We start from the raw sequence: 105544 nt of genomic DNA on the forward strand, positions 1-105544 counted from the left end.
CTTGAGGGTCTGAATAGCCAATTCCTGTTCCTATGTTCCTCTGTTCTCATAAGCTTTTATATTTTTTATATGCTGGGCAGCACAGTGGCACAGTGGTTAGCGCTGCTGCCTCACAGCACCAGGGATCCGGGTCCAATTTCACCTTGGATGACTGACTGTGTGGAGTTTGCACATCCTCCCCGTGTCAGCGTGGGTTTCCTTTGGGTGCTCCAGTTTCCTCCTACACTCCAAAGATGTGCAGGTTAGGTGCATTGGCCATGTTAAATTGCACCTTAGTGTCCCAAGATGTGTAGATTAGGTGAATTATCCCTGGGGAATGTGTGGTTTTACGGGGATAGAGCCGGGGAGAGGGCCTGGGTAAAACACTCTGTCAGAGAGTTAGTGCTGATCGATGGGCCAAAAGCCCTCCTCCTGCACTCTAGTGAGTCTATGATTTTATAAAGAATACATACTTGTACAAATTTTGGAAATGTGCTATGAACTTTTAAATACTTTCATCAACTTTTTTGGGAAACAAAATCTTTTGAATACTTTAACCAAATTTGAAGACCCAGTGACTATCCAGATAACATCTTAGACAAACATGTATGTTATTGAAAAAGATCTGAGAATCAATAATGGACCTTAGAACTTGAAATAGTTATAATTAGCAGAAAAAACACCAAATGGCATGTCCATCAATCAAATTCGGGCCACATCTCACACACTGGTAAACTGCATTATTTTGACTTAAATGTGGGTAACATGACTGGGAAACTTGCAGATGACACAGAAATTGGCCATATGTCCCTGGTAATTATAGACCGGTTAGTCTTACTTCGGTGGTTGGTAAATTGATGGAAAAGATCCTTAGAGATGGGATTTACGACCATTTAGAAAGATGCGGATTAATCCGGGATAGTCAGCACGGATTCGTGAAGGGCAAGTCGTGCCTCACAAATTTGATAGAATTTTTTGAGGAGGTAACTAAGTGTGTTGAGGAAGGTAGGGCAGTTGATGTCATATACATGGATTTTAGTAAGGCATTTGATAAGGTCCCTCATGGTTGGCTTATGATGAAAGTGTGGGATAGAGGGAAAGTTGGCCGATTGGATAGGTAACTGGCTGTCTGATCGAAGACAGAGGGTGGTGGTCGATGGAAAATTTTCGGATTGGAGGCAGGTTGCTAGCAGAGTGCCACAGGGATCAGTGCTTGGTCCTCTGCTCTTTGTGATTTTTATTAATGACTTAGAGGAGGGGGCTGAAGGGTGGATCAGTAAATTTGCTGATGACACCAAGATTGGTGGAGTAGTGGATGAGGTGGAGGGCTGTTGTAGGCTGCAAAGAGACATAGATAGGATGCAAAGCTGGGTTGAAAAATGGCAAATGGAGTTTAACCCTGATAAATGTGAGGTGATTCATTTTGGTAGGACTAATTTAAATGTGGATTACAGGGTCAAAGGTAGGGTTCTGAAGACTGTGGAGGAACAGAGAGATCTTGGGGTTCATATCCACAGATCTCTAAAGGTTGCCACTCAAGTGGATAGAGCTGTGAAGAAGGCCTATAGTGTGTTAGCTTTTATTAACAGGGGGTTGGAGTTTAAGAGCCGTGGGGTTATGCTGCAACTGTACAGGACCTTGGTGAGACCACATTTGGAATATTGTGTGCAGTTCTGGTCACCTCACTATAAGAAGGATGTGGAAGCGCTGGAAAGAGTGCAGAGGAGATTTACCAGGATGCTGCCTGGTTTGGAGGGTAGGTCTTATAAGGAAAGGTTGCGGGAGCTAGGGCTGTTCTCTCTGGAGCGGAGGAGGCTGAGGGGAGACTTAATAGAGGTTTATAAAATGATGAAGGGGCTAGATAGAGTGAACGTTCAAAGATTATTTCCTCGGGTGGATGGAGCTATTACAAGGGGGCATAACTATAGGGTTCGTGGTGGGAGATACAGGAAGGATATCAGAGGTAGGTTCTTTACGCAGAGAGTGGTTGGGGTGTGGAATGGACTGCCTACAGTGATAGTGGAGTCAGACACTTTAGGAACATTTAAGCGGTTATTGGATAGGCACATGGAGCACACCAGGATGAGAGGGAGTGGGATAGCTTGATCTTGGTTTCAGATAAAGCTCGGCACAACATTGTGGGCCGAAGGGCCTGTTCTGTGCTGTACTGTTCTATGTTCTATGTCGAGAGTGAAGAGGATAGCTGTTGACTCCAGGATGATATCAATGGTTTAGTTCAGCGGACAGAGAAGTGTCAAATGGAATACCATCTGGAAAAGTGTGAGGTAATGCATTTGTGGAGGGCAAATAAAGCAAGGAATACTCAATAAACTGGAAGATATTGAGAGGGGCTGGGGAAGTGAGAGACCTTGAAATGTATGTCAACATGTCCCTGAAGTTGACAGGACAGGTGGACAAGGTGATCAAGAAAGCACATGGAATGCTTTCCTTTATTGGGCGAGGTCTTGAATACAAAAGCAGGGATGTAATGATGGAAATGTATAAAATGTTGGTTCGGCCACAGCTGGAGTTTTATGCACAATTCTGGTCACCACATTACAGGAAGAACATAATTACTCTGGAGTAAGTGCAGAGGAGATTTACAATGTTGCCAGGGCTTGAAATTGCAGCTATGTGGGGAGATTGGAGGGGCTGGGGTTATTTTCCTTCGAAGAGAAGAGATTGAGGTATACAAAATAATGAGGGGCAGAGACAGGGGAGATAGGAAAGTCTTGTTTCCCCGACTGAGGAGTCAATTACCAAGGGACAGAGGTTTAACTTTGAAGGATTAGAGGAGACATGAGGAAATTATTTTTCGCCCCCAGGGTGGTGGATGTCTGGAATTCACTGCCTAAATGGATAGTTGAGGCTGAAATGCTCAACTCACTTAAAAGGTGCCTGGATCTACAAAGCTCCGAACCAGGTGCCAGAAAATGGGATTTAAATTCGTGGCTGGTTTCATTTTTCATTTTTTTGGCCAGTGCAGACACGATGGCATCATTCTGCACCATAATATTTCTATGGAAGAAGGTCCTCAGTTACTGGGAGGAGGTGATTGTGGAGGACACCTTCCATTGGTCTCTACGTGGCAGACAGCAGGGAGACTCCTCTGCACTTACCACAATCCAAATTGTGTCCTTTCTCAAATATTGTGACCAGCACAGTGTGATTCAGATCCCTCAGGAACATGTCCATTTTCCCAGTTGAGGGACAGGAGGTTGTGAAATTCGGAGTGTATATCCACCGTGTTTCAGGGTTGTGGCAGCAATTCTATTTGCTCCAGAATATTTGTTATTTTCCAGCTGTCTTCACTCGAGAGCATAGGGGGAACGGGGATAGTGCTGAAACCGAGCTGGACAGGACATTCGGGAATTGAGTAGAGGGCCTTCAAGTCAAAGAGAGAGGGTGGTATTTTCTGGCCCTCTTCCATCTGGTGGTATCTTCCTGTCCCAGTGAAGGCGACTGCCCCTCCACGGGCATTCCCCAGAACGGGATGGATGAGCCACGCAAAACACTATAGACATCAGTGGGACTGGATCATCCCGCCTCCAGCCAATGGTGGGCTGCCTCTGCCATCGCAAAACATGCCACACAATTGGCAGGTGGGGGTGGGAAAACCCGCTCAGAGTCTGATCTGAAGAACTCTTCAGAATGTTCTCTCCAGTATGCTGGCATTGGCACAGTGGTTAGTACTGTTGTCTCACAGTACCAGGGACCCAGGGTCAATTCCGGCCTCGGGTCACTGTCTGGGTGGAGTTTGCATGTTCCCCCCATGTCTGCGTGGGTTTCCTCCGGGTGCTCCGGTTTCCTCCCACAGTCCAAAGAAATGCAGGTTAGGTTGATTGGCCATGGTAAATTGCCCCTTAGTGTCAGGGGGATTAAGAGGGTAAATATGTGGGGTTACGGGGATTGTTGTTGGTGCAGACTCAATGGACCAAATGGCCTCCTTTGAGACTGTAGATTCTATCAGTAAACACTGGGGTGGGATCTGGAGGGCTTGCATCCTTATTGACTACTTCCCATGCATTCACATAAATGCCGTCAAAACTAATACAGATATTATTACATTCCTTCTTCACTCTAATCCCACCTTACTGTTTCTTTGTGCTCTCTGACTCTCCAAATTCTTTGTCAACATCATTTTTCCTTTCTCATGCAACAGAGGGGGGATTTTCCAGGGGAAAATCTCTCCACTGGCTGGAGTCATAGCTGCCACACAGGAAGATGCTTGTGGTTGTGGGGGGGGTCTGTCATCTCAGCTCCAGCACTTCACTGCAGGAGTCCCTCAGGGTACTGTCCTGGGCCCAACCATCTTCAGTTGCTTCATCAAAACCTTCCATCCGTCACCAGCTCAGAGGTGGAGATGTTCACTGATGACTGCACGATGTTCAGCACCATTCACAACTCCTCAGATACTGAAGCAATCCATATCCAAATGCAGCAAGATCTGGAGAAGATTCAGGCTTGAGCGAACAAGTGGGAAGTAACATTCATGCCACAGCCGTACCAGGCAATGACCATCTCAAATAAGACAGGACTTAACTATTGCGCCTCGTTATTCAACGGTATTACCGTTACTGAATCCCCGTTATCAACATCCGGAGGGTTACCATTGACCAGAAACTGAACTGGACTAGCCATATAAATACCATGGCTATGAGGGCAAGTTAAAGACCAGGAATCCTGCAACGAGTAACTCATCTCCTGATTCCCCAAAGCCTATCCACCATCTACAAGGCACAAGTCAGGAGTGTGATGGAATAATCTCCACTTGCCTCAATATGTGCAGCTCCAACAACACTAAAGAAGCTCAACGCGATCCAGGACAAAGCAGCCCACTTGATTGTTACCCCTTCCACAAACATTCCCTCCCTTCACCACTGACAAACAGTGGCAGCTGTGTGTACCATCTACAAGATGCACTGCAGGAACTCACCAAGAATACTTAGCCAGTAGCTTCCAAACCCATGACCACTATCATCTAGAAGGACAAGAGCAGCAGATACAGTGGCACACTACTACCTGGAGGTTCCCAAAGTCACTCACCATCCTGACTTGGAAATCACCGTTCCTTCATTGTCACTGGCTCAAAAATCATGGAACTCCCTTCCTAACAGTAGGAACAACTCCCTCTTTCTCCCGAAGGTGTTGGTAGAGATGTGAGGAAAACATTTTTACCAGAGGGTGGTGACAGTCTGGAATGCACTGCCTGGGAGGGTGGTAGAGGCGAGTTGCCTCTCATCCTTTAAAAAGTACCTGGTTGAGCGCTTGAAATGTTATAACATTCAAGGCTATGGGCAAAGTGTGGGTAAATGAAATTAGGTGGGAGGTCAGGTGTTTCTTGCATGTTGGTGCAGACTCAATGGGCTGAAGGGCCTCTTCTCCACTTTGTGAGTCGATGATTCTATAACTGCAATGGTTCAAGAAGGTCACCACCACCCTCTCAAAGGGCAATTGGAGATGGTCAACGAATGCTGACCCAGCCAGTGATAGCCACATCTCGCAAATTAATTTTTAAAAAGCTTTGTTATCACACCCCATTCAAGTTAGTTTAACCCTCCCCCATAGTACCAGCAAAGTGCGAGGAAATTGGTCCCATCTCTTTAGGATTAACCCGCCCAGCCTCTACTCCTTTTATCTCCCCCAGAACAGATCTCAATGTCCCAGGAATCTAAATCTCTCCATCCTGCTCCATCTCTCCAGCAACCTGCTCTATCCACCTCCCCCGATGTTCACCAGTGCACAGTGCAATGAGTAATCTGGACAGTAGAACCTTTCACCTCCAAGTTGCTAGATTCTTTCCTAAATCCCAAAGTCCTGCCTGCAGGAACACATCCCTCTTTCTCCCGAAGATGTTGGTAAAGCTGTGGACTACGACTCTTTCTTGTTCATTCCCCCCCTCTGGGGTGCTTTTGAGTGACATCTTGGGCCCTGTCATCAGAAGGACAACATACCCATTCCAGATTCAAGTCTGTGGCCTCAGTCACGCCTGTCTGTTCCCCCAACTAATGAATTGTGGTCTTGGCTCTGGCTGCATCCCCCAGACTGAAACAGCAGAGTCCAAAAAGATAGAAGCACAGGTTCAATGGGCCAAATGGCCTCCTTCTGTGCTGTACTGCCCCAGATTTTAAAATTCAGAGTATGGCAACTTCAGTCTGGAGCTCACCAGCACTATTTGTCAGACTCCATGCATTTAATGCACATCCAAAACACATCTTTAACCTCCTTTCTCCACAGGGGGCGGCAGAGGCTGTTCCTCTGCTCGGCTGACTGGAAGCAACCTGAATTCTCAGACTCTGCCCGGCAACAGATGATTCACACCAGCTCTTTATTCTCATTGGTCTGGCTCTCCCTCAGGGCTGGACTGAGCTGCACGAACAGACTCAGTGTCAGGGTGGGTGTGAGCTGTTAACACTGAGTGGGGGGATCGAGGGGAGGGGGGGACCGTACTGACAGGAAGGAGGTGTTCTCTTTCAGAGAGTGAGAAAGAGACAGTCAAATGAAGATAGAGTGCAAAAAAGAAACACTGAAACGGGGAGAAGTGGAGAGAGAAATTGAGAGAGTGCGAGAGACAAAAAGAACAAGGCTCAGACTGAACAAGTACGAAAGAGGGAGAGAGAGAGACTGAGACAGAGAGATTGTGAGAGAAAGTGGGGGAGAGAACAACTGAGAGATTGTGTGAGAGAGAGAATGACTGAGACCAAAAGAAAGAGAGTCAGAGAGAGGGATCGAGAATAAGACATTGAGGGATAGAGTCATAGTGAGAGGAATGCTGAAACAGGAATAGATGGAGCGAGTGTGAGAGACAGAGAGGTAGACAACGAGAACAGAAAGATGCAGACAGCAAGAATTAACATTTTAAAATTTGCGCCTTTAACATCGTCAAACTTCTAAAGATCCTTCACAGGAACATGAACCAATGGAATTTGACAGTGAGCCACCCAGAGAGATATTAGGAACTTTTATGAAAGAGGTAAATGGAAAGGCAGAGAGGGGGAGAATTCCTGAGCCTGGAGTCCAGGCAGCTAAAGACCTGAGCGGTTACAATCGGGTGTAAATGTGGGAAGGATTAGAGGAACTGAAGGCAGACAGAATAAGAGAGAGTCTAACTGGGAGAGAAAGAGAGATATATATACAGAGACTCCGACACCGGTACATATTGGAAAAACTATAGAAAACTTCAGCATTGTGTTGATATATATTTCACACCCCTCTGTGTATAAGGACGGCACGGTAGCACAGTGGTTAGCACTGCTGCTTCACAGCTCCAGGGACCTGGGTTCGAATCCCGGCTTGGGTTGCTGTCTGTGTGGAGTTTGCACATTCTCCCTGTGTCTGCGTGGGTTTCCTCCAGATGCTCCGGTTTCCTCCCACAGTCCAAAGATGTGCGGGTTAGGTTGATTGGCCATTCTAAATTGCCCCTTAGTGTCCCGGGATGCATAGGTTAGAGGGGTTAGTGGGTAAATATGTAGGGATATGTGGATAGGGCCTGGGTGGGATTGTGGTTGGTGCAGACTCGATGGGCCAAATGGCCTCTTTCTGCACTGTAGGATTCTATGATAATGTACACACTGTAGATAAGATCCACACAGTCACTAAGTGAGGTTCCAGCCGTGACTCTGACCCTCCAAAACAGAACATTCTGGATTCTAGTCCCACCCTAGGACCAGAGTATAGAACCCGAGCCTCACACTCCAGGGCAACAATGAGGGTATTGCTGCACTGTCAGAGGTACCCATTTTTAGCAGGGGTGTTAAAACTGAGGCCCTGTCTGATCTGTCAGGTGCATGTTAACAAATCCCAAGGTGAGGAGGTAGGCCCCAAGCCCTACCTCAGCCCATGTGAGGATTGGTGTTTATCTGCACCATACTCTAACCAGCTGGTTAACAGAATTATTCAACTCCAATCACTGGATCAGATTCACCAAAACAGATTCGCTGGTCTTCTATCTGTGGGATCGTGCTGTGTATAAATTGTCTGCTTACTTTCTCACATTACAACAATAACTTCACAAGTATTTGATTGGCTGTATAACGTTTTGGGACATCTTGGGGCTATGACAGAGTTTGTCAAACACTCGTTCTGAACGATGTATTTTCTGTATATTGTGCTGGAGACAATCTACATATTACATAGAACATAGAACATTACAGCGCAGTACAGGCCCTTCGGCCCTCGATGTTGCGCCGACCAGTGGAGCCAATCTAAAGCCCCTCAAATCTACACTATTCCAATATCATCCATATTTTTATCCAATAACCATTTGAATGCTCTTAATGTTGACGAGTCCACTACTGCTGCAGGCAGGGCATTCCACGCCCTTACTACTCTGAGTAAAGAACCTACCTCTAACATCTGTCCTATATCTCTCACCCCTCAATTTAAAGCTATGTCCCCTCGTGCTAGCCAACACCACCCGAGGAAAAACGCTTTCACTATCCACCCTATCTAATCCTCTGATCATCTTGTATGCCTCTATTAAGTCACCTCTTAACCTTCTTCTCTCTAACAAAAAAAAACCTCAAGCCCCTCAGCCTTTCCTCATACGATTTTCCCACCATACCAGGCAACATCCTGGTAAATCTCCTCTGCACCCTTTCCAACACTTCCACATCTTTCCTATAATACGGCGATCTGTAATATTACAGATTAACCTGGGTAATGTACACACTGTGTGAGTGTGCAGAATACTCCCTCTGGGAATCTTCTCTCTCCTCTCAGACACTTCATTGTGGATCCTCCTCCCTCTGCCAAATGAATTTAACCCCCCGCCCCCCAGCACAAGTTGCCCCCTATCCATGGGGATATTGTCCCCAGTCCTGCCTTGTCTCTCCATTCTCCTGCCACTGCAGATCCTCCTTTCTTCACAAGGGGGCGGCAGAGGCTGTTGCTCTGTTCGGCTGACTGGCAGCAACCTGAATTCTCAGACTCTGCCCGGCAACAGATGATTCACACCGGCTCTTGATTCTGATTGGTCTCTCTCTCTCTCAGGGCTGGATTGTGGAGGTGCCCGTGTTGGACTGGGGTAAACACAGTAACAAGTCTCACAACACCAGGTTAAAGTCCAATTTTTGTAAATTATTTTGTAAATTGAGTTTGTGTCTTTATATGCCCTGTTTGTGAACAGAACTCCCACTTACCTGACGAAGGAGCAGCGCTCCGAAAGCTAGTGGCTTTTGCTACCAAATAAACCTGTTGGACTTTAACCTGGTGTTTGTGAGACTTCTTACTGAGTTGCAATAACATGAGTTTCAGGGTGGGTGTGAGCTGTTCACACGGGGTGGGGAGGGGGGAATCAGGGAGACGGGATTGTACTGATTGACAGGAAGGTTTTCTCTGTCACAGAGAGGTTTTTGGGGTTGGACAGAGAGAGGACATGTCCCCTTTTCTTCTTGCTCTGCCACTTTTCTTTCGGCTCACGTCCAACCCTTGTTACTCCATGATGCCTTGCCTTTATCCTGAGGCTTTTTGTGCCTCCTGGACCTTTTTCTATTATATATTATTATCCGTGTGAGTTTTTTCTTGTGTGGGGGGCACCGTACTGTGGCAGAGGAGAAGGGATGGGGGGGGAGGGACAAAGGGAAACAGGGTGATGGTCTGCTTCTGTTGTATTTTAGGTGGTTGGGGGGAGGTGAGTGTTGAGGTGGTGTGTGTGAGGAGTGGGCTGCTAGGTTGGGTGTTTACGTGTTTCCGGGGCTGCTGGATGGATGTCCAAGCGGTGTGTGTGTTGGAGAGTTGTTTTTTTTTGGACTGTTTCTTGGCTGGGGAGGTTTTGTGTCTGTTGCTGAGTCAGATACTGTTTTTTTGAGGGGGGGGGAAGGTTTTGTTTGTGGGTGGGCTACTGAGGGGGTAGTAGGTGGGCTACTGGGGGTGGGGGGGCAATAGGTCAGGCAGTGGGATAAAAGATCCTGGGGATATCCTGATAGGGATGTTGGTGGGTAGGTTGCTGGTGAAGGGTGGTTTGTTGTCCTCCCTTGCCTTGGTGCTTTCATCTCCTGTGTGTGTTTGTTAGGGTAGGTGGGGTGAGGGGGCTCCCAGAGCTGGTGGGATGGGCTGACTTTTTATTCCTTGTGAGTGTTTTATGTTGTGGTGGATTCGGATAGTATGTATCGGATTGTTGTGGGGGCACTAGTTTTACTCGGTTTATTTATCAGTGGGTCTTTAAATCCAATGTTGAATGTTTTGGAATTTATTTTGAGGGAAGGAAAAAGAAAGGATGGTTAGACATTTATATTTTGTTACCCCGGATTCTGTTTGCTAGTTATGATGAAGCTCTCTTATAGTCTTTTTAAAAATAGCCGTTCTTGGGGTTGTTTCTTTCCTGTATAACCTTGTGTCCAGGGTTCTTTCCATTACTCAAGGTGATTCAGGGAGTCTTGAAATTAGCATTTTCCAGGCAACCCCTTTTGTTCGTTGTAATGAGTCAATCTATAAACCAGGTTTCTCCCATTGTTCCTGATGGTCGAATACTTACAAATTTGCATTTCCCCAGACCAGCCTATGGATTCTACCCAGTCACCATGTGGTCGGAATATCATCCATGCAGTTACACATTTATATTTTTGTTTTTAGGGGTTTATACTTCTCCATGTGGATTAGTTCGCCCATTCTAATAGATTCCCATATGTGTCCAATTACCCCTTTTAATTAAAGTGAAACTGGAACAATCCCCAGGCCATGTCTGCGACAATGTATGACGATCTTTTATGTGTGTTTATTTTTTATTACTTTTAAAAAAAAATTTCACTCACTCTGGGGTTGCTGAAGGTCGAGTCCAGGTCCAGCTGGGGTTCATTTAGCTCCCATTCGTTCCACATCCAGGAATGGCTACAGATTGTGTTTGGCCATTCCTGCCATCTCTCTCCACTAGAACCGTAACTGAGGCTCAGTCTTGCCCTCTTATGAAAGAAGCAGAGAGACTTAGACTGAGACAGAGAGTTTTGAGAGAAAGTGGGGAAGGGAGCAACTGAGAGATTGTGTGAGAGAGAATGACTGAGACCAAAAGAATAAGAGTCAGAGAGAGGGATCGAGAATAAAATATCGAGGGATAGAGACATAGTGAGAGGAATGCTGAAACAGGAATAGATGGAGCGAGTGTGAGACAGAGAGGTAGACAACGAGAACAGAAAGATGCAGACAGCAAGAATGAACATTAAAATTTGCACCTTTAACATCGTCAAACTTCTCAAGATCCTTCACAGGAACATTAACCAATGGAATTTGACAGTGAGCCACCCAGAGAGATATTAGGGTCGGTGAACCTTTATCAAAGAGGGAAATGGAAAGGCAGAGAAAGGGAGAATTCCTGAACCTGGGGTCCAGGCAGCTAAAGACCTGAGCGGTTACAATCAGGGGTGTGAAAGTGGGCAGAATTAGAGGAACGCAGAGATCTCAGAGGGTAGTGGGAGGGAAGTTACGGATAGGGAGGGATGAGGCCATGGAGGGATTTGAAAACAAGGATGAGAATTTTAAAATCGAGTTGTTGTTTAACTGGGAGCCAAGGTGGATCAGCGAGTCAGGTGTGTGGGGAGGATGGGACCTGCTGGGAGTTAAGACATGGTCAACAGACCCCAATGAATCAAAGGCAGACAGAATAAGAGAGAGAGTCTAACTGGGAGAGAAAGAGACTCCGACAGAGACTCCGACACCTGTACATATTGGAAAAACTATAGAAAACTTCAGCATTGTATTGATATATATTTCACACCCCTCTGTGTATAATGTACCCACTGCAGATAAGATTCACACAGTCACTAAGTGAGGTTCCAGCCATGACTCTGACCCTCCAAAACAGAACATTCTGGATTCTAGTCCCACCCCAGGACCGGAGTATAGAACCCGAGCCTCACACTCCAGAGCAACAATGAGGGTATTGCTGCACTGTCAGAGGTATACCCATTTTTAGCAGGGGTGTTAAAACTGTCTGCTCTGTCAGGTGCATGTTAACATATCCCAAGGTGAGGAGGTAGGCCCCAAGCCCTACCTCAGCTCATGTGGGGACTGAACACACGCTCTTGGTGTTTATCTGCACCATACTCTAACCAGCTGACCAATCAGATTCACCAAAACAGATTCGCTGGTCTTCTATCTGTGGGATCGTGCTGTGTATAAATTGGCTGCTTACTTTCTCACATTACAGCAATAACTTCACAAGTATTTGATTGGCTGTATAACATTTTGGGACATCTAGGGGTTATGACAGAGTTTGTCAAACACTCGTTCTGAACGATGTATTTTCTGTATATTGTGCTGGAGACAATCGACATATTACAGATTAACCTGGGTAATGTACACACTGTGTGAGTGTGCAGAATACTCCCTCTGGGAATCTTCTCTCTCCTCTCAGACACTTCATTGTGGATCCTCCTCCCTCTGCCAAATGAATTTAACCCCCCGCCCCCCAGCACAAGTTGCCCCCTATCCATGGGGATATTGTCCCCAGTCCTGCCTTGTCTCTCCATTCTCCTGCCACTGCAGATCCTCCTTCCTCCACAAGGGGCGGCAGAGCTCTGCTCGGCTGACTGGCAGCAACCTGAATTCTCAGACTCTGCCCGGCAACAGATGATTCACAGCACCTCTTTATTCTGATTCGTTCTGCCCAGGAAGGGAACGGTTCCCAACTGCTCCCGCCCTGAGCGGGAGCTTCCCGGAATTGTTGTCATTTTCCAGAAATCCCTGAGTCTGGGGGAGGGGAAGAACGTGAGATTACTGAGGTTTAACTCTGTGGGGGGACAAGGGGGGAAGATCAGTGTCTCTAGAAATAAACCCCTTTGACCACAGTTCTGCCAGGTAGTGGTCTGTATGTAATGTCAGGCCCTACGGGAAAAGGAAGTGGTGGATTCTGTTGGATGGTTCCCTGAGCAGACTGTCAGAGTCACCTGGCACAATGCTTCATCACCAGAACTTTCCAACAAGTGTCAGGACGTAGCTTGGCTGGTGGTGAGAAAGGCCCTCCTCGTCAGAACCTTCCTACATGCCCGGAGTCTCACCCCATCTGCACGTTGCCCTCGAGGTGACTGTGGTGGGGAAGAGACCGTTGTCCACCTCCTTGTGGAATGTCCCTTTGCAAAGAAGGTCTGGAGGGAGATGAGGTGGTTTTTCCCAAGGTTCATCCCAAGCAACTCTGACGCAGGGACTCTACTGTATGGGCTGCTCCCAAGGAGACACTCCGAGACAAACATCAGATGTTGCTGGGGGGATCATCAACTCGGTGAAAGACACTCTTGGGTCAACCCAAAACTTGGACTTCCAGTGCAAAGTATTGTCTCTGACCGAGTGTTGCACATTCCAAAGCCCAGGACTACGTGCTGAGGGAGCCATTAAAGCTTGGGGCAGCTGCCGCAGATGCGCAATGGAGAAGGTCACTGTCTAAAACCTTTCAACCACAATGAACTCAGGGTGGAATGGGAAGAGATCTCTGCCTTTCAGCTGAGGGGCTGGAAATTAGATAAAACCCATCAGGCTATATGTGTGATTGGTCATGAATATTGTAGTCAGGGTATATACAGCACTCAAAAGGCCCTTTGGCCCACCACATCAAAGACAAACCACCTAACAATTCTAATCCCATTTCCCAGCACTTGGCCCATAGCCCTTTATGCGTTGTCATTGCAAGTGCACATCTAAATACTTCTTCACTGTTATGAGGATCTCTGCCTCCACCACCCTTTCAGGCAGTGAGTTCCAGACTCCCACCACCCTCTGGGTGAAAAAGGTTTTCCTCACATTCCCTCTAAACCTCCTGCCCCTTACCTTAAATCTATGCTCCCTGGCCATTGATCTGTCCACCTGTCCAAGGGGAAAAGTTTCTTCCTGTCTATCTATGCCCCTCATAATTTTATACATCTCAATCATGTCCCCTCAGTCTTCTCTGCTCCAAGGGAAACAACCTCAGTCTATGCAATCTCTCTTCGTAACTAAAACTCTCCAACCCAGGCAACATCCTGATAATCCTTGCACCATTCCAATGCTGTCACATCCTTCTTAGAATGTGGATTTCAGAAGTGCACACAATACTCTAGCTGTGGCCTAACCAATATAAAAATGTTAACTGTGTTGTGAGTGTAATGACAGCATTGGAAGAAATGGGTTTTACCTTACATGGGAACATATGAATTAGCAGCAAGAGTAGGCCATTCATCCCCTCTAGTCTGCCCTGCCCAATCAATAAAATCATAGCTGATGCAAACTCCACACAGACAGGAACCCAAGGCCAGAATTGAACCACTGTGCCAGTGTGCTGCCAAACATGAATCTACCTACTTCTCCTTTAAAAATTTTCAGCAACCTTGTGTAACTTTGAAGATCATAAAATGTACTTCCACAAATTTAATGAATAATATTTATTTTTGGAAAAACAGGGGGAAATAATATCTGTACTGATTGACGGGGGTAGATTATCAGGAGAAGGGGCACACATATGTGTGTGTATGTGCATGTGTGTTTGTGTGTGTGTGTGTGTGAGAGAGAGAGGGAGATCAAGAGAGTGTAAGAGATAAAGAAAGAGGCAGAGAGTGTGACAGAGAGACAGAGACTGAGAACGAGAGTATGAAAAAGAAATACAGGCAGAGAGTGCGGGAGAGAGTGAGAGACATAGAGAGAAAAGGGCGAAGACGATGTGAAAGTGGCAGTGAGAGAGAGCGGCTCTGAGCGAGAAAGAGAAAGACTGCGAATGAGCGAGAGTGAAAAAGAAAGACAGACACAGAGAGTGAGAGAGAAGAGTGGGAGAGAGAGACACAGAAATAGAGGCTAAGGCAGGTAAAAGTGGCAGAGAGAGAAACTGAAAACAAGTGAGTGTGAAAAAGAAAGACAGGCAAAGTGGGAGAGCAAGCGAGAGAGAGAGAGACAGAAGAGACCCTGAGACAGGCAGAAATGGAGAGAATGTGAGACCAAGAGGTAACGAAAGAGAACTGAGATTACAACACGAACTAGCACCTAGACAGCACCATTAAACTTAGAGAAATTTCCAAGATGCTTCACGTGAGCGTTAAGAGAGGAAAATCCACATCAGGCCATATTAGGAGATATTAGGGCAAGTGGTGAAAGGAAATAGATCGAAAGGCAGAGAGTGATTCAAATTTTGAGGCAGCTGAAGGCCAGAGAGATTCCAGTCAGAGCTGTGCATGAGGTCAGAATGTGGAGCGCAGTGTTCCTGAGGGGTTGTGGGGCTAGAGAGGGGGTTTCAGGGACAGGGAGAATGCGAGGCCACAGAGAGGTTCAAAGACCTGGATGAGAGTTGTAAAATTGAGCCGATTAACTGGGAGCTAATGTAGGCCAGTGAGCACAGGGCTGATGGGTGAATGGGACTTGACATGAGTTAAGACAAAGTCACTGGCAGAGTGTTGCATAAGCTGAAGAGAGGGAGAAAAATCAGGAGAGAAAGGGCGAGATAGACAGAGACACACAGAGCTGCGTATGTTCCAAACACTATCGAGAAGATAAGGAAGACATATTATGTACCCCTTATAATCCTTATTCACAGCTGTACAGACTACCCCACAGTCTCCTCTGTATGCACTACATAATGAGGTATAAAAGCAAAATATTGATGCTGGAATCTGAAGCAAAAACAGAAAATGCTGGAAAATCTTAGCAGGTTTGACAGCATCTGTGGAGAGAGAATAGAGCCAATGTTTCGAATGGGGGTGGGGGGCGGGGGTGGATTTTGACACCTTATCATTTATGTTGACATAACGAGATGTGTGCATCATTACCGCCTTTTTTCCCATTTCCCGCATGAGTCCCATTAAAATTTAACATTCTGGGGCGTGCAGGGGGGACAGGTGCAATCACGCAGCGGGGAAGGATTTCAGTGTTGTGACCCATTGCAACCCACATTGTGAAGGACATTGAGACCATCTCAGTGGAGGTAATTGAAATGTATAATGTGAACATGAAGCCCTTACAAGGGCTGAGCCAGCCAACACTTTGAAATGGAAAGTCATCTGGACTGCACTGAGATTCTCCTTTAGGTCCATTATTTTATTAAGTTGATTGACCATCACACCTTGTTCCACCCATAATCTACAGACTGTGTGCACATTATACTGACAAATCCCCATCATGTACAGACTGTATGTATTGTATATTGCCACACTCCATCATAAACACTAGTGTGTTCCCATGTTTCGTGTACACTGCGTATATATTAAACATTACACGAATTGAACACACTGTATATTAGACATTATACGGATTGAACACACTGCATATATTAAACATGATGTGGCTTGAACGCAGTGTATGCTAAACTTAAAATGGATTGAACACACTGTATATACTAAACATTTCATATTTTGAACACACTGTATATTAAACAGTGTGTTGATTACTTTGATGAAGTGTTTTTGTGCAGGAAGCCGGGTTGAAAAAGGTTTCACTTTCGCTTTGACTCTTGACAGAGGCGGAACGGCGGCTGAGGCCGGGGATTCCCGGTACAGAGAGACAGAGAGAGAGAGAGATCACTGATAACCGTCTACAAGCAGCCCGGAGTCCAGTGCCTGCATTCCCGGAGCCGCCTCCCGGAGCCTCTCACTCTCGCTCACACACACACCAAGCAGTGAGCCTCTGCTCAACCAGAAACCAGGTGAGTGAACAGGAAAGATCTCCTCCTTCCGGGAAATGGACAGTGCCCACAGGTCCAGCACTGCGGGCACAGTGCAGTAAATGTACCGTGTGTGTGTGTGTGTGTGTGGAACAGTGTTTGTCTTCTCTAAAAACAATCTCCTCTACTTCTCACTTTAAAATATCTGTAAACGGACATTCACAGTTTTTGCCTGAGTTGCTGCATCCACTTTAATATTGTACCATTTAAGTTTATATTAACCTCTCCTGGTCCTCATTCTCCGACCAAAATCCTGTCACCCCACGCACTTCACTGTTTGAATCTTATCTGCCTGCCCATTCCAATGGTCTTTCACCCTCTGAGGTCTGGCACTATCCTCCTTACTGTAGTTGGAGCTGCCTGCTATTGCCCACTTTCAAATTATACCCCCTATACTCAAGTCCAGGTCATTCATTTATAATAAACCGGGCACTGATCCTCAGTACCTAATTCCCTTCAAGATACCACTACATCCTGACTGACTAGGCCCTTTGAGCCCACTCCACCATTCAGTAAGATCATGGCTGATCTGACTGTGGCCTCCACTCTCCTGTCTGCCCCACACCCCTCGCCCCATAACCCTTGATCCCCTTGTCTACCAACAATCCACCTAACTCTGCTTTAAATAAATAACGGCCTCTCACTTGTCTCCAGTCTGATAAACTATTTGCCATTGCTCTCTGCTTTGTGTCCCGTCGACATCCTCATTCCCAGGGTGACACAGTCCTTCTAACCACATGGGTTTCAGTATTGCTTTGTGCACAATTCTGCGGATAGTATAGATAACCCAGGACCATGTACACATCCAGAGATAATATCAAAGCTTTAACCATGTACACATCTGGAAATAACATACATATATACAGCTATGTACATATCAAGATATAATATACATATTGATGAACGCCAAATACTGCAAATGCTGGAATCTAAAACAAAACAAAAAAATGCTGGAAAATCTCAGCAGGTCTGACAGTGTCTGTGGAGAGAGAATAGACATGATGTGGAGATGCCGGCGTTGGACTGGGGTAAACACAGTAAGAAGTTTAACAACACCAGGTTAAAGTCCAACAGGTTTATTTGGTAGCAAAAGCCACACAAGCTTTCGAGGCTCTGAGCCCCTTCTTCAGGTGAGTGGGAATTCTGTTCACAAACACAATTCTTGCAACTCGGCCAACGTTGTCTACCTGATACGCTGCAAGAAAGGATGTCCCGAGGCATGGTACATTGGGGAAACTATGCAGACGCTGCGACAACGGATGAATGAACACCGCTCGACAATCACCAGGCAAGACTGTTCTCTTCCTGTTGGGGAGCACTTCAGCGGTCACGGGCATTCGGCCTCTGATATTCGGGTAAGCGTTCTCCAAGGCGGCCTTCGCGACACACGACAGCGCAGAGTCGCTGAGCAGAAACTGATAGCCAGGTTCCGCACACACAAGGACGGCCTCAACCGGGATATTGGGTTTATGTCACACTATTTCACATAAATATTTCTGCTTTTTTCCTCCTGAGTCTTTATCATGCGATCCTAGAATCAGAATTTATGTCACACTGTTTGTAACTCCCACAGTTGCGTGGACCTGCAGAGTTTCACTGGCTGTCTTGTCTGGAGACAATACACATCTTTTTAGCCTGTCTTGATGCTCTCTCCACTCCCATTGTTTTGTTTCTTAAAGACTGGATTAGTTGTAAGTATTCGCATTCCAACCATTATTCATGTAAATTGAGCCTGTGTCTTATAAGTTCTGTTTGTGAACAGAATTCCCACTCACCTGAAGAAGGGGCTCAGAGCCTCGAAAGCTTGTGTGGCTTTTGCTACCAAATAAACCTGTTGGACTTTAACCTGGTGTTGTTAAACTTCTTACTGAGAGAGAATAGAGCCAATGTTTCGAGTCTAAATGACCCTTGGTCAGAGCTCTGACAAAGGATCATCTAGACTCGGAACATTGGCTCTGCTCCCAACAGATGCTGTCAGACCTGCTGAGATTTGTTACTTTTGACTTGTGTATTTGACTAGAATTCCTTGTGTGGACTCTTCTCGTGAATCTTCCTTTGAATCTGCTGGTAAGATCACTATCTTCCCCGAGCGTTATCTTCTACTGGGGGGTTGGGGAAGTTGGGGGAGGGCACAAAGTGAACACTGACCAATTGCTCCCCAAGGTAAAGCAGCATACTACAACATACCTCGCAGTGACACCAGATAGGACATTGACTTTCCAGGAGCACCTAAAAACAACTGCTTTGACAATAACTTGATTGCCAAATTAGCCAACTCAACATTAGGTGCTGCTACCACCACCCTCCAAGAGCACTTGTACTCTCATACTCAGTGGCAGAATACTGTGCCCATTTGGTCTTTATCAGTTCACAACCAGATGAATAGTACCATGCATATCATTACTGGAACATTACCCTCAACACCCTGAGCTCCCTGTTCTGGCAAACATCAATCCTCCACATATCTGCCGACTTGCAATAACCCACAAAATGATAGAAAGGTTTGCAATGCCTCCTGCCACTTCATGCTGATCCACTCAGCCCCAGTACCAGACCCTATGTGCCTGTGGGAAAGAGCAAACCATGCACCACAATGCTTGTCCAATCCACAGACTCAGTATTGCTTTGTGTACTATTCTGCGGATAATATACATAATCCAGGACCATGTACACATCCGAGGAAAATGTACATAACCCAGGACCATGGACACATCCAGGGATAATGTACATAACCCAGGACCATGTACACATCCGGGGATAATGTACATAACCCAGGGCCATGTACACATCCAGGGATAATGTACATAACCCAGGACCATGTACACATCCAGAGATAATATCAAAGCTTTAACCATGTACACATCGGGAATAACATACATATATACTACTATGTACGTATCAAGGTATAATATACATATTGATAAACGCACAATACTGCGGATGTTGGAGGCCTATCTTGCACTCAACACAGCAAGACCAGAAGAAACTGCTTGGTTTAGGGACTTTGCATTCGCTAAATATATACATCTGGGTACAATATACACATCGTAGAACAATGTATGCGCCAGGGATGATATACATGATGTGGAGATGCCGGCGTTGGACTGGGGCAATATATATTCAGGGATGATATACACAGGGATTACTGAAGAAGAGATGTTTATTTTCCACCCTGGTTTTTTGGTTCTGGATTCAGCCTGTGCAAGGTGGAATCAGTATTTCATCAGGCAGAACTCCAAGGTCAACAAATGGTTCAGTTCACGAGGAGTTGGCTGCAGCTTTCTTCCTGGTTGTGAATTGCTGGGTGCGGTTTTACCTTTGTATCTCCCAGTGATTCTTGATTTTAGACCAGGATAAGTTGTCCTGTGTCCCTGTGGTGTTATAGTCGACCTAGGTTAAACCACAAGCTGCTATACACGGCCCAGGACAAATACTGTGGTCCTATATTGAACCCAGATTAAACCCTAAGGTGCCATATTTAACCTTAAGTGTAATGCCACCATCAAACACACCTTCTGCTCCCCTTCCTGTCCAGCTTTGCAAAGGAACAGTTCCCTCCATTCCCTCCTGCTCCACTCCTCAGTAACCCCTTTCCTTCCCTGCACCACCTTTCTGTGCAAGCACAGGAGATATAATATCTTTCCCATTACCTCCTCCATTCACACTATCCAACACCCAAACACTCCTCCCAAGCCGAAACAGTGACTTAATTATACTTCTATTAACTTAATATCCTGTACTTGCTGCTCGCAGTGTGGCAGCCTCTACACTGGGCACAGACTGGGTGACTACTTTGTAGAACACCTGCATTCAGTTCTCAAATCCCACCCCGAGCTCCCAGTTGCTTGTCAGTTTAATTCTCCATCTTGCTCCCACTCTGTCCTCTATAGCCTTTCAGATTAATTCTCCGCCTTGCTCCCATTCTCATCTCTCTATCCTCGCTCAGTTTAATTCTCCATCTTGCTCTTACTCTCACCTCTCTATCCTCTCAGTTTAATTCTCAATCTTTCTCCCACTCTGATCTCTCTATTCGCTCAGTTTAATTTTACACCTTGTTCCCCCTGTTGTACCTGTTAATTCTCAGATACTTTCGACCAGTTTACTTACTCCAAGATTTTACCCCGGTGCCGTTATTTGCAAGATGGACAAAGGACAAACACAAGTAAAGGTTCAATAAGTGTATTAATAATAACATTATTAACCCTTAAATTACCCACATAAAACAAGAGGATACCCCAGATTCAAGTATACTACCCGTAAAGATGGTTTGGTTAAACTGCAGGCCCGATTCTCTGAGTCCCTCTGGTCTGTCATCACGAAGGTGAGTCTCGATGGCCGCTTCTTCCTTCCTTCCTTCTCTGGTCAGTCTTCCGGATGGTCAAGGTCGTCTCCTTTATCGAGTCTTTGCTGCTGGTGTGTCTGAAAATGTGTTCCTTTATCCTCCTGCCTGCTTGCCTTTCCAGAAACTTCTCTGGCTTCCGGCCAATGAGGTTCCAGGAGGGGGTTCCAATACCCAGTGGGTTTCTTGATGTCTGCCTGACAGGACACCGGGGTCCGCCCCCAGGTGTCCATCTCCATGCTGTTGCTTACATGTAACTGCGGGAACTTTCAGTGACAGAAAGTCTGGCCCAATCTGGGCTTCTAACAGTAGGCCGGTGCATTTCAATGAGGTGCAATGGTCTCCTGCTAAGTATCAATAACGACCTTTGATGGGTGGTTGATGAGTCAGGCCCAGACATGTTTGTGTATTTGTACAATTGGCCTGCCTGAGGTTTGACTGTGTTTGATTTTAATATGCCCAATTCTTTAATTTAGGATATCTAATTTTATCAGCCTTAAAACTAGGCCCTGTTTATATCACCACATTCGCTCCTCTTGATCCAACGAGCGTCAGCGAACCGGATCACACAATTCTTACCAAACCATCTCAACAAGCAAGTACCCCGAATCTGGGGTTGACAGTATCATCCCTAACCCACAATAGTACCAACAAATTTAAATGAAGTAAAATAATTTAAAAAAACAATGAGAAACAATACATCAATCGGGTAAATACAAAACAAAGCAACAAACAGTACAAAATGACAAGTGACTATACATATTAAATATAGAGAAATATGTAGTTCATTCTGGGGGAGATCAAGGGAGCACCTGTTAATTCTTATTAATACCTCATTCTCTTTTCCTTTTCTTTACTCGAATGTCGTACGACTCCCCTCATTTTAAAAAAAAAACAAAGAAATAAGTAAATGAATAATAAAGGCCCAATAGTGTCACACGAAGGGTTGGTCAGCGATCAGTGTTAATGGGGTTGAGTGGGGTAAGGAGTTTACAGAGCGTGAAAATAAAATGTTGGGTATGTAGCGTGTGTCCTTGTTGTTGGAGGACTATGGCACAGTATAACAATAGATTCTTCATCCCACAACCAAACTGTGGTGTGTCGGAAGATTATGACGCAGTATAATGTGGGCGGATAAGAAACCCTTTTCAATTGGGTGATGCGTGGAGTGGACGGATAAAGCTATTTACAATCTGGACTGTGATGTCCTGATTCTTTCTTAGTGGAGGGAACCTATGTGGGCGGGCTTTGGCTACCAGGTACCCACTGCATTACCACCTCTGGTAGTGAGCGCCGGGTCAAACGGTTCTGGGAGTCCCGGTACCAGGGGCGCCATAGGAGGTAAGGTTTGCGGGTTCCCCATCCTTTTCGTCGGGGTCCTCTGGGCTGGGGTTTTATTCCTGAAGCCCTGTAAATTGGGGCAGGAACCGAGGGTGCGTGCGCTGGTCCTGGGGATACTGGGTGAGGGTTGATAACCTGGGGGTCGATTGTGGAGCGTGGTTTAGGTCCGGTGCTGTGGGGTGAGGGTTGGGGCTTCCTTGTGACTCAAAGACTCCTTCCAGGGTGACATGGTATTGGTGAAAATTTTGCTGGGAGCCGAATGCCTTCATTTGGTTCACATGATACCACCCGGCTTTCTTGTGGTTTACCATGACCTTGTATACCAAGGGGCTGGCCTTATCTACCACTGGATAGGGTCCGGCATATTTGGGGGACAAGAACGTTCCAGGCTGGAAGACTCTGAGCATTATCTGTTGCCCAACCTCATATTCGATGGGTTTTACCTTCCCATCAAAATAGGCCTTACTTTGCTGCTTCCGTTTGCCTATCTTAACAGCTGCGGCCTGCTGTGCGGCCTGTATGTTTTCCAGGATGGCTGTCACGGCATTTTCGTGGGTGAGGGCCGTGACTTCGGGCCCGGACAGATCCAGCCCGAGTAAAGGTTCAATTCCTCACATAGGTCGCCCGGTCATGAGGACATGGGGGGCGAATCCAGTGGAACGAGATATGGAATTGCGCACTATCATTAATATGAAGTGGAGGACTTTGTTCCAGGAGTGATTGTTCTGCTGAATGGTCTTACGGATCATAGCTTTGAGGGTACGGTTCATCCTCTCTGCTACACCGCTAGATTGGGGGTGGTAAGCAATGTGGAATTGTTGCTTTATCCCAAACAGTTCCATTACGCGTTGCGTTACCTGGGCAGTGAAGTGAGTGCCCTGGTCCGAGTCGATGCTGCGGGGAAGGCCCCACCTAGTGAATATGTGCTGCACTAGGATGTCAGCCGTGACCTTGGCTGTGTTAGTGCGCGTTGGAAAAGCTTCCACCCATTTACTAAAAGTGTCTACGATGACCAGGATGTATTTGTAACCTCCCACTCCGGGCGGTAGGGAACCAATATAGTCAATCTGGAGATTTGTCCAGGGACCTTCCACAGGGTGAGTCTGCCTCAGTTCCCCTTTGTGGGCAAATTTATCAGGATTGTTCTGTGCACAGATGATACAATTATTGATGTAATGCCGCACATCCTGATCTAGGTTTGGCAACCAACACAATCCTTTGATTCGCTCACTTGTGGTTCCTGCCCCTTGATGGCCCTGGACATCCACTGCGGCACGGTAGCACAGTGGTTAGCACTGCTGCTTCACAGCTCCAGGGACCTAGGTTCGATTCCCGGCTTGGGTCACTGTCTGTGTGGAGTTTGCACATTCTCCTCGTGTCTGCTGTGGGTTTCCTCCGGGTGCTCCGGTTTCCTCCCACAGTCCAAAGATGTGCGGGTTAGGCTGATTGGCCATGCTAAAATTGCCCCTTAGTGTCCTGGGATGCATAGATTGGCGGGTAAAATATGTAGGGATATGGGGGTAGGGCCTGGGTGGGATTGTGGTCGGGGCAGACTCGATGGGCCGAATGGCCTCCTTCTGCACTGTAGGGTTTCTATGATTCTATGATCGTGGGTTTGGAAAATGATTTGGTTACGGTCCCTGGTTGGGACCATATATAGGCCGTCCTTAAGGACAAGCCCACCCTGTACCGATGTTGCGTCTCGCCATTTTTCAAAGGAGGCGGGGTTTGCCCCTTCCTGAATTTGTTTCAGGTCCTGGTCACTGCTCTGGGCTTGTTTTAGGTCTTCAACCTTGGTCTGGCAACAGTCACAGCTTCAATTCGCTCTGTAACTATTGGTTGCCAAAATTCCCCCTCTCTAGCACCCTGTTTGGCTAATTCATCCGCCCTTATGTTCCCAAGTGGGGAGGTGCGGTGGTGGGCCTTTACTTTAATTATGCCATACTCCCGGTCTTGGGCAGCCTGGAAAATAAATCTTAACAGTGGGGCTGATGGTAGAGGTTTCCCATCAGAAGATATGAATCCCCTTGCTTCCCATAGGGGCATGAAGTCTGTTAAACTGTTGCAGACATACATACTATCGGAGTGTATGTCCGCGGGTGTGGGGAACAGGTCAGGATGGCTGACTACGTATGCTATTGCTGCCAGTTCTGCAGCTTGTGCACTCATGTGTGCTGGAGGTTTTAAGGCTATCTCCCTCAGGGGCTTCCCTTCTTGGTCTTCCACGTATATCCCACATCCTGTCCTCCTGTTTCCCTCTTCCACCATGGATGACCCATCTACAAAAATTTTTCAACTGTCCTGAGCCTGGGTTTGGCTGATTCCCCTGGCTCCCTTTTGATTTGGCAAAAATGGCCCCTTGGGGTCTTTTATTGCCGGAACCTGGCATTCATGGGGCTCCCTGCCGTAGGTTAGGCTGTCTGCCAGGAATGTGGGGACCCGGGTGTGTTTGACCGCAGTATCTCGACCCTGTAACATGAGTGTCCACCGTGCAATACGGTTTTGACTAACTGTCCCATCTTTAATTTGGCCGTTCAGCAGTAGTTGTATGGAAGTGTGTTCTGTAAGTATAGTGAGGGGGGTTCAAGCCGACTATGTAGTTAAAGCGGTGCACTGCCCAGAAAACTGATAATAAGTGGGTTTCGCACACCGAGAAACTTCGTTCAACCGGAGTTAGTATGCGGGAAGCGTAAGCAATTGGGCCGAGTCGTCCGTGCCGTTCTTGGAGGAACACGGCAGCGAGTGTGCTGTCAGTGGCCGCTACTTCAAGGGCAAAGGGGAGTTCAGGGTTGGGTACCTGGAAGGCAGGGGCTTGTGCAAGGGATTGTTTGAGGTCTGAGACTGCTTGTGTGTGTCGCGCAGTCCAGACCCACGGGGTGTTTTTTCGTAAAAGTTCGGACAGGGGAGCGGTTTTAGTGGCGAAGCCGTCTATGTGGTTGCGGCAGTACCCCACTAAGCCCAGAAAGGAGCGCAGGGAGCTCACGTCCTTTGGTAAGGGAAGGCGTGTTACAGATTCGATTCGCTTCCTTTCTATCTCATGCTTTCCCTCAGTCACTACTGTACCCAAGTAAGAGACCTGTCATCTCATGATCTGGGCTTTCTTGGGATTTACCTTTAACCCTAATGTTGTGAGGAGGTTCAGCAGTTCATCCAATAACTTTAGATGTTCCCCTCTTGTTTCAGTCTGTAAGAGGAGATCATCTACGTATTGTACCAAACAATCTGGTTTGGAGAATCCCTCCAAGCCTTTTGCTAAGCGTTGGTGAAATATGGAGGGGGAGTTATGAAAACCTTGTGGTAAACATGTCCAGGTGTACTGTTGTCCCTGGAACGTGAAGGCAAATTTGTATTGACAGTGGTGATCTAAGGGAATTGACCAGAAGCCATTACTGATATCCAACACTGTGAAAAGTTTTGCGTGTGGGGCTTGTGTCATCATGGCTTCTGGGCTCGTTGCCACTGTGGGGGCTGTGATGGGGGTGGTCTGATTTAGGGCTCGATAATCAATTGTGAGCCTCCAGGAACCGTCCGGTTTCCTTACCGGCCATATGGGGGAGTTGTTAGTGGAAGCAGGACTCCTTGTTTTCATAGAAATCATAGAAACCCTACAGTGCAGAAGGAGGCCATTCGGCCCATCAAGTCTGCACCGACCACATTCCCACCCAGGCCCTAACCCCACATATTTTACCCGCTAATCCCTCTAACCTACGCATCCCAGGACTCTAAGGGGCAATTTTTTTAACCTGGCCAATCAACCTAACCCGCACATCTTTGGACTGTGGGAGGAAACCGGAGCACCCGGAGGAAACCCACGCAGACACAAGGAGAATGTGCAAACTCCACACAGACAGTGACCCGAGCCGGGAATCGAACCCGGGACCCTGGAGCTGTGAAGCAGCAGTGCTAACCACTGTGCGACCGTGCCGCCCATAATCTTACACGTTTCTATAAGTTTAATAAACTGCTAATCACCTTGGCCCCTTCGGCTTGCTTAGGGAAGCCGTACTGTCTTTGGGGTTTAGAGTCAGGACCTTCTATGATTACCTCCCCTGTTATTCGGCCGCAGTCATGCTTGTGACTGGCGAATGCCTGTGTGTGTTTGGCTAATATACCTTGTGCTTCAGGGTCTTCCGTCATTTCTATGGGCCTGATCCACAATTCTCCAAAAGTAGAGATTCGGTCTACGTATCTGCCGGTGGCCACCTCGACTGGGGATTGACAGGTGGTTGGCATTTGCCAAATGCAACAATTAGAGGGGTCAAATGATAGGTTGCACTTGCTCATCAGATCGGACCCTCGAATGTGCTCTGCCTCTGGGTGGAGTTTAACCAAGATAGCTGGGTGATGACATGTTATATTACCCAGTCGAAATTCTAATGGGTCTGTTTCTAAGCCTTCCTATAAATGTCCCGGAAAGCCACTTAACATTATTGTTTTCTTGGTAGGCCAAGTACAGCTGAGGTCACGGGATGTGTTAAGAGCGGTACGGGATCCCCCTGTGTCCCATAGGAACTCGATGGGGCGGCCTCCTACTTGGCCTTTTACAAGGGGTCTCCCTACACTATCCCATTCAGTGTTGCAAACCCAAGTTGGAGAGGTCTGACACAGTCATGCTTCCAGTCCGGAGTCTAATTGGGGGTAGAGGCTGAAAGAACATAGAACATATAACATTACAGCGCAGTACAGGCCCTTCGGCCCTCGATGTTGCGCCGACCTGTGAAACCAATCTAAAGCCCATCTAACCTACACTATTCCAATATCATCCATATGTTTATCCAATGACCCTTTAAATGCCCTTAATGTTGACAAGTCCACTACCGTTGCAGGCGGGGCATTCCACGCCCTTACTACTCTCTGAGTAAAGAACCTACCTCTGACATCTGTCCTATACCTATCACCCCTCAGTTTAAAGCTATGTCCCCTCGTGCTAGCCAACACCATCCGAGGAAAAAGGCTCACACTGTCATAGAAAAACATAGAACAGTACAGCACAGTACAGGCCTTCGGCCCTCGATGTTGTGCCGAGCTTTGTCCAAAACCAAGATCAAGTTATCCCACTCCCTGTCATCCTGGTGTGCTCCATGTGCCTATCCAATAATCGCTAAAATGTTCCTAAAGTGTCTGACTCCACTATCACAGCAGGCAGTCCATTCCACACCCCAACCACTCTCTGAGTAAAGAACCTACCTCGTACATCCCTCCTATATCTCCCACCATGAACCTCATAGTTATGCCCCCTCGTAACAGCTACATTCACCCGAGGAAATAGTCTCTGAACGTCCACTCTATCTATCCCCCTCATCATCTTATAAACCTCTAGTAAGTCGCCTCTCATCCTCCTCCGCTCTAAAGAGAAAAGCCCTAGCTCCCTCAACCTTTCCTCATAAGACCCACCCTCCAAACCAGGCAGCATCCTGGTAAATCTCCTCTGCACTCTCTCCAATGCTTCCACATCCTTCTTATAGTGAGGTGACTAGAACTGCACACAATATTCCAAATGTGGTCTCACCAAAGTCCTGTACAGTTGCAGCATAACCCCACGGCTCTTAAACTCAAACCCCTTGTTAATAAACACTAACACACTATAGGCCTTCTTCATGGCTCTATCCACTTGAGTGGCAACCTTCAGAGATCTGTGGATATGAACCCCAAGATCTCTCTGTTCCTCCACATTCCTCAGAACCCTGCCGTTGACCCTGTAATCCGCATTCAAATTTGTCCTACCAAAATGAATCACCTCGCACTTATCAGTGTTAAACAGAGGGTGGTAGTGGAAGGATCTTTTTCCGGCTGGATGCCTGTGACTAGTGGTGTTCGTGTTCCGCAGGGCTCTGTATTGGGACCTCTGCTGTTTGTGATTTATATCAACGATCTGGAAGAAGGTGTAACTGGGGTGATCAGTAAGTTTGCGGACGACACGAAAATGGCTGGACTTGCAGATAGTGAGGAACATTGTCAGAGTCTACAGAAGGATATAGATAGGCTGGAAATTTGGGCAAAGAAATGGCAGATGGAGTTCAATCCAGATAAATGCGAAGTGATGCAGTTTGGTAGAACTAACATGGGGAAGCTGTACGATAAATGGCAGAACCATAAAGGGTGTAGATACGCAGAGGGATCTGGGTGTGCAAGCCCACAGATCCTTGAAGGTGATGTCACAGGTGGAGAAGGTAGTGAATAAGGCATATGGCATGCTTGCGTTTATAAGATGGTCATGATGTGGAAATGCTGGCGTTGGACTGGGGTAAACACAGTAAGGAGTCTAACAACACCAGGTTAAAGGTTGGACTTTAACCTGGTGTTGTTAGACTCCTTACTTTATAAGATGGGGCATAGAGTATAAAAGTTGGGGTCTGATGTTGCAGTTGTATAGAACGTTGGTTCGGCCGCATTTGGAATACTGCGTCCAGTTCTGGTCGCCACACTACCAGAAGGACGTGGAGGCTTTAGAGAGAGTGCAGAGGAGGTTTACCAGGTTGTTGCCTGGTATGGAGGGGCTTAGTTATGAGGAGAGATTGGGTAAACTGGGTTGTTCTCACTGGAAAGACGGAGGATGAGGGGTGACCTAATAGAGGTGTATAAAATTATGAAAGGCATAGATAGGGTGAGCGGTGGGAAGCTTTTTCCCAGGTCGGTGGTGACGTTCACGAGGGGTCATAGGTTCAAGGTGAGGGGGGGAGGTTTAACACAGATATCAGAAGGATGTATTTTACACAGAGGGTGGTGGGGGCCTGGAATGCGCTGCCGGGCAAGGTGGTGGAGGCGAACACACTGGGAACGTTTAAGACTTATCTAGATAGCCACATGAACGAAGTGGGAATGGAGGGATACAAAAGAATGGTCTAGTTTGGACCAGGGAGCGGCACGGGCTTGGAGGGCCGAAGGGCCTGTTCCTGTGCTGTATTGTTCTTTGTTCTAAACTTCACCTGCCATTTTTCGGCCCAGCTCTGCATCCTATCAATGTCTCTTTGCAGTCTACAACAGCCCTCCACCTCATCCACTACTCCACCAATCTTGGTGTCATCAGCAAATTTACTGACCCACCCTTCAGCCCCCTCCTCCAAGTCATTGATAAAGTCACAAATAGCAGAGGACCCAGCACTGATTCCTGTGGAACACTGCTGGTAACTGATCTCCAGTCTGAAAATTTTCCATCCACCACCACCCTCTGTCTTCTATGAGATATGATGTGGAGATGCCGGCATTGGACTGGGGTAAACACAGTAAGAATTTAACAACACCAGGTTAAAGTCCAACAGGTTTATTTGGTAGCAAATGCCATTAGCTTTCGGAGTTAGGCTCCAAAAGCTAATGGCATTTGCTATCAAATGAACCTGTTGGACTTTAACCTGGTGTTGTTAAATTCTTTCTATGAGATAGCCAGTTACTTATCCAATCGGCCAAATCTCCCTCTATTCCACACCTCCTTACTTTCTTCATGAGCCTACCATGGGGAACCTTATCAAACGCCTTACTAAAATCCATGTATACGACATCAACTGCTCTACCTTCATCTACACACTTAGTTACCTCCTCAAAGAATTCAATCAAACTTGTGAGGCAAGAGTTACCCTTCACAAATCCGTGCTGACTATCACGGATTAAGCTGCATCTTTCCAAATAGTCATAAATCCTATCCCTCAGGACCTTTTCCATTAACTTTCCGATCACCGAAGTAAGACTAACCAGCCTATAATTACCAGGGTCATTCCTATTTCCTTTCTTGAACAGAGGAACAACATTCGCCACTCTCCAGTCCTCTCGCACTATCCCCGTGGACAGTGAGGACCCAAAGATCAAAGCCAAAGGCTCTGCAATCTCATCCCTTGCCTCCCAAAGAATCCTAGGATATATCCCATCTGGCCCAGGGGATGTATCGACCCTCAGGTTTTTCAAAATTGCTAATACACCTTCCCTCAGAGCATCTACTTCCTCCAGCCCATCAGCCTGTATCCCATTCTCATCCTCAAAAACATGGTCCCTCTCTTTGGTGAACACTGAAGAAAAGTATTCATTCATCGCCTCTCCTATCTTTTTTGACTCCATGCACAAGTTCCCACTACTGTCCTTGACCGGTCCTAACCTCACCCTGGTCATTCTTTTATTTCTCACATAAGAGTAAAAAGCCTAGGGGTTTTCCTTGATCCAACCCGCCAAAGACTTCTCATGCCCCCTCCTAGCTCTCGTAAGCCCTTTTTTTAGCTCATTCCTTGCTACCTTGTAACCCTCAAGCGACCCAACTGAACCTTGTTTTCTCATCCTTACATACACTTCCTTTTTCCTCTTGACAAGACATTCAACCTCTTTTGTGAACCATGGTTCCCTCACTCGGCCATTTCCTCCCTGCCTGACAGGGACATACCTATCAAGGACACTCAGTATTTGTTCCTTGAACAAGTTCCACTTTTCATTTGTGCCTTTCCCTGACAGTTTCTGTTCCCATCTTATGCTCCCTAATTCTTGCCTAATTGCATCATAATTACCCCTCCCCCAATTATAAACCTTGCCCTGCCGTAAGGCCCTATTCCTCTCCATTGCAATAATGAAAGACACCGAATTATGGTCACTATCTCCAAAGTGCTCTCCCAAATCTAACACTTGGCCCAGTTCATTACCCAGTACCAAGTCCAATGTGGCCCCACCTCTTGTCGGCCTATCCACATATTGTGTCAGGAAACCCTCCTGCACACACAGTACAAAAACTGCCCCATCTGAACTATTCGACCTATAAAGGTTCCAATCAATGTTTGGAATGTTAAAGTCACCCATGACAACTACCCTGTGACCTCCACACCTATCCATAATCTGCTTTGCAATTTCTTCCTCCACATCTTTATTCCTATTTGGGGGCCTATAGAAAACTCGCAACTCCTTTCCTATTTGTAACTTCAGCCCATACTACCTCAGTAGGCAGATCCCCCTCGAACTGCCTTTCAGCAGCCATTAAACTGTCCTTGATTAACAGTGCTACTCCTCCACCTCTTTTACCACCTTCCCTACTCTTACTGAAACATCTACACCCCGGGACTTCCAACAACCATTCCTGTCCCTGTTCTAACCATGTCTCCGTAATGGCCACAACATCGTAGTCCCAAGTACCAATCCACGCTCCAAGTTCACCTACCTTATTCCGGATGCTCCTTGCATTGAAGTAGACACACTTCAACCCACCTTCCTGTCTGCCAGTACACTCCTGCGACCTTGATACCCTCCTCAGTACCTCACTACACTCAACACTGGCCTCTGGACTGCAGCTCGTTTTCCTATCCCCCTGACAAATTAGATTAAACCCCCCCGAATAGCCGTAGCAAATTTCCCTCCCAGGATATTGGTGCCCCTCAGGTTCAGGTGCAAATCGTCCTGTTTGTACAGGTCCCACCTTCCCCAGAATGTGCTCCAATTATCCATGAAACTGAAACTCTCCCTCCTACACCATCCCTGCAGCCACGTGTTTATCTGCACTCTCTCCCTGTTCTTCAACTCGCTAGCATGTGGCACCGGCAACAAACCAGAGATGACAACATGTCCACCCGCGCTAATCCTCTGATCATCTTGTATGCTTCTATTAAGTCACCTCTTAACCTTCTTCTCTCTAACGAAAACAGCCTCAAGTCACTCAGCCTTTCCTCATAAGACCTTCCCACCATACCAGGCAACATCCTGGTAAATCTCCTCTGCACCCTTTCCAATGCTTCCACATCCTTCCTATAATGCGGCAACCAGAACTGTATGCAATACTCCAAGTGCGGCCGCACCAGAGTTTTGTACAGCTGCAACATGACATTATGGCTCCGAAACTCAATCCCTCTACCAATAAAAGCAAACACACTGTACGCCTTCTTAACAACCCTATCAACCTGGGTGCCAACTTTCAGGGATCTATGCACATGGACACCGAGATCTCTCTGCTCATCCACACTACCAAGCATCTTACCATTAGCCCAGTACTCTGTATTCTTGTTACTCCTTCCAAAGTGAATCACCTCACACGTTTCCGCATTAAACTCCATTTGCCACCTCTCAACCCAGCTCTGCAGCTTATCTATGTCCCTCTGTAACTTGCAACATCCTTCCGCACTGTCTACAACTCCACCAACTTTAGTGTCATCCGCAAATTTACTAACCCATCCTTCTACGCCCTCATCAAGGTCGTTTATAAGAATGACAAACAGCAGTGGCCCCAAAACAGATCCTTGCGGTACACCACTAGTAACTGAACTCCAGGATGAACATTTCCCATCAACCACCACCTTCTGTCTTCTTACAGCTCGCCAATTTCTGATCCAAACCGCAAAATCACCCTCAATCCCATGCCTCCGTATTTTCTGCAATAGCCTACCATGGGGAACCTTATCAAACGCTTTACTGAAATCCATATACACCACATCAACTGCTTTACCCTCATCCACCTCTTTGGTCACCTTCTCAAAGAACAAAATAAGGTTTGTGAGGCACAACCTACCCTTCACAAAACCGTATTGACTATCCCTAATCAAATTGTTCCTTTCTAGGTGATTATAACTCCTATCTCTTATAATCCTTTCCAAAACTTTGCGAACAGAAGTAAGGCTCACTGGTCTATAATTGCCAGGGTTGTCTCTACTCCCCTTCTTGAACAAGCGGACAACATTTGCTATCCTCCAGTCTTCTGGCACTATTCCTGTAAACAATTACGACATAAAGATCAAAGCCAAAGGCTCTGCAATCTCCTCCCTAGCTCCCAGCGAATCCGAGGATAAATCCCATCCGGCCCAGGGGACTTATCTTTTTTCACACTTTCCAGAATTGCTAACACCTCCTCCTTTTGAACCTCAATCCTGTCTAGTCTAATAGCCTGTATCTCAGTATTCTCCTCGACAACATTGTCTTTTTCCTGTGTGAATACTGACGAAAAATATTCATTTAGCGCATCTCCCATCTCTTCGGACTCCACACACAACTTCCCACTACTGTCCTTGACTGGCCCAAATCTTACCCTAGTCATTCTTTTATTCCTGACATTCCTATAGAAAGATTTAGGGTTTTTCTTGATCCTACCTGCCAAAGACTTCTCATGTCCCCTCCTGGCTTTTCTTAGCTCTCTCTTCAGGTCCTTCCTGGCTAACTTGTAACTCTCAAGCGCCCTAACTGAGCCTTCACGTCACATCTTTACATAAGTCTCCTTCTTCCTCTTCACAAGAGATTCAACTTCTTTCGTAAACCACGGTTCCCTCGCTCGGCCACTTCCTCCCTGCCTGACAGGTACATCCTTCTCAAGGACACGCAGTAACTGTTTCTTGAACAAGCTCCACATTTCAATTGTGCCCATCCCCTGCAGATTTCTTCCCCATCCTATGCATCCTAAATCTCGCCGAATCGCATCATAATTTCCTTTCCCCCAGTTATAAGAACATAAGAACAGAAGAAATAGGAGCAGGAGTAGGCCATCTACCCCCTCGAGCCTCCCCCGCCATTCAATAAGATCATGGCTGATCTGAAGTGGATCCGTTCCACTGACCCGTCTGATCCCTATAACCCCTAATTCCCTTACCGATCAGGAATCCATCTATCCATGATTTAAACATATTCAACGAGGTAGCCTCCACCACTTCAGTGGGCAGAGAATTCCAGAGATTCACCACCCTCTTGAGAGAAGAAGTTCCTCCTCAACTCTGTCCTAAACTGACCCCCCTTTATTTTGAGGCTGTGCCCTCTAGTTCTAGTTTCCTTTCTAAGTGGAAAGAATCTCTCCACCTCTACCCTATCCAGCCCCTTCATTATCTTATAGGTCTCTATAAGATCCCCCCTCAGCCTTCTAAATTCCAACGAGTACAAACCCAACCTGCTCAGTCTCTCCTCATAATCAACACCCCTCATCTCTGGTATCAACCTGGTGAACCTTCTCTGCACTCCCTCCAAGGCCAATATATCCTTCCGCAAATAAGGGGACCAATACTGCACACAGTATTCCAGCTGCGGCCTCACTTGCCCTGCGGTATATACCTATCCCTTTCCATCGCTAAAGTAAACGTAACCGAATTGTGGTCACTATCACCAAAGTGCTCACCTACCTCCAAATCTAACACCTGGCCTGGTTCATTACCCAGTACCAAATACAATGTGGCCTCGCCTCTTGTTGGCCTATCTACGTACTGTGTCAGGAAACCCTCCTGCTCACATTGGACAAAAACTGACCCATCTACAGTACTCGAACTATAGTGTTTCCAGTCAATATTTGTCAAGTTAAAGTCCCCCATAACAACTACCCTGTTACTTTCACTCCTATCCAGAATCATCTTTGCAATCCTTTCCTCTACATCTCTGGAATGTTTTGGAGGCCTATAGAAAACTCCCAACAGGGTGACCTATCCTTTCCTGTTTCTAACCTCAACCCAAACTACCTCAGTAGACAAGTCCTCATCAAACATCCTTTCTGCCACCGTAATACTGTCCTTGACTAACAATGCCACACCTCCCCCTCTTTTACCACCTTCCCTGATCTTACTGAAACATCTAATCCCCAGAACCTGCAACAACCATTCCTGTCCCTGCTCTATCCATGTCTCCGAAATGGCCACAACATCGAAGTCCCAGGTACCAACCCATGCTGCAAGTTCACCCACCTTATTCCGGATGCTCCTGGCATTGAAGTAGACACATTTCAAACCACCTTCCTGCCTGCCGGTACACTCCTGCGACCTTGAAACCTTATTCATGACCTCACTACTCTCAACCTCCGTACACTGGAGCTACAATTCAGGTTCCCAACCCCCTACCAAATTAGTATAAACCCTCCCGAAGAGCATTAGCAAATTTCCCCCCCAGGATATTGGTACCCCTCTGGTTCAGGTGTAGAGATCCCACCTACCCCAGAATGAGCCCCAATTATCCAGGTATCTGAATCCTTCCCTCCTGCACCATTCCTGTAGCCACATGTTCAACTGCTCTCTCTCCCTATTCCTCTCTTCGCTAGCACGTGGCACAGGTAACAAACCAGAGATAACAACTCTATTTGTTCTAGCTCTAAGCTCTAAGAAAGAGGTGTCGGAGACATCCACCAGGGTTGTGATGTATTGTCTGGCAGGCCCTTCTAATGACATAGGTCGGGGTTCTCCTCTGTGAAATCGTTGGGGCGGTCGTGGGGTCTGGCTGGGCGGGGCTCTACATTCCCTGGCAAAATGGCCGATCTGGCCACAGTTGTAACACTGCGCTTGTGGGGCTAGATATCTGGAAGTGGCTTTGTCTTGTTCCCTGCACCTGGGGTTGGGGATATATCGGGGTTCTGCGCGGGGCTGTGGTTTTCTGTATCGATGATTGGCAGGGGTATATGGGGGTGGGTGCCCTGAATTTCCCTGTCCCCTGTTTCCATCTCCCCCTTCGTTACGCTAAACCGGGGCCAGGTCTGTGTGGATTGGGTTCATCTTTCCGTGTTTTGTGGGTGTCTGTTTGTCTGACTTCCCGTTCCCCCACACGAGTCATTTTGCGGATGGCCCAGGCTTCTGTGTGTGTATTATCATCGGGATCAAAATTCTCACAGGCTCTCTGACTCCCCTCAGTGGAGTGTGCTATCAGGGTCCGGATCCATGTGGACCGGTGGTGTGCGTTTAATTGAACTCGATTTAATTGGCCGGAAACCGCAAGAAATTGGTTCCATAGTCGGCCAGCATAGGCTGTTGGATGTTCCCCTCGCTTTTGTTGGCAGTTGTTTAAGCCTTGTCCCGGGTCATCCCTATTGTAGCCTATGGCAGCCAGAACGGCTGCCTTCATATCTGGTAGGGTTCCCCACGTTCTGGGGTTCGGATAGGGCGGAACGGATGGCAGGACTTAAACATAACAGAATAAGTTTAATCTCTTCTGCCTCGTCAAGGCCGTTTAAAACACGATATTGGGTGACCTGGTCAAAGAGAGCATGTGGATCCCCGGAGGGTTCAAATACTCCAATCACTTTAGCTCTGTCAGTGAGCTGTGTCATGGTGTATGGAGTTCCATAAGTCACATTGTGGTTCTGTCCGTCCTATCGTTGGGTGGTGACCGGATTCATCGGTACAGGAACCGGATTAGTGACTGGACTTATCGGAATGGGAATTGGACTCGGGGCTGAGACTGAGTTTCCCCAGATGGGGGCCGGATTAGGTGGTGCTGTTGGTTCCATCACCGGGAACGGAAGTGGGGGTCCCCAGTCGGCAGTGACGCTAGCTGTTGCATAATGGCAGATGTCGTCTTCTAAATTCCCCCACTCTACCCCTGGGTCACTATCCCCTGTTTCAGTGGTGAACATGATGTGGAGATGCTGGCGTTGGACTGGGTTGAACACAGTAAGAAGTCTCACAACACCAGGTTAAAGTCCAACAGGTTTATTTGGTAGCAAATACCATAAGCTTTCGGAGCACTGCTCCTTCGTCAGATGGAGTGGAAATGAGTGGACATTTCCACTCCATCTGACGAAGGAGCAGTGCTCCGAAAGCTTATGGTATTTGCTACCAAATAAACCTGTTGGACTTTAACCTGGTGTTGTGAGACTTCTTACTCAGTGGTGAATGCACACATTACACCCCTTTTTATGGCTAGTTGCGATTTTAAATCTTCAATCTCACGCAGGCATTTGGAGTGGTCTGTTGCGCGGGCTGTATTTGCTTTTCCTGTTTGGTGCAAAACTTTTACTGCAACCTGCTGGTTGCTGCATTTCCATTTAACTTCCTCTACCTGTTGCAGCGCAGCCTCTCTCTCACTGACAGTGCGCTGTGCCTTTTGGCAGGCTTTATCACAGGGAGCCTGGAATTGGCTCATGTGTATCATATTGATTTGGTTCCTTTCCTCTCGTGTGTCTACCTCCGCTTCCAATTGTTGTATGCACGCGGTAGCACTCATTAAGTCCTGCTTTAGTTGGGTTACCTGGGCCTCTCTGTCCCGTTTAACCCGGATAATCTCCGCTTCTCTACCAAGGAGCTGTTCGAGACAACTAGCAATCGCAATCGCCTTCCTAAGCTTGGGAGCCCTTTTACCCATTTCCTTATGGGCATGATTCCAACAATTCTCTCCCTCGGATCCCAGATCCAGTTTCGGGGTGTCACCCCACTGTACCCATTTGGGCCACTTATGGTTCAAATATGAATGGAGAACTTCCTCCCATTCAGCATGACTGGCCATAATTATTTCCTTTTAGGATTCGTCACTTGTGTATAGGTAAGGGGTCGGGGTAGGGGTCCGGTTTTCACTAAATTCCCTCACGTAGATTTTACCCAAATTCCCAAGACTGTTCTAGTTCTAACTACACAGTTTGTCCACCTTGTGTTACAGACACTGGGTTTATGGCCCAATTTACTGGTCGAATCTGTATTAGTCCTTCACTCACTTAAGACTGGCCGTCACGTGGGGCAGCTGCCCTCTTAATTCAGGCTCAGTTGGAGAGTTGGAGAATACCGGGTTGAAGGTTCGACTTCGGAGCAACGTATCACTTCTTATCGAAGGACCGCCTGGGGTGCCAATGTTGTACCTGTTAATTCTCAGATACTTTCAACCAGTTTGCTTACTCCAAGGTTTTACCCTGGTGCCCTTATTTGCAAGATGGACAAAGGACAAACACAAGTAAAGGTTCAACAAGTTGGAGTTTGTGTCTTTATATGCCCTGTTTGTGAACTCAAGTCCTCACTCACCTGAAGAAAGAGCTTGAGGCTCCGAAAGCTTGTGCTGCCAAATAAACCTGTTGGACTTTAACCTGGTGTTGTGAGACTTCTTACTGTGCTTACCCCAGTCCAACGTCGGCATCTCCACATCACTTTCAATGATTGTCAGATTTGCAGCATGTTCATTTGTGTGAAACCCCAAATTGGGAGACATAACTCAAATGAAACCAGGAGTGCAGTATTTAACCCAAGTTAAATCCACAGTGATAGTATTTAACTCAAGTTAAATCTTCAGTGACAGCATTTAACCGGGGTTAAATCCCCAAAGACAGTATTTAACCCAGGTTAAACCCTCTGTGACAGTATTTCATGTCAGTTACACTTTCAGTATCAGTATTTAACCTGGGTTTTGTTTTGTATTTCAGGTTCTCAGGTTTGAACTCCGAGACCGAAGATGACAGAATCCAGTCCTCTGATCTATATACCCCTGCTGGATGTGACTGCGACCTGGATCCTGAGCCTGGGTTTACACTGCTGGTGCCTGTGTGAACCTGTGCTTGCTCTCTGGCTCATATCACTCCTACGCTTGGGCCTGCTATGTGCCTCACTCCAAGCCTTGCCGCAGTGTGCGTCTGGACTCCCGGCCTGGCTGTGCTGGAGGGACCTATACTGGATGCTGGCTATATCCTGCCTGCTCACTCCAGTGTACGTCAGCCTGACCATTGCTGCTCAGCTCCCCTCAGACGAACTCCTGTATGGGCCGCACAACTGGAGCACGCTGGCCCTCAACTATGCCACCACAGGCCTGGTCTTCCTCCTGTGTCGGCACTTCCTCCCAGAAGGGACGTCAGCAGACGAGGCAGGATCAGGAGGCACCCTGGGCAGGCTGCTGTCCTACATGAAGCCAGACATCGGCCGGTTCCTCCTGATGGCTGTCTTCCTGGTCCTGTCATCTCTGGGTAAGGTCCTGGCATCACTAACTAGGCATCAGGCAGTGATGATTGGGGGTTTGGGGATGGTTAGGCGAAGGTGCGGGGTATGAGATGGATGGCGGGGGGGGGTGGTTAGGAGGAAACAAGGTGCTGGGTCAGGAGGTAAAGTGAAGGGGCGGTGGGGGAAAGGCGGGGTGGGTGGGAGTTGGGAGATGACCAAAGGATATGTTGGGGCCGAGGATCAAAGGATGACAAGGTTGTGCGAGGGAGCCAGGAGAACAGATGGCAGGTTAGCATCCCAGCAAAGATGTCACGGACACTGACTTTATCCCTCTCCCAGGCACTACTCCAAAGTTGAACTTGACTGTTCATACCCTCATTGTTATACGTGACCTCAAGGTGGGCTTTGAGCTACATTTCCATGCCATCATTAAGACCCCCTATTTCTCCCTTTGTATCATAATCAGTCTTCACTCATCCACTCCTGAAACCTTCACCGAGGCCATGGTTACCTCCAGGCCATTCCAACCCACTCCTTTCTGGTCTCCAACTCTTGGACTGACAAGTGGCAAAGTAACATTGGTGCCACACAAGTGCCAGGCAATGACCACCTTCAGCGAGAGAGAAGCTAACCATCACCCCTTGACATTCAATGGCATTATCATTACTGAATGTCCCACTGCCAACATTCTGGGGTGGGGGGGCGGAGGGGGGGTTAACCATTGCCCAGAAACTGAATTGGACTAGCCATATAAATACTGTGGCTACCAGAGCAGCTCAGAGGCTCGGAATCCTGCAGCGACTAACTCACCTCCTGACTCCCCAGAGCCTGTCCACTATCTACAAGGCACAAGTCAAGAGTGTAATGGAATTCTCTCCATTTGCCTGGATGGGTGCAGTTCCAACAATCAAGAAGCTCGCCACCATCCAGATCAAAGCAGCCCCGCCTGATTGGCATCCCTTCCATAGACATTCAATCCCTCCAATTACGATGAACAGTGGCAACTGTGTGTAGCATCTATAAGATGCACTGTAAGAACTCACCAAGTTTTTTTAAGCAGCATTTTCCAAACCCACTACCATCTAGACAGAAAAGGTCAGCAGATACCTGGGATCATCACCACCTGGAGATTCCCCTCCAAGTCACTCACCATCCTGACTTGGAAATATATCACCGTTCCTTCACTGTCATTCGGTCAAAATCCTAGAACTCCCTCCCTAACAGCACTGTGGGTATACCTACACCACATGGACTGCAGCAGTTCAAGAAGGCAGCTCACCACCATCTTCTAGGTACCTAAGGATGGGCAATAAATGCCAATTTGCCAGTGACACCCACATCCCATGAAAGAATAAAAAATACAATGATGGTGTAGGTTGTATTCTCACATTGGTAACGGGATGGAGGGTGCGGGGAGAGAGGGGTGATCTAGGATATGCCTCAGTGATTGCTGATGATTGATGTAAGTCTTGCTTCACACGTTTCCAGGGGAGATGGCGATACCCTATTACACTGGGCGGATGACAGACTGGGTGATGAATAAAGAGGATCCATCGGCATTCACCAACTCCATCATCGCTATGTCCCTCATCACCTGTGGCAGGTACACAAAGCATTATTCGCAACATGGGAGAGTTAACATTGCAGCAAGTGTCGGCTCACTGCAGTGGGATACTGGGATAGAGAGAGATATTCTGACCTGAATCATGTTTGATCACACTCACAAACATTCTGCGCATTAACAAGCCCATCCATTTTTCAAACACCTTCCAGTTTCCCCAGTGGCTCCTGTTTTCACACACAGTGTAGTGATTGTATCTCCAGTGATTCCTGTTTCTCACACACAGTGCGGTGATTGTATCACCAGTGATTCCAGTTTCTCTCACACAGTGCAGTGATTGTATCTCCAATGATTCCTCTTTCTCACACACACAGCAGTGATTGTATCTCCAGTGATTCCTCTTTCTCACACACACAGCAGTGATTGTATCTCCAGTGTTTGCTGTTTCTCACACAGATTGCAGTGTGTGCATCTCCAGTGATTCCTGTTTCTCACACAGTGCAGTGATTGTATCTCCAGTGATTCCTGTTTCTCACACACAGTGCAGTGATTGTATCTCCAGTGATTCCTGTTTCTCACACACAGTGCAGCGATTGTATCTCCAGTGATTCCTCTTTCTCACACACACAGCAGTGATTTTATCTCCAGTGTTTGCTGTTTCTCACACAGATTGGAGTGTGTGCATCTCCAGTGATTCCTGTTTCTCACACAGTGCAGTGATTGTATCTTCAGTGATTCCTGTTTCTCACACACAGTGCAGTGATTGTATCTCCAGTGATTCCTGTTTCTCACACACAGTGCAGTGATTGTATCTCCAGTGATTCCTGTTTCTCATACGCAGTGCAGCGATTGTATCTCCAGTGATTCCTGTTTCTCACACACAGTGCAGTGATTGTATCTCCAGTGATTCCTGTTTCTCACACACAGTGCAGTGATTGTATCTCCAGTGATTCCTATTTCTCGCACTGTGCAGTGATTGTATCTCCAGTGATTCCTGTTTCTCACACAGTGCAGTGATTGTATCTCCAGTGATTCCTGTTTCTCACACACAGTGCAGTGATTGTATCTCCAGTGATTCCTGTTTCTTACACACAGTGCAGCGATTGTATCTCCAGTGATTCCTCTTTCTCACACACACAGCAGTGATTGTATCTCCAGTGTTTGCTGTTTCTCACACAGATTGCAGTGTGTGCATCTCCAGTGATTCCTATTTCTCACACAGAACAGTGATTGTATCTTCAGTGATTCATATTTGTACCCTCTGCAGTATGTATTAACCCAATGATTCCTGTTCCTGTGTGTCACACAGTGCTTTGACGGAGTTTATGTGTGACTGTGTCTATAATATTACAATGACCGGGATTCACACTCGTATCCAGAGCTCCGTGTTTCGATCTGTGGTGCGGCAGGAGATTGCCTTCTTTGACACTGTGCATACAGGTAAGTGTCGCAGACATAGAGACAGGCAGAGTGTGAGTCAGACAGATATAGAGACACTGTTAGAGACAGCCGTAAACAGAAAGGGGGCAGAGCAGGAGGGAGAAACAGATAGGCAAACAGTGAGAATGATGAGATGGACAGACATGACCAGAGAGGGAGAGATGAGGAGGTATTGAGTCACCAGAAAGAGAGATGGGGAGAGAAGGATAAAGAGAGAGAGAGAGACAAAGAACGGGTGATGAGACAGAGCGATACAGAGAGAGAAAGAGAGATGCAGTCAGTAGAATGAGATGGACACAGAAAGGAGAGAAATACAGAGAGAGTGACCAGAGAGAGATGGATAGTGAGAGGAGAAATATACAGAGAGAGAGAGAGAGTGTGAGAGACAGCGACCTTTGAGAGACGGATAGAGAGAGGAAGACAGATAGTGACCAGAGAGAGATGGATAGAGGGAGAGAGATATAGAGAGATAGTGACCAGAGAGAGATGTATAGAGAGAGGAGAGATATACAGAGAGTGTGAAAGACAGTGACCTTTGAGAGATGGTTAGAGAGAGGTGAGAGATACAGAGAGACAGTGATCAGAGGGAGAAAGGGAAGGAGAGAGATAGAGAGAGTGAGACAATCTCCAGAGAGGGAGATTTCATTTTTTTACAACTTTTCTTTTCACAATCTATCCAAAATCAACCTGAATTAAGGCAAATTGAGATGAATATAAACTATCAATTACACATTAAATAGCAGACACAAAAGGACAGATTGCAGGACAGTTCACTCAAAATATATGGCACTCATTTCAGCGACAAAGCCGTTCAAAGCTTTGAAATTCCTCGAGTGGAATTCCAGGATTTCTCCCCAGATCCTCAGCACGGCACGGTGACTCAGGGGTGGCAGGTAGCACAGTGGTTAGCACTGCTGCTTCACAGCTCCAGGGTCCCGGGTTCAATTCCCGGCTCGGGTCACTGTCTGTGTGGAGTTTGCACATTCTCCTCGTGTCTGCGTGGGTTTCCTCCGGGTGCTCCGGTTTCCTCCCACAGTCCAAAGATGTGCAGGTTAGGTTGATTGGCCAGGTTAAAAATTGGCCCTTAGAGTCCTGAGATGTGTGGCTTAGCGGGTAAATATGTGGGGATAGGGCCTGGGTGGGATTGTGGTCGGTGCAGACTCGATGGGCTGAATGGCCTCCTTCTGCACTGTAGGGTTTCTATTCTATTCTCTTCTACCTCCAAAGCAACCCAAGTTCTGCAGACACAGTTTTCACCAAAATGGCAGACGTTGGCAAAACCTGGATGCTATGAATCCACCCAAGTTATCTTCAAGCAACAGGAATGGATGCAGCAACCCTGCATTTACCTATCCCCAGGTCCTGGATCCAGTATTCTTCAGCCCTCCTGAACTGTGCTACTGGGACCTGGGCTTGAATGGTGTCTTTTTATCTGGTTTCAAATAGTGTCCGTTTCCCCAGAAACCTGAGATTCCCTTTCTTGTTACTGCTGAGGTTTTCCTCGAAATCTGAAGGTTCTGTTTCAACTCCCATTATGGTCTGCCTCAAAAAGTGCAATGTTTTGAAGAAATGGAAACTGTCACACAGTGATGAGAGCAGGAGAGAGCAGGGAGGAGAAGGCAATCATCAGAGAGAACGAAAGAAGGAGATAGATAATGATGATAGAGTAAATATGAGCCCCAGGAACCTGCCAGGGTGAAACAATGATCAGGCAGGGGATGAGGCTAGCCCAGTGCACTTGGGGTGTACTGACATCTGCAATCGTAGTTTGCCCAAGCTAGGGTAGAATAAGGGATCAGGGTAGCCAATGAGGTTAAACCAAGGCTTTACTTGAAGCAATTTTTCAAAGCCATCTAGGGCGGCACGGTAGCACAGTGGTTAGCACTGCTGCTTCACAGCTCCAGGGTCCCGGGTTCGATTCCCGGCTCGGGTCACTGTCTGTGTGGAGTTTGCACATTCTCCTCGTGTCTGCGTGGGTTTCCTCCAGGTGCTCCGGTTTCCTCCCACAGTCCAAAGATGTGCGGGTTAGGTTGATTGGCCATGCTAAAAAAAAATTGCCCTTAGTGTCCTGGGATGCGTAGGTTAGAGGGATTAGTGGGTAAATATGTAAGGATATGGGGATAGGGCCTGGGTGGGATTGTAGTCAGTGCAGACTCGATGGGCCGAATGGCCTCTTTCTGTGCTGTGGGGATTCTAAAATTCTAAGATTTTGGCTAAGATGAAGCATTAGATCAAGCCTGGGACAGGGTACAATGCCTCATCCTGTCAGCTTGGAACTTGCTTGATCAAGCCCAAGATGGGATGCAGTATCCTTGTCTTGTCAGCTTGGATCTTGTTTGTCCCTCATGTGGGGACCATGATTGGACTTGATTTGAATTTTTTTTTGATTAGAATTAAAGTACAGAAAGGTAGCAATAAAAAAAGTAACTCTCAGTACAAATCATCCGTGCAGATTATTGATAATTTCAAAAGGACAATTGGTTATCTTCATTTCTGGGATTATTACACAATTTTTAGTGTGTGTAGATGATAATTAATTCTTACTTTAGGAATGGCAGTGTGAAACCGTCCATGGGTTTCATGGGGAATCTCTAATTGATCTCCCCGATGATTGATGACAAGTTCCCTTAGTGACAGTCAGTTGTCTACCTGGTGGAGCTCATCACCTGAGCCCTTTATAAGGCAGACATCAGGAAAGGTCACAGAACTGTGTCCCGGACAGGACTTATACATGCACGCCATGGAGGAGTGGCTTCATTTTGTGTTTAACAATAAATACTGTCCCTTTCCAGTTGGGCTTCCTGAGTTATTGCAGGTAGAAATGGTCTACAAATAGGTTCTCTGAATACGATAGGCAGAAGCAAAGTGGTTTTGATGATATTTCTTCATGTGTTGCCTAGGTGACATCACATCACGTATCACCACGGATACGAACACGATGAGTGAGTCGCTAACGGAGAAGTTAAGTCTGCTGATGTGGTATCTGATGAGGGCAATCTGTCTCCTTGGCTTCATGGTCAAGCTGAGCTTCAAACTCACCTTGTTGACACTCATTGGCATATTTGTCATCAGTATCATCCCCAAGTACACTGGAAAGTACTATCAGGTACATTCAGTTAACTTACTCTACACTGTCTCCCATTCACTTTTTTTTACTTTCTCTTTTATGCGATGTGGGTGTCATTGGTTCAGCCAGCATTTGTTACCCATCCCGAGTTGCCCTTGAACTCAATGGCCTTCTTGGACATTTAAGAGTCAAGCACATTGCTGTAGCTCTGGAGTCACATGTAGGCCAGACCAGGCAAGGACAGCAGATTTCCTTCCTTGAAGGACGTTAGTGAACCAGTTGGATTTTTACAACAATTGACAATGGTTTCATGGTCATGATTAGATTTTTAATTCCAGATTTAAATTTCACCAGCTGCCGGGGTGGGATTCGAACCTGGGTTCCGAGAGCAGTACCTTGGATCTCTGGATGCTAGTCCAGCTCCAATACCACTATACTGTTGTGGGGCTATCAGGCCATGTGTGGGGGTCTCTGACCTCGCTGTGACCCTGTGTGGCGGTGGTCTCTGACTCTGTGTGGAGGGGGGGGTCTCTGACCCTGTGTGGGGGTCTCTGACCTCGCTGTGACCCTGTGTGGGGGTGGGCTCTGACTCTGTGTGGGGGGGGTCTCTGACCCTGTGTGGGGGTTTCTGACTGTGTGGGGGGGGTCTGCGTCCAGGTGTAGGGGTCTCTGACCATTGTGGGGGTCTCTGACGCTTTGTGAGGGGTCTCTGTCCTGGTGTGGGGGTCTCTGACCCTTTTTGGGGGTCTCTGTCCTGGTGTGGGGGTCTCTGATCCTATGTAGGGATCTCTGAACCTTTGTGGGGGTCTCTGTCTCGGTGTCGGGGGTCACTGTCCTGGTGTGGAGATCTCTGTCCTGCTGTGGGGGTCTCTGTCCCTGTGTGGGGGTCTCTGTCCCTTTGTGGGGGTCTCTGTCCTGGTGTGGAGATCTCTGTCCTGCTGTGGGGGTCTCTGTCCCTGTGTGGGGGTCTCTGTCCCTTTGTGTGGGTCTCTGTCCTGGTGTGGGGATCTCTGTCCTGCTGTGGGGGTCTCTGTCCCTGTGTGGGGGTCTCTGTCCCTTTGTGTGGGTCTCTGTCCTGGTGTGGAGATCTCTGTCCTGCTGTGGGGGTCTCTGTCCCTGTGTGGGGGTCTCTGTCCCTTTGTGTGGGGTCTCTGACCCTGTCTGGGGTCTCTGTTCCAGTGTAGGGGTCTCTGAACCTGTGGGGTTCTCTGACCCTGTGTGGGTGTCTCTGTCCTGGTGTGGGGGTCTCTGTCCTGATGTGGGTGTCTCTGTCCTGATGTGGGAGTCTCTGTCCCAGTGTGAGGGTCTCTGTCCCTGTGTGGGGGTCTCTGACCCTGTGTGGGGGTCTCTGACCCTGTGTGGGGGTCTCTGTCCTGATGTGGGTGTCTCTGTCCCAGTGTGAGGGTCTCTGACCCTGTGTGGTGGTCTCTGACCCTATGTAGGGGTCTCTGATCCTGTGTGGAGGTCTCTGACCCTGTCTGGGGGTCTCTGACACTGTGTGGGAGTCTCTGACCCTGTGTGGGGGTCTCCGCCCCGGTGTGGGGGTCTCTGTCCCAGTGTGGGGTCTCTGACCCTGTGTGGGGGGTCTCTGATCCTGTGTGGGGGTCTCTGATCCTGTGTGGGAGTCTCTGACACTTTGTGGGGGTCTCTGACCCTGTGTGGGGGTCTCTGACCCTGTGTGGGGGTCTCTGATCCTGTGTGGGGTTCTCTGACCCTGTGTAGGGGTCTCTGACCCTGTGTGGGGGTCTCTGCCCCGGTGTGGGGGTCTCTGTCCCAGTGTGGGGTCTCTGACCCTGTGTGGGGGTCTCTGACTCTGTGTGGGGGGTCTCTGACTCTGTGTGGGGGGTCTCTGACCCTGTGTAGGGGTCTCTGACCCTGTGTGGGGGTCTCTGACCCTGTGTGGCGGTCTCTGACCCTGTGTGAGGGGTCTCTAACCCAGCTCTGTATTTTCTATGACAGAAACTCTCTGCGGAGGTCCAGGAATCTCTCGCAAAAGCGAACGATGTCGCCGTGGAAACATTCTCCTCAATGAAGACAGTGCGGAGCTTTGCGAATGAGGATGGCGAGTCTCGTCGCTATGGTGACCGTCTGGAGGATACCTATCGACTCAACAAGAAAGAGGCTGCAGCCTACGCTGGCTTCATGTGGACGAACAGTGTAGGTGACACCCCCCGTTCCAGGTATCCAGGGCGTGTGGGTGGGCTGCAGAGCTCACTACGAGGCTGGGAGGAAAAGGGTTCAATATCGAGGATGATACAGGCCTTTGATAACAAGCGAGGATCACTGAATCTTGGAGTGTTTGAGGTGAATGATTGGGAGACCATGCGGCGTGTCGGCATGACCGAGGAAGGAAGAGTGTAATCAAGGAAGTGATCAAGGGAGAGAGAGTGTGACTAAGGGTGTGACTGAGGAATGACTGAGTGAGGGAGTGATTGAGGGAGTGTCAATGTGATGGAGGGAGTGTGTGTTTTAAGAATTGAGGGTACGATTTGATAGAGAGATTTGATAGAGGTGTATAAGATTTTGATGGGTATAGATAGAGTGAATGCAAGCAGGCTTTTTCCGCTGAGGCTAGGGGAGAAAAAAACCAGAGGGCATGGGTTAAGGGTGAAAGGAGAAAAGTTTAAAGGGAATATTAGGGGGGGCTTCTTCACGCAGAGAGTGGTGGGAGTGTGGAATGAGCTGCCGGATAAAGTGGTAAATGCGGGGTCACTTTTAACATTTCAGAAAAACTTGGACGGGTTCATGGATGAGAGGGGTGTGGAGGGATATGGTCCAAGTGCAGGTCAGTGGGACTAGGCATAAAATGGTTCGGCACAGACAAGAAGGGCCAAAAGGCCTGTTTCTGAGCTGTAATTTTCTATGGTTTTATGGTTCTATGATTGAAAGATTGAGAGAGTGAGTGTGATTAAGGGAGTGAGGATGGGGGTGAGGGAGTGAGGGTGGGAGTGAGGGTGGGGGTGAGGGAGCATCGGTGTGAGTGAGGGTGGGGATGAGGGAGCGTCAGTGTGGGTGAGGGAGCATGGGTGTGTGAGGGTGGGGATGAGGGAGCGTCAGTGTGGGTGAGGGAGCATGGGTGTGTGAGGGTGGGGATGAGGGAGCGTTGGTGTGGGTGAGGGAGCATCGGTGTGAGTGTGGGTGGGGATGAGGGAGCGTTGGTGTGGGTGAGGGAGCGTCAATGTGGGTGAGGGTGGGGGTGAGGGAGCGTTAGTGTGGGTGAGGGTGTGGGTGAGGGAGCGTCAGTATGGGTGAGGGTGTGAGTGAGGGAGCGTCAGTGTGGGTGAGGGAGCATCGGTGTGAGTGTGGGTGGGGATGAGGGAGCGTTGGTGTGGGTGAGGGACCGTCAGTATGGGTGAGGGTGTGGGTGAGGGAGCGTCAGTGTGGGTGAGGGTGTGGGTGAGGGAGCGTCAGTGTGGGTGAGGGTGTGGGTGAGGGAGCGTCAGTGTGGGTGAGGGTGTGGGTGAGGGAGCGTCAGTGTGGGTGAGGGTTTGCCGAATGTTCTGCTGGCTGGGTGTGTGGTGAGGATAGTTTATTTGGGTGAATCGGTGCTGGGCAGTGAGGGATTTGGGGCAGGTCGATCTCTCCCTCACTGGCGGAATGGTGGTCCAGTGGTTTTCTCCGGGTGCTCCGGTTTCCTCTCATAGTCCAAAGATGTGTAGGTTAGGTGGATTTATGGGCTAAATAAGTGGGCCCAGAGGGATGCTCTGTCAGAGAGTCAATGGGCCAAATGGCCTGCTTCAGCACAGTAGGGATTCTATGTTTCACTCTGTCTCCATGTTTCTTTGTCTCAGTTGTCGGACCTGGTGCTGAAGGTCAGTCTCCTTTACTGTGGAGGCTGTCTGGTGGAAGCAGGAAATGTAACCAGTGGCAATCTCGTCTCCCTCATATTCTACGAGCTGCAGTTTACCACGGCCATTGAGGTGAGGTACTAGAGTACGGGCCGAGGGAATACTCACCCTATCGACTGCTGAAATACAGAATCCTGTTCACCTGAACTCACTGTCTGATACCCAGACTCTCAACATCTGGACAGCACACTGACTGGTCACACTGTACACGGACAGCACACTGACTGGTCACACTGTACACGGACAGCACACTGACTGGTCACACTGTACACGGACAGCACACTGACTGGTCACACTGTACACGGACAGCACACTGACTGGTCACACTGTGTACACGGACAGCACACTGACTGGTCACACTGTACACGGACAGCACACTGACTGGTCACACTGTACACAGACAGCACACTGACTGGTCACACTGTACACGGACAGCACACTGACTGGTCACACTGTACACGGACAGCACACTGACTGGTCACACTGTACACTGACAGCACACTGACTGGTCACACTGTACACAGACAGCACACTGACTGGTCACACTGTACACGGACAGCACACTGACTGGTCACACTGTACACGGACAGCACACTGACTGGTCACACTGTACACGGACAGCACACTGACTGGTCACACTGTACACGGACAGCACACTGACTGGTCACTGTACACGGACAGCACACTGACTGGTCACACTGTACACGGACAGCACACTGACTGGTCACACTGTACACGGACAGCACACTGACTGGTCACACTGTACACGGACAGCACACTGACTGGTCACACTGTGCACACGGACAGCACACTGACTGGTCACACTGTGTACACGGACAGCACACTGACTGGTCACACTGCACATGGACAGCACACTGACTGGTCACACTGTGTACACGGACAGCACACTGACTGGTCACACTGTACACGGACAGCACACTGACTGGTCACACTGTGTACACGGACAGCACACTGACTGGTCACACTGTACACACGGACAGCACACTGACTGGTCACACTGTACACACGGACAGCACACTGACTGGTCACACTGTACACACGGACAGCACACTGACTGGTCACACTGTACACACGGACAGCACACTGACTGGCCACACTATGTACATGGAGAGCACACTGACTGGTCACACTGTGTACATGGAGAGCACACTGACTGGTCACACTGTGTACACACGGACAGCACACTGACTGATCTTGCAGGATAGGGAAGGTTAGAGGGTGCGGGATAGCCTGTTTTCAAAAGGCTGTGAGGAATTCCCTCTGTTTCATCTGTCTCCAGACTGCCTGTTTTCATTGAAGGGATGTTGCTGCGAGGTTTTTGATGTGATGGTATCTGCAGTTCTGTGAGCTGTCCTAACATTGTTTCTGTCTGTGTGTGACCGGCGCCAGGTCCTGATGAATGTCTACCCCAACGTGAAGAAAGCTGTCGGTGCCTCGGAGAAGGTCTTTGAGTACATGGATCGTCAGCCAGCGCTTTCCACCATGGGCACCCTGGCCCCAGACAGGCTGAGAGGTCACATAGAGTTCAAGAATGTGACCTTTGCCTACCCCAAGCGAGCAGACACCCAGGTATTAAAGGTACGGTGACTCTTTGGTGTCCCATCACTTTGTGAGATCATAGCAGATTGCTTTGGAAATGTGAGAGAGTGCACCAGCCTGAGGTTCACTGACAAGACGGATAAAGTGAGCGAAAGAGAGACAGGAGATAGAGAGATAAAGGGAAGAATTTTCCCATTCCATCCGCCATGGGAATCATAGAGGGCAAGGGGTGGACCATGGAAAAGTCCATTGACCTCGGGTGGGATTTTCCAGTTTCAGGGCAAGCGCGGGCAAAGAGAGAGGGAAAGGGAGATAGAGAGAGACAGAGAGATAGAGGGTAATAGAGAGAGGGACAGGGAGATGGAGATAGAGAGAGATAGAGAGACTGAGAGACAGGTAGATAGAGAAAGACTGGAAGGCAGAGCGAGGTAGAAAGATGGCGAGTCTGAGAGATTGATAGAGGGAGAGACAGGGCAATAGAGAGAGTTAGAGAGGAAAAGATTGATAGAGAGTTAGATTGATAGGCGGATAGATAGACAGATAGATGGAGAGGGAGAGAGAGAAAGAGAGAGATGGGGAGAGAAAGATAAAAAGGAAGAGAGATAGTTTTAGAGAGAATTGGGGGGAGGGAGATAAAGAGATGCAGAGTGACTGATAGGCAGATAGAGAGACACACAGATAGGTAGAGAGAGTTACAGAGGGAGAGAGTGTGTGAGAGAGATTGATAGATAGAGACAGAAATAGAAAGGGATATAGAGAGAATAAATAATTCAAAGTCTGACTGGAATATTACCCTTCATCCCGAGAGCTGGAATACTGAGGGTTGGAAGTTATGTTCCAGCTGTACAAACTCTGTTTAGACCCTATCTGGAGAAATGTGTTCAGTTCTGGGCACTGCACCTCAGGAAGGATATATTAACCTTGCAGATGGGGCAGCGTAGATTCACCAGAATGTTCCTGGGATAAAAGGATTAAATTATGAGGACAGGTTGTACAGATTGGGTATGAATATGGAAGCTAAGTAGAGATTTGAAGAATTGATAAAGTCAATAAAGATAAAATATTTCCTCTGCTGTGTGTGGGGATGGAAGGGGGAGGCAGGGTGGGAAGAGGCTGGAACAAGGAGGCAGAATATTATATTTAGGCCAGAATTTTACCATCCTGTCCATCACGGGAATAGGAGCAGACAAGGGGCGAATAACAGGAAGGTCAGTTGACCTCGGGCAGGATGTTACAGTTTGGGGATGAGCGAGGTTGTAAAATCCGGCCCTTAGAGTTCAATTGTTCAAAGGTGGTGTCAGGAAGAACATCTGCACACAAAGGGTACAGGATATGTTGTAGTCTCTGCCCACACCATCCACCCACGCACGCACGCCCACAAACATGTGCACACACTCACACACGCGCGCACACACACACACACACACATGCACACACACACACACACACATGCACACACACACACACATGCACACACACACATGCACACACACACACGCACACACACACACACCATTCCCCCCCCACCTCCGCTTCCCCCCCCCGCCCAGGACCCCCAGAAAAACCATACACAATGGAAGTCAAATGAAACATTCAAAACCGGATTGGATGAATTTTTCTTCAGTGAGGGTGTGAATGGTTATGGGACAGAGGAGCTTCAGTGAAGTTAAAGATCAGCCGTCACCCATGGAACAGTAAAACAGACTTGGTGGGCGGAATGGCCTCCTCCTGTTCCCATGTTACATTGACAGGAGTGACGAGGGAGACTGTCATCAATCCTAACCGAGCTGAGGCTTCTTCTTTTCAGAACGTGTCCTTTGAGCTGAAGTGTGGTGAGATCACAGCCCTGGTGGGCCCCTCTGGTGGGGGGAAGACCACCTGTGTAGCTCTGCTGGAGAGGTTTTATCAACCCCAGTCCGGAGAGATTCTGCTCGACGGCAAACCCATCGAGGAATACGAACACAAATATTATCACAACAAGGTGAGGAACAGAGTGTAATATACACAGGGACAGAGTGTAATATACACGGGGACAGAGTGTAATATACACGGGGACAGAGTGTAATATACACGGGGACAGAGTGTAATATACATGGGGACAGAGTGCAATATACACCGGGACGGGGTGTGGTACACACATGGGGATAGGGTGTGATACAGACACAGTGAAACTGTGTGATGCATACAGGGAGACAGAGAGTAATGCATCCGGGGACGGGGTATAATACACACACACGGGGACGGGGTGTAATACACACACACGGGGACGGGGTGTAATACACACACACGGGGACGGGGTGTAATACACACACACGGGGACGGGGTGTAATACACACACACGGGGACGGGGTGTAATACACACACACGGGGACGGGGTGTAATACACACACACGGGGACGGGGTGTAATACACACACACGGGAACGGGGTGTAATACACGCATGCGGACAGAATGTAATCTGCCTCAACATTTCAATTCACTGCTCTCCTGAGACTGACCGCTCTCCTGCTGTATCCTAGACGTTCTGCTCACTGCACCATCTGTTCAGGCAACTCGTAACCCACTCAGGACGATGTCCTGCTGCAATGTTCCAGTGAAGCCTGGCATAAGCTGGAGGAACAATATCTCATCCTCCGATCAGGCATGTTACAGCCCTCAGGACTCAACACCGAGTTCAACAACTTCAGACTGTGAACCTTCTCCATCTTTACATTTTTTTATAACCCAAACACTGTTTGTTCCTGGGCAAAGACCCTCCCCAATGGGCGATCTGTCACTTGTTCGTAAGTTTGCTGCATATTGGGCCCTATTTTACCATGTTGATTCTAGGTGCTGGGTGGACTTGAATCTGGGAATGTTTCAGATCCGACTTTTAGACCTGTTCTGCGGTGCCCCCATACAGAATCTGCCTGAAAAAATATCAGTGATTCCGAATCGCGCTGCACAAGCCTGTGGGCGGGGCTCATCGTGCCCGAAACCCTGCAGCTCCGATCGGAGCCTCCAACTGCGCAAGCGCAGGAAAAATAAAGAGAGAATGAGGCTCCCCTACTCCATCGCTCCCGGGCTGGATAATGCCTCCCCCTGGCCCCCACAGACATTGCCCCACAACATTACTGACCCCCTTATCCCGCCCATCCCCTCCACCAGCCAGACTGGTCACAGCCCCTCCCCCCTTCTCCCTCACTGATCACAGAGTGGCAGCGGACCCTCCCTCCCACTGACCAATCTCAAGCTGAGGGCTGTTGGACGCTCGGCACCTACCTCCTCACTAGCTGGAGCGCCCGAATCAGACTTTTGTACAGCATGTCTATTTCACGCCGAATCTGGATGGGCAAACGCGGTGGTAAAGGGCAAAGTGCGGTAAGGTTGGGCATGCAGCCCATTAAGTCAATTTGAATGCATGCAAATGCATTTAAATAGCCGTCGCATCTGTTTCAGGCACGGTCCCAATCACGGCCATTTTCGGGTCTTGGTAAAGGGGGAACCGGCGCGGAAGTGGGGGTGGATCACGCCACTCGCCTCATGCCTGACTTTGTCAAGGTTACCAACTTGATATTAAAATCGGGCCCATGAGTTGCATTCTTTCCCAGCTCCCATCAATCATTCTTGCAGCTGTACCATCCCCTCTTATAAGGTATCTAATTCAACTCATTTTCCCTCTCTTTTATTCTGCAGAAGGTTCATATAGGCTCAAAACGTTAACTCTGTTTTCTCTCTCCTTGCAGATGCTTCCAGACCTACTGAGTTTTTCCAGCATTCTCTGTTTTTGTTTCAGATTCCAGCATCCGCAGTATTTTTCTTTTATTATGTGAGGACAAGGATCCACCTTGTGCAGGATACCAAACAATGCTTTCCGCTGCTCTGGCCCAGACAATGCACGCACCACAAGCATATCCTACCCTCTGACCTCTGCCCTCCTGGTCTCCGTAGTCGGTCCCGGGGCAAAAGTCTTTCATGTGGAACTTGAGTCGACTCTTTTCAATGCCAGATAATGCTGTCCTTACAAAATCACTCTTGGGCCCTGATGCCTTTTTCTGAGCTGCTCTCTCTTCATTCTTCCTCAGGTGGCCCTGGTGAGTCAAGAGCCAGTACTCTTTGCTCGTTCAGTTGAGGCGAACATCGCCTACGGACTTGGCGGGAAGCCCATCAACTCAGTCAAACGTGCGGCAGAGCGAGCAGACGCGGACCGGTTCATCAGCAAACTGAAAGATGAATACAAAACTGGTGAGTGGTGAATGGGTGGGGGATTAAACAGAATGATGAGAGATGGAAAACTAAGTACAGACTGCTCTCTAAAGTTAGACTGGGTCACAGCTTAAATAAAAGTTTGTACAGCAACTCAGGAGCAGCAGCATGAAACCCAATTCCCAGGAAAAAGATACAAGCTCATAATCAAAATCCCAAATGAATCTTTGATCCAAATCCATAAAGTATAAGGCATTATCATTGACCATAATAGACTGAAATTGGCTGAAAAATATCGCAGCTTGTGTTACCAAAGCAAATTTGCAGATCTTGAATGGCAACATTTATCCCACATTTTAACCACTCTCCTGTCAGGTTTTACAGGTTCCAGTTTCTGTTGTTATTTAGAGAATGATTAAACACAGAGTGAGTGAGGTGATGAATCTTATCCCTGATTGTGAACATCCCCCTCGGTCTGTCGCCCTCAGTTTCTGGGCTATGGTGTTCAGGTTCAGTGCTATCGCTGACATTCGGTTTGTACAAAGGTTCCTCTCATTCTCTTGCACTCTAACCCGTCTCTCCCCTTCCTCCTCCTTTCTTTCTGAATGCACAGATGCCGGTGAAAAGGGTGGCCAGCTCTCCGGTGGACAGAAACAGCGAGTGGCAATCGCCCGAGCTCTGATCCGTGACCCTCGGGTACTAATCCTGGATGATGCTACTAGCTGCCTGGATGGAGATAGCGAACACACAGTGAGTACTGGAGTATCCAGTGTTCCTGATAATGGGGACAGGGAGAATGAGCTCACAGTGAGTACTGGAGTATCCAGTGTTCCTGATAATGGGGACAGGGAGAATGAGCTCACAGTGAGTACAGGAGTATCCAGTGTTCCTGATAATGGGGACAGGGAGAATGAGCTCACAGTGAGTACTGGAGTATCCAGTGTTCCTGATAATGGGGACAAGGAGAATGAGCTCACAGTGAGTACTGGAGTATCCAGTGTTCCTGATAATGGGGACAGGGAGAATGAGCTCACAGTGAGTACAGGAGTATCCAGTGTTCCTGGTAATGGGGAGAGGGAGAATGAGCTCACAGTGAGTACAGGAGTATCCAGTGTTCCTGATAATGGGGACAGGGAGAATGAGCTCACAGTGAGTACTGGAGTGTCCAGTGTTCCTGATAATGGGGACAAGGAGAATGCGCTCACAGTGATTACTGGAGTATCCAGTGTTCCTGATAATGGGGAGAGGGAGAATGAGCTCACAGTGAGTACTGGAGTGTTCCTGATAATGGGGACAAGGAGAATGAGCTCACAGTGAGTACTGGAGTATCCAGTGTTCCTGATAATGGGGACAAGGAGAATGAGCTCACAGTGAGCACTGGAGTATCCAGTAATGGGACAGAGGGTGATGGAATAAAAGTAGTGACCCCCACATCACTTTCCCCACTTTGCTTTCCCTCTCTTTCTGCCTCTTCTCAATCCCATCTCTCACTTTCTGTCTCTTTCTGGTGTCTCTCTCTCTCTCAGGGTTTAGTGAGAGGGAGGAACTGATGGAGATCAGTATTAGAAGAGAAATGGGGTTGGGGAAACTGATGAGATTGAAGGCTGATAAATCTCCAGGGCATGATAATTTACATCCCAGAGTACTTAAGGAAGTGGTTTGAGAAATAGTGGCTGCATTGGTGGTCATCTTCCAAGATTCTACAGACTCTGGAACAATTTCTACAGATTGTAGGGTAGCTAATGTAATCCCACTATTTAAAAAGGGAGGTAGAGAGAAAACGGAATTATAGACCAGTCAGTCTGACATTGGTAATAGGAAAAAATTCGAGAATCCATGATCAAACATTTTACAGCAAAATACTTGGAAAACAGTGGCAAGATTGGACAGAGTCAGCATGGATTTATGAAAGGGAAATCATGCCTGACAAATCTACTGGAATTCTTCAAGGATGTAACTAGTAGAGTTGATGAGGGGTGCCTGTGGATTGGATTTATTTGGATGCTCAGAAGGCTTTCAACAAAGTCCCACATAAGAGATTAGCGAGTAGAATTAAAGCACCTGGGATCAGTGCTGGGACCCCAGCTATTCACTATATTTATATTAATAATTTAGATGAGGGAACTAAATATAATATCTCCAAATTTGCAGATGATGCAGATGGGAGGGTGAGCTGTGAGCAGGATGCAAAGATCCTTCAGTGTGATTTGGACAGGCTGAGTGTGTGTGGGCATATGAATGGCAGATGCAGCACAATGTGGATAAATGTGAGGTTATCTATTTCAGTTGCAAAAATGGGAAGACAGATTATTATCTGGGTGGCTATAAATTAAGAGAGGGGAATGTGCAATGAGACCTGGGTGTCCTCATACACCAGTCGCTGAAGGTAAGCATGCAGGTGCAGCAGGCAGTACAAAAAGGCAAATGGTATGTTGGTGTTCATAGCGAAAGGATTCGCGTCCAGGGACATCCTGTACAGAGACTTGGTGAGACCACATCTGGGGTGGGATTTTCTCAAACAGTTTCTCGCCATAACTGCAAGAAACATAGGGGGTGATTCTCCCAAAAGTGTTGAATTGGCAGGAAAACTGTTCTAAATCCCAACTGTTCTGTCAGCTCAGCTTCTCACCTGAATCTCTGCACTCTGTGCACTGAAGAGGACCCAGTCAGGAATCTCATTAAAAACCCAGGGGGGTTGGGGTCTATTTGCACCGGAGTTTGATATTTCTCGAGCTCTGCGCATGCGCAGTGGCCCTGATCTGTCAGGCTCCCCGTTTGCTGGCCAACTCAATCACAGCGCTGCCCCTCCAGCCACCCCCCACAACCTGATCGCGGCCCCCACAGCAATTCTCAAACCAGCCCTGACCCCCGCCCCGGAGCGCCCCGATGCCCAGGCCCCATCCCCCCAACAGTGGCAAACCCTCCCCCCAGCAGACCACCCACCCCCCCCAGCCTGCCCCAATCGCTGCCCTCCCTCCAGCCCCGACCGATCCCAATGCAGAGCGGCAGTGGGACCCCCCACCCCCACCGATCGCACCTGGCCCCACCCACAATAGGCCCCGCCCCTTGGCACTGCAAAAGGCCCGGTGGGCAGTGCCACGGTGGCCCCTGGGCATGGGCACTTTGCCCCTTGGGCAGTGCCAGGGGCACAGGCTGGCACTGCCAGGATGCTCATGCCCGAGGCCCACCACCCCCTGGCCACCCGACCCCCTGGGGAACCCCGATTGCCCCCCCCTTCATTCCGGATGGGTCTCCCGCTCGCTCTCCGAATGTGGGGAGCTAGTTTGAACGCAGCTGGAATGAAGTACTCCTGACGGGGTGGGATGATTAACAAATCTACATATTTAAAATAGATTAAAAACAGATTTAAATTACTTACCTGCCTTCCCGTTGGTTTCCAGCGTGGTCTGGCCGGTGACTGTTCACCGGCTCTGGGAGATGTGCATGCGTTCCCGCGCCTGTGCAAATCCCCACTCAAGGCCGCAAATGCACGTCTCCCCAGCTGGACCCGCCAGAAAAGTGGCAGGCCGCAATGGGAGAATCGTGGCCAGAGTGTGAACAGCGTCGGTCTCTCAGGCGCGCTCCACACCACAATCTTTTGACACGCAGTCACTTGTTTGGTGAGTTGGGAGTTTGACGCCTTGGGGGGTGGGAAGGGAGGGGTGGAGCCTAAACACACTGGTAAAACCAGCGTCAGAGTGCTCGGCCACCATGTAATGAGGGCACCCTGATCTCACAGTGCACTGGAAGACCCTCTCCAATCCCCCACAGACAACGGACCCCTCTTCATCAGAGGCATGTTCTCCCCCACCCTGATATGGGTTGCCCGCATTGGGGCATCAGGATCCTCCTGATGGGTTCCCTGGCTGACCCCTGACATGCATCCTCCAGCACCCCCCTGACATGCCCAACCTATCACGATCCAACCCTGCATAGCCCCTCTGCATAATACCCCCACTCCCGGCACACCAGTGGTGGCTGATGTCTGCTGCCATGGTGTGTGGTGGCCACTGTCCAATGGGCATTGTCCAATGGGCAATGTTGGGCTTTGCCCCCGACCACCCAGGATCTTTGATGGCCTCTGAGCCAACCCCACCAACATCACCAGCTCGCCATGTCTGCGTAAGTGCAGAGCAGTAGTGATTCGTGCCAATGGGACGGCTCGCCGGAGAGGTGGGAAATATCCAAGAGGGGGGAAGCGTGTGTGCTGAACTCCCAAATGATATTGAAATCCATACAATCTCATGCCAATAAACTTTGTGCCCTTTCTGGGTGTGAAGTGGTTCACGCCATTCAGAAGGGGCCAGGAAGGTAGAAAACCTGTTTTGTGCCAGGCGCAAATCAAATTTTTAGCATCGCATAATATTTTCCCAGTTCGTCACACTTATCGCTGGAGCAAATGGTAAAATCCCACTGCTGGAATATAGTGTGCAGTTTGGGTCTCCCAATCTGAGGAAGGATGTTCTTGCTCTAGAGGGAGTGCAGAGAAGGTTTACCAGACTGACATCCGAGGAGAGATTGAGACAGTGAGGATCATATTCACTGGAGTTTAGAAGAATGAGGGGGGATCTCATAGAAATCTGTAAAATTCTAACAGGACTAGATAGAGTAGATGGAGGAATGTTGTTCCCAATGGTGGTGGAGTCCAGAACCAGGGGTCACAGTCTAAGGATACAGGGCAAACCATTTAGGACTGAGATGAGGAGAAATTCCTTCACCCAGACAGTAATCAGCCTGTGAAATTCGTTACCACAGAAAGCAGTTGAGGCCAAAACATTGAATGTTTTCAAGAAGCAGTTAGATAAAGCTCTTGAAGCAAAGGGGATCAAAGGATATGGGAGGAAGCTGGGATCAAGCTATGGAGTTGGATGATCAGCCACGATCAAAATGAATGGTGGAGCAGGCTTGAGGCCTTCTCCTGCTCCTATTTTCTATGTTTTTAATGCTAAGTCTATACTTGCCCCAATGAATCTGTGGAATTCATTGCCACAGGAGGCTGTGGAGGCCAGGTCATTGAGTGTATTTAAGACAGAGATAGAGAGGTTCTTGATTGGTAGAGAGATCAAAGGTTAAATTTTGTCATAGGACAAATTTAAATGTGGATTACAGGGTCAAAGGTAGGGTTCTGAAGAATGTGGAGGAACAGAGAGATCTTGGGGTTCATATCCACAGATCTCTGAAGGTTGCCACTCAAGTGGATAGAGCCGTGAAGAAGGCCTATAGTGTGTTGGCGTTCATTAACAGGGGGTTTGAGTTAAAGAGCCGTGGGGTTATGCTGCAACTGTATAGGACCTTGGTGAGACCACATTTGGAATATTGCGTGCAGTTCTGGTCACCTCACTATAAGAAGGATGTGGAGACACTGGAAAGAGTGCAAAGGAGATTTACCAGGATGCTGCCTGGTTTGGACGGTAGGTCTTATGAGGAAAGGTTGAGGGAACTTGGGCTTTTCTCTTTGGAGCGGAGGAGGTTGAGAGGAGACTTGACAGAGGTTTATAAGATGATGAGGGGGTTAGATAGAGTGAACGTTCAAAGACTATTTCCTCGGGTGAATGCAGCTGTTACAAGGGGGCATAACTATAGGGTTCATGGTGGGAGATATAGGAAGGATGTCCGAGGTAGGTTTATTACTCAGAGAGTGGTTGGGGTGTGGAATGGACTGCCTGCAGGGATAGTGGAGTCAGAAACTTTAGGAACATTTAAGAAGCTATTGGATAGGCACATGGAGCACTTCGGGATGATAGGGAGGAAATAGCTTGATCTGGGTTTCAGACAAAGCTCGGCACAACATCGTGGGCCGAAGGGCCTGTTCTGTGCTGTACTGTTCTATGTTCTATGTTACAGGGAAAAGGTGGGAGCGTGGTGTTGAGAAACATATCAGCCATGATAGAATGGCGGAGCAGACTCGATGGGCCAAATGGCCAAATTTTATCCCTATACCTCATGGTCTTAAAATATATTTCTCTGTATTCCTTTCTCTCGCTCTGTTGCTCTCTCTGTTGCTACCTCTCTCTCGGTTGCTCTCTTCCTCTCTCTCTGTTGCTCTCTCTCTCTCTCTCTGTTGCTCTCTTTCTCTCTCTGTTTCTCTCTCTCTGTTATTTTTCACGACACCCTCTCTCACTTTCAGCCCTTTCTCTGTATCTCTCTCTCTCTCTCTCTGTCTCACTCATGGGCCTGCATTTTAAATGCCCGATCTAGCTAGTTTATCAGGGAGGGGGCGTGTGTGGTGTTGGGATGAGGCAAGTATAGGCCCACCCTGCCACCACCTTGCTGCCTGCTCCCGTGCTACTCATCCCCATAACAGAGTAGGTGGGCGGGCACCGAGACTGGCTGGCAGCCTACCATACTGCAATAAATAAGTAAGGGCCAACTGAGCTTGTTAAACAAGTGTGGTGAACCATCGTTGGTTCCCACCAGGTAGTGCTGAGCCAGGGTCTGGCCAGTACTATGAGTCTGTATATATGTTACTGTTGGGATTAGGGTTGGGCTGTTCTACATGTTACTGTTGGGGTTAGGGTCTACCTGTAATATAGTTCTTATGGTACATCCCAGTCGGGCTCCGCCTCCTGGGAGAGGTATAAAGGTCACTGCTCTGTCTGGGACCCTTTAGTCTGGGATCGTGTATTATATATGGCAGCTCTATTGTAGTAGTCAATAAAAGCCTTTACTTCCTCGAGCATCTCTAGCCTCGTGAGTTATATCGCGCATCAACAAGTCAATTAACTCCGATAATAGACTGACCACATCGTCATGGTCAGGCTCATGAAAGAGTGGAAAGGAACTCATTCGCTGTCTCTCTTACATTCTCTCACACACACTCACTCTCTGTTTCTCTCACACTCACCTTCTGACTCTCTTAAACTCTCTCTCGCACACACTCACTCACATTCACTCTCTAACTCTCACTCTCACACTCTCTCTCACACATTCACTCTCTGACTCACACACACTGTCTCTCTCGCACTCGCTCAGATACTCTCTGACTCTCTCACACTCTCACTCTCTGACTCTGTCACGCTCTTTCACACTCACACACTCACTCTCTGACTCTCTCACACTCTCACACACACTTACTCTCTGTCTCTCTCATACTCACTCATTCTCTGACTCACAGTCTCTCTTTCTCACACTCACTCTCTGACTCTCTCACACACACTCTGACTCTCTTTCTCACACACTCTCTCTCAGTCTCTCTCACTCTCTCTCACACACACTCTCTGACTCTTTCTCTCTCACATACTTTCTGACTCTCTCTCGCGCCCATTCTCATACACACTCTCTCTGACTCTCTCACACTCTCACACACTCACTCTCACTCTCACACTCTCAGACACTCTCACACTCTCTCTCTCACACTTCTCTCTGACACTCTCTCTCTCTCTCTTACACACACCCTCTTGATACTCACTCTAACATTCCCCCTCTGCCCTCTCTCTCCCTCCCCCTCTCCCCATCCCCCCACTCTCCCTCCCCCTCTCTCTCTCTCACCTCTCTTCACCTGTCCTTCCCCCTTCCTCTCACCCCCGTGTCACTTTGTTTCTTTCTCCTGTAGGTTCTGCGGTCTGTATACAATGGAGATCGGGACCGTGCGGTGCTGGTGATTGCACACCGCCTCAGTACGATCGAGAGAGCTGACCGCATCGTGGTGCTGGAGGATGGAATTGTGGTGGAGCAGGGCACTCACCAGGAGCTGCGAGATAGTGGTGGCTGTTACCAGAGGCTGCTCCGCAAACACTTCCAGGGCTTTGGGAAGGGGGTGACACAGGAAGAAATGGATGGAATGGAGAATTGCAGGAGTGTTTCCAATTGAATAATGGGCTGACTGTGTGAGGCTGGGGCAGGGGGGTGGGGGCAAAGCAGAGAGACGCAGACAGAGGTCAGACACGGCCAGATACAGACACAGCCCAGACACAGATGGAACTTTGATTCAGACAAAGGCCAGACACAGATGGAAGCCTGATGCAGACAGACACCAGTCTGAGATTTGTACTCACTGCCACTCTGTGAATTTATGTATTGAGTAAAGGAACAGGTGTTCCTCTTCATTGTAAACAGTTTGTTCAATGATTTGCCTTTGAACATTTGATGTTTCTGATGTTATTGATGTAGATACTGTTCAATAAAGATTATTTGCTAAAACTATTGTATAATTAGACCTAATCCATAGAGGGAAAACCTGCACTAAAATAAACATTCCCCCACTGAAAAGTCCTGTCGAATACCAAATCCTCTCTCTGGTCCACTTTCTTCTTGCTTTTTCTCACATCACATTTGTTTCTTCTGCAAATTACTTTAAATCTGTGCCCTCTCATTCTTGATCCTTTCACGAGGGGGAACAGTTTCTCCCTATCCACTCTGTCCATCCCCCTCATGATTTTGAATATCTCGATTAAATCTCCCCTCAGCTTCTTTCTCTTCAAGGAGAACAGTCCCACCTCTCCAATCTATCCTCATAACTGAAGTTTCTCATCATTGGATCCATTTTTGTAAACTTCTTCTGCACTCCCCGATGCGTTCACATCCTTCCTATAGTGTGGCACTCAGGGCTGTACACAATACTCCAGCTGAGGTCTAACCAATGTCTTGTATAAATTCAGCATAACCACTCGGCCCATCGAGTCTGCACCGCCATTCAATCATGGCTGATATTTTTCTCATTCCCATTCTCCTGCCTTTTCTTTATAACCCTGATCCCCTTATTGATCAAGAACCTATCTATCTGTCTTAAAGACACTCAATGTCCTGGCCTCCACAACCTTCTGTGGCAAAGAGTTCCTCAGATTCACCACTCTCTGGCTGAAGAAATTCCTCCTCATCTTTGTTTTAAAGGTCCCTTCAGCCTGAGGTTGTGCCCTCTGGTTCTAGTTTTTCCTACCAGTGGAAACATCCTCTCCACGTCCAATCTATCCAAGCCTCAGAGTATCCTGTAAGTTTCAATCCCTCATCCTTCTAAATTCCAACAAGTACAGACCCAGAGTCCCCAACTGTTCCTCATACGACAAGCTATTCATTCCAGGATCATTCTTGTGAACCGTCTCTGGACCCTTTCCAAGGCCAATACATCCTTCCTTAGATACGGGGCCCAAAACTGCTCACAATACTCGAAATGGGGTCTGACCAGAGCCTTATACAGACTCAGAAGTACATCCCAGCTCTTATATTTTAGCTCTCTCGACATGAATGCTAACATTGTATTTGCCTTCCTAACTTCCCACTGAACCTGCACGTTAACCTTAAGAGAATCTTGAACAAGGACTCCCAAGTCCCTTTGTGTTTCTGATTTCCTAAGCATTTCCCTATTTAGAAAATAATCTATGCCTCCATTCCTCCTTCCAATGTGCATAACCTCACACCTTTCCACATTGTATTCTACCTGTCACTTCTTTGCCCACTCTCCTAACCTGTCCAGGCCCTTCTGTAGCCCCCCTGCTTCCTCAATACTACCTGTCCCTCGACATATCTTTGTTCCTTGTTCTTGTACTCTGTGTCTCTCTTAAAAAGCCCAGAATACTACATGCTTTATTAACTGCTCTCTCCACTTATCCTGTCACTCTCAATGACCCATGCACCGCATTGAACTTCATCTGCCAACTATCTGCCCACCCATCAATTTGTCCATGTTCTTTTGAAGTTTTACACCGTTCTCTTCATGGTTTACAATTCTTCCAAGTTTTGTATCAGTAAACCTGAACACCAAGATCCAGATCATTAATATATATCAGGTGGCAGAGTGGTTAGCACTGTTGCCTCACAGCACCAGGGACCTGGGTTCAATTCCGGCCCTGGATCACTGTCACTGTAGAGTCTGCATGTTCTCCCTGTGTCTGTGTGGGTTTCTTCCAGGTGCTCCGGTTTCTTCCCACACTCCAAAGATGTGTAAGTTAGATAGATTGACGATGCTAAACTGCCCCTTAATGTCAGGGGATTAGCAGGGTGAATAAATGGGTTATGGGGCCTGGTTGGGATTGTTGTCAGTGCAAGCTCGGCAATGGCTTCCTTCTACACTGTAGTGATTCTATCAGGAAAAGTAAGGGTCTCAGTGCTGACCCCTGGGGAACACAACTAAAAACATTCCTCCAGCCCAAAAAATATCCATTGACCGTTACTCTCTGCTTCCTGTTATTCAGCCAATTGTGTATCCACATTGCTACTGTCCCTTTTATTCCATGAGCTATAACTTCTCTCACAAGTCTGTTGTGTGACATTGTATCAAATGACTTTTGAAAGTCCGTGTACATGACATCAACAGCATTATCCTCATCGACCCTACAATAACTCCAGGAGTTGCACAAAATAAAGCAAAGCAAAGCAAACACAAACTGGTCCCAACCGGGACACTGCAACAGTGGACCCACTCAAGGTCCTGCTTTATACAGGGCTTAATATATGGTCTCCACTGGTTAGTCAATTACCAATCCCCAGGAAGCTCATATTTAACAAGTCCCATAAGGAGGTCAATCAGTGGTTCCCCATGCAAATCATGGGGGTTTTCCCAGACCTTTTCTATTACCTTAAAGACCTCCAGCAAGTTAGTTAATGTAGGAAAATTTAATTTTGATAATTATTTACAATTAGTTTGTAGTTCTGGCATGAGTTAAATAATCAAAGCATGTCAACTAATACGGGTTTCATGCTGCATTATGGGATGTCAATCTTTTTGACTAAACAATTAAAGTAAATCAAATTAACTGAGGGACAAATTAAAAGCGAAACGCTCAAAACAAAAGACAAAGTAGAAAGTAAATTTAAAACATCAAATTAGAATGTGATTATTGGGTCAATAATACACCCCAGCCCCTGCAGTGCCCAATGGGCACGGAAGGCCTCAACAGTGCCCTCAGACACCACGTGCTCCCTCTCCAGGAACACCCGGCAGCGAATGTAGCTGCGGTAGAGGGGCAGTCAGGCGGGACGACCCCCTCAGTCGCCTGCTGCCTGGACCTCTTTATGGCAAATTTAGCCAGGACCAGGAGCAGGTTCACGAGGAGGTCCTCCGCCTTCCCCACCCCCTCCACACTGGATGTCCATAGATCAGGAGCGTGGGACTGAAGTGCAAACAAAGCAAGTGCAGTCTATAACATAGAACATAGACATGGCCTACGGACTCCGCAAGATCGCAAAAAGGGCACGTTTCTTGGGAGCCCGTGATCTGGTGTAATCTACAGTTGTATAGAAATGCTGCATGCACCAGCCTCCATCCCAGGTCTCAAGATAGTGGCAGAGGATCCCTCTGTAGAGGGACCTCCAGTGAGGACCTCCGCCACCGGATGGCAACAAGGCCCGCCAAGGTATATCCGGGCAACAGTCGAGGACGCAGTAGTGGAAGGTGTGTAGCAACAGGAAACGCCTCCGTGCAATGACAAAGAGCACGGAGGGCATTTCCATGCGGTGGCTCAAACTGTGGGGCGCCTGACCTGGGGAAGGGGGTCTACGCTTGGGGCCAATGTGGAACTCCATCCGAGCAAGGGTATGCTGTGATGGGATCCCACTGCACAGTTGAACCTCCTCGAGACCACATGTGGCTTTGGGTCCGAGCACAATCGTTCTAAGGTCTTGGATGGCTTTGACTGCCAGCTGGACACCCACCACCGCGCATTTGGCGAGCTCGTGGGTTGTCTTCCAGCCCACTCCTCCGCCACCTAGCATATCCCCGACCCTGGTCACCCTGCCAGCCACAGCCTTCCCCTCTGCCAGCCACCTGAAGTTGGATTGGCGGAGGAGTGGATTCCTGAGCACCAATTCCTGAATGATAGCCGTTACTCCAGACGGGGGAGAGCTGTGGTGCAAGGTGACCCTGTTCCAGACTTTGAGAAGGTTCAATGTAAAGGTAGCGCTGTAGGGTCTGAAGTCAGAAGATAATGCTGCAAGATGATAGAATTTTTTTTGAGGAGGTAACTAAGTATGTAGATGAAGGTAGTGCAGTTGATGTCATATACATGGATTTTAGTAAGGCGTTTGATAAAGTCCCCCATGGTTGGCTTATGAAGAAAGTAAGGATGTGTGGGATAGAGGGAAGTTTGGCCGATTGGATAGGTAACTGGCTATCAACAGAAGACAGAGGGTGGTGGTGGATGGAAAATTTTCGGACTGGAAACCGGTTACCAGTGGAGTGCCACAGGGATCAGTGCTTGGTCCTCTGCTATTTGTCATTTTTATAAATGACTTGGAGGAGGGGGCTGAAGGGTGGATCAGTAAATTTGCTGATGACACCAAGATTGGTGGAGTAGTGGATGAGGTGGAGGGCTGTTGTAGGCTGCAAAGAGATATAGATAGGATGCAGAGCTGGTCTGAAAAATGGCAAATGGAGTTTAACCCTGACAAATGTGAGGTGATTCATTTTGGTAGGACAAATTTAAATGTGGATTACAGGGTCAAAGGTAGGGTTCTGAAGAATGTGGAGGAACAGAGAGATCTTGGGATTCATATCCATAGATCTCTGAAGGTTGCCACTCAAGTGGATAGAGCCGTGAAGAAGGCCTATAGTGTGTTGGCGTTCATTAACAGGGGGTTTGAGTTTAAGAGCCGTGGGGTTATGCTGCAACTGTACAGGACCTTGGTGAGACCACATTTGGAATATTGTGTGCAGTTCTGGTCACCTCACTATAAGAAGGATGTGGAGACACTGGAAAGAGTGCAAAGGAGATTTACCAGGATGCTGCCTGGTTTGGAGGGTAGGTCTTATGAGGAAAGTTTGAGGGAACTTGGGCTTTTCTCTTTGGAGCGGAGGAGGTTGAGAGGAGACTTGATAGAGGTTTATAAGATGATGAGGGGGATAGATAGAGTGAATGTTCAAAGACTATTTCCTCGGGTGAATGGAGTGGTAACTCGGGGGCATAACTATAGGGTTCATGGTGGGAGATATAGGATGTCCGAGGTAGGTTTTTTACTGAGAGTGGTTGGGGTGTGGAATGGACTGCCTGCAGTGATAGTGGAGTCAGAAACTTTAGGAACATTTAAGAAGCTATTGGATAGGCACATGGAGTACTTCGGGATGATAGGGAGGAAATAGCTTGATCTGGGTTTCAGACAAAGCTCGGCACAACATCGTGGGCCGAAGGGCCTGTTCTGTGCTGTAATGTTCTATGTTCTATGTCAAGGTTGAACAATTGCTGGTGTGGAACTGTTCACCTCCCCTGCAATTAAATCTGATTAACTCCATTCTCTACATTCAGAGACATGTCAGTGCAGCTCACTCCAGCCCCTAGAGAGAGGGAGGGACAGGCCAATGAGACTAAAGACCTGGTATGAATCATCTGTTGCCGGGCAGAGTCTGAGAATTCAGGTTACTTCCAGACAACCCAGCAGAGAAACAGTCTCTGCCGCCCCCTGTGGAGAAAGGAGGATCTGCAGTGGTTGGAGAATAGAGAGACAGGGCAGGGCTCGGGTCAATGTCCCCATGGATAGGGGGCAAATAGTGTTGGGGAGGGGGCAGATTAAAATTCCCAGAAAGATTCAGATGTGTTTGGATGTTTATAAATGTGTAGGGTGAGGCTTCTCGGCCTTTTGGTTAAGCATCAGATCAAAGCCAAAATCAGATGCAATGCTTTTCTTATCAGCTTGGATCTAGTTTGTCTCTCTTGTGGGGACCATAAATTGGATTCAATTTGAATTTAGTTTTTGGACAGGGTCCACCCGGTCCACTCTGAGCATTGGCTTTGTAACTTCAAAAATGGAGGAACAATGTATAAAAAAGTGGTGAGGTGAATAGGGTTGGTGATCAGCAAGCTCAGGTTTACACAACAGTTACTGTCCATTTAAGAGAGGATGGACTGGGCCCATCATTATCTGTTGTGCAGATGGTGAGTGACTGCCACAATTAAATAGCGCTGGCGCATATTCGGATGGTGTTTTATCCCACTTTTCCGCCATTTCTTTGTCCTCTGTTTATTCCTCACCGCATTGTCCCCTGGTACCCCTGCCAGCAGCTCCCATGCTTCAACTCCAACCCCATCAACTTGAGGCTTCACGTGCAAAACATCCTTGTGTCCCAGACGTGGGCAACCTGGTGGCATTGTGGTGACAGCAAGCTCGCCAGACCGCCTCCACATAGGATGATACAATCTGGGACAACACAGTAGAGAAGAGGACCACTCAGCTTATCTGATCTTTGGTTACAGAGCGAGCATTCCACTGAGTCCTGTTCCCCACATTTGTCCCACAATTCTGTAATTCAATCCCCTTCTGATACATATCCAGCTCCATTTTGAAACTTATTATTGAATCTGGTTCCACCTGCCCTTCTGTCAGTTCCATCCAGATCACAACACCTCACCAAGTTTTTTTTAAATTCATTCGTGGGATGTGGGCTAGGCCAGCATTTATCACCCAACTCTAATACATAGAGAAGGTGGTGGTGAGCTGCCTTCTTGAACGGCTGCAGTCGCTGAGGTGTAGGTACACCCACAGTGCTGTTAGTGAGGGAATCCCAGGATCTTGACCCAGTGACAGTGAGGGAATGGCAATACATTTCCAAGTCAGAATAGTGGGTGACTTGGAGGGGAACCTCCAGGCAGTGGTGTTCACAGGTATCTGCTGCTCTTGTCCATCTGGATGGTCGAGGTCCTGTGTTTGGAAGATGCTGCTGAAGGAACCTTGATGAGTTCCTGCAGCACACCTTGTAGATGATACAGACTTCTGCTACTGTTCATCGGTGATGGAGGGAGTGGATAGATAGAATAGAATAGAAGGTAATTGTTCATAGAATCCCTTCAATACAGAAGGAGGCCATTCAGCCCATCAAGCCTGTACCGACCACAATTCCACCCAGCCCTATTCCCGTAACCCCACGCATTTGCCCTGCTAATCCCCCTGACACTAGGGTCAATTTAGCATGGCAGTGCACCTACCCGCACATCTTTGGACTGTGGGAGGAAACCGGAGCACCCGGAGGAAACCACGCAGACATGGGGAGAACGTGCAAACTCCACATAGACAGTCACCTGAGGCCGGAATTGAACCTGGGACCCTGGTGCTGAAAGGCAGCAATGCTAACCACTGTGCCACCATGCCGCACCACACTTGTGAATGTGGTGCCAATCAAGCGTGCTACTTTGTCCTGGACGGTGTTGATCTTCTTGAGTGTTTTTGGAACTGCACTCATCCAGGCAAGTGGAGAGTATTCCATCACATTCCTGACTTATGCCTTGTAGATAGTGGACAGGCTTTGGGGAGCCGAGAGGTGAGTTACTAACTGCAGGATCCTCGCTTTTGACATGCTCTTGTGGCCACATATATGGTGAGTCCAGTTCAATTTCTGGCCAATGGTAACCCCAAGGACGTTGATAGCAGGAGTGCAGGAGTGTGGGGGGTGGGGAAGGTGCGGGGAAGTGGGGGGGGAGGGATTCAGTGATGGTAATGTCAGTGAATGCCAAGAGATAACCATTAGATTCTCGCTTGTTGGAGATAGTCAGCCTGTGGGTGTTGTGGGGTACGGGTGGGTGTGGGTGTTGTTGAGGGTGAGTGTGGATTGGGGTGAGGGTGAGTGTGGGTGTTGTGAGGGTGGGTGTGTTGGTGGGGTGAGGGTGAGTATTGTGAGGGTGGGTGTGTTGGTGGGGTGAGGGTGAGTGTGGGTGTTGTGAGGGTGAGTGTTATGAAGGTGGGTGTGGATGGAGGAGAGGCTGGGTATGAATGGAGCTGAGTGTAGGTGTGGATGGGAGTTAGGGTGAGTTGGGGAGTTGTGGGGGTGGGTGAGTGTGAAGGTGGGTGTGGGTGGGGGTGACGGTGTGGATGTGGGTGTTGTGGGGGTGAGTAGGGGTGTTGTGAGGGTGGGAGAGTGCAAGGATGAGGGTGGGTGGGGGTGGGTGTTGTAGGGGTGTTGGGAGGGTGGGTGTGGGTGGGGGTGTGGATGTGGGTGTGAGTGAGAGTGGGTGTGGGTGACAGTGGGTGTTGGGGTGGGTGGTGGTGTTGTGAGGGTTGCTGAGCGTGGGTGGGAGTGTGGATGGGGGGGAAGTCACAGGCTCGGGGGATGAGAGTATTTTGGGACATTTCGATGTTTGGAGCATTTTCCATTAATGGAGCCTTCAGGCTGCCAGTTAACTGCAAACCACAGACTGTGAGAAAAACAACACAAAACAGAAAGTAAAAGAGTTCTCACTTTGGAAACTGCAGCAACAAACTGAACATTGCGGCAGTAACAAACCACAGACTAACAAATGCTCAGAAAAATCACAGAGAGCAAACAAAGAACAGGAAAGGTCAAGAGTTTGTAAAAATAATATAAGGATGATTGAAGAGGATGTTGCAGTAAATATCGAAATGAGAGTTTAAAAAGAGAGGAGGAATTTCTTGCGTATTTACTCCTTCAGAGCAGAAAGCTGATCAATCTACACACTGAACTCGAGCCCATAATTATCAGTGTTGTTTCTCCTGCAATGCATAAAGTCTTTAATAACTTTCATATCAGTTTCTGTTGCTGTTGTTGGCGTAGTAATTGGGTAATTTCTCCCAAATGGATAAGAATAATCTGACAAAATTGTTTTTGCAGCTTCTGGCTGGCCTTGATGTTGTGATTGAGACAGTTTGATGATAATTTATTGACCACAAACTTCTCTTACTTAAAAAGGGTTTGCACACAGGAGCAGATATTTGTAGCAAGGGTTATAGAAGAAAGGATGTTGCTCCCTCAAACAGTTTTAGTGAGAAAAACAGAATTAAATTGAGAGGTTCCAAGTGAGAGGGGCAAGATGCAGAGTAGATATGATTGTCAATGCTCAATGATAATGGACTGAGAGTTTAGAGTGAACAGATAATGGAGCTTATATTGATAAAGCTATCGGCTGGTCACTGAACATCTTAACAAGCTGTACCCAATTATGGGAGAGTCATGGGAAACTAGAACTAGAGAATTCAGACACACAGGCAAACATTGCTCTTTTAGAATTGATTTCATTCTTTCACAGGGTGTTGGTGTCGTAGGTCAGCATTTATTATCCATCTCGAATTCCCCTTGAGAAGGTGGTGGCGAGCTGCCCTCTTAAACCGCTGCATACTATGTGGTGTAGGTACACCCACAGTGCTATTAGGGAGGGAGTTCCAGGATTTTGACCCAGCAATAATGAGGCAAAGCGATATATTTTGATAGATATGGTCATGGGTTTGGAAAGTGCTGACTAAGGAACCTTAGTGAGTTCCCGCAGTACACCTTATAGATGTAATAATTGAGAGGTTGTACAATTACTTGCAAGGAGATAGTAATTGATTTATTGGTTGAGAAAGAACTATTTACAAGGGAGGACAACGAAGATCTCCACGCTCTTCAACTCCCGAAGGTCAACTATCGAGTTTCAATGCCGATTACCAACTGCTGCAACGTAAGCTTGAAATTGCACTCCACTTCCTTGGAACACGGGAATGTACTCAAGTTCAACTGCTGCTCTGCCCCCTCAGCTCCACCGCCACTCCGCATTCCCAAACTCCTGCTATATCTCCACGTATCACACTCTGCAGCACTTTCACAGTACACGTGGCTGCCACTGTGCATCAGTGATGGAGGAACTGAATGTTTGTGGAAGGGTAAGTAATCAAGCGGCCGCTTTGTCCTGGATGGCGTTGTGCTTCTTGAGTGTTTTTGGAGCTGCACTCATCCAGGCAAGTGGGGAGTATTCCTGACTTGTGCCTGTAGATGGTGGACAGGCTTTTGAGGTGTCCTATCTAAGGAAGTATCTATGGGACGCGCTTTATTATTCGCGCTCACACTGGACAGTTATGGTTGACTGTACATTTCTGTTGCAGTTGGTGGCAGCTAAACTCTTTTTCTGATCGATTCAGGTGAAGAGTCAGTACTGACTGAGATCATACGCATTGCTCAATGAATCCCTTGTTCAACCCCGGGTTTGTGGATTGATCAAGGGTGTCACTGGCTGGGTCAGCATTTATTGCCCATCCCTAATTGCCCTTGAACTGTGTAGCTGGGCCATTTCAGAGCGGCATTTAAGAGTCAACCACATTGCCGGAGTCACATGTAGGCTCGCAGATTTCCTTCCCTAAAGTCATGATGTGGAGATGCTGGCATTGGACTGGTGGGCACAGTAAGAAGTCTCACAAAACTAGGTTAAAGTCCAACAGATTTATTTGGCATAACCTTGATTTGGAATTTCCAATTGCCTGATGAAGGAGCAGCTCTCTGAAAGATTGTGATTCCAAATAAATCAGTTTGACTTTAACCTGGTGTTGAGACTTCTTACTGTTCTTCCTTAAAGGACATTAGTTCAATATTAAAGGCACTATTACTGAGACTAGCTTTAGATTCAAGATTTATTAGAGGAATTTAAATTGTACCAGCTATCATGGTGGAATTTGAACCCACATTGCCCCCAGAACATTAGCCCCAGTCTCTGGATTACGAATCTAGTGACATTCCCTCCCTAACGGCATTGTGGGTCAACCCACAGAACATGGACTGCAGTGATTTAAGAAGGCAGCTCACCACCACCTGCTCATGGGCAACTCGGGATGGGCAATAAATGCTGGCCAGCCAGATACGCCCATGTCCCACGAATGAATAAAACATTATCACAACACCACCATCTCCTCGTGCTTTTCATTTCGCCAGATGTCTCAAAGCACTAAAGTACTTTTGAAGTGTAACTACTGTTTTAATGCAGGAAACACGGCAGCTATCTGTACAGAGCAAGATCCCACATACAACTCCATGGTAAGAGGCAGATAATCTACCTTTCAGATAGATATTGGCCTGGAGACTGAGAGATGTTCTTCTTTGGAATAGTGGTGTTCGCCTGGGCATGCAGACGTGGCCTGGGTTTAACACCCGAGGTGGAGATGCCGGCGTTGGACTGGGGTAAACACAGTAAGAAGTCTCACAACACCAGGTTAAAGTCCAACAGGTTTATTATCTCAAACAAACCATTGTCCGCAGCAAACTACCCAGTCTTCAGGAGAACAGTGACCACGACACCACACAACCCTGCCACAGCAACCTCTGCAACACGTGCCGGATCATCCACATGGATGCCATCATCTCACGTGAGAACACCATCCACCAGGTACACGGTACATACTCTTGCAACTTGGCCAACGTTGTCTACCTGATACGCTGCAGGAAAGGATGTCCTGAGGCATGGTACATTGGGGAGACCACGCAGACGCTATGACAACAGATGAATGAACACCACTCAACAATCACCAGGCAAGAGTGTTCTCTTCCTGTTGGGGAACACTTCAGCGGCACGGGCATTCGGCTTCTGATCTTCGGGTAAGCATTCTCCAAGTCGGCCTTCACGACACATGACAACGCAGAGTCGCTGAGCAGAAACTGATAGCCAAGTTCCGCACACATGAGGACGGCCTCAACTGGGATCTTGGGTTCATGTCACACTATCTGTAACCCCCACGACTTGTCTGGGCTTGCAAAATCTCACTAAGTGTCCTGGCTGGAAACAATACACATCTCCTTAACCTGTGCTTAACCCTCTCTCCACTCACATTGTCTGTACCTTTAAGACTTGATTACCTATAAAGACTCGCATTCCAACCATTATTTTGTAAATTGAGTTTGTGTCTTTATATGCCCTGTTTGTGAACACAACTCCCACTCACCTGACGAAGGAGCAGCGAGCGCTCCAAAAGCGAGTGGCTTTTGCGACCAAATAAACCTGTTGGACTTTAACCTGGTGTTGTGAGACTTCTTATTGTGTTTAACATCCAATCCCAAAGATGGCTCCTCAAACTGTTCTGCACTCACTCAGTGAGTACCAGCCTTGATTTGTGATTCATAGGTTCAGAGATATTTATAGCACAGTAGGAAACCATTTGGCCCATCGAGTCCATTTGACTACACGAATCCCATTTTACAGCTCTTGTCCCATAGCTGTCTAGGTTACGACAGCACAAGTGAATATCTTAGAATCCCTACAGTACAGGAGGAGGCTATTCGGCCCATTGAACCTGTACTGACAACAATCCTAGACAGGCCCTATCCCCGTAACGCCACATATTTACCCAGCTAATCCTTTAACATTTAGAGACAATTTAGCATGGCCAATTAACCAAACTTGCACATCTTTGGACTGTGGGAGGAAACCGGAGCACCCGCAGGAAACCCACGCAGACACGGGGAGAATGTGTTAACTCCGCACAGACAGTGACCCAAGGTTGGAATTGAACTCAGGCTCTTGATGCTGTGAGGCAGCAGTTCTAACCATTGTGCCAGCGTGCTTAATGCCACAACCGTTCTGACTCCATTACCCTTTCAGGCAGTGTGTTCCAGACTCCCACCACCCTCTGGGTGAAAAAGTTTCTCCTCAACTCCCTTCTAGTTCCTGCCCTGGGATTTGAACCCAGAATCTCGTGGCTCTGAGGAAAGTGCTGCGACACAGTCGGCAGGAGTCTATGTTCCTGCAGCTGCACAGGGCATTGGTCAGGCCACATCTGTAATATGGGAAAGGATTTTCTGCCCCTCCTGCCATCGTGTGTTTTTCGCAAGGGGAAGCAGTGCACCATTATCCGGTTGGGATCTGCTGGTTCCGCCGCTGCCAATGGAATATCCCATTGAATCCACCTCACACCGCTGGGAAACCTGCAGCGGGTGTGCTTTCCCCCTACCCTGCTCCACCAATTCATGTACAACTCGTTTTAACTGGCAGCCATCAGGATATCCTCAGTTACTGACATTTTGGTGGGACCGGGATTCACAGGAGCTTCCAGTTCCAATCACACACATCACGGATGGAATTCTATCCATTTGATCCTGATCGGCTGGATAACGAGAAGATGTTTCCTCTGGTGGGAGTGACTGGAACTAGGGGATACGGTTTAAGAATAAGAGGCCTCCATTTTATGGCATAAGAGGATTATTTTTCTCTCAGGGCACTGTTAGTCTGTGGAATTCTCTTACTGAACATATTCCAGACCGAGTTAGAGAGATTTCTGATTGAAAGGAAATCAATGGTTATGGGGGACAGGCAGGAAAATGGAGTTAAGGCCACAGTCAGATCAACTATGATCACATTGAATGGTGGAGCAGGCCCTCTGCTCCTATTTGGAGCTAGCTCTTGGTACACCCGGACACTAATGTTCAGGAGGTACGAGGCAATCATTCCACAATTATCACCATGGTCCTGGCTACATCGTCCAGTCCACACCTATACTGACACCTTCCCACACAACCACAAGTGTGACCTTTTCCATGAAGCACAGGGCCAGGTTAAGGTGTCGATTGACTCTTTGCCCCCTGCTGATATGACAAGCAATGTCAGTGACTAATTTTCCCTGCCACCCACAGCACCCTCATTCTCTCCAGCAGCCAAGCCGAATGGGTTCTACCAACTGAGCATCTACCAGGATAAACGTTCACCAGCCGACACACCCATATTAGACCCAGAGGTCAGGGTGGAAATGAACCATCAACAACACACAACAACAACTTATATTTCTGTGGCACCTTTAACGTAAGTAAACACCCCACAGTGCACCACAAAGTATGACACTGGGCCAGGTCAGATGATGTGAGGTTAGATGACCAGCAGCTTGCTCAGTGAAGTGGGTTTTACTGAGTGCCTTGAGGCAGAAGGCAAGGCAGAGGTGAGATAGAGGTGAGGTAACCTTGTCTATGATCATCCTCAACACCGGTGCCCTACAAGGCTGTGTTCTCAGCCCCCTACTATACAACTTATACACCTATGACTGTGTGGCCAAATTCCCCTCCAATTCAATTTTCAAGTTTGCTGACGACACCACCGTAGTGGGTCAGATCTCGAACAATGATGAGATAGAGTCCCCCTGACACTAATGGGCAATTTGATATGGTCAATCCACCTAACCGGCACATTTTTGAACTGTGGGAGGAAACCAGAGCACCCGGAGCAAACCCACGCAGACGGGGAGAATGTGCAAACTCCACACAGACAGTGACCTAAGCCGGGAATCAAACCTGGGTCCCTGGTGCTGAGAGGCAACTGTGCCACCGTGCCGCCCCATCCGCTGTACATAATCTATAAATTTATATTTATCTACATTCTCTCTATATAATCTAGATTGTTGTATATTTATCTATATTCTCTCTATACATATATAACTTATATTTTTGTATATTTAACTATATTTCCACTCTATGTATGAATCTACATTGCATAAATCTATCTATATTCTCTTACTTCATATATAATTCTATATTGAATATATTTATCGATATTCTCTCTATATATAATAAATACTGTTGTATTTCTCTCTCTATCTAGGCTGTAAATATTTTATATTCTTTCCTTCTCTCCGTTTATAATATTTATTGTTGTATATTTCTCTCTGGGTTGTATATAATTGTAATTATCTATATTCTTTCTATACATAACAATTCTCTCTATATATGAATAATGTACCAGATGTTCTAGAGAAAAATGTTTTAATGAGGAGCTGAAGGAAATCAGCATTAGTAGAGAAATGGTTTTGGAGAAATTGATGGAATTGAAGGTCCTGATAATCTTCATCCCAGAGTACTTAAGGATGTGGCCCTGGAAATAGTAGATCCAGTGGTGGTTATTTTCCAAAATTCTTTGGACTCTGGACTGGTCCTCCAGATTGGAGGGTAGCTGATGTAAACCCGTTATTCAAACAGAGAGGTAGAGAGAAAACAGAGAACTATGGACCACTGAGCCGAATGTTGGTACTGGGGAAGTTGCTCGAGCCCATTATCAAGGATTTCATAACTCAGCATTTGGAAGACAGTGGTATAATCAGTCAAGGTCAGCATGGATTTACAAAAGGGAAATCATGCTTGACGAACTTATTGGAATTCTTTGAGGATGTAACTAATAGCGTTGACTGAGAAGAACCAGTGGATGTGATTTATTTAGACTTTCAGAAGGCTTTCAACAAGGTCTCATATACGTAAAGTTAAAGCACATGGGATTGCAGGTAATGCCTTGAGATGGATAGAAAGCTGGTTAGCAGAAAAGAAGCAAAGAGTTAGCTTAAATGGGGTCTTCTATTGATTGGCAGTCAGTGACTAGTGGGGTTCCCCAGGGATCTGTGCTAGGACCCCAACTGTTCACATTAAATATTAATGATTTGGAAGAGGGAACTGACTGTATTATCTCCAAATTTGCAGCGGATACAAAGTTGGGTGCGAGGATGAGCCGTGAGGAGGATGCAGAGATGCCTCAGCATAATTTTGGCAGGCTGAGTATGTGGGCATATGCATGACAGAGGCAATGTAATGTGGATAAATGTGAGGTTATCCACTTTGATAGCAATAATAAGAAGACAGATTATTATTTGAATAGGTGTAAATTGAGAGAAGTGGATAATCTTGGTGTCCTTGTGCATCAGTCGCTGAAAGTAGTGCACATGTACGGCAGGCAGTAAAGAAGGCAAATGGTATGCTGGCCTTCATAGTGAGAGGATTTGAGTATAGGGTTCGGGATGTTTTTCCGCAATTGTATAGTGTGCTGGTGAGGCCACACTTGGAGTATTGTGTGCAGCTTTGGTGTCCTTATCTGAGGATGTCCTTGCTATAGAGGGAGTACAGCGAAGGTTTACCAGGCTGATTCCTGGGATGGCAGATGTCACATGAGGAGAGACTAAGTCGATTAGGATTATATTCACTGGAGTTTATAAGAGTGAGAGGGGATCTCATACAAACTTATAAAATTCTAACAGGGTTATACAGAGTCAATTCAGAATGTTGGCAATGGTGGGGGAGTCCAGAACTCGGGGTCATAATTTGAGCATAAGGGATAAAAATTTTAGAATGAGGTGAGGAAAAATTTCTTCACTCAGAGAGTGGTGAATGTGTGGAATTGACTACCACACAATGTAGTTGAGGCCAAAATGTTGTCTGATTTCAAGAAGAAATTAGATATAGCTCTGGGGGCGTAAGGAATCAAGAGATATGAGTGGGAGGGGGATCAGGATATTGAATTTGATGATCAGCCATGATCAAAATGAATGGTGGAGCATGAACATGTTGGAAGGGCTGACTGGCTCACTCCTGTTTCTAGTTTCTATATAGTCTATATTGTATAGATTTATCTATACTCCGTCGAAATATATATTTCTCTATATTGTATATATTTATTGATATTCTCTCACTCTACATATATAATCTATATTGTTTATTTCTCTCTGGGCTGTTTATATTTATCTATATTCTCTGGACATATTGCCTATACTGTATATTTATCTGCATTCTCTGTACATAATCTATTATATATTTATCCATATATTTGTATAATATATTTATCTCTACACTCTCCATATATATTGGATAAATGTTTGCATATATTTATATATATATATTATCTCTACGTAATCTATAATCTCTGTATATATTTATATATACTCTATATTGTACATATTTGTATATACATTGCTCTGTATATTAATCTACACTTTCTGTCTCTCTGGGCGGGCCTCTCTGGCAGTGAAACTGAAAGCTGTGGCCGGCCTGGGTCACTCTGCTCTGGCTCTTTCAGGAAGATGGTGTCCCGGTCCAGCCGGCTCAGTCAGGGGGTTCCCTCCCCGGCTTCAGAGCGCTGCCCCCGGGCGCTGGCGCTCTCTCTGCTCCCCGCTCTGCTGCACCTGGCGCTGCCGCCGCTGCTGCCGGCTGTCCCGGGGCTGCTGCTGCCGGCTGTGGCGGTGCTCGGGGCCCTGACCCTGGGGCTGCTGCTGGGCCCCCGGCTGGGCTGCCTGCGGGGCCCGGTGCTGCTGTACACGGCCTGCTCCAGCCTGCTGCTGCCGCTGCGGCGCCTGGTGCTGGGGGCCCGCGGCCCCGGCCTCTCCTGGCCGCTGCTGCTGCTCTCGCACTCGGCCTCGGGGCTGGCGGCCGGGCTGCTGGAGAGGCTGCTGCCGAGCCCGCGGGGAGAGGGTCCGGGGGAAGAGGCACCGGGCCCGCGGGGAGAGGCACCGGGCCCGGCACGCACCCCCATCCCCGGAGCCACCATCGGCCGCCGCCTCCTCACCCTGTCCCGGCCCGACCTCCTCCCGCTGAGCGGAGCCTTCACCTTCCTCACACTGGCTGTGATCGGTAAGTGAGAGGAGGGAGCGAATTCGGGGTGAATCCAGTGCTAAGTGGAATGTGAGGGGGGGTGGCTGGGTTTAGTGTTAAGGGGATCCTGTGATATTGGGGATCAAGTGTTGGAAGTGAGGAACCTAGTGTACGATACGGGGTCCAGTGTCTAAAGAGGATCCTGTGTTAATCGGGCGGCACGATAGCACTGCTGCTTCACAGCTCCAGGGACCTGGGTTCGAATCCTGGCTCGGGTCGCTGTCTGTGTGGAGTTTGCACATTCTCCCCATGTCTGCATGGGTTTCCTCCGGTTTCCTCCCACAATCCAAAGATGTGCGAGCTAAGTTGATTGGCCATTCTAAATTGCCCCTTAGTGTCCCGGGATGCATAGGTTAGAGGGATTTGTGGTAAATATGTAGGGATATGTGGATAGGGCCTGGGTTGGATTGTGGTTGGATCCGGCTCAATGGGCCGAATGGCCTATTTCTGCACTGTAGGATTCTCTGATTAGACACACTAAGAGTTTTAACAACACCAGGTTAAAGTCCAACAAATGCCATTAGCTTTCGGAACAGGCTTCCTTCGTCAGATGGAGTGGATATCTGCTCTCAAACAGGGCATACAGAGACACAAAATCAAGTTACAGAAGACTGATTAGAATGCGAATCTTTACAGCTAAACAAGTCTTAAAGATACAGACAATGTGAGTGGAGAGAGCATTAGTTAAAGAAATGTGTATTGTCACCAGACAGGACAGCCAGTAAGGTGCTGCAGGTCCAGGCAAGCTGTGGGAGTTACCGATAGTGTGACATGAACCCAAGATCCCGGTTGAGGCTGTCCTCGTGTGTGCGGAACCTGGCTATCAGTCTCTGCTCAGCCAATCTGCGCTATCGTGTGTCGTGAAGGCCGCCTTGGAGAACGCTTACCCGAAGATCAGTGGCCGAATGCCTGTGACCGCTGAAGTGCTCCCCAACAGGAAGAGAACACTCTTGCCTGGTGATTGTCGAGCGGTGTTCATTCATCCGTTGTCGTAGCGTCTGCATGGTTTCCCCAATGTACCATGCCTCGGGACATCCTTTCCTGCAGCGTATCAGGTAGACAACGTTGGCTGAGTTGCCGTGTACCTGGTAGATGGTGTTCTCACGTGAGATGATGGCATCCGTGTCGATGATCCGGCACGTCTTGCAGAGGTTGCTGTGGCAGGGTTGTGTGGTGTTGTGGTCACTGTTCTCCTCAAGGCTGGATAGTTTGCTGCGGACAATGGTCTGTTTGAGGTTGTGCGGTTGTTTGAAGGCAAGAAGTGGGGGCGTGGGCAAGGCCTTGGCGAGATGTTCGTCTTCATCAATGGCATGTTGAAGGAGGAGATGCCGTAGTTTCTCCACTCCGGGGAAGTACTGGATGACGAAGAGTACCCTGTCCACCTTGTCCCGTGTTTGTCTTCTGAGGAGGTCAGTGCGGTTTTTTGCTGTGGCGCGTCGGAACTGTCGATCGATGAGTCGAGCGCCATTTCCTGTTCTTATGAGGGCATCTTTCAGCGTCTGGAGGTGTCTGTTGCGATCCTCCTCATCCGAGCAGATCCTGTGTATACGGAGGGCTTGTCCGTAGGGGATGGCTTCTTTAACGTGTTTCGGGTGGAAGCTGGAGAAGTGGAGCATTGTGAGGTTATCCGTGGGCTTGCGATACAGTGAGGTGCTGAGGTGACCGTCCTTAATGGAGATGCGTGTGTCCAAGAATGCAACCGATTCCGGAGAGTAGTCTATGGTGAATCTTATGGTGGGATGGAACTTGGTGATGTCATCATATAGTTGTTTCAGTGGTTGTTCACCATGAGCCCAAAGGAAGAAAATGTCATCGATGTATCTAGTGTATAGCATCGGTGTGCGGTGAAGAAGTCTTGTTTGAACCTGTGCATGAAGATGTTGGCATATTGAGGTGCGAATTTAGTCCCCATAGCTGTTCCATCTATCTGGATGAAGAACTGGTTGTTTAAGGTGAAGACATTGTGGTCCAGGATGAAGCGGATGAGTTGTAGAATTGCAACTGGAAACTGGCAGTTGTCGGCGCTGAGTACTGAGACCGTTGCAGCAATGCCATCATCGTGGGGGATGCTGGTGTAGAGTGCCGTGACATCCATTGTGACGAGGAGTGCTCCTGGTTCAACTCTCCATGTGTGTTGAGATTCTGTAGGAAGTCCGTAGTGTCGCGACAAAAACTTGTCGGACTACACACTTCAACCAGATGAAATCGAAGTTCTCAGCCGAGGGCTCCATTTTTGCCCCACCACCAAAATAGACCTCATCAGTCTCGCAGCAGGCACAGAGGAATTCATCAGGCGAATGAGGCGGACAACGGACACAATGAGACAGCCAATGAACCGGAACTGCCGACAGAGATCCGCAGTGCAGCCGAAGAGGAAAGAGTCGAATTGGACTCCTCCGGAAGGCCGCTGCCCTCGACTTGACATGTATGCCCAAGCCATCAGGAAGTGCGTCAACACCAAATTCATCAGCCACACTCACAAGACAGCCCCGAACATCACCCAAGCACAACGTAACGCCATCCGCGCTCTCAAGACCAACTGCAACATTGTCATCAAACCAGCAGACAAGGGAGGGGCCATCGTCATACTGAACAGAACGGATTACTGCAAAGAAGTGTACCGACAACTGAACAACGAGGAACACTACAGACAGTTACCCACAGATCCGACCAAAGAACACACCCGTCAACTCAACACTCTGATCAAGACCTTTGATCCGGACCTTCAGAGCACCCTCCGTGCTCCCACGCCACGTACTCCCCGCAATGGAGATCTCTGCTGCCTCCCAAAGATACACAAGGCAAACACACCCGGCCGTCCCATCGTATCGGGCAATGCGACCCTGTGCGAGAACCTCTCCGGCTATGTCGAGGGCATCCTGAAACCCATTGTACAAAGAACCCCAGCTTTTGTCACGACACTACGGACTTCCTACAGAAACTCAACACACATGGAGAGTTGAACCAGGAGCACTCCTCGTCACAATGGATGTCACGGCACTCTACACCAGCATCCCCCACGATGATGGCATTGCTGCAACGGCCTCAGTACTCAGCGCCGACAACTGCCAGTTTCCAGATGCAATTTTACAACTCATCCGCTTCATCCTGGACCACAATGTCTTCACCTTCAACAACCAGTTCTTCATCTAGACACACGGAACAGCCATGGGGACCAATTTCGCACCTCAATATGCCAACATCTTCTTGCACAGGTTCAAACAAGACTTCTTCACCGCACAGGACCTTCAACCGATGCTATACACTAGATACATCGATGACATTTTCTTCCTTTGGACTCATGGTGAACAATCACTGAAACAACTCTATGATGACATCAACAAGTTCCATCCCACCATCAGACTCACCATGGACTACTCTCCAGAATCCGTTGCATTCTTGGACACACGCATCTCCATTAAGGACGGTCACCTCAGCACCTCACTGTACTTCAGGCCTACGGATAACCTCACAATGCTCCACTTCTCCAGCTTCCACCCTAAACGCGTTAAAGAAGCCATCCCCTACGGACAAGCCCTCCGTATACACAGGATCTGCTCGGATGAGGAGGATCGCAACAGACACCTCCAGATGCTGAAAGATGCCCTCATAAGAACAGGATATGGCGCTCGACTCATCGATCAACAGTTCCGACGTGCCACAGCGAAAAATCGCACCAGCCTCCTCAGAAGACAAACACGGGACACGGTGGACAGAGTACCCTTCGTCATCCAGTACTTCCCCGGAGCGGAGAAGCTACGGCATCTCCTCCAGAGCCTTCAACATGTCATTGATGAAGACGAACATCTCGCCAAGGCCATCCCCACACCCCCACTTCTTGCCTTCAAACAACCGCACAACCTCAAACAGACCATTGTCCGCAGCAAACTATCCAGTCTTCAGGAGAACAGTGACCACGACACCACACAACCCTGCCACAGCAACCTCTGCAAGACGTGCCGGATCATCGACACAGATGCCATCATCTCACGTGAGAACACCATCTACCAGGTACACGGTATCTACTCTTGCAACTCGGCCAACGTTGTCTACCTGATACGCTGCAGGAAAGGATGTCCTGAGGCATGGTTCATTGGGGAAACCATGCGGAAGCTATGACAACGAATGAATGAACACCGCTCGACAATCACCAGGCAAGACTGTTCTCTTCCTGTTGGGGAGCACTTCAGCGGTCACGGGCATTCGGCCTCTGATCTTCGGGTAAGCGTTCTCCAAGGTGGCCTTCACGACACACGACAGCGCAGAGACGCTGAGCAGAGACTGATAGCCAGGTTCCGCACACATGAGGACGGCCTCAACTGGGATTTTGGATTCATGTCACACGATCGGTAATCCCCACAGCTTGCCTGGACCTTGCAGAATCTCACTGGCTGTCCTGTCTGGAGACAATACACATTTCTTTAACCTGTGCCAATGCTCTCTCCATTTCACATTGTCTGAATCTTTAAGACTTGATCAGCTGTAAAGATTCGCATTCTAATCAGTCTTCTGTAACTTGAGTTTGTGTCTCTGTATGCCGTATTTGTGAACATTTCTCCACTCCATCTGATGAAAGGACAGGCATTTGCTACCAAATAAACCTGTTGGACTTTAGCCTGGTGTTGTTAAAACTCTTACTGTGTTTACCCCAGTCCAACGCCGGCATCTCCACAATTGGATTAGATCCAGTGTTGACGAAAAGAGACCAAGTGTTAAGGGTGATCCTGTGTCAATGGGAGGGGGTCAAGTGCTGAAGGGGGATGGAAGATCTAATGTTGAGGGGGATCCAGTGATAAATGGAGGGTGAGGGGGATTTCATGTTGCGAGGGGTATGCAGTGTTCAGAGGGGAAACCAGTGTTTATGGGAAGTGCCAGGTGGGGAATCCAGAGTAAGGGAGGGATGCAAAGTATCTGGAGTTAAGGATGACAGGGGGATAAAGAGTAAAGAGATCCAGAGTAAAAGGAATGTGACAGTTGATTCCCCTTGACCCTCTTCCTACCCTTTTTTGCCTCACCCTCCGTCTCTCTGTCTTTTCCCATTCTGTTTCCCCATAAATTCTTCCCTCTTTACCTCCCACTCCCTCCCTCTTTTCCCATTTCACTCACTTCCCCTCCTTCACCCTTTCAATTCCTTCCTTTGTCTTCCTCACCCTCTTTTCTCTCTTTTTTCCATTCTCCTCTTTTCCTGGGTTTGATATAACACCTCTATTTATTTGATTCCAGGGGAGATGTTTATTCCCTATTACACGGGGAAAGTGATTGATTTGCTGAGCTCTCGCTATGACCATCGAGCATTCCTAATCGCCGTATTCTACATGTTTATGACCTCCATGGGAGGGTGAGAATTACTGAACAGAATGACTGTCCTTTCCTGAAAACTGCTTAATTTACTCCCCTCCTTATATCTGGTGTGTGTTCCTGTGGAGAGAGTGTGTCCCTCTATCAGGAATTGGGATGGGGATGGTGGGAGGGGAGTGGGTTGGAGGAGTGTTAGTGTAGAAGAGTGGGGTGGGTTTGCGTTGTGATTGGGATGGGGTTATGGTGTGGCTGGGGTTATGGTGGAGTGGTGTTAGGGTGAGTTTGGGATGATGTCAGTCTTGAGGATTAGCATATGGTGGGGGATGGTCAGGTGGCAGGGAAAATTAGTGGGTGCCGGGTGAGCTCATGGTCACCCTGTTCTGAAAGGTGAGCTGCTTACACTGTCGCGATCTTGAGATACTGACTCTGACAAAGATCAGCTCAGGCAAGAGCTATGTGATCTCCACCTTACCACTGACCTTTGACATTCGATAACCCACAATCATGTCCTAGCCAGACACAGGTTCGTCTGACGTGCTGAAACCAGAATTATGTGCAGATTCAGTACATTTCGAGGTAAAAACACTCGAGGTAATGAATAGTAGAGGGGTACAGACTCTATTTAATAGACCATTCCAGTATTCTGATGGGAAGCTCTAATACAAGAATTCCAGGGGCCCACGGGGAATGTGCAGAGTCTAGCGCAGGAACTCCTGCTAACATTAAACCTTTCTGACTGAGCAAATTATTCTTCCAGCTCCATCTCAGCAGGTCTCCGGGGAGGACTTTTCATGTTCACAATGTACAGACTCAATAAACGGGTTCGAAATCAGCTGTTCTCTTCCCTGGTACAGCAAGAAATTAGTTTCTTTGAGGCAACACAGACAGGTAAAAACAATAACACAGCCCTTTAATGTTCATACAGTTGTTCAGAATGAAATCCTAATGTTGTTAGAAACATGAATATTAGTAAGAGACGTGTTCTAACATCACTAGGGGTGATGGCAATGCTTTAACACAGTTAAATATTACAGTTTGTAATGAATGCACTGTAATATTGCTATTTGTAATTGACATACTATAATACTGTTCGTAATTACAACACTAATATTACTGTAGTGAACACTATAATATTAACATTTGTAGTTCTGCGCACTTTAATATTGCCATTTGCATTGAACACACCGTTACCGTTTATAACGAACACATTAAGATTACCATTTTATTGAACACACTAATATTACCGTTTGTAATGAACACAATGCTATATTACCATTTATAATGAGCACACTAATATTAACTTGGTAATGAACAAACTAATATTTGCCATTTTTAATGAACACAATGATATTGTCATTTTTAATGAACATTACCATTTATAATGGACTAATGTGTCATTTGTACTGAACATTCTAATCTTTGTAATGAACACTAAGATTACTATTTACGTGAACACATTAATATTGCCATTTGTAATGAACACAAGTGTAATATTACTGTTTGTAATGAACACACTGTAGGATTGCCATTTGTAGTGAACATATTGTAATATCACTGTAATATTACCATTTGTAATGTACACACTGTAATATTGCTGTTTGTAGTGAACACTAATATTACCATTTATAATGATGATGCTGTAATAATACTATTCAAAAGCCCACTGTAATCCTGTTGGTGTAATGAATACAACTGTAATATTACCGTTCATCCTGAACATTCTGTAACATTATGGTTAGTAACACTCTTGCAATGTTCCTGTATTACTATCCCTGTCAATATGGAATACACACTAATGCTTGTATATGTACTGTGATTTATCTCCCAGGTGATATCACCTCCCGCCTCTCCACTGGCACCGCACTTATGAGCCGTTCCATCGCAGGCAATGTGAACATCTTCCTACGTAGTTTGGTGAAGACAGTCGGGATCCTTTTCTTCATGTTCTCCCTGTCATGGCAGCTCACCTTGTTAATATTTATCGAGTCTCCCCTCACCATAGTCATTCAGAAGCTTTATAATAAATATCACATGGTAGGTACAAACTAGCAATGCTGCAGTTGCTCCAGGTGCTTTCTTTAGGCTTTTGTTAATTTGTTTCTACTTTTAAGGATTGGTGTATCTGGACCACAAAGTGTCTCTGTTCCTTTACAATTTTTACCATAGAGTCTATATTTCCTCTCTCAAAATGTGTCAGCTCAGATTTCACCCCATCATATTTCATCTGAAATCTACCTGCTCATATCTATGACTGTACATGTATGTGTGTGAGAGACTCACTCGCCCGCTCACGCTCACAGCTAGTTTCGCTATGCATTGGAAGCACAACTTAGAAGGTTTACTATATTAATGAAATGGATGGGTAGTTTTACAAGGAAAGGTCGTACAAGGTGACTGTTTAAAAATTGATTTACAGATATGAGCGTTGCTGTCTAGACCAGCATTCATTGCCCATCCCTTATTGCCACTTGAAAAGGTGGTGGTGAGCTACTTCTTCGAAACACTGCAGTCGCTGAGGCGTTGTCGCTTGATTAGTCATTCAGAGACCTGGGGACCCGGGTTCGAATCCTACCATGGCAGATTGTGAAATTCAAATTCAATACAAAATCTGGAATTAATAAAATCCATCTGGTTCACTCATGTCCTTTAGGGAAGGAATTCTGCTGTTCTTACATGGTCTGGTTGTAACTCGGATCCACAGCTATATGGTTGACTCTTAAATGCCACCCCCCCCCGGCCCCCCAAACCATTCAGTTGTACACATGCACAACAAAACCCACAGTACTGTTGAAGAGGGAATTCGAGGATTTTGACCCAGCGACAGTGAAGGAATGGTAATACATTTCCAAGTCAGGATGGTGAGTGACTTGGAGGGGAATCTCCAAATGGTCTCCAGGCATCAAGATCGGTGCAGGGATGGAGGGCAAAGAACCTATTCCAGTGCTGTACTTTTCTTTGTTCTTTAGTGGTGTTTCCAGGTACCTGTTGCTCTTGTCCTTCCAGATGTTATTAGTCGAGGGTTTGGAAGGTGCTGCCTAAGGAACCTTGGTGAGTTTCTGCAGTTCACCTTGTTGATACACACAGCTGCCACAGTTTGTTGGTGTTGGAAGGATTGAATGTTTGTGGAAGGGGTAGCAATCAAGCGGGCTGCTTTGTCCTGGATGGTGTTGAGCTTCTTGAGTGTTGTTTGGAGCCGCACTCATCCAAACAAATGGAGAGTATTCCATCACACTTCTGCCTTGCAGATGGCAGACAGGCTTTGGTGGGTCAGAAGGTGAGTTACTTGCTGCAGGATTCCTAGCATGTGACCTGCTCTGGTAGTTACAGTATTTATATAGAACATAGAACAGTACAGCACAGAAAAGACCCTTCGGCCCACGTTGTTGTGCCGAACTTTGTCTGAAACCCAGATCAAGCTATTTCCTCCCTATCATCCCGAAGTACTCCATGTGCCTATCCAATAGCTTCTTAAATGTTCCTAAACTTTCTGACTCCACTATCACTGCAGGCAGTCCATTCCACACCCCAACCACTCTCTGAGTAAAAAACCTACCTCGGACATCCTTCCTATATCTCCCACCATGAACCCTATAGTTATGTCCCCCAGTTACCACTCCATTCACCCGAGGAAATAGTCTTTGAACGTTCACTCTATCTATCCCCCTCATCATCTTATAAACCTCTATCAAGTCTCCTATCAACCTCCTCCGCTCCAAAGAGAAAAGCCCAAGTTCCCTCAACCTTTCCTCATAAGACCTACCCTCCAAACCAGGCAGCATCCTGGTAAATCTCCTTTGCACTCTTTCCAGTGTCTCCACATCCTTCTTATAGTGAGGTGACCAGAACTGCACACAATATTCCAAATGTGGTCTCACCAAGGTCCTGTACAGTTGCAGCATAACCCCACGGCTCTTAAACTCAAACCCCCAGTTAATGAACGCCAACACACTATAGGCCTTCTTCACGGCTCTATCCACTTGAGTAGCAACCTTCAGAGATCTATGGATATGAACCCCAAGATCTCTCTGTTCCTCCACATTCTTCAGAACCCTACCTTTGACCCTGTAATCCACATTTAAATTTGTCCTACCAAAATGAATCACCTCGCATTTGTCAGGGTTAAACTCCATTTGCCATTTTTCAGACCAACTCTGCATCCTATCTATATCTCTTTGCAGCCTACAACAGCCCTCCACCTCATCCACTATTCCACCAATCTTGGTGTCATCAGCAAATTTACTGATCCACCCTTCAGCCCCCTCCTCCAAGTCATTTATAAAAATGACAATTAGCAGAGGACCAAGCACTGATCCCTGTGGCACTCCACTGGTAACCGATTTCCAGTCCGAAAATTTTCCATCCACCACCACCCTCTGTCTTCTGTTAGATAGCCAGTTACCTATCCAATCGCCCAAACTTCCCTCTATCCCACACATCCTTACTTTCTTCATAAGCCGACCATGGGGGACTTTATCAAACGCCTTACTAAAATCCATGTATATGACATCAACTGCACTACCTTCATCTACATACTTAGTTACCTACTGAAAAAATTCAATCAAATTTGTGAGGCTAGACTTGCCCTTCACGAATCCGTGCTGACTATCCCGGATTAAGCTAAATCTTTCTAAATGGTCGTAAATCCTATCCCTGAGGACCTTTTCCATCAACTTACCGACCACCGAAGTAAGACTAACCGGCCTATAATTACCGGGGTCATTTCTATTCCCTTTCTTAAACAGAGGAACCACATTTGCCACTCTCCAGTCCTCTGGCACCACCCCCGTGGACAGTGAGGACGCAAAGATCAATGCCAAAGGCTCTGCCATCTCATCCCTTGCCTCCCAAAGACTCCTAGGATATATTTCATCAGGCCCAGGGGACTTATCAACTTTCAGTTTATTCAGAATTGCTAGTACATCTTCCCTCCGAACATCTACTTCCTCCAGCCTATTAGCCTGTGACACCCTCTCTTCCTCAAAAACATGGCCCCTCTCCTTGGTGAACACCGAAGAAAAGTATTCATTCATCACCTCTCCTATCTCTTCTGACTCCATGCACAAATTCCCACTGCCGTCCTTGACCGGCCCCAGCCTCACCCTGGTCATTCTTTTATTCCTCACATAAGAGTAAAAAGCCTTGGGGTTTTCCTTGATCCGACCCGCCAAGGACTTCTCATGCCCCCTCCTAGCTCTCCTAAGCCCCTTTTTCAGCTCATTTCTTGCTAACTTGTAACCCTCCATCGAGCCAACTGAACCTTGTTTTCTCAACCTTACATATGCTTCCTTCTTCCTCTTGACAAGACATTCCACCTCTTTTGTGAATCATGGTTCCCTCACTCGGCCATTTCCTCTCTGCCTGACAGGGACATACCTATCAAGGACACGCAGTATTTGTTCCTTGAAAAAGCTCCACTTTTCATTAGTGCCTTTCCCTGACAATTTTTGTTCCCATCCTATGCTTCCTAATTCCCACCTGATTGCATCATAATTACCTCCCCCCCAATTGTAAACTATGCCCTGCCGCATGGCCCTCTCCCTCTCCATTGCAATAACAAAAGACACCGAATTGTGGTCACTATCTCCAAAGTGCTCTCCCACAACCAAATCCAACACTTGGCCCGGTTCATTTCCCATTACCAAATCCAATGTAGCCCCACCTCTTGTTGGCTTATCCACATATTGTGTCAGGAACCCCTCCTGCACACACTGCACAAAAACTGCCCCATCCGAACTATTCGACCTATAAAGGCTCCAATCAATATTTGGAAAGTTAAAGTCCCCCATGACAACTACCCTGTGACCTCCACACCTATCCATAATCTGCTTAGCAATTTCTTGCTCCACATCTCTATTACTATTTGGGGGCCTATAGTAAACTCCTAACAACATGACCGCTCCTTTCCTATTCCTAACCTCAGCCCACATTACCTCTGTAGGCAGATCCCCTTCGAAATGCCTTTCTGCAGTCGTTACACTCTCCTTGATTAACAGTGCCACTCCTCCACCTCTTTTACCAGCTACCCTACACTTACTGAAACATCTATACCCCGGAACTTCCAACAACCATTCCTGTCCTTGTTCTACCCATGTCTCCGTAATGGCCACAACATCGTAGTCCCAAGTGCCAATCCACGCCCCAAGTTCACCTACCTTATTTCAGATGCTCCTTGCATTGAAGTAGACACACTTCAACTCACCTTCTTGTCTGCTGGTACCCACCTTTGACCATGATACCCTTCCCAGTACCTCACTACACTCACTGACCTCCGGACTACAACTCCTTTTCCCATCCCCCTGACAAATTAGTTTAAACCCCCCCCGAAGAGCTGTAGCAAATTTCCCTCCCAGGATATTGGTGCCCCTCTGGTTCAGGTGCACCCCGTCCTGTTGGTACAGGTCCCACCTTCCCCAGAAAGTGTTCCAATTATCCACATAGCTGAAACCCTCCCTCCTACACCATCCCTGCATCCATGTGTTTAACTGCACTCTCTCCCTGTTCCTCAACTCGCTATCTCGTGGCACCGGCAACATACCAGAGATGACAACCTGTTTTGACCTGGCTCTCAGCTTCCAGCCAAGCTCCCTGAATTCCTGTTTTAAATCCCCGTCTCCTCTCTTACCTATGTCTTTGGTGCCGACGTGCACCACGACTCGTGACTGTTCCCCCTCCCCCTTTAGAATCCTGAAGACACGGTCGGAGATGTCACGGACCCTGGCATCCGGGAGGCAACATACCATCCGTGAGTCTCTCTTGTTGCCACAGAACCTCCTATCTATCCCTCTACCAAACGAGTCCCCAATAACTATAGCTCTACCGCTCTCCCCCTTTCCCTTCTGAGCCACAGGGACGGACTCAGCGCTGGTGATCTGGTCACTGCGGCTTACCACTGGTAGGTCGCCCCCCTCACCTGTATCCAAAGTGGAATACTTGTTGCTAAGGGGAACGACCACAGGGGATCCCCGCACCGACTGCTTCCTCCCAGCCCCTCACTGTCAGCCATCTATTTTCATTCCCTGGAGCAACTATATCCCTGAAGCTTGTGTCTATGGCCCTCTCTGCCTCCCTAAGCTCATCCAACTCCAGCTCCGGCTCCCTAATGCGGTCTTGGAGGAGCTGCAGGTGGGTGCACCTCCCACAGGTGTAATCAGTAGGGACACTGACGGTGTCCCTCAGCTCAAACATTCTGCAGGAGGTACATTGCACTGCCTTCACTTCCATCCCCTCCATATAACTTACTGCTACAAAGAAAAAGAATTGCTCCAATGGAACACTGAACCCTTTTTCCCCTTCCTCAGAGTGCACTGGGAAAGAAGCTTAAAAAGCAGGAACACAGAGCGGTGACAGTTTAAAGAGTGGGAACACAGAGCGGTGACAGTTTAAAAAGCAGGAACACAGAGCGGTGACAGTTTAAAAAGCAGGAACACAGAGCGGCGACAGATGAAACCCCTATGGCTAGTCCAGTTCAGTTTCTGGTCAATGATAACCCCCCCCGAATGTTGATAATGGGGCATTCAGCAATGGAAATGCCATTGAATGTCATGGAGTGTTGGTTAATTTCTTGCTGGAGATGGTCATTGCCTGGCACTTGTGTCGTGTGAATGTTACTTGTCACTTGTCAGCTCAAACCTGGGTATTGAAACATATTAGATCCTGAGGGGTATTGACAGGGCTGATGTGGAGAGGATGTTTCCTCTTGTGGGAGAATCTAGAACAAATGGTCACTCTTTATAAGTAAGCGTTCGCTCATCTAAAACAGAGATGAGGAGAAATGTTTTCTCTCAGAGGGTGTTGAATCTCTGGAACTTTCTTCCTGAAAAGGAAAGCACAGTGGAAGCAGAGTCTTTGAATATTTTAAGGCAGAGCGAGATAGATTCTTGATTAACAAGGGCGTGAAAGGTTATCGGGGGTAGACAGAAATTTGGGGTTGAAGTTACAATCAGTCCAGCCATGATCTTATTGAGCTCGAGGAGCCGAGGGGCCAATTCCTGCTCCTAATTTGGATAGTCGTATATTATAACTCCATGTACCAATTCCAATACTGCAATGCACCAGTGGTCCCAACACTGGGACATCATGGTTTATAGTATTCCATATCCATATCTAAAATGCATATTCACAGCATGCACTGCAACTTTTTATCAACACTCACATAGAATATGCATCACATAAACAGATCTGGAAGAGTCAAAGAACAGTACAGCACAGGAACAGGCCCTTTGGCCCTCCAAGCCTGCGCCGATCATGCTGCCTGCCTAAACTAAAACCATATGCACTTACGGAGACCGTATCCTTCCATTCCCATCCTATCCATGTATTCATCTAGTTGACACTTAAATGCCGTTATTGTACCTGCTCCCACCACCTCCCTGGGCATAGCATTCCAGACATTCACCACCCTCTGTGTAAAAAAAACTTGCCTCGCACATCTCCTCTAAACTTTTCCACATGCACCTTAAACCTATGTCCCCTAGTACTTGACTTTTCTAACCTAGGAAAGAGCATCTGACTATCCACTCTGTCCATGCCACTCATAATCTTGTAAACCTCGATCAGGTCACCCCCAACCACCAGTGAGAACAAACCAAGTTTATTCAAACTCTCCCCATAGCCAATACCCTCCCCATAGCCAATACCCTCCAGACCAGGCAACATCCTGGTAAACCTCATTTACATGATAAGTTGCATTTAAATTTATTTGTATCACTAGGGCTGTAGATAGGGCTTTAAACTAATTTATGAGGGGGAGGGTGCAGAGGTAAGAGGAATTATGAAATCAATGGTAGAGGAGAGGGAGTGAGTGCAAGTGAATGAGGACATTCAAGTAGTTAAAGGAATAGAGGGCGAGGGAGAGGTTGATAGCGTTTCATCAAATCGGGTCCAGATAAAAGCTGGAATAAAGACACTTTGGCTGAATGCAAGAAGCATTCGGAACAAAGTTAATGAGTTGATGGTGCAAATCAGCACAAATGGGTATGATCTAGTGGCCATTACAGAAACGTGGCTGCAGGGAGACCAGGACTGGGAGATGAATATCCAGGGGTATCAGGCATTTAGGAAGAATAGACAGGAAGGAAAAGGTGGTGGGGTAGCTCTATTAATAAAAGATAATATCAGGGTAGTAGTGAGGGTTGACATAGGCTCGAAGGAACAAAACGTGGAATCATTATGGGTAGAGATAAGGAATAGTGGGGGAGAAAGACACTAGTGGGCGTGGTCTATAGGCCCCCAAATAATAATGTTGAGGTGGGGAGGGCTATAAACAAGCAAATAATGGATGCGTGCAAAAACGGAACGGCAATAATCATGGGGGACTTCAACCTGCATATTGATTGGCTGACTCAAGTTGGAAGGGGTGGGATGGAGGAAGAGTTCTTAGAATGCTGTCGGGATAGTTACCTTGAACAGTATGTTACAGAACCGACGAGGGAACGAGTTATCTTAGATCTGGTAATGTGTAACGAGGTAGGTAGAATTAAGGATGTTCTTGTGAAGGACCCTCTTGGGTCAAGTGATCACAATATGGTTGAATTTCTGATACAAATGGAAGAGGAGAAAGTAGGGTCCCATACCACTGTCCTTTGAACAGAGGGAAGTACGATCGGATGAGGGCTGAATTGGCTAAGGTGGACTGGGAGAGCAGACTGGTAGGTAGGACAGCTGAGGAACAGTGGAGGATTTTTACAGAGATCCTTTTCAGTACTCAGCAACAATATATTCCGGTGATAAAGAAGGACTGTAAGAAAAGGGATAACCAGCCGTGGATAACGAAGGAAATTCAGGAGAGTATTAACTTAAAGACCAATGCGTACAGAGTGGCCAAAAATAGTGGAGAATCGGAAGATTGGGAAAAGTTTAAGAAACAACAAAGAACGATGAAGAAAGCGATAAAGAAAGGAAAGATAGGTTATGAAGCTAGGCTAGCTCTAAATATAAAAAATGATAGTAAAAGCTTTTACAAATATATAAAAAGGAATAGAGTGGCAAGAGTGAATGTTGGACCCTTGGAGGACGAGAGGAGGGATTTAATAGTGGGAAATGAGGAAATGGCTGAAACTTTAAATAAGTTTTTTGTGTCGGTCTTCACGGTGGAAGACACAAATAGTTTACCGAATATTAACGATAGAGGGTTGGTAAGAGGAGAGGTACTCAATACAATTAATGTTACCAGGGAGGCAGTGCTTGGTAGACTAACGGGACTGAAGGTGGACAAGTCCCCGGGCCCGGATGGAATGCATCCCAGGGTACTGAAAGAAATGTCAGAGGTAATAGCGGATGCGTTAGTGGTTATTCATCGAAATTCGTTGGATTCTGGGGTAGTGCCGGCGGATTGGAAAACGGCTAATGTTACGCCGTTATAGATGTTTAAAAAAGGAAATAGACAAAAGGCGGGTAACTACAGGTCGGTTAGCTTAACGTCTGTAGTTGGGAAAATGCTGGAATCCATCATTAAAGAAGAAATAGCAGGCCATCTGGATAAGAATGGTTCGATTAAGCAGACGCAGCATGGATTCATGAGGGGAAAGTCGTGCTTGACGAACTTGTTGGATTTTTATGAAGATGTGACTAGTGCGGTTGACGGAGGGGAACCGGTGGATACGGTGTTTCTGGATTTCCAAAAGGCGTTTGATAAGGTGCCTCACAAAAGGTTGCTGAAGAAGATTGGGTGTCATGGAGTTGGGGGTAGGGTGTTAGCGTGGATTGGGGATTGGCTATCCGACAGGAAGCAGAGAGTCGGAATAAATGGGTGCTTTTCTGGTTGGCAGATGGTAACTAGTGGCGTGCCGCAGGGATCGGTACTGGGGCCTCAACTATTTACCATTTATATAGACGATCTGGAGGAGGGGACTGAGTGTAGGGTAACAAAGTTTGCAGACGACACAAAGATAAGTGGAAAAGTGAATCGTGTGGAGGGCGTAGAAGGTCTGCAGAGAGATTTGGACAGGCTGAGTGAGTGGGCGAGGATCTGGCAGATGGAGTATAACGTTAACAAATGTGAGGTTATTCACTTTGGAAGAAATAATAGCAAATTGGATTATTATCTAAATGGAAAGAAGTTACAACATGCTGCTGTGCAGAGGGACCTGGGGGTCCTTGTGCATGAGACGCAAAAACCCAGTCTGCAGGTGCAACAGGTGATCAAGAAGGCAAATGGGATGTTGGCCTATATCGCAAGGGGGATAGAATATAAAAGCAGAGATGTCTTGCTGCATCTGTACAGGGCATTGGTGAGGCCGTAGCTGGAATACTGTGTGCAGTATTGGTCCCCTTATTTGCGGAAGGATATATTGGCCTTGGAGGGAGTGCAGAGAAGGTTCACCAGGTTGATACCAGAGATGAGGGGTGTTGATTATGAGGAGAGACTGAGCAGATTGGGTTTGTATTCGTTGGAATTTAGAAGGCTGAGGGGGGATCTTATAGAGACCTATAAGATAATGAAGGGGCTGGATAGGGTAGAGACGGAGAGATTCTTTCCACTTAGAAAGGAAGCTAGAACTAGAGGGCACAGCCTCAAAATAAAGGGGGGTCAGTTTAGAACAGAGTTGAGGAGGAACTTCTTCTCTCAGAGGGTGGTGAATCTCGAATTCTCTGCCCACTGAAGTGGTGGAGGCTCCCTCGTTGAATATGTTTAAATCACGGATAGATGGATTCCTGATCGGTAAGGGAATTAGGGGTTATAGGGATCAGGCGGGTAAGTGGAACTGATCCACTTCAGATCAACCATGATCTTATTGAATGGCAGGGCAGGCTCGAGGAGTTAGATGGCCTACTCCTGCTCCTATTTCTTATGTTCTTATGTGCTTATGTTCTTATGTTATTTAGATAACCTATGATACGTCACTGCCAGAGGCGGACTTACACTTTTGGGGATCCAAAGAAATGATGTCATGCCCCACCCCATATGACATAATTGCCCTTTTGACCACGCACACTCTCCGCCCTCACAGTTCAAGCCACAAAATTACAGAAAAGTGCACAAATCGTTGAGGGCTATTCAGTGTTTAGAAAGGACAGGCAGATAGGAAAAGGTGGTGGAGTTGCATTGTTGATTAAAGATGATATTGGTACGATATTGAGGAAAGATATCAGCATAGATGTGGAATCCGTATGGGTCGAGTTAAGAAACAACAAGGGGCAGAAAACATTGGTGGGGGTGGTATACAGACCACCAAACTGTGGTGGTAATGTTGGGAAAAGCATTAGACAGGAAAGCAAAGATGCATGTGTTAAAGGAACATCAATGATTATGGGTGATTTTAATCTGCATATAAATTGGGAGAGTCAAATTAATCACAATGTAATCGAGGAGGAATTTCTGGAATGTTTTCTGGAGCAATAAATCGAGGAACCAACAAAGAAAAGAACAAAGAACAGTACAGCACAGGAACAGGCCCTTCGGCTCTCTGAGCCTGCACCGATCATGATGCCTGCCTCAACTAAAACCGTTTGCACTTACAGAGTCCGTATTCTTCCATTCCCATTTTATTCATGTATCCATCTGGATGCCCCTTAAATGCTGCTGTTGTACCTACTCCCACCACCTCCCTGAGCAATGCATTCCAGACATTCACCATCCTCTGTGTAAAAAAAAAAACTTGCCTCGCACATTTCCTCTAAACTTTTCCCCACGCACCTTAAACCTATGTCCCCTAGTACTTGACTTTTCTATCCTAGGAAAGAGCATCTGACTATCCACTCTGTCCATGTCACTCATAATCTTGTAGACCTCTATCAGGTCACCGCTCAACCTCTGTCGTTCCAGTGAGAGCAAACTGAGTTTCTCCAACCTCTCCTCATAGCTAATGCCCTCCAGACCAGGCAACATCCTGGTAAACCTCTTCTGTACCCTCTCCAAAACCTCCACATCCTTCTGGTAGTGCGCTGACCAGAATTGTACACAATATTCCAAATGAGGCCTAACTAAGGTTTTGTACAGCTGCAGCATGACCTGCCAATTTCTATACTTAATGCCCCGACCGATGAAGGCAAGCATGCCGTATGTCTTCTTGACTACCTTATCCACCTGCGTTGCCACTTTCAGGGAACGGTGGACATGTACACCCAGATCTCTCTGCCTGTCAATACTCCTAAGGGTTCTACCATTTACTGTATAATTCCTACATGCATTGGACCTTCCAAAATGCATTACCTTATATTTGCCCGGATTAAACTCCATCTGCCATTTCTCCGCCCAAGTCTCCAACTGGTCAATATCATGCTGTATCCTCTGACAATCGTCTTCACAATCCGCAACTCCACCAATTTTTGTGTCGTCTGCGAATTTACTAATCAGACCAGCTACATTTTCCTCCAAATCATATATATACTACAAACAACAAATGTCCCAGAACTGATCCCCATGGAACACCACTTGCCACAGCCTTCCATTCAGAAAGGCACCTCTCTACTGCTACCCTCTGTCTTCTATGCTCAAGCCAGTTCTGTATCCATTTTGCCAACTCTCCTCTGATCCTGTGTGACTTCACCTTTCCAACAAGAGAACAGGCCATCTTGGACTGGGTGTTATGCAATGAGAAAGGATCAGTTGGCAAGTTAGTTGTGAGAGACCCTTTGGGGACGAGTGACCAGGTATGGTAGAATTCTTTGTCAAGGTGGATCGTGACGTAGTTGATTCTGAGAGCAGGGTCCTGAATTTCAATAAATTCAATAAATAAATAATGATTGTGTGAGGCATGAATTGGCCATGACGGACTGGGAAACATTAGTGAAAGAAAAGTCAGTGGACTGGCAATGGCAGGCATTTAAAGAACAAATAGATGAACTCCAGAAGTTGTTTATTCCTGTTTGGTGCAAGAGTGGTAAGGGAATTGTGACCCAACCATGGCTTACAAGGGAAATTAGAGAGAGTATCAGATTCAAGGAAGAAGCATACAAATTGGCAAGAAAAAGCAATGGGCCTGAGGATTGGAAGTAGTTTAAAATTCAGCAAAGGAGGACCAAGGAGTTGATTAAAAGGGAAAAATAGAGTATGAAAGTAAGATAGTGGGGAATATAAAAACTGACTATAAAAGTTTCTGTAGATATGTAAAGAGAAAAAGATTGACAAAAACAAATGTAGGCCCCTTACAGTCAGAAATGCGAAAATTCATAATAGGGAATAAAGAAATGGCCGAGGAATTAAATTCGTACTTAGCTTCAGTCTTCACAAAGGAAGACATGAAGAATGTATCAGAAGGTCTGAGAGAAACATGTTTTAATGAGGAGCTGAAGGAAATCAGCATCAGTAGAAAAATGGTTTTGGGGAAATTGATGGGATTGAAGGTGGCTAAATCTCCAGGTCCTGATAATCTTCATGCCAGAGTACTTCAGGAAGTGGCCCTGGAAATAGTAGATCCATTGGTGGTTATTTTCCAAAATTCTTTGGACTCTGGACTGGTTCTTACAGATTGGAGGGTAGCTAATGTAAGCCCGCTATTCAAAAAAGAAGGTAGTGAGAGAACATGGAATTATAGACCACTGAGCCGAATGTTGATACTGGGGAAGTTGTTCGAGCCCATTATCAAGGATTTCATAACTCGGCATTTGGAAGGCGGTGGTATAAAAAGACCAAGTCAGCATGGATTTACAAAAAGGAAATCATGCTTGATGAATCTATTTGAATTCCTTGAGAGTTGACTGAGGAGAACCAGTGAATACGGTGTATTTAGAGTTTCGGAAGGCTTTCAACAAGGTCTCGCATAACTGACTACTGTGTAATGTTAAAGTGCATAGAATTGCAGGTAATGTCTTGAGATGGATAGAAAGCTGGTTAGCAAATAGGATAGTAAGAGTTTTAACAACACCAGGTTAAAGTCCAACAGGTTTATTTGGTAGCAAATACCATTAGCTTTCGGAGCGCTGCTCCTTCGTCAGATGGAGTGGATTTCAAGAAGATTTCCACTCCATCTGACGAAGCAGCAGCGCTCCGAAAGCTAATGGTATTTGCTACCAAATAAACCTGTTGGACTTTAACCTGGTGTTGTTAAAACTCTTACTGTGTTTACCCCAGTCCAACACCGGCATCTCAACATCAAAGCAAATAGGAAGCAGAGAGTTGGCATAAATGGGTCTTTTTCTGACTGGCAGTCGGTGACTAGTAGGGTTCCACAGGGATCTGTGCTCAGACCCCAACTGTTCACATTATATATTAATGATTTGGAAGAGGGAACTGAATGTAATATCTCCAAATTTGCAGATGATACAAAGTTGAGTGGGACGGTGAGCTGTGATAAGGATACAGAGAAGCTTCAGTGTGATTTGGACAGGCTGAGTGTGTGGGCATATGCATGGCAGATGCAGTTTAAAGTGGATAAATGTCAGGTTATGCACTTTGGCAGCAATAATAGGAAGACAGATTATTATTTGAATGGGTGTAAATTGAGAGAGGTGGATACTCTGAGACTTTGGTGTCCTCGTGCATCAGTCGCTGAAAGTAAGCATACATTTACAGCAGGCAGTAAAGAAGGCAAATGGTACTTTGGCTTTCATAGTAAGATTTGAATATAGGGATAGGGATGTTTTGCTGCAGTTGTATAGGGAGTTGGTGAGGCCACACCTGGAGTGTTGTGTGCAATTTTGGTGTCCTTATCTGAGGAAGGATGTCCTTGCTATAGAGGGAGTACAGCAAAGGTTTACCAGGCTGACTCCTGGGATGGCAAGTCTGTCGTATGAGAAGAGACTAAGTCAGTTAGGATTACATTCACTGGAGTTTAGAAGAGTGAGAGGGGATCTCATTGAAACTTTGTAAAATTCTAACATGTTTAGACAGGGTAGATTGAGAAAGAATGTTGGGGGAATCCAGAATGAGGGTTCATAGTTTGAGGATATGGGGTAAACTTTTTAGAACTGAGGTGAGGAGAACTTTCTTCACCCAGAGGGTGAATGTGTGGAATTCACTACCACAGAAAATAGTTGAGGTCAAAATGTTGTCGGATTTCAAGAAGAAATGAGATATAGCTCTCTAGGCTAAAGGGTTCAAGAGGTATGAGGGGAAGGTGGGATCAGGATATTGAATTTGATGATCAAAATGAATGGCAGAGCAGACTCGAACAGCTGCATGGCCTACTCCTGCTTCTATTTTTATCACTGCTTCATTGTTTTTTAACTTATGAAAACACGTCTGTAATTGATGAATTCAAATCCATAATGTAAGCCACAGAAACCTAAAACAACACAAGTATGCAAATCACTGCTCAATGCTTCAGTGCTTTATAACTGATGTAAGCAAGCCTATAATTGACTAATTCAAATTCAAATCCACAATGCAAGCTGCAAAAATTCAAAACATTGTACAAATGATGGATCACTGCTTAACTGCTTTAGTGGTTAACTGATAAAAACAAGCCTGTAATTGATCGATTGAAATCGAAGCCCACCTGTTGTCAGCATGACGGTAGAGATGGTCAGTATTGTGATCTGTGTGTCTTGATTTGATTTGATTTATTATTGTCACATGTATTGGTATACAGTGAAAAGTATTGTTTCTTGCATGCTATACAAAGCATACCATACATAGAGAAGGAAACAAGAGAGTGCAGGATGTAGTGTTACAGTCATAGCTAGGGTGTAGAGAAAGATCAACTTAATGCCAGGTAAGTCCATTCAAAAGTCTGACAGCAGCAGAAAAGAAGCTGTTCTTGAGTCAGTTGGTACGTGTCCTCAGAATTTTGTAACTTTTTCCCGACGGAAGTAGGTGGAAGAGAGAATGTCCAGGGTGCGTGGGGTCCTTAATTATGCTGGCTGCTTTTCCGAGGCAGCGGGCAGTGTAGACAGAATCAATGGATGGGAGGCTGGTTTGAGTGATGGACTGGGCTTCGTTCATGGTCCTTTGTAGTTTCTTGCGATTTTGGACAGTGCATGAGCCATATCAAGCTGTGATACAACCTGAAATAATTCTTTCTATGGTACATCTGTAAAAGTCAATGAGAGCCATAGTGGACATGCCAAATTTCCTTAGCCTCCTGAGAAAGTGGAGGTGTTGGTGGGCTTTCTTAATTATAGTGTTGACATGAAGGGACCAGGACAGGTTGTTGGTGATCTGCACACCTAAAAACGTGAAGCTCTCAACCATTCCTACTTCATTCCCATTGATGTAGACAGGGGCACGTCTTCCACTATGCTTCCTGAAGTCGATGACTATCTCCTTTGTTTTGTTCAGTGAGAAGTCTCATAACGCCAGGTTAAAGTTCAACAGATTTATTTGGTAGCACGAGCTTTCGGAGCACTGCCCCTTCACCAGGTGAGTGGAGAGTTGGGTTCACAAACAGGGCACATATAGACACAGACTCAATTACAAGATAATGGTTGCAATGCAAGTCTTAACAGGTAATCAAGTCTTCACAGGTGCAGACAGTGCAAGTGGAGAGAGGGTTAAGCACAGGTTAAAGAGGTGTGAATTGTCTTAAGCCAGGACAGTTAGTGAGATTTTGCAATCCCAGACAAGTCGTGGGGGTTACAGGTAGTGTGACATGAACCCAAGATCCCGGTTGAGGCTGTCCTTGTGTGCGTAACTTGGCTTCGTTTTGTTGACATTGAGGGAGAGATTATTGTCATCGCACCAGTCACCAGATTCTCTATCTCATTCCTGTACTGTGTTTTGTCATTGTTTGAGATCTGAACCCACTACTTTGGTGTCATCAGCAAACTTGAAAATTGAGTTAGAGGGGAATTTGGCCACAGAGTCATAGGTGTATAAGGAGTATAGTAGGGGCGCTGAGAACACAGCCTTGTGGGGCACCAGTGTTGAGGGTGATTGTAGAGGAGGTGATGTTGCCTATCCTTGCTGATTGTGGTCTGTGGGTTTGGAAGTTCAGGATCCAGTCACACAGGGAGGAGCCAAGGCTCAGGCCACAGAGATTGGAGATGAGTTTCATCGGAATAATGGTGTTGAAGGCTGAGCTGTAGTCAATAAAGAGGAGTCTGACGTAGGTGTCTTTGTTATCTAGGGTGCAAACATGGAATTGGCCAATTAGGAACAAGATGTTCTGCAGCTGATGATATGGCTGCAGAACAGAATGAGCCAGAAAAAGTCCAGTGCAAGAGCAAATACTCCAATCAAATGGAGTCCAGTGAGTCTAAGTCCAATATCAGTGGCTTTGCTGGCAACTGTCTGGCCTCCTTAGACCCTCCGGGTCTCCACCAATTATAACCTGATGTTGCTCTGCGTTGGTTGCTGATAGGCTTATATTTCTTAAGCCAGTAAATTCAGAGATCTCCAGATTGCCCCAAAGCCACCGACCAGCATGGGGCCTCCCCATTGGTCGGGGCCCTCTGCCGAGTTACGATGGGATTTTACAGCATTGTTTGTCCCGAAACCGCAAAATCTCACCCGATGTCAATGGACCTTCCCCTGGTCCACCCCTCACCCGCTCCGATTTCCGTGGTGGGCAAGATGGTAAAATTCCAGCCGATGTGTTTCATTGTAAATCTCTGGTCACGGCATGTAGGAATTGTGCTGGGAATGATTGTTGTGTTTTATTTTGGGACAGAAACTGGTTCAGGAGGTGCAGGATTCCATCGCCAAGTCAAACCAACTGGCCGGAGAGATTATTTCAGGGATCAGAACGGTCAGGAGTTTTGCCACTGAGACTGAAGAGTCAGAACTGTTCGAGGAGAAGCTCCAAGCAACTCACCAACTCAAGACCAAACGGGATATTGTTACAGCGGTGTATCTAGTGTGTCACAGGGTAAGTGACAGGGCAATCCCGCTCGCTGTGTATTTCCCAGCTGACACAACATCGATCACCAAATAATCAAAGCATGTCCCACCCTCTCTCTTGCTGTCCCTCTCTCGCCACTTTCCTTCTCTTCCTCTCTCTCTCTCGCTGCGCCCCCCCGCCCACGCTGCGCCCCCCCGCCCTCGCTGCGCCCCCCCCGCCCTCGCTGCGCCCCCCCGCCCTCGCTGCGCCCCCCCGCCCTCGCTGCGCCCCCCCCGCCCTCGCTGCGCCCCCCCCGCCCTCGCTGCGCCCCCCCCGCCCTCGCTGCGCCCCCCCCGCCCTCGCTGCGCCCCCCCCGCCCTCGCTGCGCCCCCCCGCCCTCGCTGCGCCCCCCGCCCTCGCTGCGCCCCCCGCCCTCGCTGCGCCCCCCGCCCTCGCTGCGCCCCCCGCCCTCGCTGCGCCCCCCCGCCCTCGCTGCGCCCCCCCGCCCTCGCTGCGCCCCCCCGCCCTCGCTGCGCCCCCCCCGCCCTCGCTGCGCCCCCTCGCTGCGCGCCCTCGCTGCGCCCCCCCGCCCTCGCTGCGCCCCCTCGCTGCGCCCCTCGCTGCGCCCCCTCGCTGCGCCCCCCTCGCTGCGCCCCCTCGCTGCGCCCCCCTCGCTGCGCCCCCTCGCTGCGCCCCCTCGCTGCGCCCCCTCGCTGCGCCCCCCGCCCTCGCTGCGCCCCCCCGCCCTCGCTGCGCCCCCCGCCCTCGCTGCGCCCCCCCGCCCTCGCTGCGCCCCCCCGCCCTCGCTGCGCCCCCCGCCCTCGCTGCGCCCCCCGCCCTCGCTGCGCCCCCCCGCCCTCGCTGCGCCCCCCGCCCTCGCTGCGCCCCCCGCCCTCGCTGCGCCCCCCCGCCCTCGCTGCGCCCCCCCGCCCTCGCTGCGCCCCCCGCCTCGCCCCGCCCTCGCTGCGCCCCCCCGCCCTCGCTGCGCCCCCTCGCTGCGCCCCCCCCTCGCTGCGCCCCCCCGCCCTCGCTGCGCCCCCCCGCCCTCGCTGCGCCCCCCCGCCCTCGCTGCGCCCCCCGCCCTCGCTGCGCCCCCCCGCCCTCGCTGCGCCCCCCCGCCCTCGCTGCGCCCCCCGCCCTCGCTGCGCCCCCCGCCCTCGCTGCGCCCCCCCGCCCTCGCTGCGCCCCCCCGCCCTCGCTGCGCCCCCCCGCCCTCGCTGCGCCCCCCCGCCCTCGCTGCGCCCCCCCGCCCTCGCTGCGCCCCCCCGCCCTCGCTGCGCCCCCCCGCCCTCGCTGCGCCCCCCCGCCCTCGCTGCGCCCCCCGCCCTCGCTGCGCCCCCCCGCCCTCGCTGCGCCCCCCCGCCCTCGCTGCGCCCCCCCGCCCTCGCTGCGCCCCCCCCGCCCTCGCTGCGCCCCCCCGCCCTCGCTCGCCCCCCCCGCCCTCGCCCCGCCCCCCCGCCCCTCGCCCCGCCCCCCCGCCCTCGCCCCGCCCCCCCGCCCTCGCCCCGCCCGCGCCCCCGCCCTCGCCCCGCCCGCCCTCGCCCCGCCCCCCCGCCCTCGCCCCGCCCCCGCCCCCGCCCTCGCCCCGCCCCCCGCCCTCGCCCCGCCCCCCCCGCCCTCGCCCCGCCCCCCCGCCCTCGCCCCGCCCACCCGCCCCCCCGCCCCCCCCCCCCCACCCGCCCCCCCGCCCCCCCGCCCTCGCCCCCCCCCCGCCCTCGCCCCGCCCCCGCCCTCGCCCCGCCCCCCCCGCCCTCGCCCCGCCCCCCCCGCCCTCGCCCCGCCCCCCCCGCCCTCGCCCCGCCCCCCCGCCCTCGCCGCGACCCCCCCGCCCTCGCCGCGACCCCCCCCGCCCTCGCCGCGCCCCCCCCGCCCTCGCCGCGCCCCCCCCCGCCCTCGCCGCCGCCCCCCCCCCGCCCTCGCCGCGCCCCCCCCGCCCTCGCCGCGCCCCCCCCGCCCTCGCCGCGCCCCCCCCGCCCTCGCCGCGCCCCCCCCGCCCTCGCCGCGCCCCCCCCCGCCCTCGCCGCGCCCCCCCCGCCCTCGCCGCGCCCCCCCCGCCCTCGCCGCGCCCCCCCCCGCCCTCGCCGCGCCCCCCCGCCCTCGCCGCGCCCCCCCCCGCCCTCGCCGCGCCCCCCCCCGCCCTCGCCGCGCCCCCC

At 48.1% G+C, this 105544-nt stretch overlaps 2 protein-coding genes across 3 annotated transcripts in view; both read left to right on the forward strand.

Moving 5' to 3' along the window:
- The first annotated feature begins 16367 nt into the window (after nucleotides 1-16367).
- Nucleotides 16368-62600, forward strand: tap1 (transporter 1, ATP-binding cassette, sub-family B (MDR/TAP)). 2 transcript variants are annotated; one of them, XM_078217890.1, is made up of 13 exons: nucleotides 16377-16564; nucleotides 18603-18649; nucleotides 38290-38823; nucleotides 40286-40400; nucleotides 41668-41798; nucleotides 44699-44904; nucleotides 46825-47022; nucleotides 48657-48785; nucleotides 50124-50312; nucleotides 52081-52254; nucleotides 54338-54497; nucleotides 55072-55208; nucleotides 62011-62600. In XM_078217890.1, the coding sequence occupies exons 3-13, from the start codon at nucleotides 38319-38321 to the stop codon at nucleotides 62266-62268; spliced, it is 2202 nt and encodes a 733-aa protein (XP_078074016.1). In that variant the 5' UTR covers nucleotides 16377-16564; nucleotides 18603-18649; nucleotides 38290-38318; the 3' UTR covers nucleotides 62269-62600. The 2 variants fall into 2 exon arrangements, with proteins under 2 accessions (XP_078074015.1, XP_078074016.1); XM_078217889.1 differs by lacking the exon at nucleotides 18603-18649 and having other exon boundaries at nucleotides 16368-16564.
- Nucleotides 62601-76666: 14066 nt separating this feature from the next.
- The window catches only part of LOC144497108 (antigen peptide transporter 2-like), a 58050-nt gene continuing 29172 nt past the window's right edge, over nucleotides 76667-105544 (forward strand). Inside the window, exons 1-5 of the mRNA XM_078217888.1 lie at nucleotides 76667-79434; nucleotides 84679-84793; nucleotides 85511-85641; nucleotides 86582-86787; nucleotides 103242-103439. Coding sequence (XP_078074014.1) covers nucleotides 78888-79434; nucleotides 84679-84793; nucleotides 85511-85641; nucleotides 86582-86787; nucleotides 103242-103439 — 1197 coding nt within the window. The 5' untranslated portion in view covers nucleotides 76667-78887. The remainder of the gene's footprint in view (nucleotides 79435-84678; nucleotides 84794-85510; nucleotides 85642-86581; nucleotides 86788-103241; nucleotides 103440-105544) is intronic.

The sequence above is a fragment of the Mustelus asterias genome, chromosome 8 (genome assembly GCF_964213995.1).
Source record: "Mustelus asterias chromosome 8, sMusAst1.hap1.1, whole genome shotgun sequence".
NCBI classification, from domain to species: Eukaryota; Metazoa; Chordata; class Chondrichthyes; order Carcharhiniformes; family Triakidae; genus Mustelus; species Mustelus asterias.

Coding starts and splice junctions, on each gene's coding strand:
- tap1 (XM_078217889.1), top strand. CDS start 38,319: ATGACAGAATCCAGTCCTCTGATCTATATACCCCTGCTGGATGTGACT. Junction 47,023..48,656: donor GCTTCATGTGGACGAACAGT/GTAGGTGACACC, acceptor TCTTTGTCTCAG/TTGTCGGACCTGGTGCTGAA. Junction 55,209..62,010: donor ATGGAGATAGCGAACACACA/GTGAGTACTGGA, acceptor TTTCTCCTGTAG/GTTCTGCGGTCTGTATACAA.